This window comes from Nelumbo lutea, chromosome 3 (genome assembly GCF_056320005.1).
Source record: "Nelumbo lutea isolate HS-2025 chromosome 3, American lotus-T2T, whole genome shotgun sequence".
NCBI lineage: Eukaryota > Viridiplantae > Streptophyta > Magnoliopsida > Proteales > Nelumbonaceae > Nelumbo > Nelumbo lutea.
In genome coordinates this window covers 79,770,680-79,914,858 of record NC_142686.1, presented here as the reverse complement: position 1 = coordinate 79,914,858, position 144,179 = coordinate 79,770,680, and the positions used below count along the sequence as shown (strand labels likewise).

The following is a 144,179-nucleotide window of genomic DNA, read 5'->3' as shown; positions in this document are numbered from 1 at the left end:
AAAGACTGCTTCCCACTGCCCAAGATCAACCGCTTAGTGGGTGCGACCTCAGGGCATAAACGTCTTTTCCAGTTACAACCAGATTAGGATGGACCATGCCGACGAAGAGAAAACTGCTTTTATAACTGAGCTCGGGTTGTATTGCTACAAGGTCATGCCCTTCGGACTAAAAAATGTCAGGGCAACCTTTCAACACCTTGTAAATAAAATGTTTGAGTCATTAATCGGCAATAAAACCGAATGTTGTGTTGATGACATGGTCGTGAAGACGCAACTTTCAAATTTCTTGTTGAATGATTTACAAAGTGTTTTTCAAATTTTACGAAAATACAATATGAAATTAAATCGAAACAAATGTGTCTTCGGAGTCACCTTGAGTAAACTTCTAGGGTATATAGTCAACTGACGTAACATCGAAGCCAACCTGGAAAAAATAAAGGCCATCCTAGATATGAGACCACCCCGCAAAATAAAAGAGGTTCAGAGGTTGACTGGCTGGATAGCCACCTTGACCCACTTTATGTCCAAGTCGGCAGATCGCTGCCTACCCTTTTTTAAAGCCATAAAAAAGAATAAGGACTTCGAATGGACTGTAGAATGTCAGCTCGCCTTCGACGAGCTGAAAAGATACCTAGGTACCACCCCAGTTCTAACTCAACCTGAGGAAGGGGATGTATTAAAGTTGTACCTCTCTACCAGTGATGAGGTGGTCAGCTCGGTACTAATCAAAGAAGTAGATTGGGTGTCCAACAACCCATCTACTATGTTAGTAAAGTTTTGCAGGATGCAGAAATTAGGTACCCAGAGATTGAGAAATTAGTGTATGTGATAATCATAGCAACTCACAAGCTTCGCCCGTACTTCCAAGCCCACACTATTGTCATCCTCACCAACAAGCCTCTGAGTTAGATACTGCTCAAACCCGAGGTGTCTGGTAGATTGACGAAGTGGTCTATAGAACTGAGTGAGTACGATATCCGATATGAACCTCGGACAGCAATCAAAGCCCAAGCCTTGGCCGATTTTGTGGTGGAATGCACGTTCAGTACCGCAACTCCCAAGCTGGCCGAGCTCGAACACACGACAGAACCTTCAACTAGTGCGGCATCGGTCCCAGTCAGAGCAGGTCCGACCTGGGACTAGGAACCCTGGATTCTCCACATTGACATCTCGTCCAACCAGTAGGGAAGTGGTGCAGGACTAATTTTGTACGGTCCAAGCGATGTGAAGCTGGAATACACACTCCGGTTCGGGTTCGCGGCATCAAACAATGAAGTAGAGTACGAAGCATTGGTTGTCGTGTTAACCCAAGCAAGGGAAATGAAGGCAAAGCATTCCATCATATGCAGCAACTCACAGCTCGTGGTCAATCAAGTCACCGGGGAATATGAAGCTTGTGACCCCACTATGGCTGCTTACTTGGCCAAAGTTAGAGAGATCCCGTACGGCTTCGTTTCCTACTTCATCAAACAAATTTTGAGGTCCAAGAACACTGAGGCCAACGCCTTGTCCTGATTAGCCAGCACAAGTAGTAACACCATGCAGACCGTGTATATAGAGGACTTACCTCGGCCTAGCATTCTCAGGGGGCCAGGAGTCGCTCCCATAGCACAAGCGGAACCAAGCTGGATCGACCCACTTGTAAGTTACCTGCTTCACGGGACCTTACCTGCAGGACGCAATGCGACCGGAAGGGTAGAGCGCCAGTCAGCTAAATACGTCCTTATAGACGGACAATTGTACAGAAGGTCCTTTATGCTCCCCTTCCTGTGTTACTTGCGACCCTCAGAGGCCGAGTATGTACTCCACGACACCCATGAAGGCTTGTGTAGTGGACACTTGCGGGGCAGGGCTCTCGCATAGAAGGCATTGCAGCAAGGCTATTACTAGCCCACGATGAAGGCAGATGCACTCGAGCTCGTCAATAAATGCGACAGGTGTCAGAGGCATGCCAACATCCACCATCGACATGCTGCCGATCTGAAATACCTCACTAGACCATGGCCCTTTGCGTAGTGGGGAATCGACATCCTTGGCCCATTCCCACATGTGACATGACAGAGGAGGTTTCTCGTCGTAGCAGTAGACTACTTTATAAAGTGGATGGAAGCCGAACCTTTGGCAACAATCACAGCCCACAACATACAAAATTTCTTTTGGAAGAACATAGTATGTCGCTTCGGGCTACCTCAGGTACTCATCTCCGATAATGGAAAGCAGTTCGAGGATATCAAGTTTCAAAATTGGTGTGCCGAAATGGGAATTCAACAAAATTTCACCTCGGTAGCACACCCCCAGGGGAATGGGCAAGCAGAAGTCACCAACAGAGCAATACTTCGTGGACTAAAAGCTCGTCTAGCTCGAGCCAAGGGGTTGTGGGTAAACGAACTGCCCGGTGTCCTCTGGGCCTACCGAACTACCATTAAGACCGCCACAGGTGAAACCCCTTTCAACCTCACTTACGGTACAAAAGTGGGGATCCCAACAGAAATCGAGGTGCTCACACTATGCTCGGAAACTTATGACGAGGAGACGAATGATGACGAGCTCCGTACCAACCTAGACCTAGTAGAAGAGGTACGAGACCTGGCTTACAACAGGACTACAGCTTACCAACAGAGAGTAGCTCAGTACTATAATGCCTAGGTAAAAAAATGATACTTCTGCATCGGCGACCTAATTCTTTGGAAGGTTATGGTACCTGAGCCCAGCGTTGGTAAGCTCAGACCGAATTGGGAAGGTCCATACCGAGTAAGACCGGTGTTTGGAGAAGGCACGCACAAGCTTGAGACTTTGGAAGGGAAGCAAGTACCTCGATCGTGGAACATCGACAACTTAAGAAGGTACTACTCGTGACCACTGAACTGGTAAAAAAGGATCATCGTACTGGAGAGAGGACTGCGAGTCACTCCCAGAAGCCCAAGGGCCATAGTGCCGAGCTAACATAAGACCTCGACACTACGATAAGTCCTAGTTGCCTCTTCGACATGGGCATATAAGTCCTAGTCGCCTTTTTAGCATAGGCAAACAAGTCCTAGCCGCCTCTTCGGCATAGATAGACCAGTTCTCACGCCTAAGGCATAGACAATTCGAGTACAAACCCTATGATGTCTAGCCTACCTTAGGGTATAACAACAGGTTAATCCCATTTGAAGTCAAGCCCGATGGTTCAGCACTAAAGGATAACCAACACCTAAACAAGTAACCCGTGTGAAAATAGGTCGGGTATATACCCTACAGTGTCCGCCCATACAACGGTACGGAGTTATCCCTACTTGCAGTCCAGCTCGTTTGCTCGACAATTCAGGGTAACCTACACTTAGAAAAAATCTACTCCCATTTGGTTTAGTTCGCCAATTCGGGAGTTGTCTACACTTAGAAGAAAAAGGAAATTCTTGCACAAAGATTGCAAAAAATATTTGTATTTCATTGATATGGCATGTCAAGTACAAAAAAAAATGAAAAAAAAATTACAATGCACCAAGCTCGATGTATTACAGAAGGGGATCCAAGAAAAGAGGCATCTAGTCACTTTGGGGCTTCTCACCCTTGTTGGAGGCTTTGGCAAGAGGATCCGTCTCCATGTGGCTCTCGCCAGCACCGGTCTCCTCATCTTCATCGAACAGGTCGTCGTCACTTTCTACTTTGGAGTCCGAATCTTGAGCAGCTTTGACGGCCATCTCCTATGTGATCCTCGAAGTGGTTATGACACTGAGGTCGAGTTGGGGGAACTCACGTCGGGTCAGCCACCTGCTAAGTTTGAAAACTTTACGGTAGCTCGTCGTCCCCATCTCGACCATCTCTTTTCGGTACTCCACTGATGACTTGTACTCCTCGACAGTATTAACCTTGGCCTCCTCCATTGCCTGAAGAAGTATCTCGATTCACTCCTTCACATGAGCCTCGAGGTTCTCCACCTCCCTCTTCAATTCTGCCTCTCGCTCCTCAAGCTCCCTCTTCAAGGCCGCCTCACGCTCCTCAAGCTCCTTCTTCTCCGACATCAGCAACGTGAGCAACTCCTTCTTAGCCTGCACGTTGTTCTTCAGCTGTTTATTTTCATTAAGGGCTAAGTTCAACTTGGAGTGAGCTTTTTGGGAAGACTCCTTGACTGCAAGGGCCCGCTTCAAGTTCACCTCAGACTGATAAGCCAAGGCGTGGATGGTGGAATTCACCTACCAAGAGAAGAAAACAAGCATCAGCATATAAAAAGCCAAGTACAAGACAGATTGAAGAAGACAAGTCCAAAAACTTACCACCATCCAGTGAGTAGCCACTCGGGCTCCGAGCTGAGCAACCGACAGTTCAGCCCAGCTAGAAACCTCCTCAGCAAATACCGCACCCTTGGTGTTGAGGTGGCCGAATTTTGGAGTCAAAATGCTCTGAGTTGCATTGTCGCTGCCTGAAGAAGCAGCAGTTGCCGGGGCAGGCTCCGAAGACGTAGCCTCCTCGGGCACGTGGGGTGGGGAGAGCTTGCCCGAGTCCTCCTCGACCAGATCTATTACTGGAGGTTGTTCGGTAGTTGATGGCTGCTCGGGCTCTGGAACGGCAGCTGGTGGGGACTCAACACGAGCCCTTTTTTAGGCTCTCTTCTTTTTCCCCTTCTTCATACTCTTGAAGAGTTCACTGGCAGGGATGTCCATGATAGTTGTGACAAGAACGAACTGTCAGAAACAATACCGAAGTAAAACAAAGAAAATATAGCAAACAATGACCTACCAGGACTCAGACTGGCCTGCACGCGCTTCTCCTCGGTCACGAAGTCTTCGAACTTCAGGCCGAGATCTACCCAAGATCGGAGTGCCTCCCTTGTCTTCAGGTCCAACCGGACACCGGGGTCCTGGATGGCTGCCCTCCAATGAGTCAGGAAAGGCCACCCCCCAGTGTTACGAACCACGAAATGACGCCTCTTCCAGGCTAGGACCTTGTTCGGGAGCTCGTGCATAAGCTTGAAGCCAGGACGAGGGGATAGATAGTAAGTTCACTTGTGCTCGGGCAGAACACAAGATGGATTCTTCTTTATAGAAAGGATGGAAGAAAAAATGTCGAGGTCAAGAGGAAGATTGTAGTCGTGGAAAAGAGAAATGGTCCCTACGACGTTGCGGATGGAGTTCAGATGCAACTGGTCTATGGTGATGTTGAACAACTTTATGATCTCGACTATGAGAGGGTGAAGTGGAAGACAAAGACCAGTTGTGAGCTATTCCTCAAAGATCACAATCTCTTCGTGACCATGTTCCTAAGGGAATTTACCTAAAGGAATATTGTAGACAAGGTTGTTGGGAACTCTGTACCAGGCTACTAAGGTTAGGAGCCTGTCCGCCGTCATTGTCGACGGGCCAAAGTTATATAGCAGCCAACCTCGATGTGAGGTGGAAGCCAGGTTACCAGAGGCCTCTCACTCTCGTCGAGGTGAATCCACCTCAAGAGGACCGCGGACCGCATCCTGGCTCGAAGTAACCTCCTCGGTAGGACGAGGATCTACGGCCTAAGCCGAGGTACCCACCTCAGCTCCAGGGATTGACCGCTCCAGTCTAAGAGGCTATCGAAACTGAAATTAGACATGATCGAAAGATGTGAAATCGAAAAAGAGAGAGCAAAGGGGACTCACCAAAAGAAAGACCGAAGAAAGGAAGGCGACCTCAAAAAGACACCGAACTGAAGGACTTGAGCGTACCTCAGATTGTGGATTAGCGGACTTGTGGCGAAGAAAATGAGCCCCTTGGCCCCTATTTATAGCTAGTGTACCCGGGGATCAACAGTTGAAATCAACATGATCCATCGGCTCCTAAGAAAACCGGTTGCATGACCCCCGAGGTTGAAATTGATTTAGCGCATGTTTTGACATCCACAGAGTTTATAAAATGATGTGACGTCTGCGCATAAATTAGACATGACTTGGGTTATTCCTGGTTGAGCCAGGCGACCGAATAGGTCCGACTAATGATTCGCTCGTCAAGCCGCCTAGACCTTGTGCCAAATCCACCTGGGCTTATCATGAACTCCTCGCACCGGGTTGAGACCCCTGGCTCGGGGAGTGGGGGGCAATTGATGAAGGGTGATTTGGCCTAACCTAGCAAGAAGGGGACACGTGGACGCAACCTGACTAAGGGATGACAGCTCAGCCTGGCAAGCCTAGTTTGCAACATTTGAGCTTGGGTATTCAGCCACCTCAGCCCAAAACTCACCTCGGCGTCGGGGTACCTCGGCATTCAATCCAACTCGGATCTAAAGAACCAAAGTATAAGCTCGGGGCTAACAACCTGAATCGCCACATAATGACTCCAGAAGTTTCTCCAGAAAACTCTGAACCTCACGGGATCACGCCCCTTTACGGTAGGCCTTATCCTCTCCCCGCCCAGATCGGGCGGAAACGATAGACTTTATTGACTGATACATTACTCCCCGACTAAAGCGGAAATGGATCACATCCACTCAGGTCAAAGATCCTGGAACCGTTTCGTGAGACCCACGGCAGCTCAACTATATAAGAGCAACAACCCCTCTAGGGCCCAGGTACGCGTGATTACTCTACTCTCTATCTCTCAAGCTCTCGAATTCTCAAAACATTCAACTCGCATATACTAACTTAAGCATCAGAGCGACCTCGGGTTCTTTGATCTACTGTCTTATAGATTAATCCAGTCCGCTGCTCGATTGGAAGCCAGATCACCCTTCAGTTGGGAGTAGTCAGATCGCGCAACAACAATTTCCATAATCCACCATCAAACCCATTTCTTAGTGTATGTCACGACGCTATTCCATAGGACTTATTTTATTGGATATTTCCTCAAGTGGTATCAATATTGGAATTTGAATTTTCAAGTGATAAAATTCCTAGAAGATATAGAATGATTATTCACAAAAAATGAATATTTCCAATCATATGCATGGAGATTCATGTTTTGTTTAGACTTCTTCAAATCAACAATGTTAGAGAACCAGACAGGGCATCGATTATATATATATATATATATATATATATATATATATATATATATATATATATATTCAAAATATAATTATATTTTTAATAACATATAATTTTTTATTTTAGTTTCAGTTTTTTTATATTAAAAATGTGAAAAGATGCCTTCACTCCTTGGGAATATGTAGAATTCGAAAAGTTATCCCAAATTAAAAAAAAAAAACAAAAAAAAAAAGATGACCTCAATCAGATATCCATGCTCAAAGTTATGGCCTTCAAAAATTTGAATTTATGTTTTAAAAATAAAAAAAAACGGCTGATTTTCTAAAATCGGATTGGCTCACCAGTTTTCCAATTGGATTGGATGAGTCAACACTTTTGGGCAGTTCATTGTGACTTCTGGTTTTAAGGGTATGACCGAATTGACCAGGTGTCAGAGTCACAATTAAACCAGTTCTTTAAACGGTGGAAACCAATGTTCTAAAAAAACATTCCAGAAACCAACAATATGTCTATAAGATTATATATTCATCATTATACATAAAATTAAACCAATACACGGCAGAGATGTGCTGTTGGACGTTGTGGGGTGCACCCTGATTTAAACTCTTATCCATGCTTGTAAGTAGCTTTGGTCCGATTTGGTTATTATCTTGACTGGGTATGACTACATTTCTGTGTCAAGATTTAGGGAGCCCCATGATAGCTAGGCTTTTCTTGATTCAAAATGTTGAATTGAAATTAGGGTTGGAGGTGGACTCCGTTTGGAGTCTGGAAGAAAATGGCCCTTTACTACTTCCCAGGCTTGTAAGTGGGCCCATTTAGAGGCATGGGCCAATTGAACGATGATTTACATACAATATAGAAAATAAAAGATTCCATCCATGCATATAACTAGCTTGTCACGCAACTCCCGTGGATGTGGGAGTGTTTGTGGACCAAAACTCACGTGGATATATAGATCATAGATGCAATCTCATTGGAGCTAGCCATGCAATGCATGAGAATGCTAGACGTGCCTCTCGTGGGTCTTGCACTCCCACTTACTTGAGAGTTGAGTCACCCTCAGTCCTCAGATCTTCTTCTACTTCACCTTCTTTGAGCAAAACAAATCGGTCCATTTGCTTCAGACAAAGTTGTGTCTTATGTGCCAGAGTCCAGAGATCTGGTTGTTGACTGTTCTGTTCTGGTCATCAGTTCTTCAACCCAGGTGACTTGATGTAGCCATTTCTTGGCAAAGACTTTGGTCTATGACTGTGACACCCCCCCACCCCCACCACTCCACCCAAATTCCAGGAACTTATTAATTCAAAGCATCGATTGTACTAAACTATATAATCATCAAATTATTAAAAATTTACTTAGTTAGTTATCATGTCTTGTTTACTTATTCTTTCATCTTACCCATTCAAAGTGAGGAATACTACTCAGCATGGACTTCTTCCACAGTAGATGAAGTCATCATCTGCTAACTGTTGTACTTAAAACATTGGTCAACACTCAGCACCCAGAAATAGGGGTGTAAATGGATCAAATTCGAATTGGATGAGACAATATCAAAATTCGAATTCGATATTCAAATTCGATTTGATATCCAACAGATATAGAAAATTAATATCTAAATTTGAATTCGATTAAATATTTGAATATTCGATTCGTTTTGAATTTGATTAATTAATTATTTTAGATAATTAATAAATACATAAAATAAATATTTTATTGATATAAAATATATAAATTATTTATACAACTTAATTATTATATATATATATATATATATAAATTATATAAAATATTTTATATATTATATATAAGAATTAAATAATCGGTCGAATTCGGATATTTATCGAATCGAATTAGGTCATATCCAAATTCGAATCCAATTAACTATTTGATATGAATAGTATATTCGAATTCAACCGATTAGATATTCAAATTATCCGAATTTGATTTGATTATATCGAATATCGAATTCAAAATCAGATATTCAAATATCATTTACACCCCTACCCAGAAGGAGCTTACATTCTGTCTTGACATGAATCAGAGTTTACAGTTTACACGCATATGTTAAACCTTAGAATTTTAGTAATTAAATTAGGAGTTTAACTATGCGGCATTCATTAATATTAATTTCACATTACATCCAGATCTCAACCAATTATATTAAAATCTGATACTTTAATGTATACTTTATTACCATCATGTCTTTTTGAACTATTACAAACCCATATTGAAATGTTACAAACCTGCACTCAATTATTATCTATACTTTTTTTTGGTAAACGATTATTATCTATACTTTGAATCATAGCCCACCCATAATCAATTTTTTACGAACTAACCCATACTGTCAGGGGAATTCTGCTTGCTGAAATTTATCTATATTGGCGGCAGATGACCCTCCTTTTGGCATTTCATGGCTTTAGTGGCCATTTGCAGAGGTTTCTAATTAAGCTGTTCCCTCCTAATGCTAATGGTTACCTTCTTTATGCTCAGCAAGTTTAGTTAGCTACCTTCTTGGTGAGTATTTATGAAAGAATTTCGACAACTGTTACAAATCACTTCTTGAACGTTACAAATCAATACTCAATTGATACTAAATGGGAAGAGTTTTGATCAATCAAAACCTATCCATGAATTTTGATAAATAATTTGATTGTCTAACTTTGATGATGAATAATGGTTTTTGGACTAATAGAAATAATGCATCTAGAAACGAACAGGGTGACAAAGTGCCATGTTCTCGTTTAGGCCTATGGTGGAATTCAACTAAAAATCAAGCAATTAATAGAGCACATTGAATGGGGTCTACTAATTTTCTTAAGTTGCATGGTCCTATTAAAGTAAAGTTTATTTACATTATTCTTTAATATTGAAGTGAATCTTATAAGTATAAAAAAAATAAGGCTCTGTTTGGTTAGCGGGAATAAGGGTCTGGAATTAGAATCGGAATGGGCTATTCTGATTCCAACTGTTTTTTTGGTGGAATTGGAATCTTATTCCCATTTTTGTTGGAATGACATTCCCCCATTTGATAGAATGGTCATTCCTTATCCTTCCCTTGGGAATGAAATTCCATTCTTGCTGATTTTAATTTCCATTATCCCTGTCTGAACCAAACAGACTATAAAAATAAACCATTCTGATTCCAATTCCGGAAGATTTCAATTCTAATTCCAATTCCGATTCCGACTACAAATAAAACAGACCCTAAATGTTATATTTATACAAAAAATACATTAACATTGGCATACATTAATTTGAATTGGATGGGATTGGATTGATGCAGAATCTATTTTATTGCAAATGGATTGAATTCGATTTCTATAATTTGGATTTGGATTGAAATTATTGGACCTCATTGGATAAGATTATATAGATCGAATCCAAATCCAATAGATTGACAGCCCTACTAGTTAGGCTAATAACACACACTTTTATTTACTAAGGTATGTATCACTGGTACATTGCCCTTTTATAGATGCACTAACAAAAAGATCCATGCAAGTGACATGATTAAAGTTTCCTTGGCAGCATTCTGCTTTTTAATTAAATACATGGTTTTTAAAATAAAATTTCAAACCAACAAGTACGAGAACATGGGTTCAAATCTGAGAGCAATCATTTTGTGCAAAATTTGTAAAGATTTGGTCCATATATGGTCCACCCTTGCCAAGACCCCAGATATTATGATAAAGATTATTGAGTCAAATATTTTTGGGTCTGTTTGATTCAAAGTTGAAATCAGAATTAGAATCGAAAACGGAATTCTTTAAAACCGGAAACGAAATGATTCATTCTTATAGTCAGTTTGGTTCAGACAGGAATGGGAATAGAAATAAGAGTCAGAAGGAATGAGATTTCATTTCCAAGGGAGGGAAAGGCATGACCATTATTCTTTCAAATGGGAGAATGTCATTCCAGCAGGAATGGAAATGGGATTCCAATTCCACCCAACCAAACAGTTGGAATCGGAATATCCCATAAACCAAATGGGGCCTTCATGTTTCAGCATAACAGTTAAGGTTCTGTTTGAGTAAGCTCTTACTTTTGAGTTTGGAATGTGAAAAGCAAAAGAGAGTCAATAAGTGTACTTACTGATTGTTTGGTAGAATTATTTTAAAAACATTATCTGAAGCCAAAAAGCTATTAAATCCCTAAAAGCAAACACCAGAAATGAGTATTCGTATTTTTGGGCTTTGAATACACAACCAAAGCGGATCTATAATCTTTTTTGTTTCATGGGGCTACAAGACCCTCCCCATCCCCTTAACTCCCCAACCCTGTTGGCAGAGAGATTTGATCTCAAGTCTCTAAGTGGGTATACATGTATTCTATATTAAGCCTTCTAATGTCACAATATAATAGCACTTTTACTTTTGAGAGTAAATTTACCAAACAAAATTATGGGAAAAATCAGTTATTATACCAATAAATAATGCAGTATTTAACAACTATTATATTTATATATAAATTAAATATTAGGCATATGTCTCGTAGAGACTAGAGAGGTATTGGATTGCGTCTGAGAGAGATGTATAATATGAACACGTGAATATATGTAAGAACAAAACCGGTCCAACGTTGAACTTGGTCTCCTTACGTGCCTTAATTCAAATATTCAATGCTTGAGAACTAATGACGCGTTTGGGACTCGTGTCACTTCTTTTGAAAGATGATGGAATTCCTTTAGTTCTTTAGTCCATCAATGCCAAAAATCAAACCAAATAAACCTTTTTCATCTTGGAGGGAGACCATCTTCCATATGGTCCTTAGAATTCTGAACCCCCTCAATGGTTCAATTCCACCCTTTCTCCTTCCTTCTTGGAAGCTATAATATGAACGTATTGAAGCGTAATTAATTGAGCCAAACAAACAACTTAATTTAAGTATAACAAGCTAAGCTATTGTCAAAAGTCAATCCATGTTACGTATTCCTCGACCAATAAAATTAAGCTTGCACCGAGAAGACATGGTCGTGTCTACTGTATCTCAAGCAGTCTCACATGGCGAATTCAAGATTTCTGTTACTTCTAACATCATCAACTTGCCTCACGCATGCGAAGGCTTCCTGACATCAATTAAAGTTTATGCCCAGCAAAGAGAAGCTAACAACGTGACTATGTCCAAAGTCTTCTCTCAGTAGTCTGTACGCATTGGCTGATGTGATCATTTTAGAAGGGTAAAAAATATATTATATTGTAACAAAATTATCTGTGGAGCCCCCAAGAAGATTTGTCTGCGTGGCGCTTAGGTGGCAATGTGGATTGGTTTGGTGTCTCGTTTTCTGTCCACGAAATATGTTACCAGAAGATGCTGACATTTCGAAGAAAGAAGTCATACCACCAACATGGGATGATGGGAAGTAAGCTTTTGGGGCTCCAAATGGGCCTTGCTGTTGGGCTTGGATCCTACGGTATTCCATTGATTAAGCATGGAGCCATAAGGAAAGAACAGGCTGATTAAGAGCCCACCAATGAAACAGTGCCCATTCAAATCTTCAGCAAAAGCAAGCTAAAGTAAAAAACATGGTTCCTTTGCTTTTTTTTCCTTTTGTCTCTTTGGGTGGGGTGATTCAACCTAGGCACACCAGGTCCAACCCTGACACTCGGATTATGCCCCCTAAGCCCATCCAAGCAAGGCAAAGCCCAAGCTTACATGATTGGTTGGTTGGGCTTAAGGGTTTCCTACTTCTCTAATATATTCAAATAACTAACCAAATTGGGATGTATGTATGACTTCTTATTGTATTGCTTGCCTGTTACTCAACCCATGTAATTGCAATTACATGAGAATTGGAACCGTTGAAATAAAGTTTCTTGTTCTCTAGCCCATTAATAGCAGAAATTTCCTAGTTGGACATGTCCAAATCCAACTCAAACAGCTGTCCTAGACTAGATTAGCCGCCCTGCCTAAAGCGCTGTCAACAATTCGTCCACCTCTTCTTCCCTGTCTCAATCCTCTCTTCTGGAAAGCTATAATTTGAAATTTTGACTGCATCCAAGCTTCATTACTACACAAAAACAAACAACTTTATACCAGTATATATAATTAGTCAATAGCTTCTACGTACGCCATCACCACTGGGAAGTCATGGCCGAGTCCGCGTCTCAGCCTACAGCCTACAGCCCACATGGTGTATTGTATTGCCTTGACCTTTCAAAGTCAGGCTTTCCATTGTTCATCCTTAAGTTAATTGATAAACAAGATACTTGAACCATGGACCTGTTCAACCAACCAAGCTTTTTGATGGCTGCCAGCTGACTATATATATGGCTGTGGAGACTGGAGTGTCCAGCGGTTGGTTATATTTAAAGAGATCATTTTGGGGGCCCACCTAATGATTTCCTTAGATGGTGACATGGACTTTGTGCCTCACGTTTTATTGTTCAAATCTGTAGCCCGGGATGGGCCTCAAATCTTTAATGGAGTTTGTTAATCCTCGGCCATACACCACATCTGACCTGCAACAGTTTTGGTGCCCGTTTGGGGGCTTTTCCAAGGTGGGCCTAGTCTATATAAATGGATTCGATGCCAAAAGGCAATTCTTCATTGAACATGATCAAATACAAGAAACATACACAAAACCGACTAAAAACAATTAAATACCACTAACAACAAAGAAAAACTGCCAAACACCCTTAACAACCCAGAATAAACATAAAAGAGAAACACACAAAAAGAAATTAGACCTTAACACACCAAAGACCCTTAACAAGACAAGAAACTTCAGTTGAGTGGGTTTGGTTGCAGAGAACTCCATAACCAAAAGAAATCCTCATTTAATCCAATGCATGTATTCCAACTAAAATGTTCCATTTCTTACTACTATAGAAGATGCTAGGAGATGTAGATACACTTTTATGTAAAGGCCTTTGGGCCCTTTCTCTTTTTCTATAATAAAGGATAATGCAGGAAAGGAAGTGAATTTACATGGGCTAGGTTGGGCCTTTCCAGGGCAAGTGTTTTTCAGTTCAGCCCATTTATGGTACTTATTTGAACTCAATTCTAATCCCAGCCAACAGCCTAAGACCCATGCCTCATAGGTTTTCCTTTGAATCCAAGATATGGTTCATGGTGATCAAACCATCCCATAAAATGAGTTAAAGTTCCTTTTTTTCATATGGGAACTGGTTTTTCTAGTTGATTGGTTGAGCCATTTACTGAGCTTAACTATAGAAAATAAAAATGATCCATGAATCATCTATGTTGCAAAGTTTAGAACTCAAAAGGACTCCCCTTGATCCTCACCCCACCTTATATTTGTGGAAGAAGAAATTCTGACCCAACAGAACTCGCACACATTATAGGTCTATTTAGTTTGAAATCAGAATTGGAATCGAAATCCCTTAGAATCAGAACTGAAATGGTCTATTCCTCTCATCTGTTTGCTTCATACTGGATCAGAATTGAAATCAGACTCGGCTAAAATGGGTTTCCATTTTCAAGAGAGGGGAGAAAATGACCATTCTCTCAAATGGAGAAATGTCATTTCATTAGGAATGACAATTAGATTCTGATTCTGTATTCCAATTTCAATTCCAGACCTCTATTCTTCAAAACCAAATGGACCCTAAAAATTTATAACTTCCAATAATAAAAGTTATATGCTACCCGGATACAGTGCATTGTTTTAATGTGAAATTTAAACTGAAAATTGAAACATTAAGCCTTTTTTGCACTATGTATTTCTATATGTACTCCTGAGCCTAAAATACTGTTGATACAGAACCCTCATGGCAAAATTTTTCACATTAAATAGTAATTGGGAAAATCTCCATACGTTTAGATTGGGCAAATTATTCATCTGGCTGTCAATGGATTCGATTTTGATCCAATCCGATCCAATCACAATTTAATCCAAATGTAATGCATGTGGAGCCTACATAATGAATAATTCTTGAATTTATGTAGTCCCATAAGTTCAGTTTTATATTCAAAACCCATGTTTCATATGAGGTCTGCAATACAAAGCAACCATATGGGGGCCTTAGTACAAAATAAAATCTTACTGATAAAAGTGAGGATTGAGATTGAGAATTTAATCAAATAGGCTTACTTTGGAATTTAATTCCAAGCAAAAATGAGCAATAACGAGAATTGAACCAAACGAGGCCTAAATGTCTCCAAGCACGAGTAATCGCTAAAACAAATATCACCATTGGAAGTGGCCAATCTTTAGAATCTGAGTAAGGATGCCTCCGGCTACCCGTGTCGTGTAGCCCCATGAAAAAAAAAGATACAAATGTTGTCAAACTTGAACTGTTCCCAAACTGAAATTGGGCTATGGGTCAAGCGGTCTGACCACTGGGTTGAACAAAATATATATATATATATATATATATAAACTAGCGGAGACCCATGCGATATACATATCGAAAAAATGTAATATCCAATTTATGTCAAAATGTACCAAAAGGATGTCAGTCATATGATTAATTATGTTATATAATTATAATATTAAATATTTGAAAATATCAAAAATTTTAAAATTGGGTATTATTAGTTCTATTAATTTTGAATATTATTCAAAATTGGATATTACCTTATGAGAGTCAATCTGCGTTGAGTCCCTATTGGAAATGACAGCTCGGAACTCTTTATATGAGGCTGGCAGGTCAAATCTACAAGACAAAACATGTTAGAAAGCCCAAGGAGAGACCTAGGCAAGGGATTTCGACAATCAATTTAGAATCGAGTAGACGAGATAGAAGAAAGCTAATGTGAAGGAAAACAGAGTAGAGAGCAAGTATGCAAACGTGCTTCGCAAGCAATGGACGGATACGTTGGGTGGCATAAGCCAATCTGCCAAGGGGCATTCAAGCTCAGTCATGCCACATATGGTGTCTAGATGTCAAATAATGGTTGTGGCCACCACGTGGCAATATGCCATTGGAGGGTTAGTTCACCCCTCATTGATTGCCCCCACTTTCGATCTCGATGTGAATAGCTTAAGCAAAGGAAATAGCTCGATTTGATGTGGTTTTAACCTAACGCTCTGAAGTCAAATTCCTGTTAGGTCACGGGTTCGTGTTGGTTCGGTTTTCCATGTTGAAACCATCTGACAAATCGTAAGGCGAGTATACATGGATGTTACACGGAATATAACTATTGTGGATGCCAAAAAAATGTGCTAAACTGATTTCGAACCTCGAAAGATGAACCCGACATGCCCCTTGTGACTGTCAGAACAAATTGATCTCAATCGTTGATAGTTCGAGCCCTTTGCCTATAAATAGTGGAGTCGGAAGGATTCATTCCTCACTTAGCCTCTATGAAGTTGCATTGAAGTGAAGCTTGGGAGCTCAGAATTTGGTAGAAACAAGTAGCCAGGTCGATCTAGCTTTCTTCGGATGAGTCTTCTTTACTTCCCATTTTCCTTACTAAGTATATAGGGCTCCAAGCCTGAGGGAGAGGAGTAGGTAGCCATCCCGACAGGGGAAGGGTCCTTGACTCAAGAACACTGAGGTTCCCATAAGTGGGCCTCAACCTCTAGGAGGAAGAAGTCCGAGCTTGATCCAACTCAACTTACTATCACCGACATCCAATGACTAATGGAACAATACCAGATTCCTAAAGAGTTTAGGATCATTCTACCCAATTCTTTGTGTCCTTAGGACCATGATGAGGACAAAGTCTGCGTCTTCAAGTAAGCCTTGATGGTCAGGCTCAGATTTCCACTTCACCCCTTCATCCCCGAGGTACTTAAATACTACGATACAAATATAGGTCAACTCCACCCAAACTTTGCAAGGACCCTGGTCGGGTCAGCACCATCTCAACTTGCCACTAGTTCAACCTCCTCTTGACCATCAAGACCTTTGTCAACCTCTGTCAGAAAAAAAAAAATATTTGTCTAGTGAGGAGGGCTGCTTTTACCTATCCTATCACTCCAAGCTCAAATTGCTAGGTGGCTTCCCTTCCAAGGCTTTGGACTAGAAGAGGAAGTTCTTTTCTGTCTCAGTAGGGGGATGGCCCTTCACCTTGAAGTGAAGGACGGCCATCAATGACATAGGGAAAGAGTCCTTAGATGAGCGGTTGGAGGCCCACGTGAAGGAACTGATCGATCAAAAGCTGCAAGTTAGGGATTTTCTAATTGAGGAGGCATTAGTCCAAGTTGTCCCCAATCCATCGGGAAGGTCATCATTCCATGCATAGGCATTCTCCATCTAGTTTTGACCTCGCTTAATCATATAAACAACACTTTTGTCTTTTGTAGGAGAAATGTCAGATGTGGATACCGTCAAAGTCCTTGGCACAGAAGTCCAAATGACATCAAGGAAAGGCGGGAGGACGTGCCCATGGAATCCATCGGTTTACAAGTCCACCTTGCTGAGCAGGCTCCCTTAGTCCCAAGCACAGAGATGGTTGACACAATGGAACCTATCATCGGTGTGGAAGAGCAACAAGCGCCAACATTGAACAAGGGGTGGTTGGTGAAGATGATCAATAGAATCAGGGATTTAAGGGTGGTACTCGAGCTGAGCAAGGGGATCATCCTCCCCGATGATGTAAAGGAGTATAGAAATCAGTTTAACCAGTGTATTCTAGTGCTTGACAACAAGTTAGTTCAATGCCTTCTAACTATATGTATTTGTCCTTTGTCATTTTCTTCTTCTCCTGTGAGTTAGGTCGATCTGAACTCTATTTTTAGGCCAACAACATTAAACAAGTACTAATGGGAAGGGCAGAGACCTCCTCTTGTAAGTATAAGGCCACAAGGACAGAAGCAGAGAGGGATCCCGAGTGTAGCTGGAGGTGTCCGAAATGGGATTCAAAGCTTTGAAGGCTCAGTTGAAGTCTAGTTTGGCTACTTTAGAGTAGGAGAGGCAAGAGAAGGCCAAGCTATCAAGGAATTTGGTCGAGTCCAAGAAGAATGTTGTCGTGCTTGTAAACAATCTAGAGAATAAGGTGGCCAAGCTCGTTGAGCAGAGGACTAAGTTCATTGATGAGATCCAGGCCACTAAGGTGAAGGGCATTAAGTAGGACATCACCTCAAACCAGTGCCTAGTTGCCAAGAATGAGTACACTTCCATTTCTTTGAACAAGGGCTTCAAGTTGTGCTGCTAGCTCATGGTCTTGTTCTTCCTGGAGTGTGATCCCAGGAAGCTAAAGACCTTGACTATCAATGACGAGATAGTAAGGAATGGTGATGAGGAGGGAGACTCCAAGGAGGATGAGGAGGATGACAAAGAGGACGGCACAATCGACGATGTGCCCCTCAACAACACTTAGGTCCTATGGTGGATGATGAGGAGGACAACAGATCCAACGGCATGCCCCCAGTAACACTAGGCCTCTCTCCTTTTCTTTTCTAGTTGAACTCATGTAATCTAGGCCTTTGGGTCTCTCCATTTTTTGTTTCTAAGTTGATGTACTCTGGGCACCCAAGCTCGGTTTTTCATTTTCTATCCGAACTGGTGTAATGTATATATTTCTTTTGAGTAATGAAATGAAATGAACTATTTTTCTTCACACCCTATCATGATCTCATTTTCATTCTTTAAGCAACCAAGTAATAAAACAAACTAGTCCAAGTGTGTATAGTGAGGGCATTTGACCGAGGTCGTCTAAACGAATGTCGCATATAGCCTTCCAATTCACTTTTTTGTAATAAAATGGAGAATTATTACAATAGTAGCCTTTCTAAAGAGCCTTCTACGTGAGCGACCTGCCCCCTTAAGTATTCACCACATATTCCTTCATGGATCTCCTTGAGCACATACTCTACCTCAGTAGGTTAGAGGCATCTGAGGTAAGGAGAGTGAAGGAGCTTCAGTACATTTGATCACTGATGACGATGTGGCAAGAAGATTTTTGTTCAATCTTTTGGGCTTCACTTCGGTTGGTGGGTCAAGTACTCCATAGGTCAAGTACTCCATAATAAGGTCAATCCAACTTGGTTTCACCACCTATATAATTGCAACTCTACTTTTGCTACCTTATTTATACTAGGGTGTGGTAGGTCTTCAATGTCGATTGTTCTTTGGACGATGTCCATAGAATCGACCAGCTTTGAAAGAACATCGACTTAGGCATTCTCAAACATCGAGATCTAGTGGATGGAGAACGAGTTGAACTACTATGCAAGCTCTTGTACCTTTACTATGTATTTAACCATCGCAAATTCCTAAGCTTCGTACTACTCATTGATTTGGTTGACAACAAGTTGGGAGTTGCTACCGGCCTCGATGTTTTCTTGCTGATCTCCTTAGCAATGGTTTGATTGGAGATCAATGCCTTGTACTCAACTTTGTTGTTAAATGCCTTGAATTTAAATTTAAGCGCATACTTAAGCTTTACTTCATCAAGCCCTAATAGGATCAGTCCAGCTCTACTCCCCTTCTGATTGGATGAGCCATTTACATAGAGGATCCATGGTTCTTCTGGTCTGGACGAAGGTTCTACACTAGTGGATGCCTCCGGGCTAGCTAGTGGTTCACCTAGCTTCGGGGTCAACAAGCTGAACCTACATTATGAGATGAAGTCAACTAGAACCTAATCCTTGATAGATAGTTGTGAATCAAATCAGATGTCAAATTCACCAAGTTCGATGGCCACTTAGTGAGCCTCCTAGATACCTTGGGCTTCTGCAAGTAAGAATGCAACTTCTGAATTGAGATCATTAGTGCAAAGGCGAGCTTTTCGATGTTCGGGTACCCGATCTTGATTGCATGTATGACCCTACTTATGTAGTAAATAGGTTACTGCACTTTGTCTATGGTCTAGACCAATACTGAATTGACGATTTCATCTCTAGAAGATAAATACAAGCGGAGTTCATCTTTGAGCTCGGGCATCATCAATAACAGTGGTAAGCTAAGATATTCTTTGAGTTCATCGAACACATGTTAACACTCTTTGGTCCACTAAAATCTCTTAGCCTTCTTGATCCCTTGAGAAAAGGGCAGCCATCTTCCCACCAACTTGGAAATGAAGAGACTGAGGGCTGCAATGCAGCCTGTGAGTCTCTAGTCTTCCTTAATTGACCTCAGAGGTTGCATATTCAAAATTGCCTAGATTTTCTTGGGATTGGCTTTGATGCCATGTCGTGTCACCATATATCTAAGGAATTTCTCTGACATGACGTCGAACACGCACTTATTCGAGTTGAGTTTCAATCTATATTTTTATAAAACGTCATGCACCTCGATGAGCTTGGCAATATGTGAATTAGAGGATTTACTTTTAGCTACCATGCTATTAACATAAACTTCAACATTATTTCCTATTAAGTCTTGAAAAATTTTATTTACAAGACGTTGGTAGGTCACCCCAACATTCTTAAGGCCAAAGGGCATGACTCTGTAACAATACAGACTAGTTTCAGTTACAATGTGGTTTTTTCCTGGTCTAGGGGATCCATTTGGATCTAATTGTAGCCTAAATAGGTGTCCATGAAGCTCAGTAGTTCGAACCCCAAGGTGGAACCTACTAGCAAGTTTATTCTTATGAGTGAGAAACTATCATTCAGGTAGGCTTTGTTTAGATCGATATGATCTACGCACATCCTCCACTTCCCATTTGCCTTCTTACCTAGTACCACATTGACTATCCAGTCCAAGTGCATTACCCTGTGTATGAATTTGGTAATTAGGAGCTTCTCAACCTCCTCGTTAGTGGTCCTCCACCAATCTGCAGAGAAGTTCCTCTTTTTTTGTTTCACAAGTGTAAAGTTTGGGTTGACATTAAGTTTATGAATGATAATAGAGGAGTTGATGTTGGGAATGTCAGTGGCTGACCAAGAAAAAGTATCAGAATTAAGTTGGAGAAATCTTACCAATTCAGTGCAGAGGGGTTCTTGAAGGAGAGACCTGATTTCTACTTTCTCATTAGGCTCGGTCTCAAAGAGAGGAACCAAGATGACTTCTTCCACATGCTATCCTCAGCGATCGCCAACCTCTTCAAGCGGGTCAAGGTCAATGTTGATAGCCATCAATTGCTTCCCCTTTCCTTTAAGTGCTGCCAGGTAGCACTTTCTTAACTCGAGTTGATCCCCTTGAACTACCTTGATTCCTCGCTCAATTGGGAACTCATGGTGAGGTTGTAGGTCAATATGAAGGCTCAAGGGGCATGTAAAATCAGCCTGAGATCACGTTGTAGGTCGATTGAGTGTTAACTACTAAGAAATCAATCATTACAGTTTCCTTATTCGACACAATCCCGCTATTACTGACAGGCTTATCTTTTTGATCGGGTGGACTACATCCCCATTTGAAACCGAGTAGAGGTCGTCGATCAAGATGAGGTGCTCATGATTGAGATTTATCTTTTCAAAGGATTTCAAGAAGAGAATGTCCGCCAAACTACCACTATCAATCAAAATTCTCTTTACCTCGTAGTTTGTAATAATCGTTTCACCACCAGGGCATCATCGTGTGCCAAGTGGACACCTCTCAGGTCATCGTCACTGAACAAGAACATATTATTGGTCATCAACCGCTTCGGAAGCGGGTCACCTTCTTCGGAGCACTATAGCTCCCGAACTAACTTTTTTCGGGCTGCTTGGTTACACTTAACCACTATGGATCTACTAATGATCATCGTGATCACGCTGGCAAGCACTTCTTCCTCAACCTCCTACTAGTCTTTCACGTGCTCGGTAGGTCATGCGTCCTTGATGAAATACTTCAGGTAGCCACACTGAATCAACTCCTTGATCTCATTCTTTTAAGTTATGAAAATACTCAGTATCATGCCCATTGGCCCGATGAAACTAATAGTACGAGTCCTAGTTCCAATTTGTCAGGTTGCCTCTCATGCATGGAAGCCACTTTAGGTATTCCATCTTCTTGATCTGCATCAAGATCTCTCCCCTCTTAATGTTTTAGGGTGTGTAAATCTAGTACCTTCCTGGGGGAGTCCGAGAGTGCTTGGCCAACGACCAAGATCATCTGGACGATCTCCCTTCACCTTGGATCTACTCGTTGTTGTTTTTGCCTCAGTCTTTGTCTCTATCCTTTCTCTTCTACAGAATGCCATCATGGGTGTGGACTAGTCCGATCCACACAATCTATCCACAGTTCAGAACAACTGTGGACTATGGTGCGATGTGGATTGGTCCCTACCACAAGGTGTGGTGTGGACTAGTTCACACCCACCAAATTCTCATCCACACTATAGAACACTCCCTTAATAATTGGGTCAATGAATTGGAGTTAGGTCATTCTCGAATTTAGGTAGCTAGATATGAATGTGGGTTGGGTCAAATTTTTATCATGTCTAATGAAAACAACATGATCCTAAAGCTAAAGATAAGGTAACCAATGTAGGGGATAACATGGCCCTCTAAAGATGGAAACACCCATGAAGATACATATAGATTTTTCATTTAGCATTCTCATGCCTCTTTGAATTGTGGACAAACTAAATGCCAAATTTCTCTCCTTAATCGACAATGACATGTCTCTAGATATATACCTACTATGATGTGGATATCTCACCAGTCACCAGCAGCTCCTCCACAGGGGCCAGTTCACCATCTGAAGGATAGAGTACTCTTTATTTTTAATGAACTAGATCATGCTCCAATTACCTATTATTTGGGTCCGGATATAAAAAATGGGCCCACCCTTTACTCTTTTCCCTCCAAGCGAATGTTGTTGAATCAGGGTTTGAGGTAGCAAGCCCAAGTGTGTTATCAACTTAGCCATGAGATCTAGTCTTGGCCTAGAACTGTCGTGAAGGGAGTAGTCCATCGACAATTTTCCATTTCAATTCACTACTCTATTAAGTTTGCCTAGTTCTTTTCTTTATTTCTAAAGCACATTGTAGGCAAGACATTGCTATTTCAATTTTAAATGAATTGCATGATTTTCATTAATTTATTGTTGATAGCATCGGGAGGGCTAGCGGTCTATGCCTTGGGTGGTACTTGACAGGCAATCTCCGTATAACTTCTTTATATCATTCATCTTATATTATTATGGCTACTCTCTCAAACAAGTTGATGCACCTTTAATGGAACATCATCTATGTGCATGGCCATCTAGTACTTAACTTACATCAATTAAGAAGTATTTAATGCAAGGTCATTGATAATACCCAACTATAATCTACTCTTCCATTTTTGTTAGTTGGTGATCTAAATGTAGTAGTGAATGAAAATTTTGGTGGTTGTTCTATCTATTCACCATTGCTTAGTCATGGTTTACAACACCTTACCTTTACACATGGCCTAGTTGACCTAAGGTTTAAGGGACCATGTTTTACATGGTCCAACCATCGTGACTTGCATGAATTAGTGTGTACAAAGTTAGATATAGCTCTTGCCTCTTTGGAATGGTGTGATAAATTTCATAACACTTGGGTACAACATTTACCAGCCTCGAGTAGCGATCACTCTCCTATTCTCATTCATTATTCATGATCAAAAAGAGAGGACATTGTCCTCCTCATTTTGAAGCCTTTTGGGTACAACACCCATGATTCTCCGAAGCTACTTCTCAAGCTCTCGTGTCATCTAATGGGTGTTGGAAAATGAGGGCATGGAAATTTGGGGGAGAAGTTCTAACGCGTATCTAAAGGCACTGTCTTTAGAACATTATTTGGCCCTACTTAGTTTACTTAGTTTCTTGTCGGGTTACTAACAAATTTATTTCTAGGATACAATAGTCTTGGGTGAGAAGCTACAACCAGCAAAGTTAAAGAATCTCCAAAGAAACCTTCTATGAGACAGTAGCATATCAGACTAAGCGAGACAACTGTGTTTGTAGTGAGAAGTGAGTGAAAAACATGTGTGTCATTCGACATGGTTTACATCCTTTTTGATATCGCGCAATCTAGAAGCTCCCTCATGTCTGATGACTCGGACTCTGATTTGGACATTTCCTAGTCAGGGCCAAGCTGTGCTAGGCTGAGCTAATATGTACTACAAGAAGAAGAAAATTAGAGTGACTGGGTGTCTTTTACCCAAGTAGGGTACTCCGATGGTTAAGTCAGAGTGTTTGAGAGTTCTTTATGGAATTGAGAGAGCTTAAGAGTGTGTAACTGTGCATACTTTTCAGTTAGAAATGAGTGCCTTTTATAGGTATTAGTGGTCAGAGCCCTCTTGTAACAAGCTTGAGCTTCTCGTGGAACCATTTCTACTTTGTTGGGCATGTTAATGCGTTAGTTGCGAGATCTACGTGGGGGTTACGATACGCCCAAGTAACTCCAAGGCGTGCAAAGCGGTAGGCCGATATAACAGTTGAGGTATTAGTGCTCCAGGGATCTCAGCTTGGTAATGTACTGCTGGGTCAACAGGCTCTTCCTTTCAGGTCATCATGAACAACAATAGCTCGGTCGGCTTCTAGGACAAGTCGTCGTAATCTTACAAGGTCTGCCAGTTCGGTCCTACCGAGGTGGAGGTCGGCCTGGACGAGGTGCTCTACATTGACTTGCCAAGCAAGTTTGCTTACTCAGCGCCGAGATGCCACCCGAAGGCCACATGTTGCAATATGATTGGGAGGACCAAATTACCCCTCATCAATTGCCCCCCACTCTTAAGTCAACGTTGGCAAAGGAAGTAGCTCTTAATAAAGGTAATTGGCCCAACTGGTTTGTTTTTCCTTGACCCGGGTCAAAGTAGAGTTGATCTGTAATAGGCTTTAAATTTCAAACTTTGGGAAAGTCGTACGTTGCAAATTTTTTGAAGAGAAGCATGCTTTGTAGGCATGCCGATTTCAAATCCAAAAGGAGGCGCGAGCTAAGGGCGCGTTGATTTCAAATTCAAAGAGAGGAACAAGCTAAGGGCGCGCTAATTTCAAATTCAAAAAAGGAGTGTGCTCTTTAAGGCGCATAAATCTTGAATTCAAAATTTTCCTCGTGCGTTGCTGATTGTAGATTCATTGTAGGTGCATCTCTGCCATTTGTTCTTCCTTTTGACGATTTATAAATAGGAGGTCCCCACTTGCATTATTTTTTTGAGTTTTTTGGGTGGTGTCTGACTGGTGGAGATTGTAGCTCGAGTTCGGTTCTTGTCTGCCTTTAGTCAAGTTCCTACTAGACAGCGTCGTGCCTCTTCACCTTCTCTGGTGAGTATTCTTGGTCCCTCCGATGTCTCATAGTCAATCCAGCAACAGGTCACCTGACCAAAGGTTAGATGATGAGGCAAGCTCCTTGGGGGAGGACTTGTTTAAAGCGTGTTATGGAGGGTGTCTGATAGGGAGAAAACACGAGGTCGAGCAGGCTATAGGTGTCTTTCGCTCGACCAAATTATCCAGGGAACATATAGTCGAGTTGTACCACACATACCAAAACCCCAATGAGTACAATTGGATTGAGCCACATGTCGATCATTACCCATGAGACCATGGCCGAGATGCAATGTGCATCTATGAGGAGGCGCTGGTCACTGGTCTTTGATTCCCTCTTCATCCATTCATCATCTCTGTGTTGAGGTAGTACGGGGCGTCCCTGGGTCAACTCAGCCCCACACAATCCATACTTTGGTGGGGCTGATTAGCTTGTGCCACCACCATAACTTCCGCTTGAACATAGATACCTTTTCCAGCTTGTATGTCATGAAAAGAACTAAAGATCCTTTCTGTTTCTACCTTCCCTTCTGAGGTGGTCATAAAGTTCTAACCGGTTTTTCCAATAAGATGAAAGTGTGGAAGGGAAAATTTTTCTTTCTTGCTAAGGGCGGTGGCTGGGGAATGAACACCATCTGACATAGCGAATGTTGGAGCTTCGGTGAGTATTCAGACGAGGAGCTGCACATTGCGCTTCAAGAGTTTATCCGGGGAAAGGTCGAAGTAGGGAGCATTCTGGCTGAACCTAAGCTTATTCAGATTGGCCTGAGTCACGTAGGTAGGTCGACCATTGAGTCATCTGCATCTGCATTTAATATGTCACTGGATTTTCAGTTTGGATAATTACTTTTTCTTCTTTTTTAGATATGGCGAGCATGTCTTCAATGTTAGCGGACTCAAAGGAAAGGAAAGCGGTTGCTAGGAAGAAGAGAAGGGTGGACCGCCACTCCACAATGGAGGGGACCTCAGCAAGTGTCGAAGTGAGGTTGTCACACCTTGCACCTTCTATCATCAACCTCGAGGAAGGCGGCGGGCCCATGAACATTGACTAGTACTCATCTGGCCCTTCTTCCTTCCAACCTCAGGTCGGCAGGAAGAACATGAGACCGACCCTTATGTTTCAAACATCCCTCGCTTCGTCCCCATCGTTGACGTTTATGTACTTGACCACATATCTGACCCTTGAGTGGCTATTCAGATGGCCACGGGTATGTTTCTTCCCGAAGCTGTTCGCTACTACGGCGGGCTGGACCCATTCGAAGCCGGAGCTCGGATGACTTACCACATCATTCAGGTTTGTCTTCTTGTAAAACTTCTATCTTTTTTGCTTCTGGAACACCTATCTGGATCGTGTTTTCCTTCTTTTGGTAGGCGAGCTCCATCGGGCAGGTCCTACTAGACCATGTTCGTGAGAGTCAGCAAGAGAGGGGTGCGATGCAGGCAAACATTAATTCGCTACAGGCCGATATGCAGAGGGTCCAACTTAGCTCAAAAGAGGATCACCGATATTTTTACGAGCAAAACCAGAAGATCCAGTGAAATTTAACTAAGACTCGACATGAGTTGGCCGAAGCCTAGCATCAACTAGAGGAGAGGCGGTCAAAGTACGCTCAAGACATCCACCGAGCTAAGGAGGCATCTATTGCTCACTTCTTAGAATCCCTCGAGAATGAGAAAAAGAAGATGGAAGACAGTCTTCCCATGATGAAGAAGGGGTTCAAGCTCTATCATTGCTATTTGAAGATGTTGCATCCTTCTTTCGACTTTGGCTCCTCTATAAATGATGTGCCGAACGAGCTCGCCACTTAAGTTGATGCGGAGCCTCTAACTCTAGAAGAGGAGGAGGATGACGGCAAGGAAGGGGGCGAAGAGGGTGACGGTGCGGACGACGAGCTGGAGGGTGGTCAGTACGCTGATTTGTCTGGTGGTTTGATGATTCTGGGAGCCCGTGTGCTCTTGTAAGTTTCTCTTGGTCCCATGTGCCCTTTTTTTATCCGAACTACTGAGAGAGATCTTTCTTTACATGTATGGCCATTGGCCTTTCTTCAATTAAGGGAGTTAGCTTTTTCCACTTGTTGCTTTCTTCTTGGATGGGTTTCTTTCTTGTCTCTGTCATGCCAACTTGGTTAGATTGTCACCATGTTGTTCAAATGCCTTAGCAAAATTTTTAGTAGTAGTTTGTCTCTTGCACCTTTTGGTTGAGCTATAGGTCAGTCTGGATGCCTTAGCGGAATTTAACAAACTTGCGAATGTAGCTTGAAACGCTCCTCTTCAAAGATAATACCTACGCATGTTGTCTATATTCTATGCTCGGGGTACTACCTTCCCTTCGAGCTTGTATGCGTTTCTGCCTATAACTTTGTAGACCTCGTAAAGTCCTTCCTAGTTTGTGCCTAGCTTTCCCACACCAGGCCCAAGCACCATAACTTTCCTAAGTACCAGGTCACCATATCTAAATTGGCGTCTCTTTACTTGGGTGTTTATAGTACCAAGCCACCCGTTGGTGGTATACTGCAATTCAAATGTAGGCCAGGTCTCTCACTTCTTCTACCAAGTCGAGATTTGCTTGCAGATCTTCTTTGTTGGCTTCTTCGTCGAAAGCATCAGATTGTAGTGTTGAGACTTCCATTTCTATCAGTATTACTGCCTCGGTTCCATATGTCAAGTTAAAAGGCATTTCACGTATCGTTGTTTTAATAGTTGTTCAATATGCCCATAGCACACTGGGTAGCTCATCCACTCACAAACCTTTAGCTCGAGGAAGCCAAGATTTGAGGCCATAGAGGATGGCCCTATTAGTTATCTTGGCCTGACCATTAGCTTGGGGATGAGTGACCAAAGTGAAATTCTGCCTTATTCCCATCTATGCATACCAGGCTTGGAATTTGATATCTTCAAACTATTTTCCATTGTCCAAGATCAGTACCCTTGGTAGCTCGAACCTATACACGATGTTCCTCCAGAAGAAATTCTGAACATTGCAAACTATTATGATGACTAGTGGCTCGGCTTCTACCCACTTTGTGAAGTAGTCAACTGCCACCACTAGAAACTTCTTCTGTCACTTCGCTAGTAGGAAGGGGCCCAACAAGTCTATCCCCCATTGTGCGAATGGCCATGGACTAGTCAAGTACTTCAGGTTGGTTGTTGGTTGGTGTCGGATATTGGTGTGTTGCTGACACTCATCACATTTTTAGACCAGCTCGATCGCGTCTGTGTTCATGGTGGGCTAGTAGTACCCTTGTCATAAAACTTTTTGAGTGAGGGCACTGCCCCCCAAGTGTCCTCGACAAAGTCCTTTGTGGATCTCGTGTAATACCTAATTTGCTTCAGTTCAGCATAGGCACCATAGATATGGCAACATGAAAAACCTTTTGTAGAGTTGCTCATCTATGATCACATAGCGAGTTGCTTGTCGTTCTATTCGTTGAGCTGCATTTCGTTCTTTTGGCAATATGCCATGGCATAGGTAGTCGATGAGTGGGTCTGTCTAGGTCGGCTCTGTTGTTGTTATTTGGGCGACCTCCTCTACTGTCTTTTCTATGGAAGGGCGAGGTAGGTCTTCTATATAGCCCATTCTTTTGTCGAATCGGATATGTTATCCAATCTAGAGAGAGCGTCGGCCTTTGTATTTTCCAATCTCTAAATTTGTTGGAGATGCCAAGAGTGGAAGTTGGGCAAGAGTTCCCTTACCTTGGCCTCGACTTCCTTCACTAGTGCCAACCCGACTATGAGCACCTCATATTCGGCCTCATTGTTTAAAGCTTGGAACAAAAATCAAAGCGCGTATTACAGTTTCACCTTGTTGGGCCCGTAGAGTATCAACCAAGCTCTACTTCCATTCTGGTTGGATGAACCATCCACATTAAGTATCTAGGGCTCCTCTTCCTAGGTTGCGATCTCAGGAGTTTGGTCTGGTGCCACACTGGTTGAAACCTCTGATGTTGTTATTAGCTCAACAACTTCAAGGGCTAGTGAGCTGAAGGTGCACTTGGCCAGGACATGTGCTTTTATCACTGGATGTAGCTCATAATGAATATCGTATTCGCTAAGCTCTATTGCCCACTTCATTAGTCTCCCTGAGACCTCGGGCTTCTGAAGGATTTGCCTCAGAGGTCGATCGATTAGGACTACGATGGTTTGGGCTTGGAAGTAAGGCCTTAGTTTCTGGGCTGCCAACACTAATTCAAAGGCACGCTTCTATATGTCTGGGTACCTTGTCTTAGCAGTGTGTAAGACTTTGCTCACATAGTAGACTAGTCGTTGTATTTTATCTACCTCTATTATTAGGATTGAGCTGACTACCTCATCACTTGCAAAGAGGTAGAGCTTAAGTTCGTCCCTTGTCTCAGGTCTAGTCAATAAGGGAGGCGAACTAAGGTATATTTTCAACTCATCAAAGGCAAGCTGGCACTCTTTGGTCCACTCAAAACCTTGGTTTTTCTTTATTTCTTTAAAGAAGGGTAAGCACTTCAGCCAACGTAGACATAAATAATCTTAGGGCAGCTATTCTACTAGTTAGTTTTTGGGTTTACATAATCAAGCAAGGAGGTTGCATGTCTAAGATTGCTTGGATTTTTCTAGGTTAGCCTTAATACCACGTTGGCTATATCCGGCGAACTTACCTGAGGTCACACCAAAAGCGCACTTGTTTGGGTTGAACTTTAGGTTATACTTTCTTAAAACACTGAAAATGAGGTCTAGGTTGGTGATTAAATCATGCACCACTTGTCGTTGGCCTTTTTCACCTGGTGGCGAACTGCCCAGTGGCAAACTATCTGGTGGCGAGCTCCCTAGTGGCAAACTACTTGGTGGCGAACTGCCTGGTGTCAAACTACATGGTGGTGAGCTCCTTGGTGGCCAACTGCTTGGTGGCGAACTGCCCGGTAGCGAACTGCCTGGTGGCGAACTGCCTGGCAGAGAGCTACTAGGTGGCGAACTCCCTATCAGGCGGCCGGTGACTTGGAGAATGGTGGAGCTCCCTAGTGCGGTGCAATCCGACTGCCCTCAGCATGAGGTGGTCTTCTTTCCTTTGTAGGCAGTGGGAGCTAAGGGACCTACGAGAACTCCATCTTTTCCTCCTCTTTGTAGGTGGCGGGAGCTGAGGGACCTGCGAGAACTCCATCTTTTCCTCCTTTTTGTAGGTGGCGAGAGCTGAGGGACCTGCGAGAACTCCATCTTTTCCTCCTCTTTATAGGCGACGGGAGCTGAGGAACCGGTAAGAACTGAATCAGAGGTCCCGGGGGTATTTTCCCGGTGGGGGCTGTCCGATGCTTAAGTTAGCGCTCTGATTGTAGAGAGCTTTGAAGATAATATTGGAGAAACGAGAGAGCTAGAGAGCAGGGGTTACTTCCTTTTTTTTCATCCTCCTCCCCTTTGGGGGGTGAGGTCTTTATATACCAGAGTCCTCGCGGGTTAGGTGGGCGAAAAGCCTCTAAACGGTAAGACTCGTCACATCCTGTCAGAACTGGGGTACGGTGGTGAACTCCCCAAGGTCATTAGGCATGTGCTTGTGTCAGGCGGCCAGGTCGGCGCTTGGGTCGGGTTGTCAGGGCGGCGCCTGCGTCAATCGACGGGTCGGTGTCTGGGCCAGGTCGTCAGGTTGGCGCCTGTGTCAGTCGGCGGGTCAGTGTCTAGGTCAGGTCGTTAGGCAGGAGATCTTCCTGCGATATGCCAAACTACTCCTGTACCTAACTTCTCGACAAGTGGCGAGCTGCCTATAGCGAGCTGTCTGGGGGCGAACTGCCTATTGCGAGCTGCCTGTGGCGAGCTCTGCCGATCTGTTTGTGGCGAGCTCTGCCGAGCTGCCTGGCTCTTTGGCGAGCTCCCTGGTGAGCTACTGAGCTCATGGGGTATGTATGCCACCAAATTTATCGGTGGGCGTCTTATGGGCGGCTTGGCCGGATCATGTGCTAGGCTGGTCCATGTCGGCCAGGTCGCGTAGGCCGCGCCAGGTCGCGCAGGCCGCATGCCAGTTCGCACGCCAGGTCGTGCAGGCTGCGTGCCAGGTTGTGCCAGGCCGCGCGCTAGGTTGCGCAAGCCACGTGCCAGGCCGCGCGCAGGCCGCGCGTCAGGCCGTGTGCAGGTCACACAGGCCACGCATTAGGCCGCGCGCAGGTCATGCCAAGCCGGCCAGACTGGTGCCCGGGTGGGTCTGGGTGTTCGCCTAGTTGTCACAAGGTGCCACGTGTCACAATTCCACTGGAGGGCCAAATCTGCCCTCATCACTAAGTAAGAAACTTACCAGGTTGGAGCGAATTGGCTCTGTTAGGCGAGTTCCTATTTGCAATGTCTTTTCTGGCTCAGTTTTTGAAACTGGAACTAGGATGGTCTCTTCGGTGGGTTGAGCTCACTCGTTTGTATTCTTAGTTGGTTGCTCCAAGCTAATGTCGATGGCAATCTTTCCCTTCACCTTTCGGGTAGATACATAGCATTTGCGGGATTCTAGTTGGTCACCTCGCATGACCCCAATGCCTATATCTATAGGGAACTTCACGGTCAAATGGTATGTCGAGATGACCGCCCTAAGGGAATGCAGGATAGGTTGGTCCACTATGCTATTGTAGGGGGAAGGGGTGGTGACCACTAAGAAATCATGGTCAAACCGAATTGTGTTAGGAGGCCGCCTCAACTGGTACTCGTTCCTTGCCAACTGGTCGAACTACTTCCTCACTAAAACCTACCAGGGGGATGTCAGCAGGCTGCAAATCTTTTTTCCCGAGCTCCATGCACTCGAACGTCTCCAAGAATATAATGCCGACCAAGTTGCCAGAGTCGATGAGAATCCTTTTTACCTTGAAGTCATTGATGAGTAACCTCACCACCAAGGGGCATCGTCATGCGGATATTGAATCCCCCGCATGTCATCCTTAGTGAGGTAGATTACCTCTTCCCTTTTTGGGCTTTTTGATGGATTGTCGTCTTCTTGCTCTATTTATTTGTTTGAATTTTTGCTTGCTGAGGTGGTGCATCCAACGACAATTGACCCTCTAGTGATCATATTAATGATTCCTCAGACAGGTTGCTCTTGTTGCTGGTTCCTGGGAACAGCTTCTTGCTTCTACTCGTCTGGGGTGCTTCTATGTTCTGCTCTTCAAGTCGGCATTTGTCTTTAATGAACTGCTTCAGGTTTCCCTACTTGATTAGGTCTTCAATCTCATTCTTGAGATTTCAGTAGTTTTTCGTGTCATGGCCAACATCGTGATGGAAGTGGAAATATTTGTTGGGGTTCCCGGTGGTTGGGTTGCCCCTTATCCTAGGCGGCCACTTTACATAGTTATTAGATTTTATTTGCATTAAAATTTCTCTCCCTTTTTGCATTCATGGGAGTGAAAGTTCTAGTATACAAAGGTGGGGTACTAGATCGTTGGTTTGCTCCCCACTGAGGTGATTTTCTCTTTCTTTTAGGCGAGTTGCTTCACCTACCTTTTAGTCATCTGCTTCTTTTTAGAGACTTGCTCCTCTTCTTAGACTTGCTGCTACTTGCTTCCTCTTCAGCCCGCTTCCTTTTCCCAAATAGTTTGGATCTCGACCCCAAGGCTTTTTTGACTTTAATGAACTTGTTCGCTATGGCGAGGAACTTCTCCATGGTGGTTAGTGGATTCAACTCAATCTCCCAGTGTAGGTCGAGGTGACATACGTTGTTTTTGGCTACAGTGAGCTACACGGCCGGGTCCAGGTCAGGAATTTGCAGGTGTTCCATGTTGAACCTCTTTATGCATTCTTGTAGTGTCTCATTATATTTCTGAATCACATTGAGTAAACAAGTAGCGAACTTGGAATGCCTTTTACTTGTGGCAAACTGGTTAATGAACATACGGACGAACTGGTTCCAATTTTTAATGGAGCCAGGGATAAGCTTTGAGTACCACAACCAGACATCTTCTTTTAGGGCAGTTGGGAAGGCAATGCATATGCTTGCATCATTAGCCCCATGAAGCAACATGAGGGATTGGAAGTTGTTGGCATGTTCATTTGGGTCTGTCACACCTTCGTAGGTCTCTAGGGCAGGCGCTCTGAAGTTTTTCAGCCTCGGGGCCTAGAGGATTTCTGGTGCCAATGGGGATTCCCGAGTCATGTACAACTGCTCGGACCGGGCTTCTATTTTGCTTGTCGCTTTGTTCTCTGCTCCTTTCTGAGCTATGCTCCCTACTGGAGTGATTCAGCTCTTCTTTGCTATGCGGTGTGCACATCTCCTGCACCTTTTCTTGGACCCCTCAGACAAGCTGGCAGCCTCAGTCCCAATGAGAGCCATAGCTTGGCTTTCTACTAGGGGCCGCATTGTCAACTTGCGGTTGATTGCGAGCTGGTTCTCAGACAAGTTCTGGGACTTGGCCAAGAACCAAGACTTGGATGTTGGCCCTGGTTTGGACCAAAATCTGGTTGTCGAGTTGATTCAGTTCAACATTCTATTGTGGTACACACCTAGGAGGTGATACCTGTTGCTGGTGATGTTGTTATTGCTACTGTTGTTGTTCTCCTGCCATGAAGGCGAACCTACTTTCCCAAAATTTGAGTTGATCTCTCATTCCTCGAACGCACTATACTAGATCATAGAACTAGAGTGCATCAACTACTACTAGAACCGCTGCAATCTCGACCGCAAGAGGAGGCGCGTTCACATTCTTTGGCACATTGATTGGGTTCAGAGGAACGTCAATCTACACAATGGTGATGGTGGGCACTTGTTCATTATTGGTAGGCTGGTTGCTTGAAGAGGCTATTCATTCTTAAGTTTTCAAAAGGAATGTAAAGGGATAGTACTTAGCTTTTCATTACAGATTCCCACAAACAACGCTAATTGATGTCACTTGATCTAGAAGCTCCCTCGTGTATGATGACTCGAACTCTGATTTGGATATTTCCTAGTTAGGGACGAGTTGTGCTAGGTCGAGCTGATATATACTGCAAGAGGAAGAGAATTAGAGTTCCCGGGTGTCTTTTACCCGGGGAGGGCACTCCGATGGTTAAGTCAGAGAGTATTTGAGAGCTCTTTAAGGAATTGAGAGAGCTTGAGAGTAGGGCTGTTCACAAATAAATTCAAACCAACCAACTCAATTTGGCCAGTTTTTCTTCACCATTGATCGGTTTCGGGTTGGAAAGATGGGTAAATCGATAATTCGGTTCAATTTCAGTTTTCACACATGAAAACCGAAACCAAACTGAACTGTGTTATCTATAAATATATTCTCACTGAAATAATATATGTAATATGTATATTCCAAAATATATATTCCAATTTTAAATGTATTTCCACTAAATATATTCTCACTGAAATGTTATATATAATATGTATATTTTAGTTTTAAATATATATATATATATATATATTGGTTTTAAATAATATATTTTTGAAATGTATATTTTAGTTTTAAATATATTTCTAGAAAATATTATATATAATATGTATATTTCCAAAATATATATATTTAAAGTTGAAATATATATTTCAGAAATGTATATATTTAAACCAAAACCGACCCAAACCGACCAGGTCAGTTTTTCTTAATAAAGGGTCGGTTTCGGTTTAATCTTTAGGTAACCCGACCAGGTTGGGTCGGTTGAAAAAAAAATCTAGTAAACTGACCCAACCCGACCCGTGAACAACCCTACTTGAGAGTGTGTAATCACGCGTACATTTTCATGTAGAAATGAGTGCCTTTATAGGTATTAGTGGTCAAAGCCCTCTTGTAACGGGCTTGAGCTTCTTGCGGAATCATTTCCGCTTTGTTGGGCGCGTTAATGTGTCGGTTGCAATCTGACGGGGGTTACGATATGCCCAAGTAACTCTGAGGCATGCGATGCAGTAGGCCAGTCTAACGGTTGAGGTATTAGCGCTCTAGGGATCTCAGCTTGGTAACGTACTACTAAGTCAGCGGGCTCTTCCTTGTAGGTCGCCATGAACTCCTATAGCTCAGCCGGCTTCCAAGACAGGTCGCCATAATCTTACGATGTTTGCTAGTTTGGCCTTGCCAAGGTGGAGGTCGGCCTGGACGACATGCTCCAGGCTGACTTGCCAAGCTAGTTTGCTTACTCAGCGCCGAAATGTCACCCGAAGGCTACATGTCGCAATATGATTGGGAGGATCAAATTACCCTTCATCACTTTCTATAGATTCTAGAGAGTCATCTTGACAAGAAATATGTTAGTTTGAAGAGGCTCTTTTTACAATTATGATTCTAAACTTTGTGACTATTCACAATTAATTCGCTAACGTTTGAATAATGTCCCTTAATCACACCCGGTCAAGTCATGACCGTTGGATTAATTTAATACGTCAGCGGTCATGGTTCAGCCTCTAAGACTCAAACACACCCTTATATGTGGTTTTCGAGTGGTTATTTGTGAACCACAAATCACAGCTTGCAATTTTGCAACCATAGTCTGCAGTTACGAATTTACAAATAACATAACTTGATTTTTCAAAATCTATAGTCAGTGATTTACAATTTTGCAAATAACATAACTTGTGATTTACAATTTTGCAAAAATCGTGGTCTGCTATTTCATATTGTGTCATCGCAAATCAGCTCATCACACTAAAATATGGTCACTTCATGCAAATCACGTGGGTAAATGCAAAGTGTGCTTCTAAAGTGCCTTATTGCGTCGTACAGCACATGTACATGTATGTTGTGTGGTAGCAAGCCATTATACACTCCTCTATATAATTCTAATGAATACAAATAAGCTTTTACTTAAAAGCTCAAGTCGAGTTTTAATTTTCCAAAGTAGGACAAGGCTTTAAGAAGAGAAAGCAAGTTAAAACAATTAGGTTTGGTGAAAAATTTAAAACAACTTTCAAGTGCATGTATAGGTGTGTTTTTTTATGTAATTTATCAATCAAATAACCATTGGATTTAATCTCTAATGAGATTAAAATCCAACAATGGAGACTTCACAACCAAAAGTAGAAATTGCCTGCATGTGCTTCTATCATGGAGTAAGGACAATATTGTTGTAATTGGCGAGTGGATAAAGAATATTAATAATCAACTAAGGATAATTAAAGGTGGCGTCACAAAGGCAAATATCCACAAGGAATGAGACTTACTAGGCCAATTAGAATAGGTTTGGCTTCTAGGTGAACGAGTCAATTTTGAATAGGTTTGGCTTGGTATGGTGGGTCCTAATGAGTTGTTTAATTTTAAATTGATTTAGCTATCTAGGAATTGTGAGTTCTAGGTAAGCGAGTCAAGATTGACTTTGTTAGGCTAATGAAAGGGGTTATAGGTGAATGGGTCAAGTTTAAGTTTATTAGGATATGTGTTTTGGGTTGGTTTAAGTTTGGTTGGAGTGTTTCCTAGTGGGTCTAGTATTGGTTTAGTTTATAATTGGTGCAAGTGAGTTGGGTTGAAACAGGTTAGATTGGTTTAAGTTTGGTTGAATTGGTTTCTAGTGAATCTAGGAGAATTTGGACTGGTTTGCATTGATTTGGATTGATTCGTAGTGGGTACAGGCAAATTAAGTTATTTTTTGAGTTGGTTTATATATTTGATGTGGGTTATAGGGTGAATAGGTCAATTTTGAACCGATTTGGTAAAGGATGATGGCTTTTTGGTAAGTGGATAAATTTTAAGCAGGCTTTAGGTAAGTTGGTAAATTTTAAATTGATTTATCTATGTAGGGGTGGTGGATTCTAGCTTAATTGGTCAAGTTTGAGTTGGTTAGGCTAAGGATGGTGGGTTCTAGGTGAATGGATAACTTTTGAGTGCATTTAGCTTTGTATGGTAGGGTCCTAAATGACTTCGTTAATTTTAAATTGGTTTGGCTATCTAGGGGTGTACAACCGGTCTGTTTGGTTAGAACCGATGACCTAACCAACTATTCAGTTTGACCATCTCTCCCAATTGAACCGATCCAAACCAAATTCAGTTCACTTTGGTTTTTTGTTCGGTTTTAATAATTAATGAATAAATAATTATTAGACTTTAGTATAGGTTTTAATACTTAGTCTAGGTCTTAATGAACAATTAATACAATTACAACTACACTCATTTAATGAACAATTTAATGATTAATTATTAAAACAACTACACCCATTCTTCACAAATAATTAATGAAAATTAATAAATAGTCTAGGTTTTAATACCTTAGTTGTTTAGAGTCTTTAGACAATTAATTAACTATTATTAATTAAAAGATAGAATAGGCCTAAAGCTATAAAGTATAATGGGGAATTGTGAATTGGGCATTGGAAAATATAATAATTATAAAGTTTTAAATAGAATATTATATATTTAATAGATTAATTAGATACAACCACTATTTCAGTTTCCGGTTTGGTTCAATTGAAAATCTCAACCAAACCGAATCAAAACCGAAAATTGAGTTTTTAAAGGAACAAAAAACCGAATCGACATCCAAATTAACCAAACCGAACTAGCTTATTCGATTTGGTTCAGTTTGGTTTTCGGTTTATCATCAGCATTTGCACACCCCTAAGGACTTGTGGGTTCTAGGTGAATGAGTCAAGTTTGAGCTCCTAAAAATAAAATGCCCTGCACGAAATCTGGGCTCCGGACATTCGGCAAGTTTGGGTGTAGATGGGGTCTGGCTTGGGTGCCCAAATTGTGTACAGTTGGCCCATGATCATTCCAAATTTCAATGATGTAAAAAATTAAAAAGAAAAGGAGATCCATTGTTTGTTTGTTATTGGAGAAAATTAAAATAAATAGAGAGATAGGAGAGAGAGAGAGAGAACACCAAGGTCATAAGCATCCATAGATAAGAGAAGGGGAGAAGGGGGGGGGAGTAATATTATCCCACCCACTCATGATCCGATGTGTTTGGACTTGAATTCAGCTCAAAGTCATGCATTTTCCTTCGATTCCACCCATTTTATGACATGTCAAATTCAGCTCAAAGTCACACAAGTTACTCTAAGATTAGATAGTTTTTTTCTATTAAACAAAAAGTGTACAACACTTAAACTACCCCTCTATATTTTAGTAAATGGACCAAAGCTTACCCTGCTAGTGAAAAGACTATTTTACCTTTCATTATTTTTAAAATTTTTAAAATAATAACATTTACTTTGAATATGCAATTAATTCCATCCCTATAACCCTATGAACAAGTTACTCTAAGATTAGATAGTTTCATAGCAAATAGGTCCCTATTATGTGCCTCTTTTTCGTCCTCATCTTTAGTCTTAATGCGTAAGCTTTGCTTCGAAATCGAATTCTATAGCTTTTGGTCTTTATTTATAAAGGCCTCTCTTTTCCTACAAGAGATCCCAATCTTTCTTTCTTTAGTCCCCGTAACCCTCTTCATATTTCCATCTAAGGCCCTTGTCTTCTTCTTTCACAATTGATCATTAGAGTCTCCATCTCTAACTAACTGTTGTTGTTGGCAACTTCTTGCCAATAGAAGCTAATGGGGCCTTCAGTCTCACTCCCCCATAATCCATCTCTAAAGAAATCCTTCAAACCCTCAACCACTACATACAATTATGGCTTCAAACTCAAAGAAAAGCGTCCTTATGCAATGTTGTAGATGAATCACAAATTCCATTGCCTAAAATTAGCATATGCAATGCTAGAGGTTAAATACAAACTCCAACATCTAAATTTGGCTTCTCCCTATCAAACTTAATCTCCACTTGACATGAATTGGAGGTGAAACCTGCAAGAGGAGATAATAAGGAGCCATTGATGAAATAGGAGAGAAATCAGAAAACTTAGGAGAGAAAACAAAGAAGCGAGAGGAGTGTTGGAAACATTTGAAAAACTATGAACCGTTTACATACCTTTTTGGTGGGTTTTCGAGGAGAGAGCTTTGTGCGTGATATGGAGTGTGAAAGGACATGGGCTAGGGAACAAAGCAAGAAATTAGATTAACTTTCCTGTGCTTTAGATGCCAAGATTTGACCAAGCATCATTTTCTTGGTTTCATTTGTTTATCTTTTGGTCTCTTCTTGTATTTTTTGATGCTTCGAGCATCTCTTGTGGCATCACTCATTAGGTAATGGAGCTAGTCATCCTTTTGGTAGCGAAAACAACAATAGCAATACAACAGCTCATTCCATGGCACATCGACTCATCTCTTCAAGTTCATGGTTCTTTTGCTGATCAAAATAACAGTGGAATAGTTTTAGTTCAAGCTGTGTGCATGTGGGATTTCTATATTATCCAAAAATGAAGATTAAAGATGGGGGAGATTAAAAAAAGAGAAATTGCCATTAGATTTTATTTTGAAAATTTGAAGAACAATGAAGAGCAAAATCAACCACAAAGGGCAGTTTTGGAATTAAGAAAAATTATATAAGTCGTGTGACATCATATGCAAATAGATTGTAAATGGCATGCTAATGATAGAGTAGGGTTTTGTCAATTGTCAAAAAAACCTTAAGGGTACTACTTTAAGTGATTTTTCAAACGATAGGGTAAGCTTTAGTTCACTTGCTAAAGCATAGGGGTAGTTTAAGTCTTTTACCCAATAAAAAATTAAAGACCGTAGGTGAAGACGAAGATGTAGATCCTTGTGATAATCCTTGAGGTCTAAGTTCAGTCATTCAATCCACAATGCTGCTCAAACCAATAACTATTAATCGTCATTGGAAAACAACTTGAAAATAATCAGATTCTTTGCAAGTTTTTTTTGAGTGAGGTGGTGTTTAATAAATCTAAAAATTCATATCTGAAAAGTTAAAAAAGATATTAAAAGTGCCTGAAATATGAAAAGAGGCATAAATGATTTTTTACTTTTTAGAGGATCTGAATCCATAAGTTTGTTTGTTTTGGATCAACCCTTTACCGTCTGAAGTTTACTGATTTTACTATTTTACCCCTAAAACATACTATTTGAAAATGTTGAGTTCAATTTGCATTATTTCATAAAAATAATTTTCAACCTCAAAATGATATTGAAACAATACAAATAAAAAGTAATAAATTACTAATTAATAATTAATAATTTACACAAATAAAAATTAAAATAATTTTTAAAAACTAATGGAATAATTAAAATTACTAGTTAATAAAAATAATTAATAAATAACACAAATAAATTTAATAAAAAATAATTAATGTTTAATAAAATATTAAAATAATAAATAATTAATAAAAATAATTTATTCATCGAACCTCCGCTGTTGCATGTTGCAGCAATGGTGGTGGTGGTGGGAAGACAAGGGAGGGAGAGAGAGAGAGCCGCCACTGCAAGTTGCAGCGGTGGTGGCAGGAAGACAAGGCAAAGAGAGAGAAAACTTGCTAAACGAGTCTAAGTGCGCAAGAAGACAGGGGTAGCGTACGCCATTTCTAAAATATTGTAAGGGTATTTTGGACTATGCACCAGCAATGAAAAGCGTTTGAGCGCATTAAGAGCTAGCCCAATCTCTATTATTTTTAGATTTGAAAATAAGATTCAGATCAAGTTTAAGAGGTAAAACCAAACAAGTGTAAAGATCTGAAAAGCATCATTTTCAGATTCAGACCTTTGAAAAGTGCAATCAAACGACCCCTGAAACTCTTGGAGAGTATGTCTTTACAAAATCTCTTTTGTTTTTTAAGCTTTATCATTTTCTATTATTTTATTTTCCCTTTATTTTTAGGATAACAGAGTTAAACATACCCTTAGTTTTTTAAAAAGACTTAAGTATACCTTGTGGACTGACTCGCTAGACTTAAACATCTTCCACCAATGAAAAATCACATATGAATTGATGCAAAAGAGTCTTATTATGCCCTTCTAGACAAGAAACATGAGGAGAACTGAGGTGGAAGAAGAAGAAGAAGAAGAAGAAGAAGAAAGAGTGTGGAATGAGAGAAGAGAAAAAGAATAATGAAAGCTAGTAGTGGCAAACCATTTCCGTGGTTTTAGGAATCCTTGATACATGAATATTTAAAATAACAAGAAAAAAGGCTAGAAGTTAGAGATAAGATGGAGTCAAATATAGAAATGAACATGATTTTAAGCATTGTCTCCTTTTGTGAGCACTACTACATTTCTTTGTTTATTTAAATACTTTTTTTATCATATTGTTGGGGGTGGGGACATGTTGTGTTGTAGCATTTTTATGTATATGCCCATTTCTCACATGAGTTTGAAAATTCAGGGCATATTTTAAAAATTGAAAGAATATAAGGGGTAAGAGTTACAAGGTTAAGTTTTTTAAAAGATACATTTAAGTCAATTTATGAAAGCTTAGGGGGATTGGGATCTTCTACCAACAAAAGGCGTTCCAACCCTCTACCAACTTGATCTGATACCACACATCTCACCATGAGACTGGGACCCACTATGTCTGAGATGTGCGGTATAAGATCATGTTGGTAGGTCGTTGGAATGACTTTTGTTGGCAAGTGATCCAGACTCAACATAGGGTATGATTAGTCCTTTGGGTAAATTGTTGAAACCTCCCCTGAAATTTGGTTATTTTAACCACCTACCTTGAGCTTTCTGAAACTGTTGCAAGTAGATTTTCTTGTTAGAATACTCTTACAAGAGGCATGAAAATGTCCAAAATACCCTTGTAGTTACTATTGAGTTTGGTTTTTACAAAAAAAAAAGAACAATACCAACTTTATGAACAACAAAAAAAGAGTTTAAAGTTGTAATTGTACCTTTTAGCAATTGATATGAATGGTAAATTTAGAAAATAAATCAATAAAAGAAAATTTGGAAAATAAGCATTTTGGTCAAAAGTAACTACATGGGTATTTTGGACATTAATGATGTGTGATGTGGTGCTCCCTATTGGTGGACAACTCTGATGTCGGATTGAGTAGGTCGCCTAGTTGAGCTGCAAGTGAGAGAGAGATCAGAGTGTCCGGGTTGCTTGACCTAGGGTGGACACTCCGATGCTTAAGTCAGCAAGGAGTGTTGAAAGAGCTAAAAAAGAGAGTTGTGAGTGCTAAGTCGCACATACCTTTTTTGAGGAAGAGGATACCTTTATATAGAGGGTCACGAAGCATGTTCAAGATTTTTGGCCTATCTGGTTCGGAGGTAGACTCTGTGCAAGCGGGTAGTGTTTATCCAGTCACACCCAAAGCGGGTGGGCTGATAACTGGCTCTTCCAACGTGGCATCATGATCCCAGGGAAGTCGGAGACGATAACCCGCTTAAGGAGGAGGTCACCTGACACATTAGGCAGATTGCTGGTTGAACTCAGGTCAAGTCAGCAGAAGCGGGTCACCTCTCGTGCCAACATGTTGTCTTGCCAGGCTGGTTCTTAGTTCGGTCTGTTGAGATGACATCGAGGTCGTCAAGCGGGTTCAAGGTGCCTGAGGCACTTCCATGGCTTACTTGCGTGGTGCTAAGAAGTCGTCTAACTGTGTTGCAGTGCCACGTGTCCTCATGTCATTGGAGGGCCAAATCACCCCTCATTAGACATTTTCATGCCTCTTGTTAAAGGATTCGAAAAGAGGGGGTCTACCTGCAACTCTATTAAAAAGTTTTAGAGAGATGATTGCAATTACCAAACTTCAAGGGAGATTTCAGGAATGGTAAAAAATTTAAAGTAGGTTTTAGAAATTTACCCTAATTGTTTTAAATGACTAAGGACCCATTTTGCATAAATTTTGGGGATTCTCATTCTTATAATCCTTTAAGAAAAAATGGATTTTAAGAATTTTCATCTAGAGAATCGTCATATGTATTGGCACTAGGGGTGCAATCAAGTAGGGCAGAGTCGAACTTTGGCATGTATTGGCTTGACTTGACTAAAATACTACTAGGTTCGAGTTTGACTCAAACTATATTTTCTAACTTGAGCTCAGTTTGTTTAAATATCCAATGAGCTCAATTTGGCTCGAAAGCTTGAAAATAAGTATATTTGTATATTTTATATACATAATATTTTTTATAATATATAGTATATTCTTATATTATATAGAATATAAAAATATATTATAAAATATATTTTATATATTCTATAATATATAATGCATAAGTACGTATGTAGTATGTATGTATGTATGTATGTATGTATGTATGTATGTATGTACATATGTACGTATGTACGTACGTATGTATGTATGTATGTATGTATGTATGTATCTACGTACGTATTTTGTATGTATGTATGTATGCATGTATGTATGTATGTATGTATGTATGTATGTGTTAATTGAGATAAGCTCATGAACTTTTGAGCTAAATTTTTTATAGGCTGAGCTCAAGCACGAATAACTAATCAAGCTTACCCCAAAGTTTGAACTCAATTCAAACTTTATTAAAACCAAACTCGAATCGAGCTAATCGAATTCAAGTTAGAACTATTCTATAAGAACTCGATTTGATTGTCGCCTTATTTAATATAACCATCTAATTCATCTTTCTAAGAAACAAAATCACGTTGGCATCACCCTGTTCCCCCCTTTGTAACTTTTTGAATTACCAAATAGAGAATGTATTTAGGCTCTGCTCACTTTCGGTAGGTTACTTATTCAAGTAAATGCACTTACCTAGTTAAGTGTTTCCTAGGAAAGACCTACTTGGGTAAGTGCATTTACCCATATTCTTTTATTTACCATGTAAATAAGGCAATGACCATTTTAACAATAAAAATCTAATATTAAAAGAGGCATTTTTGTCACATTCAAATGTTGGCAACTTTCCCCAAATAGGAAAATTATTTACCTACCTAGGAGATGAATTTATACCAATATCAATATAAATACATTAAGCTGAAATGTGTACAGAAGTCCTGAGGATGAGTGAAATGGAATCTAATAGTATTTTTTTGTCTTTTGTCATAGAAATTACAAGAATGCCACTCTCTACCAATTCTCTCTTTTGCTTTTTTTCTTCCAAATTATAAGAATGCCACTTTCTCCTACCAACTCTCTCTCTCTCATGCCTTTTTTTTTTCAAATTACAAGAGTGCCACTCTCTCTCCTTATCTCTTTTTCTTGCAAATTACAAGAATGCCATCTCTCTCAACTCTCTCTCTTGCTTTTTTTTCTTTCAAATTACCAGAATGCCACTCACTCTCCTACCAACTCTCTTTTTTTTTTTTCTCTCTCTCTCTCTCCTTATAAATTACAAGAATGCCACACTCTCTCCAACTGAGGGAGACCTCATCTCGGCTGCTAGGAGACCTGCAATCAAAGGTAGTCGAGTTCGAGTTGAGCCGGGCTCAAACTTCTGAACTCAACCTCAAGTCTCTAATTCAAATCAAGCTCGAGCTAAACAACACCTCGACCACTAAGGGAAACCTCAACTCAGCACCTTGGTCACTAAGGGAGATCTTGGCTCAACACCTCGACAACTGAGGGAAACCTTAGCTCAGCACCTTGTCAACTAAGGGAGACCTTAGCTTAACTCCTCGCCTACTAGGGAAACCTTAGCTCGACACTCCAACAACTGAGGGAGACCTCGATTTGACACCTCAACAATTGAGGGAGATCTCGGTTCGGCACCTTGGCTACTTGAGAGACCTGCAATCATAGGTAGCCCAACTCGAACTTTCGAGCTTTTGACTCAAGTTGGATCTCAAGTCTCTAATTCAAATCGAGTTTGAGCCTAATAGTTTATGAGCAAGCCCCTACAACGCAAGGGCCCTTCCGCTAGTAAATATATTAAGCTGAGACGTATTCGCGAGGATGAGTGAAATGGAATCTAAGTATTTTTTTTTTGCCTTTTTCATAAAAATTACAAGAATGCCACTCTCTCTCCAACTCTCTCATTATAAATTACAAGAATGCCACTCTCTCTCCAACTGAGGGAGGCCTCAGCTTAGCATCTCAGCTGCTAGGGGACCTGCAATCAAAGGTAGTCAAATTTGAATCGAGCCGAGCTCGAACTTTTGAGTTCAAGCTCAAGTCTCTAATTCGAATCGAGCTCGAGCTAGATGACACCTCGACCATTGAGGGAGACCTCGGCTCGACACCTTGGTCATTAAGGGGGATCTTGGCTTAGCACCTCAACAGTTGAGGGAGACCTCATCTCGACACTTTGTCAACTAAGGAAGACCTTAGCTCAACACTTCGCCAGATAGGGAAACCTTGGCTCGACATTTCAATAGTTAAGGGAGACCTCGGTTTGGTACCTTGGCAATTGAGGGAGACCTCTGTTGCCTGAGAGAACTGCAATCAAAGGTAGCCGACCTCGAACTTTCGAACTTTTGACTTGAGCCAATCTTGAGCTTAAGCCTCTAATTCAAATCGAATTCGAACCCGATAGTTTACGAGCGAGCCCCAACGTACTAACCCCTCCACTTGTATACCATTAAAATAAATTTTAATTCATCTGGTCATCGAGAAAAAAAACGCCACCCCAAAGGGAAAAATAGTCCAAACGCACCGAATCGGGAGAGGATCCCGCTTGCACGATGCGGGTGAATTTGCCAATTTGGCCAACTCGGAAAAATGCGAATCCTGCTTTCTTCTGTCCTTTTTCTACGAGGCTTCATGCATACATAACAGACTCGCAAGTCACCCCCGCGCATCTTAGAGCTTACCATTATCCACTATTCGTGGCGCACTGGCGTCTGGCGACACCTGTTTTCTCAACTTACTGTGCTTTCTGAGATCTCCCTTTCTTCTCCCCCACTCTGCCGAAAACGCTCAAGGTACCTCCCTCTCTCTTTCTCTCCAAGAATTTCTTTGATTTTTTGAACTGAAAATGGAAAATTTTAATTCGATAAAGATGCCCTGTTTGATATCCATTTCAATCTTCTTCTTCAAGTCCTTGTCGGTGCTTTAAAAACACTTACCCAAAACCCTTATCGATACTGAAACTTGTGGAGAACAACCAGTCCGGTGATACTCAAACGCTATTCTCGTTCTCTGAATGAGAAATATACATCTAAATATATTTTTGGGAATTAGAATTATGTGGAATTGATTCTGAAAAGAATCATTCTCAGAATTATTTCTCCAGATGCATTCTAAACGCAGCCTATCATTATATCAGAGAGGTCATATATTGGTCACTGTACCATATTTTTGCTGAATATAGGAATGGGTTGTATGCAGATAAGAACTAGAGATGAGGTTGCTGAAGGTGGCAACTTGCAACCTCAATCAATGGGCGATGGATTTTGACTGCAATTTGAAGAACATCAAGGAGTCAATATCAAGGGCTAAAGAAGCAGGTGCAGTCATTAGGCTTGGGCCCGAACTTGAGATTACTGGCTATGGTTGTGAAGACCATTTCTTGGAGCTCGATACCGTAACTCATGCGTAAGTTCCATTTTCCTGCAGTTTCACTTTATTTCAGTATTTCTGAATTGGTAAAACATATTGGCACAATAGTGGCAATGACGGGAAACTTTGGTTTGTTGAATTAGACATTTAGTGGTAGGCTTAAATAATTATAGTTCCCTTAGAAATCCGTATCTATCACTCTTTCTTTAATTTAGCGTTTGCTTCTTAATACCTGCAATTCTCTTAGGTCAGATATTACTAACATATTTGGGTTCAAATCAATTTGGTTTTCTAACCACTAATGGCATAACCATCATCATTATCATCTAAACCTTGTCCCGACTATATGGGGTCGGCTATGTAACCCTGCTTCACCATTTTGTTATGTTTAATGTTATATCCATTGTCAAGTTACAAGTGCTTAAATCATTTCTTACTACTTTTTCTTTTGATAATTGAAAATGGTTTCATTAAACAGTAGGAATTAAGATTTTACAAGAATCCCTTGGAGAGGCATAAGATGCAACCTCCCCTAGCCGTTACAAAAGATCGGAAACAAAATTACAATGCTGCCCAGAATAAATGGTCCCTAGTAGCTCCCTGTTTAGCAAGATGATCAGCCAAAGCATTTGCCTCCCAACCCATCCACTGATATCTACATGTTACGTGCCTTGTTAAACATTTAAATTTTTTGATGAGATACCTATAACTCCAAACTATTGAGTCTGGATTTGATAGCCAGCCCACAATCACCTTAGAATCCCCTTCAATCAATAGGTGCTCCACTCCTAGTTGATTAGCAATCTGAATTCCCTATACTGCAGCCAATATCTCAGCTCTTGTAAAGTCCCCTATCCCTATCGAGCCTGAGAATAAGGATATGATGTTGCCAATTTCATTCCCCAATACTCCTCTAATGCCAAACGGTCCTGGGTTACCCTGGCTGCTTCCGTCAAAATTCAGTTTAAAAAAACCTTCTGGTGGAGTTATCCAAACTATAGTGGCTCTGGTTTTCCTAACTGAAGTGTGTGCAACTGTGGCCCAATTTCTCCAGATGTCGTCAAAAGAAAAAAAGCTGAAAGAAGCCAAGGATTTCAACTGATGGATAGTCTTGGTTAAGATACATTCCTTCACTTTTGTAAAGGACCTCTCTTTCTCTTGGAAAATTCTAGCGTTTCTTTCCTTCCAAATTGTCCATAAAATGGATGCTCTGAAACATCTCCACATACTTCTTCCTCTTCCGCTTGTTTGATTTATTCTTCTTCAAAGTTTCTTTCCAACCAACCTGAAATGGTCTCGTCTAGCCTTGGCCACTCTAATCCTTCCAGCCTCTCTCTAATGTTTAGAGGTCTTCTCATCCTTGATTTGAAGTGATCCACAAAATTCCTTTCCATCTCTTCTTGAGAGGAGAAGATTTCTCCATCAATTTCTAATTTAGTCACAGAATTTTTTCTCTGTCTCCCATTGGCCAAGGCATGAAAATATTTGGTATTCCCATCACCTTCCTTGATCCATCTATGCCTTGACTTTTGCCTCCAAGAGATTTCCTCTCTATAGAGCACTTCTTCCAATTCTTTTTTTTTAGCTTCCATCTTGACTCTCTCTCTTGTTCATTCATTGTTCTTTGGGCTTCCTTCTCATCCAAAGCCTCAATGCTTGAAAGTAAATTGGATCTGTGCTCCTCTATTCTCCCAATCTGATCTCTGTTCCACTCTTTTATTTTAGCCCTCAACATTTTCAGTTTTTTGTGGAACCACACTGCTTTCCATTTTACACCCCTCAATTCCTCACTCCACCATTCCCCAACCTTCTTTACAAAATCTGGGTGTGTCAACCACATGTTCTCAAATCTAAAAGGCCTAGGCCCACCACCTAACCGTTCCTGTCCTAACATAATAAAGCAGTGATCAGAAGTGACTCTAGGTAAGGCTTTTGTCACCAAACCCCTCCAAAGATTTTCCCACGCTGCATTAAAAAGAAAATGGTCCAGCTTTGAGCAGGTTGGGTTTTCCTGGAAGTTAGTCCAAGTAAAGATGGATTAAAGTAATGGGAATTCCTTTAGCTCACAAAGATTGACTAAGTCATTGAACTTCTTCATACTGGTTGTAATTGTCTGTTGGGGGTTATTTGATTCCTTTGTAAATCTAATAACATTAAAATCCCCACCCAAACACCAAGGGCCCTCCCATAATCCTTTTATTGCATATACCTCATCCCAGAACTCATTTATCTCTCTATAGTTGTTAGGCCCATACACATTTGTTAGTACCCACACAGAGCCATCCTCTAGGTTCCTAAATTTCAGAGAAATTGAGAAATTGCCTATTAATTCCTCCAGAGCTTCCGCCACATCCTCTTTCTAGAAAGTGACTAGCCCCCTCGAGGCACCCCAAGAGGGTGCATAAGTCCATTTCACTCTTCTAATCTTCCAAACACTTCTTGCCCACCTTCTATCTAACTCCAGTAACTTAGTTTCCTGAAGCATTACAATGTTAGGCTTTTCTCTTCTCAGCAAGTCTTTTATTAGCCTTCTTTTACTAGCACTTCGAAGCCCCCTCACATTCCAACTAACTATTTTCATTGGCAACACATATAGAAGACCTACTTCAGTCACTCTCCTCCACTACTTGGAACCCTTCCTTTCTCCCCTCTCCCACTAAACTCAATGTCCCTCTTAGTATCCGAAATTAATCGCTCCACTTCTGATCTTCTTGTTTTTTTTATTTCCCTTCTTTCCCTTCATTGTCCTCAAGGGCTCTTCACCTGTTCCTACCTTCTCACCCCCTTTCTCAAGCCCAGAAGGAATCGATTTCTCTGTATTTGTATCCATAGATTCCTCTTTTTGTTTATATTCCTCCAACAACATACAAATTTGGTCCCAAATCCTTTCTAGCTCCTCTTCCTTTTTCCTTTTCAGATCTAGAACTCTCTCATCTTCTCCCAATTGGATATCTTCACCCCTTCCACTACTGGTTGTTTTTTCTAGTTGGGAATCCAGAGCACCTGTTTCAGGAAAAGAACCCAAGTCAGTATCTAAAACCGAATGGACAGGCATACCTGTTTCCATGGGAGCTGAAGGGAGGAGGTCGGAAATTGAAGTTCCAATATTGTGAGTGTGGGCAGAATCAATTCCTTACGTTTTACCAATCTGTGACGATGTACCATGTTCAGCCAACTCTTTGTCAAACTTACAAGTAGAACCAACCTCTGATAGATTGCTCCTAGCTGGAGTCTCTGTGCTAAACTGCAAAGGAAGGTCCTGCCCCTCAAAACTGATAGCCATTTCTAACTGAACTCTATTGGGGGACTTGTTTGTAGGAAGAGAGGGAACCTGTGCTGCCCCAAGTTTATTGGCCACATTTCCTCTTCCCTGGCGGCCAAGAGAGGGAAAGAGAAGCTTTCCATCTAAACAGGGTGCGAAATAATTGCTCCCAACTGGCTTTCACCCATAATCAACTATGATTTGCTAATCCCGTCACCAATGGACTCACACATCTCCTCTTCCAAGAAGAGTTGTTCAGTATTTAAACTTCCCTCCTCGAGAAGATCCTTGGGATCCTTCAACTCCACATTGCCGATGCTTGTTGTGTCATCGGATTCTGTCTCATAGTTAGAATCCTCCTCGTCTGAAACTATCTGATCTTGCATCTCTGATTCCTTACGTCACAAACATCTAGGGTTTCGTATCTCAGGTGACAAACGAGCAGACTACTCCACTGGTACCCATTTCATCAAACTGTTAACAGAGCAGCCACTAGAAGCTACAGCAGCGGCCTGCATTGAGGAAGACGAAAGTAAACCAAACCTTTGCCTTCGTCTAGAGGAGGTCTTGCCCCAGTCACGTGCCTGTTTAAAGAGGCACATGCTTCTTTATTAAAATGTAATGGGCTAGACTTAAGAGGCCCACTACTGCCTTTTAACGACAGGAGAACATTAGGGCATTAGGCCCAGAAGATTCAGGCCCAACAGAACTCACATGACAGGTCACGTGAGGTTTTAAGTGGGGCTTCCCCTCCAATTGGTTCACAGGTTCAGCTCAGTTCAACTCCTAATCTTGACAGAGAGCCCTCAGTCACACCTTGTTCTTTTCCTTTTAAGGAAGTAAAATTCAAATTAAAAGGGCCTGATCTTTTAGCATCTGAAGCAACTACTTGAGCAAAAGAGCAACCCTTCTTTAGACCTGTAACTTGTGTCTCACGGCTTTGACTCTCCAGCCTGCCCACACCTTTTTGCCTGTTCCCCCACTGCTTGTCTATTTTCGTGAAAGGTTCAGAAGCTTTTTGGGTAACCAATCCTGCGTTGCCATCTAAAGTCCTGATTTCCGCCAGCTCATCTTCTCCTGGCGAGCTTCCTTCCACAGATTAGCTTCAATGGTGGAAGCCAGCCATACTGGAATGAAAAAACCTTCGACCCTAACCAATACTTTTCTTGGAATGCCTTAGGTCTTACTTCACTGAGAAGTATGGCAGCTGATTGAAGATCATCCCAGAACTCCCCTGCCAACCGAGCTCCACATAAGACTGCAATAGAATCTGCTACTTCATGGTTCCATAGATGGAATGGCAACCCAACCAGGCGTACTATTACTCTATCCTCAGTGGAGAAAGATTTTGAATTAGATATTGGTGTCCATTTGAATATTGTGAAAGACCCCAGACTGTCTTGAATATTTATAGCTGTGATTTCCATCTTGTTATCACAGAAATCAATCACAGCCTTGCAATTGTCAAAAGGGGTTAACTCAAACTGCTTCTTCAGCTTGAACTTATGTATCAGTAGATCTGCTACCTTCTAGCAGTTTTCTTTGAAACCAACATCCATTTACTGGCCCAGAGTTCTTTTTTAGCATTTACCAGCACTGTTGGGTTGCTGATATTCTTTGCCATAGTCACCATTTCTTACTACTTTAACCCATGTCCTTTTTGGTCTCCCTAGCCCTTCTAGCCCTTTCAACTTGTAATGGATAACTTCTTCTTACAGGTGCTGTAGGTGGTCTTCTATGCATGTGATCAAACCATCTTTGTACTTTCTCTCATTTTACCACCTATTGGAACCACTCCTAGGTTCCTCCGGATGACTTCATTTCTGAACCTATCCTTTCTAGTTTTTCCACTTATCCACCTTAGCATATGCATTTTTTCCACACTCAATTTTTTGGACATGTTTCTTGGCTGCCTAACACTACTCCATACAACATAGCTGGCCTTGCAGTTGTTTTATATAAATTTCCTTTTAATCTAAGTGCTATGTGCTTATCACATAAGATTTTGGATGCACTCCCTCTTGCCTATCCTGCTCTAATTCTATAGGTAACATCCTCCTCAATCTCTCACTTGTTATGAATTATCGAACCAGGGTACTGGAAAGGTCACACACATTAGTTATCTATTTGTCTCCAATCCTAACTTCCTAACTATACCCTGATTTGCAACAACAACAAGAAACAATAGTGAGAAGTGCTGTTACAAGTTAACTCTGATGCAGGTTTTCTGAATGTTGGTGTAGCTAGCTAGCTATGTTGTTGTTCTTTTTGGCCCTCTGACTGCTGCTTCTCCAATTCAGGCAGAAGCGGTGGTGTTGAAACAAAGTATCCTGCTTGCTATCAAAATTTGCTAGAAATAGGTGGTGTTTGAGTTGGATTGTCTACACCTTACAAAGGTTATGCTTAAATAAGTTCCTTGGGGGCTGCTAATACTGTGTTTTTAAGAAAACCCAGAAGGGATGTCAATGACCGATTGACTGGGAGACAGATTGAGTCGATAAGCAAGATGTTTAGAATGCTAATACTGTCTTTAGTCCTTTTGCTTTAGTCTATTCAGATGTTTGGGGTCCTAGTCGTGTGTCATCTTATAATGGATTCAAATGCTTTATAACATTTATTGATGACTATTCAAGAATGACATGGATTCACTTAATGAAGGATCGTTTAGAATTATTCTCTATTTTTCTATCTTTTCATGCTGAGATAAGGAATTGGTTTGGTACATGCACTAAAGTGTTTTGTTCTGATAAAGTGTTTTGTTATACATTAGTCCTCCTATTCACACATTCCTCAACAGAATAGTGTGGCCGAGAGAAATAATCATCATGTGATTGACACTGCTTGGGCCTTGTTGATTCAAATGTCAGTCCCTAGGATGTATTGGATTAATGCAGTTATAACGTCTTGTTTTCTCATAAACCGTATGCCCTCTTCAATCCTAGATGGTGAGTCACCTTTCTCTATCTTGTTTCCCTTCTACTTTTCCTTTCTCTCCTCATGTGTTTGGTTGTGTGTGTTTTGTTCACAAATTGGGTCCATGCCATCATAAACTTGATTCCAGAGCTATCAGATGTATTTTCCTTGGTTACTTTCGTACTTAAAAAGGTTATAAGTGCTATGATCCTATTTTATGAAAAGTTTTTGTTGCTTCGATGTTACCTTCTTTGTTTACCCTATTTTCTAGACGTGAAACCTTCTCCTTCTATTCCTCTTTTCTCTGACTTAGGTGATGTCTTTATTCCTTTGCCTATTGTAGAGGAGCCTATTTGACCATCTATTCATAGAGTGTACTTTAGATGTGATTGATAGTTAGAATTGTTACCAACAGTTGATCCAACTCTGGCTTTTAACCTGCCACCAGAGTCTTTGCCATTGATAGATTCATTACCCTCAGATCTTGATCTTCCTATTGCTCTTCATAAGGTAAGTGTGCTTGCACAGATCACCCCCTTTCTTGGTTTGTCTTTTTTGCTTATTTATCTGCTTCACATCAACAATTCATTTCTCTTCTATCATCCGTTTCCCTATCGTGTTCTATATAGGAAGCCTTCTCATCTCCTGGTTGGAAGAAGGCAATGAATGAAGAATGTAATGCTCTTTAATCCAATAATACTTGGGATCTCACTTTCTTACTACCTCAGAAGCAGGCTGTTGGTTGTCGATGGGTCTATATAGTTAAACATTGTCAAAATGGTAGTATTGAGTAGTTCAAAGCTTGACTTGTTGTTAAGGGGTATACTTAGACCTATGGTGTGGACTATTCAGAAATCTTCTCTCCCATGGCTAAAATAGGTTTTGTATGAGTGCTTGTCTCTTTAGCTGTCCACTTTGATTGGCCTCTATCTTAGCTTGCTGTAAAAAATGCTTTCCTCCATGGTGATTTTCAAGAGGTGTATATGGAGCAACTTCTTGGGTATGTTGCTTAGGGGGAGTCAGGGAAGGTGTGTCGATTGAAGAAGGCTATCTATGGTGAGCAGCTACCATGGGCATGGTTTGGTCATTTTAGTTGTGTAGTGCAAGAGTTTGCATGAAACAATGCAATGTTGTTATGTTGATAACTTTGCGTTTAGCGGAAACTCTTCATTTGGAAAAATCATTATGGCACTAGCTGTGTATGTTGATGATGTTGTTCTGATTGACAATGATGCACATGGATTAATGAGTTGTAACAGTTCCTACAACACTTTCAAACTAAAGATTTAGGAACCTTGAAGTACTTTCTTGGAATTGAGGTAGCTCGATTGAAGTGGGGAATCTCTTTGTTTCGGCAAAAGTATGTTTTGTATATATTGGATGAAATTGGGTTGTTGGGGTCCAAGCCAGTCGAAACTCCTATGGATCCCAATGTGAAGATGACTTGTAGTCAGGGGGAGCCATTAGAAGACCCTATAAGGTAGCGGAGACTAGTTGGCAAGCTGATCTGTCTTACCATCACTAGGTCTGACATCTCCTTTATTGTTGGAGTCCTTGGTCAATTCATGCAAAATCCAACAACTGCTCATTGGGATGGTGTTATGAGGGTATTGAAGTATCAGAAGGGTTCTCCTGGTTGGGGGCTATTGTATATGAAAGGGGGAAATGTGTCTTTAGTAGGGTATTTTGATGCAGATTGGGCAGGGCCTCCAATGGATAAGAAGTCTACTACAGGTTATTGTACCTTCTTGTGTGGAAATGCTTGTCACCTGGAAGAGCAAGAAGTAGAGCGTGGTTGCTAGGAGTAGTGTTGAAGCTGAACACAGGGCAATGGCCCATGCTACTTATGAGTTAGTTTGGTTGAAGCATCGTCTTCAGGAGATGAATATCACAATTTTTCAACCCATTAAATTGTCTATGACAACTAAACTGCAACACATATTGCCTCCAATCCAGTGTTTCATGAAAGGACTAAACACATTGAAGTTGATTGCCATTTTGTGAGTAAGTAACAAGTGGAGATATTGTTACCCCCTATGTTAAATCTGAAGATCAAGTGACTGATATTTTTACTAAAAGTTTGGGTCGCTCAAGGATGGATTATATTTGTAACAAGCTAGAACTTTATGGTATATATGCTCTAGCTTGAGGGGGAGTGTTCAAATTGTTAAAATCAGTTGACAGTGTCATTCTTGTCTTTTCATTGTTATTTTTCTCTCTTATATCTGCTGTAACTTATCTAGGGGCATTGTTGTCATTTCAGCAATCAGTAAGATGTTAATACAAGTGGGTCGACAGTAAGGAGAGTAGAGTTCGATTTCTCCTTGCTTGTCTTTCCCTCTTTTCTTCTCTTTCTCTTCTCTTCCCTGTTTTCTTCTCTTTCTCTCCTACCTTCTTCCTTTACTTCTTTTTTTCTTTTTCTTCCACTTTACTTCTCTTTATTGAAGTTGCAACGTCCTTTGCCAAACTTTCATAGTGTGGCTTATGGGTTTAAAACCACGATGGCTATTGAAATTGCCTTTGTTCTTAAATATAGGCATCAAAGTGCTCTTACTCCATTCATTTGGCATTTTCTTTTCTATCATCATCTTATTAAATATTTTATTTAGCTATAGTAACCCTACTTCTTCCATATCTTCCCATAATTCTATTGGAATTAGGTTCTAATGCCTTTCCACTCATTTTATTTAGTGCCTCCTTCACTTCAGTAATTTTAATTTTATAAAGATACATGTAATTTTTAACATTAAGAGTTACTAATCCTTCCTCCATTAACACCCTTTTCATGTTGTTATTTAATAAATTTTTAAAATAGTTTTTCATCTTTCCTTAATTTCCTAATCTTTTACCATGACTCATTGATCTTCCTCTTAATGCACCTAACATCGGGTTTGAATCTTTTTGTTTTTTTTTGATCAGCAATAAAGATTGATTTATTAAGTAAAACTATATGGGATTAAGTACAAAAAGATGACCAAACTGTAACATTGATCTTGAATAGGTTAGATTCACATCCAATCTGATTATTAAGTGATCTAATTTTTAAAATATGAATCCAATCTGTATATGTAAATGGAACATCTGAATCCAAAATAAACAGATTGGATCTTAGGCTTTCGAACTACTTTGGTAGTCCTAGATACAAGTGTCCTGGTATCATAGGTCAATGCTGGTGCTTTGTCTTTTGAGTTGATGTTGATCTCATTACCTTGAGGTACTGTTATTGTTCACTCTAATCTTAAATGAATTTTTTTACCGTCTTGTTTGCAAATGATGTTAGGTTTGTCTTCTATCATCTCAAGTGCCTTTTAGCATTGCTTTTAATTCCTCTTTAGCAATGACTAGAGCATGTTGCATTGCAGATGGGAGTGTTTGAAGGATATTTTACTTGGTGACTGGACAGATGGCATATTATGCAGCATTGGTATGCCTATTATCAGAGGTTCAGAACGCTATAACTGTCAAGTGCTTTGTCTAAACAGAAACATACTCATGATCCGCCCAAAGATGTGGCTTGCAAATGATGGAAATTATAGGGAACTTCGATGGTTTACAACATGGAAGCAAAATGACCAGCTTGTGGATTTCCAACTTCCAAATGATATTTCGGAAGCTTTGTTACAAAAATCAGTACCTTTTGGTTATGGATACATTCAGTTTCTAGACACGTAAGTGCCTATAATTTTAGGTGTATTTAACTGATTTTATGATTGAATTATATAACCTGTTGAAGTTTATAGTTCTATATCATGAAGGGCTAGAAATATGTTCCTATCCTAATACTGAATTAAAAGTTAGAATTTCATGCAACATTTGCTTTGAAATATCTGCTTGCACAAAGTGACCACTGTCAGACTCGAATCCACATCTCACGCTTGCCAGCCCAAGGTTTTATTGATAACCATAAAAGCAGAATAAAACCCTAAAGCTTATTCATAATATTATGTGCTTGTCGGTACAATTCCTATGAATAAATCATGAACCATTGTGCTTATTCACATTAATCAGTATAAGGAATCGTTAATTCTGAAGTTTATTTTCTTGTCAGAGCTGTTGCTGCTGAGATCTGTGAAGAGCTTTTTACACCTTCTCCTCCACATGCTGAGCTTGCATTAAATGGTGTAGAAGTGTTCATGAATGCAAGTGGAAGTCATCACCAACTAAGGAAGCTTGATCTTCGTCTTCGAGCTTTCATAGGTGCTACTCATACCCGTGGAGGGGTTTATATGTACAGTAATCACCAAGGATGTGATGGCGGTCGCCTTTATTATGGTAAACATATTCCTGGTTGGGAATGCATTACCTAAACTCTGTTATTCTTTTCCTTTGCATATAATATCTTAAGTTTTTCATTTTAGAATTTCTGAAGGTCACTGATTAGTGCACCCCTGTTTTTGAAAAACAATGTGGTAATAGCAGCGAAAATACAATGATGCCCCTAGACCATTACAGAAAATTCATAATTTACAGGAGCATTCTTGGATTTCCTGGATTCTTGTTCTCATTATCCTTCCCTCTTATCAACAAATTTTGTTCCTTTATGTTATTGGCTGTTATTAATGCCCTTAATGTATTTTTACTGTCTCGATCAATATTTTCTAGAAGGCTTTCTGGTTCATCTACTGAGCTTATAGGGAGCGGCTTACGCCAATATTTTCTATAAGTACTAGGTGCATGCACCACACCTTGAGACACTCTATGTCAAGAATGTTATTTTGATTTATTAATTGAATTACGGTTCTCATCAAAAGATTGCATAAAGAACTAGTGCAAGCTTTTTTATATATTCTTTTAGGGTTTTTAACAGTACCTACTTAGGGTAGGGGTGCAACTTTTGCAGGTTAGGGTTGGAATTTTGTCAAAATTCTAATGGACCCAACCCGAAGCCCAAGCCTGAAACAGTGTAAACTGTTAACTCGGGCCAACCTGATTTGTACCCCTAATTTAGGGTTTTGCTTTACATTAAAAGCTTATGAATAATCTTAGGATATGTAAGAACATAGTTTTTCTTTTTAAAGCTGATAGTACTGTATAATCATTTTTTTTTTAGCACAACGATTAAAATTCATCTAAACTTTTTCATATATACAAAAAAAAAAAAATGATACCTGGATGCCTGTACATGCTTAGTGTACTGGTGTAGGTGACAGATACTTAATGCATACAAAAGTGGATACTGCATCAATACTTCTAGTTGTACTCAATGCCATTAACACTTTAAAATAATATGTTTAAGCAAATTAAACTATAGAAAAAACTGTACATGTTTGAGAGGTTGAATATCTCATGTTTGAGATATTTAAATGCTGATTGAATTGCACCATATAGAATGAGAAACTCTAAGGGGAGGCTGGGTTGGTAAGCCCCATGCCAAAATTCTCTAGTTTCTCTCAGGATTGGCTCCAAATTGCAGATCTCTGTTTTCTTGTTCCTATTCCAGGTCTGCAATAGTAGTCTTTTTGTGTGTTTTTTATTTTTATTTTTTATTTTAGCTCTTTCTTTTCTGAAAAGAATGAAACTTCACGAGACTTCATGTTTCAAGGCTTATGCTTCACCTCATGCGCCAGCCTTCAAAATTTTGGTTTAAATTTACCGATACATTTGGTGTATGCAGAATTTTTAATATTCAAGTACTAGAAAGAGAGAGAAATAAAAACAGTGAATAGCCTCTTTAAGTTTTAATTGTATTTGGTGCATTTAACGTAAAGATGAAATCAATAACTACATTCTGCATAAAGTATCTTTTAAACACATAATATTTTTGATAAAATCTTATGTGTTTAAATCTTTTAATGATATATATTAACTAGTAAAAATGATATATTGATAAACTTTTACCAGTTACCAATAAGAAATTAGTGTATTAACTAAGAACTAGTATTTCTAACCTTAGTAATTCAGTGCCCTTGAGACAATTAGAAACTGAACATGAACAATACCTTAATAAAAGGACAGATCCTAAATGTGGAAAGTTGCTTTAAGTGGTAGGTCCCCCATGTATTGGCATTGTTTTCAGTGATGAATATGATGATTATTGAAGGTTCAAATCACATTACATGCATGTTATTTGATAAAAAAATGAATATGATGATTATAATTACAACCAAGGATTGAAATATTGTTACGATACGCCCGATACGGGGCGTATTGTATCGGTATCATTACTTACTGGTATGGGATATGCTACGACTGGAGGTGTATCCTGCCAGTCGTGTATCAGGTCGAGATGGGTGCATATCGGTCTGTATTGCATTGTATCGACCAATACACACCGATACAGACCGATAATGATACACCATATGCACCCATGCAGCTTTCTACTAAAAAATGCAAATGGGGTGATTTGAACCCAAACCAATTAGCACACTTAACGCTTAAGCCCTTAAAACGCTAAGCCACTTAGTTTCTTATGATACCAAGTGAAATAAAATTACTTTTGTTAATTTTACTGTCTAAGTGCAATCCCGATAAACAATACATATTTATGTTTAACAACTCCAACTAAAAATTAAAAAAAAATAATATTCAAATTTAGTAGTTTATAAAATAATGGAATAAATTATCTATCAAATCCACATTTATATCAAAAGATTATTTGAATCTCGAGAAATTTATACAAATAAAATATTAATAATCAAATAGCTATTTTAGTACTTAAAATTTACAAATTTGTACATGGTCTGTATCTTAAAAATTATATATATATTTAAATTATTAATTAATATTTTAATTTACATTAAATAAAAACATATTATTATATACAAAAATATTTTTTTTTACAAAATATTCAAGAATATAATATTAAATTGAATCTATCAAACCTACTAATATAATTTATATAAAAATGAATTTTAATTTTAGAAAAATTATAGAAATAAAAACATTAATAGTGGAATAATCATTTTAGTAATTAAAAATTACGAATTTGCATATGATATGTCTCTTAGAAAATTTAATATATTTGATATATTTTAAGTAGAGATTATATATTTTTATAAATTATTAATTGATATTTTAATTTGCATCTAAGAATTTAATATTTGATTGACTTTGTTGTTAATGTAAAAAGAGTAAAATAGAAAATACTTGATATAATAATTAAAATATAATAGGTGCATATGTTCTATGTTTTGGACTCTTGATTGGTGCGTCATCAATAAAGTTGTATGATATCTATGCATCCTATTATATTAATTTTAATATACTTTTTCAAATACACCACTGAAATATACGTTTTCTACGTCTTTATACATTATTTGTGTCTATTTAACTTTAAATTTAGATTTATTAATGTATTTGTGGAATTTGTATGTGTTTCCCTAGCGTATTCAAGTTTTTCCATATTTTTCGTCCGTATCCATGCGTATTTGGGTAAAGAGAAATGCAAATTCCCTTGTTGATGGATTAACTAGGCAAGGGTTGTAATTGTTCTTTTCTTTTTGGGTGCCTGCCCACTTTCTTGGGGAGTTGAGATACTTTAGCTCCTCTACTTTGTAAGCTTATTCCTCTTTAATGAAATCTGTTGTTATTGAACAAAAAAAAAAATCCATGCGTTTCTGAAGTGTATCTGTATCCGTATCCATATCCAAATTGTCCAATACGATACCTGATACCAATACTTTAATCCTTGACTACAACTAGTAAAAGCAATGGCCGTAGTCCAGTGGAAAAGAGATAAGATTAAGGTATTCCATTATATAAAAACAAGGGTGTTAGAAAGACAGGTGGACTTTTAACTTTCGTAATCTTAAAACCAGGGAACTAGAGGATGTTGTCAGGTTCCTTGTTGTATACTGCATGTCTTATTTTCCCCTTAAAAGGGAGAAAAATAAGAGCAGGGAAATGGGAGTCTCTTTAACTGAACTGCCAGTTAATTTAAGTTTTAACCATCTATACTTGTTGGACATGCTTTAGCAGTTACACGTTTTTTCCTCTTTTCTTTTTTATTTCCTTCTTCTTTTTTCTGGCACTAGCACCCATGTGTAGTGGCAATAATTCTTTTTATTAGGAATTAGTGACCCTGTTATCAAAAGGTGTGGTCAGTGTTTTATTTTTGACTGAAGGATGGTGGTTCTTGTGTTTATTTGTGATTGAGTTGAATATTTTTATGGCAGATGGATGTTGTTGCATAGTGATAAATGGAGATGTGGTTGCTCAAGGATCGCAATTTTCATTGAAAGATGTTGAGGTTTTGGTCGCTCAAATAGACCTAGATGCTGTAAGATGTAACTTTACATTATTGTTATTGCATTTGTTGTAGTAAAGATTGGAGGAAGCCTATTTCCTGTTAGAAGCTATTTTCTCTATTCCAAAGTTCCAAAGTTCATTAGCATCACAGACAATGGTGTTCAGCTGATTCATAGAGTTCACTGCTTGTCTCCTTAGTAGGGTTGCATTAATAAGAGTATAACTGCAAGTTGGCTTTTCCAAAGCTAAACTTGGTCTGAGCCAACTCAAGCATCAAGCCCTTTTTATATGATGTAGGACTATGTGATCCAAGGCTGGATTAGTAGCAACTTTGATGGAATTTGAAAAATATATGATGATGGTAATGCGTTAGGTCCAAAGTGTGGGGTTGATGGGCTAGAGGTAAAGTCTAGAGAAGTGGGGGTGGGGGGATGGGGGTTTGTCTAGGGTATATTGCTGTACGAAGTGATTGGGTAACTAGTATAGTGTTGAAATTCCTGCAATATGCAAAAATTTCTAAAGAGGGAAAACAAGCAACTTTCAATATTTCAAGATTGGAACGAAATTTCTTTAAACTGTTTTAAAGTAAAGGTTAGGTAAGTGAGCTGGAGCAGAGTGAATTTGGAGAGGTGTTAAGATGGTTGGACACATAAAGACGGGAATTAGCAACATTTGAAAACTAGGGTTTTTAGTTGGAATTTTTGAAAACTGTTTTAGTAAAGATCTTTAGATATGGAGGATGGCTCAACTAGATCTTGGTTTTCACCAAGGTTTGGTAGGGTGTTTGAATTTTGAGAATTGAAGGGAATGAAGCCGAGACTTACCCAAGATCAAACTTAGTCCTTTAGTTGTTGAAGAATGATGGCTTTGATTGTATTTTCCCAAGTCTTTGATGTCTGTGTATGGCTGAGCTCAAAATCTTGAGGGAGAAGAGAAGAGAAGAGAAGAGAAGAGAAGAGAAACAAAGGAATCATTCCTAGGGTTCCTAGAATCAATACAGGGCTTTAGGAATCACTCACCACAAGTTATACAGGCAGAAAATAAACTCCAATATTCATCGCTCATGTTTTGCAACTTAACAAACAAGCATATAGACTGTTTAGGGTCAGCCAAAGCCAAGCCAAAGGTTCAAAGTATTGATACACCCAATATGCACGAATATACATATGCATATCGGGTGTTTCGGTACTATAAAACATTTTTTCTTTTAATTATTTTACTTGGATATTTTGATGAGGGGATTGTTTAAATATTATTTAACATTTCAAAACAATTGATTTGGGAAAAGCCTTAAAAGGCATATTGGCCACCTGCTGACACAATATGATACACTTCATACGAGACCTATCGTGTTGAAATTTTGAACCCTGAGCCAAATTGCTTTCTAAACTAGGAAAACTCAAAAGTACAATTCTTCCACTCATAAACCAATTTAAAGAAAACTAAATAACTCCTAAACTACTTAACCAATGACTCTGGAAATTTAAACATGACTAAACTATAATAGAAAATTCAAACTAATCTTGACCCTACATACAATAGTTAAAATGATGAAAATACTCCTACTGTCTAAAAATACAGAGATACATAAAAATTCAAAAAAAACCCCACTTTTGACTCTTCAGCTCCTGCATCATTACAACCTCAGGTTGGGCATATAGCATAGAACCTGCCTTAGTCTTCAACTGGGAATGAAAAACTTCACAAAACCTCTCCAAAAACCCTCCCAACTGGGCTACATAAGCTGCTCTCTAATCAGCTGATCAATTCTCTATGCACACTGTGTATGGGCAAAGAGAGAAGAAAGAAAAGAAGGTGATAACCTGCTATAATACCAATTTGTAAATCACACCTGCAATGAATTAAAAGAAAAGAAATAGGAGGAAAGGAGATTGAAGAGAGAGAAGTGATGGAGGAAGAAGAAGAGAGAGTTGTTCTAAAACCTCTCTTCAGGCCCCAGTGATCTCTTTTATTCTTTTGTTGTAAAAAATAAGGACAATTACATGAGTGCCCTTAGTAGGGCGTCCACCACTAAAGACAACAATAAAAAACAAGAAAACATGCCCATAACTAAGGTCCACTACCTACTAACACAAGTCATAAACATAACTTAAAGAAAAAAAAAAAGAAACTAAGGTCCATTTGGCCTATTATCTCTACACCACCCATCTAACCTCCTTTCAATTCTTTCCAAGAGTGGTTTCCATAAATTCAATGACTTCACTGCACCACCAATCGGCATTCCCAAATATGTGAAAGGGAGCTCACCAATTCTGCATTCCATGGCATCAGCACACTCCAACAACACTTCCCTCCCAACCTCTCCAACTGCTATTATTGTGCTTTTAGATAGGTTTATCTTCAGCCCTGATAACAACTCAAAATTTGCCAAGACTGCCCTCAGATTCAGCATCTGTTCCACCTTTGCATCCAAAAATATTAGAGTATCATCTGCATACTGCAGAAGAGAAATGCAAGGTCCATCTCTTCCTACCTTAAAGCCCTCAATTAAGCCCACATGTTTGCTTCTTTCTAGTAGTAGGTTCAAAACCTCCAAACCAAATACTGGTTTATGAACCAGAAAATAAGGACATCAGCAGATCTCAATCTTCATAAACAAAGGTCTACTGATTTATACAAACCAGAAATCAGGGGCATCAGAAGACCAGTTTTCTTTTGTCCTATCAATTCTGTAAAAGGTAAGCATCTGTTACTGACCTTAGGAGAACATTCAGAACTACTTCCAACATGAAAGTTACCTCCACCGATGTGATGACAGATCAGTTTCAGTTTAGGATGCTTCTTTTTTTTTTTTGAGAAATGATAGAATTTTATTAATAAAAGAGGAATTACATCAAGATTTACAAGACAAATCATCCCAATAGGGATGCAACGTGCGATCCCATCCTACAACAACTCAAATTACAACTGAGCCAAAAAAAGTTCAGACTTAAACACCCCCATCTTCGCAAAGTAATCTGCCATCCCATTTGCAGACTGCCTTTCTCATTGAACAAGAACTGTCATGTATCTAACCAGCCATTTGAACTTTTTCATAGATTCCTTGTACTTCCAACTCACTGTTTCTAGTTCCTTCAGCCACCCTATTATCAATTTAGAGTCACCTTCAATGAGCAGTCTGTCAAAATTTAGCTGTCTAGCAATCTGTACTCCTTGCAAGACTGCTTGGAACTCTGCAAAAACTGAGTCCCCTTTTCCAGTTGGGCCTGAGAAGACAGCAACAATAAGTCCTTCGTTATTCCTGAAAACCCTCCTAAACCAGCTGGACCTGGGTTCTCTAGGCTGCTGCCATCAAAGTTCAACGTGATAAAGCCTTTGTCAGGATGTTCCCAAACTACACTGGTCTGTTCCTTGCGGTAGAACTTCTAGCTACAGCTCCCAAGTTTCTCCACAAGTCATCAACAGAGAAATCTGAGAACAGGTTTGAGGCTTTAACACAAAGTATAGCTCTATTAAGAATACACTCCCATATTGCCTGCACACTCCTTTCTCTGTCACTGAAGACTACCATTTTTCTCCTCACACCGTCCATATCAAAGCAGCCCTAAGGCATCTCCACATGACTTTACTTCTCTTCTTTGACCAGCTGAAGGTTGCAGATTCGAAGAGATTTCCAATCTGCAGAGGCACAATCCACCTATGACCAAAAAGATAAAAGATCTTTTCACAGAGGCCTACAACAAAAGGGCAAGAAATTAGGAGGTGGTAACAGCTTTCACCACATGCTTCTTCCCACTTCTAGCAGGTTAGATCGATTGCCAGCACTAAAAAATCCACACTCAATATTTCTGCATATTTGTGGGTGCTTACAATCCAATGGCCAATGCAACAGTCCTTAGTAATAGTTTTTTTCATCAGCAGTCCACGAAACTCTAGGTACTTAAATTACCAGTCCTAAAACAGACAAAAATTTAAAAGAATCTGGTGGCCCTATGACCAAGGAAAGAAGAAAGGAGGAAATAGAAGGGCTGGTCAGATCAGGCAGTCCAATCACTTTAACATCAGTTCAATCGTTCTGAATAGAGCTCTATATGTAAAGAAAGGATTTAATCTTCTCCATGGCAGATGGTGCTCTGATACCATGTCACCTGTCATAGAGGGATGAGAAAAGAAGACATCAGTGGAAGAGAAGAAGAATGAGAGAAAGCCCCACAAACCTTAGAGTATTTTAAATATAAATATGAAATTACAAGTATGCCCTTGTGCATAAAAGTACAAGAATAATGACAGTTATCAATCTGCTAATATCACAGGAGCTATAAAATTGAAATACTTAGCATTAAAACATGACACTAGTAATTTTCAATGTTCAGTTGCCTGAAGACACTTGAGGTATATGCTGTTAGCCTTCTTAGTCTAACAAGAGGGACTTCGTTTCTCATAAATTGTTAGCCTTTTGATGTAGTATGGGAATGAGAAACATCCCATCGGGGTTGATGCAGTACAGGAGAAGGCTGATAAGTTCTATTCAAGTTGGGACCATTCCAAGACACATAAGAAGCAGAAATGACACCACCGGTCCATCTTAGTAAATATTTACCGATATAGCATCACCACGGGAATTCTATCTTAGTACGTTTTTACCAAGTTGGCGCCATCTCAGAGTTTTCATCTTAGTTTGTTTTTACCAAGATAGCATTATTTCGAATTTATATTCAATTAGGATTTTCCTTTTGAAGGATTTTAGTAGGATTCTATTTTGTGTTTTCAGATTAGGATTAGGAGACATAAGGGTGTATGCCTATATATAGAGTAGCTAGGGGAAAGCTAAGGGAGCTCTCTTGTTATCAATTTTCTCTTAATTGTTTTGTGAAGAATTCTTCTTCTTAAAATTCGACTTCTGCTCTTTTTTTCTGAAGCTTTTCTCACGTGTTTCGTTTTCATACTGCATCAGTCGGTATCAGAGCTCAAGTTGATCCTTCTTCGGATTATGGCTCCTAAGAAGAAACCAGTAGCTCACATCATGGAGCAGGAACTCAACAACAAAACATAAGAAGAGATGGCGGAGTTGAGAAGACAAGTCAATGCACTTGCTAAGGAGGTGAAATCGTTGCATTCCCGGTCGGAAACAAGGGACAGCGACTCCGACGCAAGTATCTCCACACGCTCCCTTTCATCATCAAGGAAATCAACCAGATTGACTGTAGTTGCGGGTGGTGACCATAGACGGTGACAAGCAGATCTCAAGGTTGAGATCCCGGAATTCCAAGGAGGCATGACTAGCAGAATTCATGGATTGGTTTTTCGTAGTAAAAGAAATCCTTGAATTCAAGGAAGTTTCGAAAAATAAGATTGTGTCCTTAATAACCACTCGGTTTAGAGGACGAGCAGCAGCATGGTGGCATCAATTGAAGGTTATGCAATAGGAAGAGGCAAGAAAAAGATTAAGACATGGGAGAAACTCAAGACAAAGATGAGGTCAAAATTCCTACCTCATAATTATATTCGTTTACTTTGTCAAGAACAAAATCTAAAGCGAGGAACTGATACAGTAGATGAATATACAAAGAAGTTTCATCTATTAGTGGCTCGGAATGAGTTAGCTAAAACCGAAGACCAATTGGTGGCTAGGTATATAGGTGGGTTGAGACCAAATATTCGAGATATATTAGACCTATTTGATTGCTATGATGTTTCTATGGCACATCAACATGTTCTAACCATAGAAAAACAAAGTAGGCGACCTAACCAATTGGGCCGAACCAAACTAATGTGGCTAGACCACCCCATGTGATAATCCTAACCCGCCTTCAAATCAGCCATAGTACTGTGGGCTGAATCAAAACCAAGGAAGTGGACCTAATCCAAGCCAAGTGGGTCCACCTGGACCAAAGTGTTTTAAATGTGGTGAACCATGCCATAAATTTGTTGAATGTGTGAGGGGTGATAAAAGAAAAGGGGCGGTGTTCGTAGAAGATGAGAGTGAAACCCAATTAGAAGCATTTGACTGTTCAGCCCCTCCTATGTTTGACTCTTATAATGACGAAACCTTAGAGGGAGAAATGATGTATAGGGATGTGGGAGAGGCCTGCGATCATTCCTAACTCCTAGGGATGAATCGTCGGATTGGCTAAGAAATAATATTTTCCACACCACGTGTACTATGGGTGGGAAAGTTGCAAGCCTTGTAATTGATAGCGGGAGTTGTGAGAATGCTAAAGCGGAAGTAGCCATCCGTAAGCTGAACCTAAAAACTCAACAACATCCTTGGCCTTACAGGTTTGCATTGCTAAAAAGAAAGAATGAGGTTTCAGTCACATAACGGTGTCTAGTGAGATTTTCTATTGGCAACAATTACAGTGATCGTGTGTGGTGTGATGTTGTATGCATGGATGCCTGTCATTTGCAACTTGGGCGCCCTTGGCAATTTGACTACTACGGACGAAAGAACACCTATTCTCTTGAGTTTAAAGGGAAAAGGCTGACCTTATGTCCATCACAAGAGTCTAAACCAAGCCCTAAAAGAGATTGGTGTTGTGTATGCTTCAATTAACAAGGGGTTTGACTTAAAAGGTATGGAGGCTCCAAAGGAGGTGAGGCCTTTGCTTGATGAATTTAGTGATGTGTTTCCCGAAGATTTACTGGCAGGATTACCACCATTAAGGGATATCCAAGAATATTCGTTTGTGCTGAAACACAAGTTTGGTGTGCACAATCAAGTTGCGGATGCACTCAGCCAAAGGAGAGCCATGTTATCCACGTTCCGAGCATAAGTACCGGGGTTATATACTTTTCGTGAATTATTTTTCACTAACCCTTATTTTGCTGGTATCATAGAGGAAGTGCAAGCAGGTAGTAGGATAGACTTTGTGATATATGATGGTTTTCTATTTAAGGAGACCCGCCTATGTATACCTACTTGCTCATGGCGGCTGAAAATCGTCAAAGAACTTCACAATGAAGGACATTTTGGGCAAGACGAAACAATTCATCTCATCTCAACAAGTTACTTTTGGCCCAAGATGACAAGAGATATCACAAGGTTTATGGAGCGTTGTCACATATGCCAAGTTTCTAAGGGAACGGTAACCAATGTTGGATTATACATGCCCCTCCAAGTTCCTAAAAGACCTTGGGTAGATATCTATGGACTTCGTTTGTCAGTTGCCACGTACCTAGCGACAGGTAGATTCTATAATGGTGGTCGTAGACCGATTTTCAAAAATGGCCTACTTTGTGGCATGTAGGAAAACAATGGATGCCTCACTTATTGCTGGTTTATTCCTCAAGGAGGTTGTCAAACTCCATGGATTACCATCTTAGATTACTTCGGATAGAGACTCCAAGTTCATATCACACTTTTGGAGAAGTCTCTGGAGGTTAATGGGTACCTCATTACAGTTTAGTAGTTTATATCATTTTCAAATGGATGGCCAAACAGAAGTAGTCAATAGGAGTTTGGGGAATCTTTTGAGAACCTTTGCAACTAGCCATGAACGACAATGGGATCTCTTATTAGCACAAGCTGAGTTCGCCTTCAATAGGTCCAAAACCAGGAGGCCAACCCTCGTAGCGTCCTTGACCTTGCTACTAGTACTTGGCCAGGCTTAATTCATGACAAGGCTGATGATATGGTACAGAAGCTTAAGAACCTCCAAGAAGAGGTCCACAACAAGCTAGAGGTAGCTAATGCTAAGTACAAACAATATGTTGATGGAAAAAGGAGGAAAGTAGTATTTGATACGGGAGACCATGTTTGGGCCATTTTAACAGAGGACCGCCTATCAATTGGGCAATGTGGAAAGCTAGCACCAAGGAAGATTGGACCATACGAGATAGTCGAAGTCATCAATGAGAATGCGTATAGACTAAAGCTACCCAGCCATATACGTACCCATGATGTTTTCAATGTCCAACACTTGGTACTTTACGTTGGCGATTAGTCAGATGGTGGTTTGAATCTGAGGACGGATTCTCCTTAATCTGGGGAGGATGATGCAGTACAGGAAAAGGCCGATAAGTTCTACGCAAGTTGGGACCATTCCAAGACACATAAGAAGTAGAAATGATGCTACCGGCCCATCTTAGTAAATATTTACTGATATAACATCATCACAGGAATTCTATCTTAGTACGCTTTTACCAAGTTGGTGCCATCTCAGAGTTTCCATCTTAGTTCGTTTTTTCCATGATAGCATTATTTCAAATTTATATTCAATTAACCTTTTGAAGGATTTTAGTAGGATTCTATTTTGGAGTGTTTTCTTAGATTATGATTTTATTTTTAAGGAGTTTTAGTAGGATTCTATTATGGAGTGTTTTCAGATTAGGATTAGGAGACATAAGGGTGTATGCCTATATAAAGAGTAGCTACGAGAAGCTAAGGGAGTTCTCTTGTTATCAATTTTCTCTTAATTGTTTAGTAAAGAATTCTTCTTCCTAAAATTCGACTTCTGCTCTTTTCTTTGAAGCTTTTTTCACGTGTTTCGTTTCTATATTGCGTCAAGGGTCAACATGGCGGGTAAAGAAGGTGAATTAAGGATCTGAGTTATGTAAAAAAGATATTCAGATCTATACCTGCAGGTAGCTTCCAACAAATTTTCCACTCCACTAAATCAACTCTGATATTCCAATAGTTCTTCTGCAGACCCAACTAAGAAACTGACCAGAATTGACTCCTAATTACATTAAAAATAAAGAAAATTCATATATAAACATAGGGACTCTTAGTATGGACTGCAACTCCTAAACCAACTTGAAATATCCATTACTAATCATGTTAAAACTAAACAAACAAATGACAGCTCCAAGATAAACAAAAAGAGAAAAAAAAGGGGAACATCTTAATCCCATAACAGGATGTCACCCTATTGCTAGAATAGTTATAACCTTCCCAAATACGCATTGGATTCACAAGATCTGGGTTTTCTTGGATAAGTAGTTGAAAAAAAAAAACTATACTGACACCAAAATTATGTAAAATGGATAAGTTTTGGCCCTTAAAATAGACCGAGAAAAATTAAATGGTTGCATCTTTAACTTTTCAGAATTCTAAGTACTTTCTAATATAACCTTTTGAACTAATTTAACCCTTTAAGATGACTAATCCTCTTTTAAGACACAAACAAGAATATGAAGAAACTTGATTTCTTCTTCCAAAGTTTCTTTCCTTGTTTCAATGCCTGCATCATCTTCTTAGGCTATAATCAAGTAATCTTAATAGGAAACACTTAAGCCAGATGCTGATGCAGTGCTAATAACCTCATTCGCTGCTAATGTTCCTATGTAAAAACCAAAGTTCTTAAGAGTATGGTTTGAACATTTAAGCCTTAACTACTATTGAAAACCAAGGTTCCTTAATGTTAGGTTGGAATTCATTGGTATCCATTTGCATATCTTCTTTTAGTAAAACCCTAACATGGTACAGGAACATCTCTAGAGATCATACTTAGGAGGATTTAACTTACACACAAAAAGGTTGACCATAGGGGCAGGCCTCTTGATTTATCGTAGGAAGATTTAACTTCATTTGTATCCATTCCATTTAGCCATTTATTGTATATTACCTCATTTTATCCGCTCAGAATATTATAGAATGATATATGCTTTTTGTTTTTCTCATCAATCTGTATTAACTCCTATTTTTGGTAACTTCACATGTTTTTTAAATATCAGGTTGCTAGTCTCAGAGGATCCATAAGCAGTTTTCAAGAGCAAGCAAGTTGCAAATCAAAAGTTTTTTCAGTTGAAGCACCATACAAGCTTTGCCAATCTTTTACTCCTCAAATGTCTCTTTCCAGCCCACTTAAGGTCAGTCATGTGCCTTCAAGGTAGTAAGCTTATCTTCCTCAAATATCCTAAAGTTGTAAGGAATTAATGGAAAATGTTTCTATATGATTTTTTGATAGGTAATGAGTAATTGCATCAAACATATATAAAGCTTAAATGTAACAACTGTTTCACAAAAAAGGTCCACCTACATACACTATGGACCAGAGAAGGATTTACAATAGAAGCAGAAAATACAATATGTTCCAATCCCTCAGAACAATATGTAGAGGTTGCTTGGTCCAATTTGTAGAGACTATCTGCTATAAGTCCTCGGCCAATCATCTTCCTCAAGATCAAATCTTAAAAGACATGAATCAAGAAAGCTTACACATCAATTTAAAGACTTAGTAAGACTATCAATGAACCATTTGCAATTCTTTCATTATCTCTAACTGATAATAGTTGATAAGAAGAAAAGAGACCAGACTTACTAGTCATATGAGTGGAAGCTCCTAAATCAATGATCCTAGGAAACTCAAAAGGGATAGTAAAGACATCTTGGCTATTTGATTTCACGACATATGACATGGAGGTCCTCCTTGTGTCTGTAACTCATAGTGTCCTTGGACAGTATCATGGGTGGATTGCTATTGATTTTCATTATTAAAAGTTTAGGTAGCAATTCTGGTAGTACTGGTTTTCTTCCTAGGGTTAATTTTAAACTTTTTGGATTTTCCACTAAATCCCACAACTCTCAGTCTCAGTGTGCTTGTGTCTCTTACAATGAGTTCATCATTGTTTTCCTTTTTATCTTTCTTGGGGTTCTTGTTTTTACTTTCTTGTGTCTACCTCTTCCCGCAAGAACAACTTGCTTCTCCTTAGGTGGATTGATAGCAACCCAACTACTCTCTTTTGACTATATTAATGCATGCACCTCATGGAGTGTGGAAAGTTTCTTTGCTATCCAAGATTGGGCTGCAATTTGGGTTGGGTTGGGAATTTGTCAAATTGTCAATGGGCCAAAACCTAACCTGAGCTCAATGCAATTGAAAGTCTTCAAGTTGGGCAACCTGATCTGCATCCCTACCCAAGATCTAGACTCTAATAGGTTTATGCATCTAACTTAGATCCATGTTTCAAAGTATCAGTACTCTTGATATACAAAATTTGTGTATCGAGAGCTTTGGTGAGCTGAAACTACCATTTTTTTAAATGTTTTGCCCTGATATTTTGACAGGCTACCTGTCACATCAAATATTAATACTTTAAAAACTTAGAAATCATGTAAGCCTTTAAAATAGGCATATTGATGAGCCCAAGATACAACACGATATGCCCAATATGGGTATTGTATTGATACTTTGAATCTTGTTTAGATCAGCCAAGAAAGCAAACAACTTCTTTTATAATGCCAGCTTCATATAGGATGAGGCATCCCTCTATTATCCTAATCAATAGACAAGTAGTGATCTAATTTCTTCCACATTGAAGGGTAGAATGGTAGACTGAGAGGCTCTTATCACCTTGATGTCAAGTTGAGGATTCAATTTGTAGTAGATAAACATGTGCGAAGTGTCTATGCTTAGCATATTTAGATTTGGATTGAATTCAAATCTCTTTGGTGTTTCAGTCCACATAAAATTTTTCCATAATGTGGGCTGCACTGAAGACAACACCATGACATGATCATGTAATTCTCCCACTCCCACTTTTAATGAACTGTGCCTTCATCTTGGGATTCCTTTATCTTGCCAGTCAAATACCCCAATTTTCCTCTCCCTCCTAAAAATAATCTTACAACCTTAGACCACTATAAATAATTCAGACCATTTAGAGGTGTGATAGAAATCTGAAAATTCATGGTCGCAACACTGTGTCCCATTCTTCTCTTGGCCTGTCTTGGGATCTTGGCCTTAGAAGAGGCCTCAGGGATGTTGGAACTCTACTTGCTGAACACTCTTGATAGTCTTTCTTGTTTCTGACCTTTCTGATAAGTGCTTGTGGATTGCTGATCCATTAGGTGTAATTTCTTGTGCCTCTTTCACAATGCTCTTTCCCATCTCTTCCCTACCACAAAATTTCTGGGCGAAAGAAATTCAGAGTACTTTTACTCCTATTTCGATCTCACGCACAGGCTGTAGTACTTACTGTCTCTCAATTGCACATCCCCCCATGATATGTAGGGTTTTGTTCTAGGATGGAATGGGGATGGATAATTGGTGTCTAGGAATGATATATAGGGCTGGTCGAATCGCAGTGATATACTGAGAAGCACTTATATAGGAAAAGTAGTACAGCTAGCAATAAAATTAATATGCAATTTATTAAATAGGAAGAGATAGAAGGGACCAACATTGCTTTGTGTAATGGGAAATCTTGGTTTGACAAAAATGAGAATGTAGGTTTGACTCCAGAGCTGCTGCTTTGTGCAAAAAGATGCCAAAGATTAGGACCATATCCAGCCCATCCCTCCCAAGACCCCATATAGCTGGGGCCATCATTGGGTAATGGCCCTAATTGAATGGGAAAAGATAAAATTAATTCAAGAATGTAAACAGAGAAGAGAATTTGCAATGAGAGAATCGGAGAAAGCATAGACAGGGGACTGCTTGGAGCAAGCTCCCAGAAGAAGATATTGTTAATAGAAGTCCTTGTTCATGAAATCTACCTAAAAGGTCCAAGTATAAGACTAGTTAAATGAGGTGATCTGGCACGGTGAAAGAATTGATCCTTTCTTGCACCAAAGAACAGATGAAAAAAGATTGTTTAGTTTTCAGTTTGGTGATTATGGATATAGTTGCTGTATAAGTGACTGATTCTATCAAACTTTACCCCTTGTATTTGACAAATGAAGCATCATTGATGATGTGCAGATTAGATATCACTCTCCTGAGGAGGAGATAGCTTTTGGACCTGCTTGCTGGCTTTGGGACTACTTACGAAGAAGTGGAGCTTCAGGCTTTTTACTTCCACTTTCTGGTGGAGCAGATAGCTCTTCAGTGGCAGCCATTTTTGGTTGCATGTGCCAGCTTGTTGTAAAAGGTCAGTTAAGTAATCTCAAAAGCATTTTTCTAGAATATCATCTTTGGATATTTTCTTATTTCAAGTTATAGCTCATGATTTTATTGATCTAGACACTGTATTTAGATGTTGATATGGGGAGTTTTTCTTAAGGAGTGGAGTATAATGAGAATATTTCTCGATATTCCTTTATATATGGTTTAAAATGCCTTTAAATTTCCTAATATTTCCTCGACACATTTCCATTTCCATGGGTAGTGATATGGAATTTTACTGGAATTGACATCATAGTTGTCAAGGCGATGCCTAGGCAACTAGGTGATTTTTAGAAGTCACCTCGCCCAACGCCAAGGTGTTTTTGTATTAGGCGCTCACCTATATATATTATATTATTTTTTTGGATGTGCATATGTATTATATCATTTTATTGGTTTGTTTTATTTTATTAGAATACACCCTGTTGTTTGTTACAATTTTTTTATTAAAATAATTCTCTTTACATTAAAACTACGAAAGTTTCTTTGGGTTGGAGACTTTGAATTTTGAACCGAGAGCTAAGTTTCCATTGTTCAGTCCAAGACCTCCAGGTACGTTTCTTCTTCTTCTTTAAGAAATATTTTTATGATGAAATAGGGGCTTTGCCTCCTCCTCCTTCCTAAAAATCATATTGGTACTCATTCTTTCTTACTTTTAACAATCCTCCTCCATTTTCTTAGCCTGAAACAGGGTCTCCACCCCCTTAAACACAGCCCACATCATCCTCTTGGACATTATGTTGGGAACGAAAAGGGGCTTCGTCCCCCATTTTTGTTGGCCTAGATGCTAGCTATGGCATTTTATGTTTTATTCGAATGATTTTATTGCTAATAGGTAGCATACATGTATGTTGGTTAGTATAAAAAACCTATAGAGCTTAAGAGGGGTAGGAATATTTATTTTATACTTTCAAATTCCATTGCCTAGGCAACTGAGTGACCTGTGGTCGCCTAGGCACCTTGACAACTATGATTGACATATCCCCTAGTGAACACTACTAGGAATACAAGAGATGATTTCCATGACATATATCCATTTCCGTGGGTAGTGACATGAAATTTTACTATGATTGTTATATTCCCCAGTGAACACTACCCGCACTATACAGGGTAGGGGTGAGCAAATGGGTAGGTTCTACCCAACATAGTTGTCAAGGTGTCGCCTAGGCGACTAGGCACCTCGCCCAAACGCCTTACTTTTAGCATCTAGGTGCCTGCCTAGGTGACAAAAATGACAAGGCGGGCACATTTGTTTTAATGTTTTACTATTGAAATTTAAAAGATAAAAGGGTTTTGAGGAGAGAAAAAGAAAGAAAGAAAGAAAAAAAAGAAAGAGGAAAGAAAGAATAGAATTATAAAGAGGTTCTTTTTTTTTTCTATTCTCTCTCTCTAATTAAATAAAACAGAAACTCCATCCTTGTTTTTTCTATTTTACTTTCCATCTTGAATATTTATCATGTAAACATTCTTTAGCTGCTAGTTGATATGCTGCAATGTTAAATACTTATAATAGTATATTATTTTTGAAAATAATGAAATTAATATATGTAAAAGATTTTTATATTTTAGTTGTGATGGTTTGCCACATTTTTAGAGGAAATATAATGTTCTTATTAAAGAGAATTGCTATTTTTTCTATTAATATACATGCTGAATGGTGCATAAAAGTAGGGGACTATCCAAAAGTTAGTTTTTTATATTATAAAATTTTTATTGCCTAGGTGAGTAGGGGACTAGGCACCCCAGTGTTGCCCAGAATTGCCTAGACGCCTTGAAAACTATGCTACCCAGACCGAATGGAACTGACCTTCAACCACCCTACCCAACCTGTTACAGGGGTAGGGTCTGGTCCCACATTCTTGGAACTGATCCCCACCCAGGCCGGTTCCAGGGTCTAGGGTTTATCCTACATAAGCCAACCTGATGAACCGACCTTGGTGGAACCTGCCTTGGAACCAAACTTGCCTTGAAATAAACCCCCAAATACTTTTGGAGATGTGAAGATTTAAACCCTAGTACTCATGGTTACAAAGACCATGGTCTTCCTTGATCATTGAGTTACTTAAATGATTTGATCATTTGTTTTCATTTTAACATTTGAATGTGTACAGTAAGTAATGTAAAAGGTAATATTTACAAAATTTAAATTTAAATTATAAGTTTTGAACCATATGATGATAATTTACATATTAAATTACTCAAATTAATGAATAAAGATAGTATAAGTTTTAAACTATATATTATATTTATTGAAAATCAAGTTTTTAAAGAACATGCTTCTGTTTTTTTGAAGTGGGAGAATAAAGAAAGAACAGGTTCCACAGGTAGACCCTGGAACCACCAATGCCAGAACTGACCCTGGAACCAACCTTCATAGGGTAGGTTTTCCAAAAACCTGGAACCGACCCTTATAGGGTAGGTTCCAGGTTCTGCCATTGAACCGAACCAGACCAACCCATGCTTACCCCTAATACAGGGTACAAGAGATAGTATTATAATACAAGTTGGTGACAATATTGTAGATATGTAGGCTAGCAATATTATTGCTCACCCAACTTAGATTATTACCACTTGGAGCCAGCTCGATATCCATTTCAAACATGAAATTAAATATTAGTTTTTGTTTGTGTAATAGATTATTTGGTTGATTTAGAACCATTTGCATTTTCTGACTTCAAAATTTTCTTTAACTTTTTCTATCGTGTAGTTTTGAATCTTAGGATTTACAGGACAACTTCAGAAAATATTCTTTTGTCTATAACCTTAGTTTCTTATCTTCGTTTCATGATTCAGAACAAGATAATAATTAAAAAAGGTGTGCGTATGCTTCTTTTATCATTTTGTAAAATATCAATTTACATTTTTGCATAGTTTACAATGTTTCTGTCATGTTTATAATTTTTACAATATTTTCATGATCAGCATTTCCACCAACACTGACATTTTAAACCCTGCTTTATATTTGCATGACACATAAAGGAGACTTGCATGATATGCAGATAATGAACTTAATCTATTTTATGGCTTTATCTTCTGGACAATCTACCTTTTCTTTTCTGACATTCCAGAAGAATACAGGCAAAACAGAAGTGTAGAACAGGACTGCAAATCAATGTTTAGAAATATGAGAGGGGGTGCAAGTTTATAAGTACCTACAGCCTGAAACTTTGCAACAATTTTTTTTTTCTTTCTTTTTGAATCAACGTGACTTTCATTAAAAAACAGAAGCCCTGCTAAAGTGCTAATAGAATAGCAGGCAAGGATATAGTGCAAGGGCTTCCACAAAAGATGTGGAATCCTATTCTTTGTTTAATGATTCAGAAAAAGATAATAGTTCAAAAGGTATTCCTATGCTTCTTTTTATCATTTTGTAAAATATCAATTTATAATTTTGCATATTTTACATTGTTTCTGTCATGTCTATAATTTTTACAATATTTTCATGATCAACATTTCCACCAACAATGACATTTTAACCCCCTGCTTTATATTTCCATGACCCATAAAGGAGACTTGCACAATATGCAGATAATGATCTTAATCTATTTTATGGATTTCTCTTCTGGACAATCTACCTTTTCTTTTCTGACATTCCAGAATAATACAGGCAAAAAGAAGTATAGAACAGGATTGCAAATCAGTGCTTGGAAATCTGAGAGGGGGTGCAAGTTTACAAGTACCTACAGACTGAAACTTCGAAACGATTTTTTTTTTTCTTGATAATCAACATGACTTTCATTAAAAAACAGAAACCCTGCTAATAGAATAGCAGGCAAGGATACAGTACAAGGGCTTCCACTAAACAAACCCAGAACCAAACAGCAAGAGTACAAGAAGAAAACAAAACTACACCATTACAAGAAAACAGAACTACAACTTTAGGGTGTCTGTTACAGTGTTGTGGTTAAGCATAAAATGGCCTTTGTATACATGAAGTCATAAAGTACATATGCCACAAGGCAAAATGATTCTGTTGATCATCAATTACTTTTCAAGTTGTTAGCATATAGAAGGTTATACCTTTAAAGGAAATTTGGCTATCCTAGTCACCTATTTAGCAATGAATATTTCCCACTTGGAACTACTACTGAGCTATTCCTGAGCATCCAAAAGGGATGCTCTTGAATGGTATCTAGATTTAAAGGTGGTACAAGTTTCTAGCTTTAATCCCCATCGACTGCACCTAAAAATGAAATTGCCAACTTTGTAGGCATAATCAAAAGCATGATTCAGAATTTGGATATCAGTGGATGTTTTATCATGTAGGAATGAGAAATTTTGGGGATGTTTCGCAAATTCACTAAAATATTTGGATATTCTAAAGAAATCAGGGAAAATTACAAAAAAAAAAAGAAACAGAAAGTGTCATTAGAATTTCGTGGACAGTTAAGAAGAAGTATAATCACACATTTAAACTAAAAAAATCATAGCAAACTGTATATATCAAATAGGAGAAGATTAAGAGACTTAAGTAGTTATCTCTTGTAGAGACACTATGGGCTGACTTGGTTGGGGGCACATTTTTATATCATCTATCTTATGTATAGTATCATTATTTTCTATTGTATACATAGTCTTTTATTCTTTGCATTAGAGAGAGGCACAACTGTCCTTTCACTCTTTTGTACTCCCTTGATATATAATACATCTCTTTTGGGCGTGTTGTCACTAAGACACATCCATTCAAACTCTTGTATCTTTGAAATTGCTGTCTTTGTCATGGTATCAGAGCAGATTCGATGAACTGCACTTGCTGATAATATTTGATGTAGTGCTTGAAGGTTCTTATAAGAGGACTGGGGAGGCTCTTGTTGGTTTCTACTTCTCAAGATATAAGTGCATATTTGGGGCTGTTTCGATCAACCTTTTCTTTGCTGATTTTCTGTAGAAAACAAGAGGCTTTTCTCACTCATTCCATCGGAGCTCTTGATTGCCTAATCAGATCACAGTGAGACTACAGATCTGGTATTACCCTAGCCTAGTCTTCATTTCTGTTCAGTTGTTTTGCTGAGTGTGAATTTTATTGGAGGGTTTTGATCTCTCCTTGAAGTTCTAGAGTCATGTTTCCTATTGATAGTAGACTAAGTAAGCAGCCTCGTTTCTTCCATAGTTTTCAAGGCGCCAAGGCGAGGCTGGGCGTTAGGGGGTGCCTTGTCGCCTAGTCGCCTAGGTGATGAATTTTTTTATATAGAAAATATAGATCCTAGGGTAGTTTCCTAGGTACCATAGCCATATTTCCTTAATAATTATTCATAATTTTCATAAGAAAAGTATAGAGTTCATGTTAAAGTATAGAAAGTGTGTTGATTAGACAAAATTTTAAGTTCTTCCTTACTTATTGGTTCAGGTCTTAAAGTCTTCGAGGGTTCAATACAGCATTTAACAATGTTTGTATTGATTAAATCCTAACAAATAAGAAAATAATAAAAACAAATTAGTATATAAACACACAAAATGAATATTTTAGTTTAATAGTCCCTATTTTATAATTATAATGTCAAACAATAAAGAATAAAAAGGTATTTACAATACATAGTACAAAACTTCTTGGCGATTAGGAGAGGTGAGCCTCAAAGGGCACCTTGTCGCCTAGGCATTGCCTAGGCGTCACCTTGACAACTATGGTTTCTTCTCTAAGAATTTCCCCTAATATAGTGTCTAGACTTGGGGTAGTATCCCCACTCAAAAGGTTCTATCTAATCACTTTATACTTAGGCCTCAAATGCATTAGGAAATGCATGATCTTCTTTTGTCAAAATGATCCTTCATAGCCTTGACACAACAGGCTATCAAAGAGTCCCTTATGTGCACTAGCTACTAATTCTTACTCAATCCGTAAATTAACAAAACCAGCATAATACTCCTGGATCTTCTTCTCCCCTTGGTTGTAAGAGAAGATTTCTGTTTCAATTTGGTTTTGTTGAGACAGATTGGACTGTTGATAAACCTTTTCTATATACTCAAACATCTCCTTCGCAGTCTTAAGACTCCTCATCAGAATAGCAATGTCAATTTCAATTGATCCCAAAATCTAGGATGTAGTCCTTGCATTATCTATTTTCCTTTGTTTCAGTCCTTTACCATTGGAATCATCAGTCTTAGCTACTGAACCATCAACATATCCCCAGAGACCTTGTCCTTAAACAAAAAAACTGGAAATGGAACTTCCATGGGGCATAGTTGCTTCCATCAAACATGACAGACAAGATTTCCCTTTTGTTGGATGCCATTTCACCAATACAACCATAAAAAAGAAACTGCAGCAATATAGGAGGGAAAAACATGCAAAAAACTAATACAAAACCAACCTTATATTGAGACAGCAATAATAAAACACTCCAAGAGGTAGTTTTCTTCAAAAGAGAACAAGAACAATCCAATCTAGAAGTGCTAGAACAATAACAGTCCAAATATGGAGGGTACAGGGTTGAAAGTGTTTTCTTTGCAAACAAACCAAAGCCAAAGAAGGATCTCTCTAAAGTGTAATGCTATGAATGCAAGGAATAAGATGTGAATCGGTCTTCTAATATGAGGTTTAAAATCAGTAATTAACAATGCAAATCAGATCTGAATAATAGTGCAAGAGCTGTGTATGTCGAAGAGAAGAGGTAAGAGAAGAAGAAGTCGAATGAATCACCCTTCTCCTCTAACCCTATTTTATTAATCTCCAAAAATTAATGATGACAAGTATGCCCTTAAGTGGGCGGCCAGCTTGGTAATTACATAAAGAAAATAAAACAAGAACAAATAACAGGCCCATTAAGTGAGGCCCATCAACATAAAATAAAAGATAAAAATAAAGGATATCACACAACCAACTGTTAGGGCCCATTCGGCCCAGTCTCTTTACACTCCCCCTCAAGCTGAGCATAGATGTCATGCCCAACTTGCTTATATACTGTGTCAATTTCCCTTTGGGAACTTCCTTGGTCAAGATATCATCCAGTTGCTCTTTTGATGTGATAAATGGCAAATAAACTTCTCCTGAAGAGACTCTTTCCCTTATGAAATGCCTATCAACCTCAATGCGCTTAGTTCTGTCATGTTGAACAGGATTATGTGCAATGTTGATAGCAGCTTGGTTGTCACAATAGAGCATCATTGGTTTCTCGTAGTCCACCCCCAATTCCTCTAGAAGGGATCGTAGCCATAGTAGTTCTGACACACCATGAGCCATTGCCCTATATTCTGCTTTTGCTGAGGATCTAGCAATTACTGATTGTTTCTTACTTCTCCAAGACACAATATTCCCAACAACCAGAGGTGGACCTTCTGTCATCCATACATCCTGCCCAATCTGCATCAGTAAAGGCCTCCAGCTTCATGTGACCATGCTTAGCAAATAGAATACCTTTCCCTAGAGTACCTTTCAAGTAGCACAAAACCCTTTCCGCAGCAACTAGATGAGTATTTTTAGGCAGATGCATAATATGACTAATAACAGTTACTGCATAGGAAATATCTGGCAGAGTCATGCAAAGATACAATAACTTCCCAAGCAGTCTTTGAAACACTCCCTTATCAGACAAAGGTTCACCATCTGTCGCAGAAAGTTTATGATTAGGATCAATGGGAGTGGAGATGGGTTTAGCTCAAAGTTTACCAGTTTCAGCAAGAAGATCAAGGACATATTTGCGCTGAGATATGAAAATACTGACCTTAGACCGAGCAACTTCAATGCCCAAGAAATACCGAAGGTTTCCCAAGTCTTTGATTTCAAATTCAGAATTGAGAAATCCTTTTAGTTTCCTGGCCTCTTCAATGTCATTACCCGTGACCACAATATCATCAACATAAACAATCAAGAAGTTCACCAGAGTGTTATTTCTCTTCAAGAACAATGTATGATCAGATTGTGTTTGAATGTAGCCAAAGGAGACAAGAGCAGCCCGAAATCTCTCAAACCAAGCCCGAGGAGATTGTTTGAGACCATAAATGGATTTGTGTAGTTTACACACCTTGCCTTTCATTTCTTTCCCATACACCCCTGGAGGTAGAGACATATAGGCTTCTTCATGCAGATCTCTATTCAAGAAAGCATTTTTAACATCAAACTGGTGTAGGGGCTAGTCAAAGGTAGCTGCTAGAGAAAGCAAGACCCTGACTGAAGTCATCTTGGCTATAGTAGCAAAGGTCTCAAGATAGTCAATGCCATGCATTTGGGTGTAACCCTTGGCAACCAACCTAGCCTTATACCTCTCAACTGATCCATCAGAGTGATATTTAATGGTAAACACCCATTTACACCCCACTGGTTCCTTCCCTTTCGGCAAGTCCACAACATCTCAGGTATGGTTTTTATATAATGCTTCCAGTTCAGTCATCATAGCATCCCTCCATTCAGGTTGAGATAATGCTTCCGGTACAGACCTGGGTATCACATGTGAAGAAACAAAAGTAAGAAAGGAGTAGTAGGAAGGAGAGAGAAGGCTGTAAGGTAAATGTTTGGAGATGCAATGGACTGTACACTTCTGCTTGCCCTTGCGAAGAGCAATAGGAAGGTCAAGATCAGGGACGGTCGAAGGTGGGTCGGTAGTGGGCTGACCTGTTTCCTCAGGAACTGTGGGAGTGGCAAGATGCTCTTCCGAAGGAGTGGAAACAACCTGCATATGTCTGAATCTCTGCCTTTGGTAACACCTTTGGAGAGTAGGAGCAGAAGCAAGAGGAGGATCAGGGGTGGGTTCAGTGGAAGAGGTGGACACCCCATGATTAGACTCACAAGGGATGGGAAGAGGAACAATTGGAGGCATAGCAAAGGGTTCATCAGATGTCTCCCCCTTAGGAGGAATACTAAAGAAAGGAGTCAACTCTACAAAGGTGACATCCCGAGATACAAAGTGGGTGCCACGAACTGGATCAAAATAACAATAACCCTTTTGTGTAGAGGCATATCCCAGAAACACACACTTATGAGCCTTAGGTTCAAATTTATGCATTTGGTGACTATGAATATGCACATAACAAGTGCTCCCAAATACACAGAGAGGGAGAGAAAAGAGATCTTCATCCGAGAAGAGAAGACTAAAGGGGGTTTTAAAGCCAAGGACCTTGGAGGGCATATGGTTGATTAGGTAGGTAGCAGTATGAACAACATCTCCCCAAAACCTTACAGGAACATGGGATGCAAATAAAAGGGATTTGGCAACCTCAACCACATGTCTGTTCTTTCTTTCCGCCACCCTGTTTTGTTGTGGAGTGTAGGAACAAGAACTTTGATGAATAACCCCAAAGATTTCAAGATAGGTGGAGAGGGTTTTCTCAAAATACTCCTTAGTATTGTCAGAGCGGAATATTTTGATACGGGTATTAAATTGGGTGAGGATGAGTTCATGAAAAATTTTCACAATAATTGGTACTTTATCCCGGGATTTCATGAGATAAATCCATGTATAACGAGAATAATCATCAATAAAAAGGATAAAATACCTGTAGCCCCACATGGTTGGCATGTGATATGGCCCCCACACATCAAAGTGAACAATATGGAAAGGAGAAAGAGATCTTTTATTACTGATTGAATAAGAATGTCTACAATGCTTTGCTAGCTCACATGACTCACAATGAAGACTAGATAAAGGCACTCCTTTAAACATATCTGGGAACAGATGGCTTAAAGCAGAAAAAGACAAATGACCAAACTGAAAATGACATAATGAAATTTTGTTAACAGACTCTGACATAACTGACTCTAAAGCAACTCCATGAGGTGGTCCCAAGGCTTGATTTGGTGTGTCCATCAAGTATATTCCGTTCGCCTCATGGCCACTCCCAATCGTCCTCTAAGACTGCAGGTCTTGAAAAACACAATGAGTTGGAAAGAAGGTTATGCTGCAGTTCATGGACTTTGTTAAGCTACTAACAGATAAAAGGTTTGTATTAAGCTTAGGAACATGGAGAATAGAAAGATAAGAACAGGCTGTCAGAGGTCTTTATATCTCCTTTACCAGAGATGGGGGCAAGTGACCCATCGACAAGGGATATTTTCTCTTTCCCAGAGAGGAGATGATATGAACAAAAAAGGTTAGATAGGCTGGTCATATGGTCTGATTTAGCGGAATCTATAATCCAAGGGAGTTTATGATTACCTGAGACTGAAGCATGATTTGCTGAGGCATATGTACCTGAGTGAGCAAAAGCCGATGAAGAGGATGTACCGTTGGAAGGGTGGGCTGAAGAAACTGTAGCTTCCAGGTGATTTAGGAGCCTCCCATACTTCTCAAAGTCTAACTTCATTGCAGCCAACTGCTCAATGGTTGATGTTTTCTCACTCTCCTTACTTCCCCCTTTAGGTACTGTAGTAGCATTAGCAGTCTTGAGTTTTCCCGCTTGACTGCCCTTCTTAGGATTGTTCTTAAACCTCTCAGGGAGTAGTCCAGGGTGAATTTTCTAGCAGGTGTCCTTGGTATGCCGTGGTTTCTTGCAATATTCACACACCTGCTCCCCCTTTTCAGTAGGCTCCTTAGATTTCATTCCTGTATGTGCAAAGTGTTCTGTAGGTGGACTCTGCAACTGAACTTGTCGTCTACTTTCCTCACTTCTTATCATGGCATGTGCCTGTGATAGAGTAACCTCATCTCTGGCCAAAATATTCTATCTGATAATATCAAACTCAGGGTTGAGTCTAGTGAGAAACTCGAACACCCTATTTCTCTCCACCAGCTTTTTGTACATTTCAGCATCCTTTTTACTCTCTTGTACCACAGTTTCCATAACATCAATTTCCTGCCATAGGGATTTTAGTGTAGAGTAGTAGATTGCTACGCTCTTCTTCCCCTGTCTCAGGTTCTTCACATCACTTTTCAATTTGTACGCTCGGGTTACATTCAGTTTCTGTGAATAAGTCTCAGTTACATTGTCCCATATCTCCTTAGCAGAAGACATCCAGAGATAGTGCTGGCTTATATGAGGTTGCATAGAGTTAACTAACCATCCTATAATGGTATAGTTCTCTTGCATCCATCTCTCAAATTCAGGATCTGTGTCTTCGGGTTTCACCTTACTGCTTGTGAGATACCCGAGTTTTCCTCTACTACAAACATAAATTTTTATAGATTGTGTCCAGGCAAGATAGTTCATCCCATATAGCTTAATCGTGGTAACACCAATCAAAACGGAATCTACTGGAGCTGGTCTAGAAACCGGCACCTGCTTGAACTCACTTCCATATGTCTCCATTAGTCAAACGGAAATCAAAGAACTGAAATTTTAACTATGCAAACTTACTTGAAGTCAAACCAGAAATAGGGTGCTTGAAAAACTAGGGTTTTGCTCCGTCCAGCAGATGAGAGGAAGAGAGAAGATGGTGCCGCACCAACTAGACTGACCCAAACTCTTCCTAACCTGAACCGCCCTCCTTTAGCAGTCACAAGACACCTTCCAAGCACAAAGCGCCACACCCAAGCTTCACCTTTCCTGGTAACCTCGAAAATCTCTAGTTGGCTAGGGTTTCGGGCAGCAGCAAAACAACATCACTTCTTGGCAAAATTCGGCCAGAACTTAAATCTCCAAACCCTTCTACCAACTGGGCAAGTGATTCTCTATACCATAGAGAACCTATCTCTCCATACACTCTCTTGATTTTAGAGTGTACAGAAACGAAGAAAAAGGAAGAAAGAAGAACTGTACCCGCTCTGATACCAAGATGTGAATCAGTCTTCTAATATCTGGTTTAAAATCAGTAATTAACAGTGCAAATCAGATCTGAATAATAGTGCAAGAGCTGTGTATGTCGAAGAGAAGAAGAAGTCGAATGAATCACCTTTCTCCTCTAACCCTATTTTATTAATCTCCAAAAAATAATGATGACAAGTATGACCTTAAGTGGGCGGCCAGCTTGGCAATTACATAAAGAAAATAAAACAAGAACAAATAACAGGCTCATTAAGTGAGGCCCATCAACATAAAATAAAAGATAAAAATAAAGGATATCACACAACCAGCTGTTAGGGCCCATTCGGCCTAGTCTCTTTACAGAATATAGCCATGTTGTTTCACACTACCAAATGAACAGATGTACCTATTGTAAGCAAGAGGGCACATGATATCTGAATGCCCTACTTGGTCATCTAAGGGAAACATACACTTCAGGCTATAAGAAAATCAGCATAGAGTGATAGGGTTGCTGGTCGTGTTACAGAAGAAGATCTGGTTCGAGGGAGCTCACCCTCCTGAAATGGACGAGAGAGAGAGGAAGAGAAGAGAAGAGGAGAGAGGAGAGGAACTCAGGATTATTTCATTCATGCCACTTAACATGCTGTGGTTGAAACACTATTTCTCCATCCTCTGTGAACAGCAGAAGCGTGGGACTGGTAACATCAGAGGAAGATAGGCAAGGCTTCAGGAAGCTAACATGGAATATGGGGTGCAACTGGCACTCTGCAGGGAGGTTCAGTCGGTAGGCAACAGCCCCAATGCGTTCAACCACCTGAAATGGCCTAAAGTACCGGGGAGATAATTTCTGAGTCGACCTTCTCGCTAGGGACGCCTGCCTGTATGGTTGGAGTTTCAAGTATACCCAATCCCCAACTGAAAACTCCAATTCCCGGTGCTTCCTATCATAAGCTATCTTCATACGCTGCAGGGCCTGCTGAAGATGGAACCTGAGGGTCTTGAGTATCTGGTCCCTTGCTGAAAGCTGGCTCTCAACTTCAGCAACTGATGTTGTCCCCTTTTCATACGGTAGGATAGATGGAGGGTCACACCCATAGAGCACTTTGAAAGGGGTGGTTCCTACTGATACCTGGAATGTAGTGTTATACCAGAACTCGGCCCATAGTAACCATTGAGCCCACTGTTTGGGCTTATCTCCCACAAAACACCGCAAATTGGTCTCCAAACATTGGTTGACTACCTCCGACTGCCCGTCCGTCTGTGGATGATAACTGGTCAAGTGAAGTAGGTGCACCCCTTGAGCGGTGAAGTAAGCTTGCCAAAAGGAACTCATAAAGATGGGATCCCGGTTTATCAAGATGGAGAGGGGAGTTCCGTGGAGTCTGGCCACCTCCCGAATGTAAGCTTAAGCTACAGTGGATGCTGAATAAGGTCTGGAGAGGGCAATGAAGTGTGCATATTTACTCAGCCTGTCCACAACCACCAGCACTACTGATTTCCTTTGAGAGGTGGGGTGTCCGGTTATGAAGTCCATAGTGACTTCTTCCCAAACTCTTTCTGGTATGGGTAGGGGCTGCAACAGTCCTGCCGGTGCCTGTGTGTTATACTTTTTCTGTTGGCAAGTAGCACATCTCGCTACATACTCCTGCACCATGCACTTCATGCCTTTCCAATAATAGTGCGAGGCCAAACGTTTATAGGTATGAAGAGCCCCTGAATGTCCTCCTTGTGCTGAGTCGTGAAAGAGTCGTAGTAACTCCTGGTGATGGTTGGATCTGTCGGAAATCACCATTCTCCCTCTGTAAAGGAGAACATCTCCCTTCATAGTGTACCCATCGGTGCGAGCTGGTTCCTTGAGAACTTGGGCCCTAGTCTGGGCTAGGTGAGTGTCATTGTGGGCTTCCTGCTTTAATTGGTCCATCAGGGTATAAGTTGGTCGTGACACTAGGGGTGATCATTTCAGCCCAGCCCGGCCCGGCCCGGAAATTCTGGGCTTGGGCCTGGGTTTTGTGTTCAGGCCTGACCCGGCCCGGCCTGCATATATTTAAACTTACACATTTTGTGTATAATGTATACATATGTATACATGTTATTTTACATTATATTATATATTTTGTATATAAATATTATAACATGACTTGTATAATTTATATTATATATAACATGACATGTATAATTTATATTATATGTAATATTTTATATTATATAATATATAAAATAAAAGTTTATATGCATGTTATGTCATTTAATATAAAATATTATAGATATATAATGTTATATATATGAAAGACATTGGCCCGGAATCAGGCTCGGCTCGGCATGGGACTGTGTAGACCAGGGCTAGGGCTTATGTTACGGGCCCGGAACCCCGAGCCGGGCCGGGCTCGGGCCTAAGCTTTAGCCCTTATCATAAGTGCAAAGCCTGGCCTGGCCCGACCCATGATCACCCCTACGTGACACCCCAGTGATGTGAAGGTCTTCCACTCGTGAGAGTGTGTTGGCGACAGCATTTGAAGGTCCCGGCTTGTACTCAATAATAAAGTCATACCCCAGTAACTTGTAGGCCCACTTTTGCTGGTCAGGGCGCAGAATTCTTTGCTCCAGCAGATGCTTGATGCTGCGGTGGTCCGTGCACACAATGAATCTTTGGCCCAAGAGGTATGCCCTCTACTTCTGCACTGATAGCGTGATGGCCATGAGTTCTTTCTCATATGTGGACTTGGCTTGGGCCTGGGGAGAGAGGGCCTTGCTGTAGAAGGCCAATGGTCGGCCCTGCTGCATCAAGACTGCGCCTATCCCTTTGCCTGAGGCATTCGCTTCAACCACTAATTCTAGTGTAAAATCGGGAAGAGCCATTGTTGGAGGTGTGGTCACAGCCTTCTTAAGTAACTGGAAGGCTTCATCAGCTTTCTGATCCTACTCAAATGCATGCTTCTTCAGTAGGCTGGTAAGTGGTGTCGCCAGGAGTCCATAATCTTTAATGAAGCGGCGATAGTACCCAGTAAGCCCAAGGAACCCCTTGAGGGCCCGTGGGGAGTTGGGCCTAGCCCATGCGACCATGCAAGCAATCTTCTCTGGATCTGTATGCACCCGGCCATCGGAGATGATGTGCCCCAAGTAGTTAATTTCGGTCTGCCCAAAGGAGCACTGAGAAGGTTTTGCAAATAGCTGATGGTGGCGTAGTAAGCTTAATGCACACTGCAAATGGTCCAAGTGAGCAACCCAGTTTGGGCTGTAAACAAGTATATCATCGAAGAATACAAGCACAAATACCTGTAGATAAGGCTTAAAAATCTCATTCACGAGTCTTTGAAATGTCGTTGGTGCATTAGTTAAACCAAAGGGCATCACTAGGAATTCAAAATGCCCATCCGGTGTCCGGAATGTCGTCTTATGTATGTCATCCGGGTGCACTCAGATCTGGTGGTAACCCGATCGCAGATCCAGCTTAGAGAAATATTTGGCCTTGCCCAGCTCATCAAATAGCTCTTCAATATGAGGGATTGGATACCGATCTTTGAAAGTGATATTGTTCAAAGCTCTGTAATCAACACAAAATCTCTAGCTTCCATCCTTCTTTTTTACCAAAATGACGGGATGAAAATGGTCTGCTACTGGGCCAGTCAAAGCCCTTGTCCAATAACTCTAACCATCCTTTCCACCTCTACCCACTGGTAATGGGGGTAACGGTAGGGTCTGACGTTGGTGGGTGGGCCCCCTGGTTGTATGGGAATCTTATGATCATGGGCTCTTGGGGCAGGAAGGGTAGTGGGCTCCTAGAAGATGTCAGCATAGGTTTGGAGTAACAGTTGAAGCTGTTATGTTTGTTCAGGGCTGAGTTCTCAGTTTCAGACGAAACAGCCATGGGCCAAGTGGCATGGAGCCCATACTCATTAGTAGTGGGGTGGCACCGTATCGGCATTGTTTGAATATAGCATCCAAGTCTTCTGCTGTTATGTGCTGACTCTTAACCCCTTTCAAGGTATAGGTGCGGCCCTCTTGTGAAAATTGCATGGTCAGCTCGGCCCAGTTACAAACCACAAGGCCCAAAAGCTGCAACCATTGTATTTCTAGGACCACGTCCACTCCGGAAAATTCTAAGGGGTGCAAGTCTACCCTGAAGGTATACCCTTGAACCTTGAGTTCGACTGACTTGCATTTCCCGTCACAGGTAATTCGCTGGCCATTGGCCACATTGACTGCAAACATCGGGACGGCTTCAATCATCAGTCCCAGTTGCCGGGCTAACCCGGAGGTTATAAAATTTAAGGAACTCCCACTGTCAATCAAGATGGATACCTTCCTTCCTGAGATCTGGCCGTGAACCAGCATTGTTCGGGGGGCCTGATATCCGGACAGAGCCTGTATTGAAATAACACAGTATTCAACTTCGGGAACCACCTTCATCTGTTGAACCTCGGTGTCTTCGGGGGGTGGGTCAGGGTCATCTTCTTCATCAACTTGCAGAAGGTAGACATGTTTTTTTTTTTTTTTGATCAATCAGAAGGTAGACATGTTGGGCCTTACATTTGTGTCCTACGACTATTTTTTCGTCGCAATTATAGCACAACCCTTTTTCTCTTTGGGCCTACATCTCTGTCCACGATACCTTCCGGTAAGGTAAGGTCAGTGAGCCAGTTTTCTGGGTAGGCAGAATGGGCTTGGCAGCAGTGGTCACCGCATTGGTAGGGGTTGGAAGTAATGGGCCCGAATTGCGCTCAGTTTTCGGGTAGGGATTCCTCTATAATGGGCCCGCTGGAGGTCCTATAAACCTTCCCAGTTTCTTGAGCCAATCCAGCCTTTCTTCTTGTAATTTGGCTAAACCAAAAGCCACAACCAAGTAGCTTGTTTTAGGTATTTACTTCAACTCTGATATCATCCCTCAATCCCCCTATGAAACAACCCACGAGAGCAGCCTCCGGCCAACCATGAACTCTCGTGGCCAATTGCTCAAACTCATTTTGGTATTCTCTTACCGTTCCCGTTTGCCTTACTCTAGGGAGGGACTCATTGAAGTTCTCATAGCCAGAGGGTCCGAACCTCACACGTAGAGTCTCAGTGAGATCCAACCAAGTGGTTTGGAGATGGGTCTTCTGGTACCACTTGTACCACATAATTGCTTCGCCATCCATGTGAATGGCGGCAGTGGGAACTCTTTGCTCAGCAGGGGTCTCATGAAATTCAAAATACCTCTCAACCCAGTATATTTAGGGAATGGGGTCATCACCTGAATACAGTGGGAAGTCGATCTTGGCGGCCTTGACAGGGAAGACTCCAGCTTGCCAGCTACCGTTGCTACTACTGGATCCCTCAACCTCTGAAGCTCTAGGTGCCGCTGACAGCCGTTCGAATTGACCAACCAATGCTAAGAGCGTTTCCTTGATGTCTCTCAACTCGTTGGTGGTCTGCCACACTTCCCCTTCGATCCAGTCAATCCTCTCCTCAGTCGCCGCCGTTCTGGTCATCGGCATGGAAGCTAGGCTCTGATACCAACTGATAGGGTTGCTGGTCGTGTTACAGAAGAAGAGCTAGTTCAAGGGAGCTCACCCTCCTGAAATGGACGAGAGAGAGAGGAAGAGAAGAGAAGAGGAGAGAAGAGGAGAGAAGAGGAGAGAGGAGAGGAACTTAGGATTATTCATGCCACTCAATTGATTGCTACAGATATTTATAACTGCCGATAGTGGCTTGTAACAACCCAATCGTGACCTGTTACAACCCAACAAACTCTGCTTAGATCTCTGGACGTGGATGGCGCATGTAAACAAACCTCAGAGGAGGTGCTGTGCACCTGAGTGCTGAGTCGTGGGGTGTGCTGATCCGGGCCCGAAGTGTCCTAGGCCTGCTTCTGGGCCGGTCCTTCTCCTGCACCTACTTGGCCATCTAAGGGAAACAAGCACTTCAGGCTATAAGAATAGGGGTGCAAGTCGGGCGGATTGGGCCGGGTTTATGGTCATCTTGGGGTTGATCCTAAAATTTGGGATTAAAGCTTGAGCCCGAGGTCAAGTCCGATCTTTCCAACTTGAGCCCAACCCGTATTGTAATTTGATGCACTTGGGTTGAGCTTGGGCTTGGGTTGGTCAATGAACCCACTCTAAAATGATACTTGGGATCTTGTTTTTGCACCCCTAGATGCTTCAATGCAACAGATGAGATTGATAATGAGGAGGCATTTTCACCAGTTGCAAATATGACTACAATCCACTTGGTTTTGGCCTTCTCAAAAATTAAGAAATGGGACATCCATCAAATGGATGTGAAGAATGCTTTCCCACATGGTAACTTGAAGGAGACAATGTTTAGAAACCACCTCTTGGATATTGTGATGATTCTACTATGATTTATCATCTCAAGAGATCTCTCTATGGATTCAAATAGGCACCTTGGTCTTGGTTTGAGAAGTTTCGCTCAGTCATTACAGAGGCTGAATTTATACAGAGCCCTTTTGACTATTTTCTATTTATTTTGAAGCAGGCTCTGGGGATCACTCTTCTTCTATGTGTTGTTGATATACTCATTACTGATGATGATCATGACGATATTACTCAACTCAAAAATCTCTTGAGTGAATCATTCAAGATGAAGGATCTTGGTTCTCTAACCTACTTCCTAGGTCTGGAAGTAACTTGTGCCCCTTAAGGATATTTTGTGAATTAGTAAAAATATGCTATGGATTTGGTCAAGTTGGCTTGCCTTGTCGATGAGAAATAGGTGGATACTACTCTTTAGATGAACTTCATGATGCCACTTTATATTGATGTGTTGGTAGCCTCATCTATCTCGCCATGGAAAGGCTCAGTATTTCTTATGCAGTTCAAGTTGTCAGCCAATTTGTTTGTTCTCCCAGATAGCCACATATGTTAATAGTCCTTTGGACCATTAGGTATATTAGGGGTATCATATTTCATGAACTATTTTTCTCATCATCATCATCATCCTCTTTAAACTTGCTAGCCTATGCCGATGCTGACTGGTCTGATTGCCCTTATACTAGACGATCTACCACAGGTTGGTGTGTTTTCTTGAGTAATTCCCTCATTTCCTAGAAGCGCAAGAAGCAATAGACTGTCTCCAAGTCTTCCACTGAGGTAGAGTATCGAGCTATGTCATTCGTTTCTAGTGAGATTGTGTGGCTTCGGGCTCTTCTCAATGATATTGTAGATAATGTCAATGCCATCAAGGTCGCCTCTGGTCCTGCATTTTGTGAGCGCACTAAACACATAGAGGTCAATTTCCATTACATTAGAGATCAGTACCTTGTTGGAATCATTACTCTTCCCCATGTTTTGTTTGGTCTTCAACTTGTCGACATCTTCACGAAGGCCATGACATGCCCTTGCCACAAGTTCTTAGTTGACAAACTGATGCTTCTACCTTGGCATCTGTTTTGGGGGGGGGGTAGAGACACTATGGGCTGACTTGGTTGGGAGCACATTTCTTATCATGTATCTTATATATAGTATCATTATTTTCCTTCTTGTATACATAGTCTTATATTCTTTGTATGAGAGAAGGAATAGCTGTTCTTTATCTCTTTTGTACTCTCTTCATACATAATTCATCTCTTTTGGGCATGTGGTCACTAAGACACATTCAAACTCTTGTCTCTTTCGAATTGCTGTCTTTGATGTCTCTCTTTGTCTCTCTTTTAGTTTTTTGGCCATGTACTAGTGGGGGCCTCATGTAGTGGCATGCATGAGCATTTTTAAAAGAAATTGGAGTAGATGTAGCCCATTGGTACTTTTAATTGAGCATAGTCAATTCAAGTCCAACTAAAGCAATTTTTTTGTTGTCTAATTGGTCGGAATTCATTTATAGATTTTCTATTTTGATTTAAAATGGTTTCAATAATTATTCATTTTTAAATAAGTATGTACCTATTAGTTCAAGTACTTTACTTAAAATATAAGTTAAATTAGATTAGACTAATACTTAAGTTCAATTAATATAATATATTAGGTAATTAACTAATTGGACATTCTACATATGAAATGACAGTTTCATTTATTGACAAATAACAAAAACGGTTAGCTGGGGAATACTTTTGTGGACCAAATTACCCTCGGTTATTAAACTCACCCATGACCATTTATATTCATCTCTCTCAATCTCGTTCCCTCGCTCTTCCTCATTCACTCATATGTGATGAAGAAACAACAAATACTGCTCCATTACAAGATCGGAGCACTGTGCAAATGACGCTGAATCCATGAATTAAGGGGATTTTTTTTTGAAAAATATTCCATTTTCTTCTCAGTTTTCACTGCCTTCCAAGTTCCTAAACTCAGAAAAAAGAAGGGTCTACAACAACTCTGTTCAAATTTCCCAATCTCAGGGGTAAGCCAGTAATCCATTTCAATACATGTCATGCAATCATTACCGATTATCTGATTTTGAATCATTGATAAAAGTCCAAATTAAAAATTGAAAAAAAAAGAAAGAAATACATAGAAACGCAACACAGGCTAGTCCATTCTTTGCAATTCACATTTCTTGCTCAATCCACATCCAAATCTCATGATGTTGGGTTGCCAAATGTGTTGCCAATGCCAGAAGGAGTAGATTAAGTGGGGAGTGTAGTTAATGGTTTGACCAATAAGAGACCTGTATGATGTTATTGGTTGCATAAGTGATGTGGGAAACATTGCTGTTGGTGAAATGTTAAATTCTAATCTGGGTTAGAAACCAATATTCGCATGCAGAATTAGACATGGTAAAATCGAATCCATTAAAAACTGGAAGAACCCACAATGGATCACTTGATTTGGACGTTACCTCTCATTAGAGTAAGCAAAAAGAATACATTAAACTAGAAGATTAACTCGATGAACTTAAACTAAAGAGATGAATAAAACATTAAACCAATAAAATGATAATTTCCGAACGAAGATAAAGGGCAAGGACCAAGATGGGATCAGAAAGAAACCCTAAAATTTTGAATGACGCAATATTGGAAGAAAGGAAGAAAACTTCGGTGGTTTTTAGTTAAGGGAAATTTGGTCCAATAAAAAGAAAAATTCCTCCTGCTCGATAATACTTTTTGCAGTTATTCTAAAATTGTCACTCAATTTGTCAATAAATGAAACTTTATCATTTAATACTTAAAAGTCCTAACTGATTTAGTTAAAGTTAATCTAAGTAAAATAGAACTAATTATATATAAATTAAATAAATGGATATGTAATGTAATAAGCTTACAATCTAAATTGACATGCAATTAAACGTGCTTAATTACATTATCTTTATTAATTAAAATAATCTACTGCCTAATTAAATTAATTTAATATATAACTAAATTATGTTAACAAAATTATTTTAATTATTTTGCTAAAACAAAAATATTAATAACTTATTTCAGTTACTTAAATTAAGTTAGTTTAGGGGGGGTTTTTGCATAGGTCAATGTAGAGTTGAGGTTGGTCAACCTATAGAGGAGGTTTATGTAATTTACCCATTAATATATGTTAGTTAATAATTTAATATAAGCCAATTGAGTAAATAAGTGATTTAATGATTAGTCTAATGCAATTGATAATGTATTTAGTGGCAATGGAATAAGTTTTTTTTTTTTTTTTGATAAGTGACAATGGAATAAGTATTTATTCATTCACCTTTCTTTATCAATTGCACTATTTTTATTAATAAATAAGTTAAATAATTAATTTAAGTTAATTATAATATCTAAATTAAGTTAAATAGGGTAAGGTTATAAAATTGAATGGTCTTTAAATAGGTTAGGTTATTATTACATTATCCAATGGTCTTTAAATATATATGTAATTTTATTGTATTTGAAGATAATAACATAAATAATAAGATGAGTCATTATCCAGTGGTCTTTAACTTTATTTTATAGGTGATAAACTGGATTAACTGAAACCCATATCTAGGTGACTGAATGTAGACCGGTCGAAAATGGGTCATGGTTGACTCGTTTTGATCGTCTTCTACTTGTGAAAAGTGGGTTGAACTTGCAACATATTGGCATGATTTTTTTGGCTATTTTCAGCATGTAACTAGCCTTCAAGACTACTAAGGGAAAGAAATAGTGGGTTGAACTTTTTATCTTATTTTTCATTAAAATTGAGAAGAAAAATATAAGAAGAAACAGTTTTGAAAACCTAACAACTGAGAACAAAACCTTCAAGACTACTAAAAGAAAGAAAAGTTTGCATACCTGAGAAAGGAAAATGATGGATTGAAAGGTGATTTGTTGATGGTGTTTGAGGAATTTCACAGGAGAGGAGTGGTTAACCAGGGTGTGAACTCCACCTTTCTAGCTTTGGTTCCGAAAAGGAAAGATGCATCCCATCCAAAGGACTTTGGGCCAATCAATTTGGTAAATAGATTGTACAGAATCCTTGTAAAGGCTTTGTCTCTGAGATTGAAGGAAGTATTGCCTGATATCATTACACCAAATCGAGGAGCCTTTGTGAGTGGAAGACAAATTACAGATCAAATACTAATTGCGAATGAGAGTGTTGAAAGTGTCAGGAAGGATGGAAAGAAGGGTGTGGTGTGTAAGTTGGATCTGGAAAAAGGCATATGATTTGGTAGATTGGGATTTTGTAAGGAGAGTTATGATCAATTTTGGGTTTGGGGCTAGATGGTGCAAATGGATTATCGGGTGTGTTTGGAATTGTCATTATTCTATACTTGTGAATGGGACAGTGGTAGATTTCTTTCCAGCGAGTAGGGATATAAGTCAAGGGGATCCCCTATCTCCATTCTTGTTCACTCTGATTGCTGATGTTCTGGGGAGATTGATTTATAAAGCAGAATCTAGGGGTCTCATTAGAGGATGGAGAGTTGGAAGGGAGGAAACCACTGCCACCCATTTATAGTTTGCAAATGACACAATTCTGTTCTGTGAAGGGTGCAACTTGGATTATATTAGGAACATGAAATTGGTGATACTACTTCTTGAACAAATGTCAAGCTTGAAGGTGAAGTTTGAAAAGAGTTGTGTTGTGGGTGTGAACTTGGAGGAGGGAGGGGTTAGGGAGAGTGCAGAAGAGTTAGAGTGTGAGGTTTCAAGGTGGCCATTGAATTATTTGGGGTTGCCTTTGGGTGATAATCCAAGGATGGTGAGTTTTTGGAATCCGATGGTGGAAAGATTTGAGAAGAGACTTGTCTCTTGGTAAAAGAATTACCTCTCTTGGAGGTAGGATGTCACTGATTAGGGCTACTCTAGCAAATTGACCCATTTATTTCCTTTCAGTGTTTAAAATCCCAGTAAAGGTTGCTAACAAATTAGAAAATATGATGAGAGACTTCCTTTGGGAGCCCGATGAGGAGAAGAGGGACCATAGGGTAAGCTGGAAGGTGGTAAGCAAGAGTAAAAACAATGGTGTGTTAGGGCTTGGAAATATTAGAGAAAGGGATTTGGCTCTTCTAGGGAAATGGTTGTGAAGATTCCCACTAGAGAAGGAGAAATTATGGGCCAAAATAGTGGTAAGCATACATGGGCTGGAACTTAACGGATAGGATGCTGGAATCCATGCTAGGACCACAAGCGCTTCGACTTGGAAATCCATTCATGATCTATTACCAACCTTTTCCCCTTTTATCCAGTATGATATGAATTCAGGTACTTCCATAAAATTCTAGGAACAAACTTGGGTGGGGAATGGCCCTCTGAAGGACCAGTTCCCTTCTTTGTATGCCCTATTTGTTTTGAAGAATGTGCCAGTTTCTTCTTTCATTACCCCTTCCTCCTCTAGTTCCGGGTTTGGTTGGAATTTGGGTCTGAGAAGGGCTGTGAGAGATTCAGACCTTGATAGCATTTCGAGTCTCCTCCAACTTCTTGATGATGTTTTCTTAGATCTTGTTGAGACTCTAGAATCTGGATTCCCACCCCTACTGGCTCCTTTTCTCGTGCCTCATTCTTTAAAGTGTTAACCCAATCCACCGGTCCTGTAACCTCTCCCCCCTTCCCTATTAATGAGGTTTGGTGCAGGCCAATTCCTCCTAGGGTTGGTAGTTTTTGCTGGGAAGCCTTTCTGGGAAGAATCAACATTGGTGTGTTCTTTGTAAAGCTGATAGGGAAACTGGTTTTCATTTACTGGTGTCTTTCCAATTTGCCAAATCTATTTGGGAGTGGGCTCTCTCTTTGTTTGGGTGTACTTGGAATCCTCCATCAAACTTGCAAAGTCTTTTCGCTCCTTTTTTTAGGTGGTGTATGAAAAGGGGAAGGACTATGTGGAGAGAATTGATGGCAGCAGTTTGTTGGTCTCTATGGGAAGAAAGAAACTCCAGGATTTTCTCGGAAGCAGCAAGAAGTTCTGAAGATCCGAGGGCTCTGATCCATATAAGGGCTGTACATTGGATGAAATCCCTAGAGCTATTCAAAGATTATACAGTGGGCGATATGCTGAGGAAGTGGGGTGAGGTTGCTAGCTGAACCCAAACTAAAACAGGGATGAGAATGGGGTTGTTTCTGTCATGTTCTCAGGCCCAATTGGAGTGGGTGACTCTCAGAGCTGAGATCCAAGCAGTTATGGTTGGAGTTCAGAAAGCTAGGGAGATGGATATTAGGAAACTCATAATTGAAGGGGATTCAGAGGTGGTGGTAGGTTGGCTGAATAAAGATGACAGTGGTTTATGGAGTTATAGCAATGTGAGGAGGAAATTCAGATGGCTGACTCGAGAAATGGAAGTTAAAGTTAGATGGGTTAAAAGTTCAGCTAACTCTTTTGCTGATGGGTTAGCTAAACAAGGGGTGGACAGGGTTTCAATGTTCTGGGCACAGATGTAATTTAATTTTTCTTTTTTCTTTTTTCTCTTTCTCTCTTGTTTCCTTTCTTGGGGCTCAAGCTATTTTTGGAAGATAAGAAAGTTTGTCTTCCTCTTTGTAATTTTATTGTGATAATTAATGAATTGTGTTATTGATAAAAAAAAAAGAAAGGAAAATGATGGATTATAAGTGACATTCTTACATTTATCAAGAAAAAAGTGAAAACATTTAAAGGACGACCACAATATAGGTGTAATAGAATGTAAAAATGTGAAAACATTTCTTTAGAATGTAAATATGCAACAGAACTAGAGCCGAGGATTTCTTCTTGGCAAAGAGAGGTTTAAGACAAGGGGACCCTCTTTCTCCTTTCCTTTTGGCCCTGATAGTTGATGTGTTGAGTGTCCAGATTACTAGAGCCGATGCTAGAAATTTGCTTAGAGGGTGGAGAGTAGGGAGGGAGGAAATAGTTGTAACCCACCTTCAATTTGCTGATGACTTGATCCTTTTTTGTGAAGGAGAACCGGAGGAGTTGGAAAATTTAAAGGTCTTGGTAGAGAATTTTGAAAAGGTCTCCAACTTGAGAGTAAATTGGAATAAAAGTTGTGTAGTTGGAATTAATAGGCAAGAAGTAGAGGTGGCATCTTTGGCTAGATCTCTAGGTTGTGAGGTAAGTGATTGGCCTCTTAAGTACTTAGGCTTACCTTTGGGAGGAAACCCGAGGTCAGATAGTTTTTGGTACCCAGTTTTGGAAAGATTCTCAAAAAGACTAGCGGGTTGGAAAAGGAACTACATCTCTTTAGGGGGTAGAATCACTCTAATTAAGTCATCACTAGCAAATTTGCCAGTGTATTTTTTGTCTACCTTCAAATTGCCTGTTAAGATTGCAAACCAGATTGAAAAAATAATGAGAGATTTTCTGTAGGAACCTGGAGATACTAAAAAGGTCATAGGCTAAAATGGGAAGTGGTGTCTAGAAAGAAAGACAAAGGGGGCTTAGGAATTGGAAATATTAGAATAAGAAACACAACTTTGTTAGGAAAATGGTTATGGAGGTTTCCTAAGGAGCAAGAAAGTTTATCGCTTAAGGTGATAAGAAGTATTCTTGGAATGGCAGCAAATGGATGGGACACTGGACTCGACCCAAGGGCTTCGCACTTTTCCCCGTGGAAAGATATTGTTGGTATCTTGCATGTCTTCTCTCCTTTCATCAGGTATGATGCTTGCATGGGTAATAAGATTCTTTTTTGGGAGGACTTGTGGATTGGGGAATCTCCCCTTAAGGGTAGAGTCCCGAACCTATATTCCCTTTAGCAATGGCATCAATGCAGATGTGGGCCAATCCATATAGAAGCTGGAGTGTCTCTTTTGCATGTGAATGGCGAGTGTATATGTGAATCCAAAAAGTCTTGCCGTGAAATGTGCTTGAATACATGCTACGTGGAGGGCACTATGTGCTATTTCTTGGAGAATTAAAAAGAAAAAATCATAAAAAAAGGATAAAATTAGGAGGGGGTAATAGAGCAAGGAGAGGCCATGCTGATATGACACACATTTCTTTATGTATATAGTATAGATGTTGATTTATATCTTCTTTGTAACTTTGATTAGATTGAGAATCCTCTCCTCTAGTTGTTTGTCTTTTTTCTTTTTTAGTTATAGTGACTTAGTAAGTGCATCACATTCACAACAGTAAGCCAGTCATCCAATCACAAAATCCCCAATTGTTCATTCAGGAAAAATTTTCAATGATTTAATGAAATGTTGAAAGGTTTCAAAGATATTCTAAAATTTTAAATCTTAATTTTTTAGTTCATCAACATCGTTCAAAATATCTCCTATTTATAGCTGATATATTGACAATGAGGGAAAAATAAAGGTTCTTGGAATATTCCTATTACCCCTCGCAAAATGGGGAGATTTCGCCTAATCTCTTTAATATTATGAATTGTGGTCGGAAGAACATTTTCTTCTATACTCCTACCCAAAGAGTTAATCCTCCTTGACATCTTGTTTTGATGTTTCTATTTCATTCTGTGCTTAAGTCAAGATACATCTGTGTGCAGAAATTGCAAACGGTGATGAACAAGTCAAAGCTGATGCAATACGAATTGGCAAATATGTTGATGGACAGTTTCCTACTGACAGCAAGGAATTTGCTAATCGTATATTTTATACAGTATTTATGGGAACTGAAAATAGGTAAGGACATGGATTCATAATTAGGGACTTCCATTGCTGATATATTTGGACATAACCTTGTTCTAATGAATTAAAAAGGTTATTGATCAATACTGAAAAGCTTCATTGAGAAGTAGAGAAGACTAATGAATTTGATTAGACTTTATGTTTCTCTGAACCTTTTCTATGCTTATATATATGTGTATATATATATATAAGTTCTAACATGCTGATACTTGTGTCTTATATTTTGTTATCAACAAAAGTGAACTGCTAACGAATTTTTACAAGTGCATTTGTAGCATTGTGAGCTCAACGACTTATCCCATTTCTTTTGGTCAAACCTGCAAATCAACTATTAAGAGTTTGCCACTTTTGAAATGATCAATAACAAAAATTACTTTGGGTCCTTTGCAGTTCAGAGACGACAAAGTCCAGGGCAAAGGTCCTAGCAGATGAGATTGGCTCATGGCACCTTGATGTTTGTATAGATAGTATTGTTTCTGCCTTTTTGACCTTGTTCCAGAAACTGACAGGAAAGTGGCCACGCTACAAGGTAAATAAAATTCAACTGCTAAACATATATAGTCCATCTTGGGTAGGCCGTAACTATAAAACATATAAATTAGTTCTTAATTGTCTAATGTACATGGGAGTGATTTAATCTTCACAAATTTCGAGCTATAAGATAAAATAAATTTAATCTTGCATTTAATACAAGACAACCAAATGGGTGATGAATACAAAATAATTTTACTATGTGTTTTCTACCTAGAGGGTTCAAGTTCCATGTGACTGCACAGTATTTTTTTTCCAGAAAAAAAGGTTCTCTGCACATAATATGCATGCATGTTGAAATTCAAACAAAAATATCCAGGTTATATGCTCACAACCATGTAAATCCATGGAAATAGGTCTAGTGGGCTCACAACGAGCTTTAGGCCTATTGTTTATAATGGGTCACCTTAAGTGGAAATTGCATTCAAGTTTCTTGTATAAAGGGGAGACTTGTCTTGTAGAGCAATCAAATAACAAGAAAAAGTACAAAAACGAATAAGAAAAGAGGAGAGAATCAGTAGTAGAAGAGAAGAGTGAGGAAAAAAAATGGAGAAAAACCTCAATATTGAATCCTGCTATCACAAGGTTAAAGTAGTCATGAAATTCCCTATTGTATGAATGATTTAACAGACATTCTGTCTCTTGACCGACAGTAACAATTGCATTATGGGATCTTATCAGGATATGACGAAGAGGATATCAATTGATCAATCTTGTATGATGTTAGGTGCTTGACCAATATGCCAAAAGCATTACTGTTGGAATGCATCGACCCAAGCAATTTAACATTTAGGAACGTAGCATATGATGTCCATGTTATGCATTGCATAAACTGTAGCATTTGTCATGTAACAAGTACACTTCTATTAGACTAGTGCAAGAGATAAGGATGAAAGTGAGATGGATACCATGAAAAGTTAATGGATTCATAGATGATTTGGCAAAGCAAGGGGCACTAAGGGAGCAATTATACTGGAGACGAGGCTGACTTTCATCAAGGGGATTTGCTCTTGATATAATCTACTTAATCTGAATATTAAATAAAATTTCTTTTATTACTCATCAAAAAGTACACGTCTATTGAAAATAAAATTTCTAATATGAGAGAATGGGCTTAATTATGAGCCCATGAAATGCAATAACTCTAAGATTGTTAATTAGAGTCCATTAGATTTAAGAGGTGTTTTATACTGGTTTTCCCTCTCTGAGTGGCAGGTGACATGTCTTTCACCCCTTTCACCCATGGGAGGGAGTTAGTTACATAACCACCTCAATCCCTATTTAAACTCCTTGTAGGGAGGTTACGACCCTCTCCTCCTTTGAAGAAAAGATTTGTTAGAAAATCACACTCTTGGAGTCTTGAAGAATTCCATAGTGAAAAGAGAAGAAAAGGAGAAGTCTTGTGGAGAAAAGGAAAGCAGGATTAGGGAAGAAAAAAGGAAAGCACTACTCTCATAGATAGGTGAAGAGAAGTCCTTTACAAATATCTCCAAAAGATGTTTTCTATTTATGTATTTTTCTCCTGTGTTTCATTGAATTTCCAAATTTTACTTGTAAGAAAGGAAGTAGAGGAAAAGAAACCATCTACAATCAAGTACTTCTACTTGGTTGGTTATGGTCCCTCTACCAAAGCAGGCCAGGCATCTACAACCTTGTTCCCAATGGCTGATTAAGGCTCCCTTCAAATGCATATATGAAGATTGGAGAAAAGAGGGATAAAAATCGTCCACAGTCTAATGTCTAATCTAACTGATTATGGTTCCCTTTCGACATGTAACATCCGGAAGAGTGGTGCCATCTATTATAGGATTTTTATCTGGTTGATTATGGCTTATTGTGAAGAAAAATGAGTGAAAAGGAAATGTTTGTACAAAAAAGGGGATGCAAATGTGATGTAAAATTTCTCAATTCTTTTTTTTTTTGTATTTTTCTTTTTCATTCCTGTAAAGTTGAGATATATAAATAAATGTAAATGGATCTCTTTTTTAAAAAATTCTCCATTTTTTTCATATTTATTTGTTCTGTAATTCATTTCTCCAAGGCAGAATCAAAGGGTGATTTCTGCTCCCTTGCAGAGATATAATTAAGGAGAAACATCCATATGATTGCCTGAATGGACCTTACCCAAAAAATAAGAAACCAACCATTCAATTTCTTAAAATTTTCTTCATTCCATAAGTGTCTTATATATTGCAGTCAGACATGCAATCCATTCTAACACATTCATATAAATCTTATCAAATATTTAGCTCTCAAATACAGACACAGAATCTCAGCATGTGTAAAGTTGCACTTGATAGTGGAATGATGAAACAAAACTTGTGCAGCAAGGCCCATGATGGGCTATCATTTGAAAAGTTGTTGTCTTTGATATACTGGATAAATTGTGTGGACATGGTGGCATATCTTGGATTGATTTGTCTAAACCTTCATGTCTCTAATATGTGACACTTGTGGATTTAGTTAAATATTCTTAAGCTACTGGATTTGATAACTCTGGAGAAACAGTTGATATAATGACATTACACTTATTTATTTATTTTTTATTATAATAGTAAACTACGTATTGTCAAATCCATCTAACTTACTCTTGACAGTGTAGCCGGCCAGAGATAGGTGAAAGAGGAGAGAAGAGAAGAGAAGAGAAGAGAGGAGAAAAGAGAGGGTTTGCAATGCAACAGTACTGGCGGCGCCAGTGTTTTTTTAATATATATAGGGCGATAGAAAATAACAAGGGAAAATACCCTTGTGCCCCTGAGTATAATAACAGACATAATAGAAATAAAAAACGAAATAAAAAATACTTTAATTTGGACAAACAGGCCCTAACAACTGCAACTAAGTTATTCTAACATTATTCCAACACTCCCCCTCAAGTTGGAGCATAGATGTCAATCATGCCCAACTTGTCACACAAATCTTTGTGCCGCACATGATGAAGACCTTTGGTGAAGATATCTGCAAGTTGCTCTTCCGAGTTGACATATGGTGTGCACACTTCTCCATTTTCAAGTTTCTCTCTGATAAAATGCTTGTCCACTTCAATGTGTTTTGTCCTATCATGCAGAACTGGATTAGCAGCAATATTGATGGCTGCTTTATTGTCACAGTAGAGTGAAGTAGGATTGTTTACTGCAAAACCCAGTTCACCTAACAGATTTCTTATCCACATGATTTCCGCAACCCCATGAGCCACCGCTCTATACTCTGCTTCAGCACTGGATCTAGCCACCACACTTTGTTTTTTGCTTCTCCATGTGACAAGGTTTCCTCCTATAAAAGGAACAATAACCACTGGTGGACTTCCGGTCATTGATTGCTCCTGCCCAATCTGCATCAGTATATACTTCCACTTTTAAGTGACCGTGTTTCTGGAACAACAAACCAACTCCAGGAAACTTCTTGAGATATCTCAAGATCCTCTCTGCAGCCTCAAAGTGAGTTGTCATCGGGCTGTGCATGAATTGACTAAGGACACCCACTGCATAGGCAATATCAGGCTTGGTCATAGACAAATACAGAAGTCTCCCCACGAGTCTCTAGAACATCTTTACATCTTTCAAAAACTCTCCCTGACTGTCTCTCAGATGGTGATTAGGTTCAATAGGTGAATCAGATGGTTTTACCCCCAACTTGCCTGTATCTTCTAGTAGATCTAGTACATACTTCCGTTGGGAAATAAAGATGCCCTTGTGAGAGGGGGCAACTTCAATTCCAAGGAAGTATTGTAAGGGGCCTAGATCCTTCACCTCAAATTTAGTGGCTAAGAATTTTTTTAGTCTCTGGATTTCAGCCTCCCAATCTCCTGTGATCATTATGTCATCCACTTACACAATAAGAGCTGCAATTTTACCTTCACCTCTTTTTACAAACAAGGTATGATCTGACTGGCATTGTTTGAACCCCATTTGTTGGACTGCTACATGGAACTTACTAAACCAAGCCCGAGGTGATTGTTTCAATCCATATAGGGACTTTTTCAACCTGCACACCTTTTGCTCACTGCCTTTGGCACTGAACCCTGGGGGTTGGGTCATGTACACCTCCTCTTCCAAGTCACCATTCAGGAAGGCATTATTGATGTCCAATTGATGAAGATCCCAGTCAAGATTTGCTGCCAAGGAAAGGAGAATTCGGATGGAGTTCATCTTCGCTACAGGGGCAAAAGTCTCTGCATAGTCTACTCCATATACCTGTGTGAAGCCTCTTGCTACCAGTCTAGCCTTGTACCTTTCAACAGTTCCATCAGCTTTGTGTTTCACTGTGAACACCCACTTGCACCCCACTGGTTCCTTCCCTTCAGGAAGATCTACCAACTCCCACGTACCATTTTTATGTAAGGCATCAATTTCTTCCTTCATTGCATCTATCCATTCAGGTTTTGACAAAGCTTCTGCCACGGTCTTAGGGATGGGAACACTATCCAAAGAGGAGAGGAAGGCACGGTACGAGGGTGAAATATGCTCATAGGACACAAAGTTAGAGATAGGATGATTAGTGGTACAAGATCTAACACCCTTTCTCTTAGCAATAGGAATATTAAGATCATTGGGGGCATGTGAATCAACATTTAAAGGAGCAATGGGAGCAAGTGTACTTGGCTGATGAGACGGATCTGCCTCGGGTGAATCTGATGATGTTGGTTGCATAGTGTCTGGCTCCACGACTCTTGAACTCTGCTGGCTCTTATGACGACGATGGAAAACCCGGAATGGAGGAGGATCGGGTAAAGGAGGTAGTTGAATCTGAGTCGTTGCCTGTTTCTCCTCAACCCTACTCTCCCCCTGAGGTGAAACTGAGAAGAACGGTTGACTCTCAAAGAATGAGACATCAATGGAAACATAGTACTTGCGGGCAATGGGATCATAGTAACAATACCCCTTTTGAGATGAGGGGTAACCAAGAAAAACACAAGGAATAGCCCGAGGGTCAAGTTTACCACGAGTAGGTGAGAGGTTGTGGACAAAACAACGACACCCAAAAACGCGCATCGGAATGTTGGACAGCGGGGCTGTAGGGAACAGGAGCGGATGTGGGGCCTTATACTCTAGTAGCCGAGAGGGCATGCGATTGATGATATATGTCGCACACAATACTGCATCCATCCAGAACTGTTTTGGCACATTCATATGAATCAGCAAACCACGAGCAACTTCGAGTAGATGACGACTTTTTCGTTCAGCCACACCATTTTGTTGGGGTGTCCTGGCACAAGAGCTTCGCTGAAGTGACCCACTCGAATTAAAGAACTTCGTGAGATCACTATGGAAATATTCCTTTGCATTGTCCGACTGGAAAATATGAATTTCCGTTTGGAACTGAGTGAACACCATGCGTCGGAAATCTTTCACAATTTGTGGCACTTCATCTCGAGATCGCATAGGATAAACCCAAGTGTATCGAGAATAATCATCAATCAGCGTAACAAAATACTTATAGCCAGCCGCAGTAGGTAGAGTAACAGGGCCCCAAACATCAGAATAAACAATATGAAAGGGAAATTCAGATATTTTATTTCTTAAAGGTAAAGAGCTTCTACAATGCTTACTCAACTGACAAGTTTGACACTGTAACTGACTCACTGACAAGGACTCAAACAACTTTGGGAACATAACTTTTAACGATTCAAAAGAAAGATGACCTAAACGACTATGCCATAAATAGGCCTGACTCTCACTCGACGAACTTGTGGACTCAGTTGCCACTAGACCAACATTATTCTCCAACACGTAGAGACCATCCACCATGCTTCCTCTACCAATCGTCTTCCCCGAGGTCAAATCCTAAAACACACATGAAGACGGAAAAAAGGTGACTGAACAGTTCAAAGAGTGAGTAAGACTACTGATGGACAACAAATTAATAGGTAATTTCGGAACATGCAGGACATTTGGAAGAGTAAGGCCAAGTGGGAGAGATATGGTGCCTCGGCCAGCTATGGTAGAAAAAGAACCCTCAACCAGTCTTACCTTATCTCTCCCAGAGAGAAGGTTATATGTCTGGAACAAATTTGACTTACCGGTCATGTGATTTGATGCTCCAGAGTCAATAATCCAAGGTGAATCAGTAGTATGAGATGACACATGGAAGGCTGTGGCATTACCTGATGTAGACGCAAATGAGGTAGAAGGAGTAGGCCCAGAATCCACCTGGCGGAGAGTCCTACCATACAATTCCAAATGTTCATGGAAGGAATTGATAATATCTTCCTTAGGGTCAGAACCGGGATGTCTCTCCTGAGTTACGGAAGGACTAGTCTCTGTCGATGCCAGATTAGCTGAGTTATACCTTCTTTGATTCTGCTGGCTTGGTTTCTTGCCCTGATCCGGTGTTGACTTCTTACCCAAATCCTGTGCCCATTTAGGTTTTCCATGGAGATCCCAGCATGTATCTTTAGTGTGTCGTGTCTTCTGGTAGTGAGTGCACCAAAGCTTGCTTTTATCTTCTGTTTTTTTCTGTGTGTCACCCCTTTTAAAACCACCTCCGACATTTGTATCTGAATTTCCCCGGACTGCTAGGGCAACTGACTCCCCTTCTACACCATTCATCACACTTCTTCTGCTTTCTTCTGACTGCACCAAGGCATACACCTCCTGAACTGATGGCAAGTCTTTACTACCCAAGATCTGTACCCTGATGGACTCATATGACTGATTCAGCCCTAGGAGAAAGGCAAACACGTGTTTCTGTGATACAAGTGACTTATAGGCTTTTGCATCTTCATCACACTTCCAATTCACGTTCTGATAGTGATCAAGTTCTTTCCATATTGATGTCAAATCAGAATAGTACATCGAGAGACTTCTCTCCCCCTGCTTGCAAGTAGAAGATTCAGCTTGTAGTTGATATATCTTGGCATAGTGTCTCTGTTCTGAATAAGTGGACTTCGCTTGTTCCCATATCTCACAAGCAGTTTCAGCCCACATAAAGGTCTTCCTTACTTGTGTTAGCATTGAAACCAAGAGCCAAGACATCACCATACTGTTCTCTTGGTCCCACCTATCATGCTCAGCACTTCCATACTTCGGTTCCTTTACTCTCCCATTGATGTATCCTATTCGCCCCCTAGCAGTGATGTAGAGTTTTATCCCCCTAGACCACTCAAGGTAATTCAGACCATCAAAGGGAATGACAGCCATGGGAAAGCTCATATCCATTCCCCCACTCACTCCATTGTGGCTTCCTGAGATTTCTGAAGTAGCAGAATTCTCAGTCGACATGGTCAAGCAGTTACTCAGTCCCACACACCGGATTTAGGACCCCTCTTTACTCCACAAAGCAATGCTCCACTCAGTTCACACCCACACACTAGGGTTTACCAACCAGATTGTGCACAAACCGTACCAAATTCTGGACAAAACTGAGGTAATATTCGGCAGTTTCAGACCTGCCTATCAGAATTCTAGAATGGCTAACAGCCACTAATCAGCAGGAGAGATCCTTCTTGCTTATGGTCAACTCAAACCATTGAGAAGACAGGTCAGCATTGACCTACAGGTGTCTTAACACACCAACAGGATCACACGATCCAAGACAACTAGGGTTACACAGGTTCAATAGCATTCAGCCGCCCCAGATTCATAGGGTTTTCACTCGGCCCATGATCAAGGAGAGTAAAGAGGAGAAAATTAGAGGGAGAACTATACCAGTCGTAGCTATTCTGTAGTCCAGAATCAGATTTCCTTTCTGCTAGTCTGTTCGACCTATTTTTTGGGTTGATCGATCTTCTCTTGACAGTAGGGTTGATCGGTCTGCTCTCTTTTAATCAGTATTCCTGCTCTGATACCATCTTGACAGTGTAGCCGGCCAGAGATAGGTGAAAGAGGAGAGAAGAGAAGAGAAGAGAAGAGAAGAGAGGAGAAAAGAGAGGGTTTGCAATGCAACAGTACTGGCAGCGCCAATGTTTTTTTAATATATATAAGGCGACAGAAAATAACAAGGGAAAAGACCCTTGTGCCCCTGAGTACAATAACAGACATAACAGAAATAAAAAACGAAATAAAAAACACTTTAATTTGGACAAACAGGCTCTAACAACTGCAACTAAGTTATTCTAACATTATTCCAACACTTACTAAGCATTGTTTTATTTTTTTATTGGAGATTAGTTATTCAAGAAATTTTGTTTTCGTTCACAGACCTGCTTAGTTTAAATGATAATAGCTGTATGCTGAACTTTTGTTCAGTTGCAACATATTTTAAGCGTTGTTAGTTGTACCTTTAGTTGTATTGTTCAGCATGAGGAGATTCGTCTTAAATTGGTATTCAACCAAGCTTTTATGCACGCAGGTAGATGGTGGATCAGATGCTGAGAACTTAGGGCTGCAGAACATTCAAGCTCGAATTCGGATGGTGTTGGCATTTATGTTAGCATCACTTATGCCATGGGTTCACAAGAAAGGAGGATTTTATCTTGTTTTGGGTAGCTCCAATGTGGATGAAGGATTGCGTGGTTACTTAACGAAGGTAATACCACAATGCTTCAACGTCTTCAGTCAGACTCAGACAGTACACATATGCCAAAGTACATTAAATCTGTTTTGGATTTTGTGAATCCATTTATGCAATAACTTGATCCAACTCTCAAGTTGATAAAATTACATCCTTAGGTACTAGGTTGTGTATTTCAGCTTTGGCCTATCCTTTTGGCTCAACTCAACACTTGATTGAGTCAACTTATCAAATCCCTGCAGATGCTGAAATAGAATATCATAATCCTAATTATTAGAAGCAACCCATACTAATATTCTATGGATTTGTTGATGTGGTCCATGATACGGATGGTAATTATCTTGTCCACTAAGCAGAGACTAAAATCTTCTTGGTGCAGTACGATTGCAGCTCAGCAGACATTAATCCCATTGGAAGCATTAGTAAGCAGGATCTTCGAACATTTTTGCGATGGGGTGCCACTCATCTTGGCTACTCATCTTTGGCCGAAATTGAAGCAGCTCCACCCACTGCTGAATTGGAGCCTATACGGTCCAATTACAATCAGGTAAACATCTAGCACAATGCAAGTGTTTCTATCTGTAACTATTTTCCTTTATTCAAATATCTGGATCAGAGCCATTGCCAGAGAATATCAATAACTATGGAGAATTATCTGTTTACATTCGTCATATCCACATTAAATCTGTTGGTCTTTTCCCTTTTTTCCTTTTCACTATTTACATATCCGCTTCTAATATATTATGCATGAGCTAGCTATGTGGAAGTCTGTAATGGTCCTTCATATATTGGATGAATTTGTCATTACATGCTGGAGGTCTGTTGACTACTGGGTGAAACTAAGAGAGATTTGTGGCCAAAATTTATCAGATTGGATGGTCCTAACCTTTTTATCAATTCACATTTCTTTTCTAGGTGACTTTCCATGTTTTGTGCTGACCTGAATAAAGCTTAGTAGTAGTTATTACCCAATGCTGGCCCCAGCTAGCCAGGGTCTTGGAAGGGGTGGACAAGATGTGGACCTAACCTCTGGCATTTATTAGCATGAAGTGGCCAGTCTCAAGACTCAAATCTTCATTCTCATGCTTGTCAGCCTGAGCTCTTACCATTGCACCAAGCAATGGTCACTATATTTTATGCTGAACTCAAGAATTTAATTTATCGGATTAGTAGAATTGTTGAATTAGGTTGTATGCTCAGGAGATCTCATGGAAGGGATCAAATTGTGAACTGCATCCTCCTAACCCTTGTGATTTTTTTCAGTATATAGTCGCCTGGATCCACCCGATTGGCACCCCTTAATTTTCTAATTTGAATCTTTTTTTTTTTTTTTTTGCATGGTCTGATCCATTTAAGCGTCTTCACATAAAGAACATGCAGGAAATTCCTGGTCTGTGGCATTCTTAATTTAATTGGAGAGACAGAAGCTGAGAATGATAAAGTAACTTATCTATCTTCTGTGTAACAGTTGGATGAAGTGGATATGGGAATGACATATGAGGAACTTTCTGTTTATGGAAGATTGCGTAAGATTTTCCGTTGTGGTCCAGTGTCGATGTTTCAGGTTGGTCTTACAAACCCCACTCTCTCTGTGAACTGTTTCATGCTTGTTGAAGTGTGCTTGCCTCCTACTCAATTAGTGGACAATCCCATTGATCTGGAGCATTCAATCTCTGGAGTACATGCTGGATTGTTTCAAAACTTACAATTCATTTAGCCTGGCAATCTTAAGCCCATGACCAGCCAAAATGCATTGAACATTTATTTCTTTTGCTCTTGTCTCAGAGGCACTTTGCAATATTCCAATCAGATGGTTATTGTTTGCTCAGTGCATTTTAACTTATGGTCCATAGAAGGAATTGGTCACGGCTTTAAGTCATTTCAGAATCATAACCAGTGAGTACCAATGTTCTGAAACATACTGAATTGGTGGTTGAGCCATTTGAATGATTACAAGCTCTAAACTAGGTCAGGTAGAAGTTTGGTCTGATATGCAGTCAACTTGGTCAAAGACATTTTACTTTATATTGAAAACTTTTTGAAAATCAATATTTGGGAAATTGTTTTGTTCAGTATATATAATTTTTCTTATGTTTTTCTTTCTTCCTTTTTTTTTGAACTTTTTCCCATAGCTTTATATTCTCATGAACCTGACAAGCAAGTTAGCCAGGCAAGCTACTTGTGCTTGGACCTTGAACTGCCAGCCCTGGTGTTTTGATATCTGTCCAAGTTTCAGAACATTGGTGGTTATGAATTGTGGCATTAAGGTTTGACCTGGCTGTATTTGTCAGTGTTATTAATATTACCTAATTCGTATCAGTTTTTTACATTTGTCTTGGGTCTCAGTTTTAGTTTTCTTGTTATATTTGTCACAATTATTCCAGCTTTTTCCTTATGTTTGACCAAGGTGCCATTAACAATTGATGTGGATGAAGTAATAGCTTATTGCTTTGTCTTTTAGTTTATTAAGGTACTATTTATCATTTTTGAATGCCACAAGTAATCAACTTAGCTACCGAAGGCATGTCATGTATTGATTTTCTATTTGTGATAAATTCTTATGCTTGATCCATATATGTAGGTTAAATCATTTTTTTTTTTCAAAACTTTAATAGTAGTGATCTTTCTATTTTATTATTGTACATTGCAAAAACGATAACATGGTTTCAATTTGGTAGTTCCAATGTACTAAATGTATAAATAAGTAACCTACTTACAGTTTGGAGTTGTTATAACAGATGCATGAGGATGAGGCACATTGAGTTTTCCATAATGCATAGAATTTTTGTAATATTAGGAATCACCATCATTAATCTGTATTAGGGAATTTTCTAATTGATACATTGTTGGTGTGAAAATTTTAATAAATTCTCATGCAACATAATTCACTCAATCAATTGATTGAGTTTTATTATTTTGGGTAAGGCCCATTCAGGGAATCATACGGATTGTTCCCCTTAATTACATCCCCACAAGAAAGTAGAGAACACCTTTTGATTCTGACTTGGAGAAATGAACACATAGAACAAAAGAAAAGAACAATAGGATACTTAAAAAGAACTTTTCATTTGCTTTTCTTTTACATCAGGTGTACAAGAATGAGAAGAAAGAAAATGAAAATACATTGAGAAACTATACAGCAATACATTTCTCTTTTTTTTAATACAAAGAAAATTTCCTTCTCACTCCTTTCATAATAAGTTGTAGTCAATCAGATGAAATTCTGATTGTATCGCCTTACTCCTTGGAATTATGCATACAAAAAGAGAACCGTAGTCAATCAAATTGAATATCTGGTTGTAGACGATTTTCATCCCTCTGCTCTTCATTTTCATTTGAAGGGAACCATAATCAGCCTTTGAGATTTAGACTGTAGATGGTTTACTCCCTAATTATCTTGAAAGAGGGACCATAATCAACCAAGTAGAGGCACCTGGTTGTAGATGGTTTATTTCCCTCTTTTTCCTTTCTCAAAAGTAATAACAAAAGAGAGAGAAAGAATGATACATAGAAGAAGACATAAATAGGAAGTATTCACAGAGAGGGCTTTTCTTTTCTCTACCTGTATTAGTGGGGCTTTTCCTTTCTTGCCTTCCCTTGAGCACTTCTCTTTTCTTCTCTCCTTTGCTTTTCTTAAGAATATCTTGTGAAAATTTTCTCCGAAGAGTCTCTCCGTGTGTCTGTGTTTCCAGCTTCCCCTTAAGGAGCTTAAATAGGGTGTGGGGTGGTTATGTAACTACCCCCTCCTCCTAGGTGAAGGACACCTGTCCCTTCCACTTAAAGAGAGGGAACTCCCCACTTAAAGAGAGAGAACTCCCCACTTAAGAGGGGGAACTCCCATATGGAATATTTTTTTATAATTTTAATGATTTTTCTAGTAGACTAGCTAGCCCACTTATTACAGATTATTTGAATAAAAAAATGACTTCAACATACATGCATTCTTCTTTTATAGATAATGATAGCCATTTTATTAATGATCGATCAAGAGTTACAAAATAAAAACTTCCCACAATGCCCCCTTCAACATACATGAGTGTCTTTTCTTATCACATTAATAATAAGGGCACTGGAGCCAGACCTTTTCTCTCTTTCTTCCTCTTTCTTCCTTCTTCTTGCTTGCTTGCTTTACTTGACTGCTAATAGACAAACAGACTTCTAGGGCAGGCCGAAATTTAACATGGTATCAGAGCCAAATTAAACAAATCAGACTTGCCGAGAATTCTGTCTTCTATGCATTCAACCTAGGTTTTTCTTTGACTCACCCATCGATTGGAGATTGGAAAAACGGCTGAAAAGGAGTGATCGCCCTCTTCCCTTGGAGGTGTCTATGCCTCCGGTTGTGTCGTGTGTGGTCGGTTGCTGTGTTTTCTCAGCCCTCCCCTAATTAATGTAGGGCTGGTACGTGTGGTGCAGTGGGTGTTTTCTTTCTTCGTGTGGTTGTCCTTCAGGCGATGAGGTAAACAGTTCCTTTTATGCATAATTTCTGTTATGAAGCATATAAGAGGTATGGTACAGATCATATGGAGGGGTTTCAGGTTGTAGTGTGCTAGGGTTTATACTAGGGTTTATGCTGGTTTGTGTGTGATTTGAAGGGCAGTGGTGTTCACATAGTGGTGAAACTTCAGGTAGCTGTAGAGTAGGAACTGTGGTGTTGCAAGTGCAACTTTCAGCACTTATTATTGCTGAAGTCAGTGTGCAGAATTCGGTGAAGTGTCTGTGCAGTGTGCAGTGTGTAGTGTGCAGAATTCGGTGATAAAAGAATTCAGCAATGGGAGATAACAGTGATAGTAAACCTAATGTGATGATATCTACGGACTACCTGAATGTCCAAATGACCTCCATTAAACTGAATGGGGAGAATTATGTCCCTTGGGCTAAGTTTGTAGTGGTTTTTTTGAAGGCAAAGAAGAAGGTGAAGCACGTAAGAGAGGAGAAACCCTCCACTACTTCTCATGAATACGAAGACTGGGAACAAGAAGATGCACAAATCATCACGTGGTTCTGGAACAGTATGGAACCCTGAATTAGTGCGAACTTCATGTTTCTTGACATGGCTAAAGAGGTGTGGGATCATGCTAAGAAATTGTATTCTGGTCAAGACAATACAACCATGGTATATCAACTGTATTAGGAATACTTCAATCTGCAACAAGGCATTTAGAGTCTTGAGGAGTACTATGCCAGTATGAGAAACATCCGTAATGAGTTGAATGTCTATCACCCTCTCACTCTTGATGTCAAGATTCAACAACAGAGGGAGCAACTTGATGTGACTCAGTTTCTGGTGGGGCTGAAATCCGAGTATGAACCAGTACGAGCCCAGATACTAGGAGGATCAGGCCTTCCATCCTTAGAGGAGGTGTTTGCTCGACTTCGGAGGATTTCCATTGGATCTATGGAAAACCCTAATGTCTCAGATAGATCAGCATTTGCAGTGTCGAGAGGTCGAGGTGTTAGAAGTGGGGCTCGAGGAGCCCAGTCTAGCCGTGGTGGTAGTAGTGGCTCAGTATATGGTCGGAGTGGTAGTGGTGGATCTACACATACCCATGGTGGTGGTCGTACTGGAGGCAGAGATTCAGGGGGAGCTCGTGGTAGAGGACGTGGCTCGGGTCCACGGAGGTGTACTCATTGTGGTTTGGATGGACATACTATTAATTACTGCTATGACTTGCATGGTCCACCCTCGACCTGGGTCAATCATGCCATGACTAGTGACACCAGTTTTAGTTTTAGACAGGAGAACCGTTTAGCTGATCAGATGCCTCCTACCTCTTCATATGGTCTTGGCAAGGAGATGGTGAGTGTTCCTTGTGATGAGTATGAAAGGTTTGTTCAATCCATGTCGCAGCAGAACACAACTACTTTTGCACACTCAGGTATGGCTTGTTTGGCATCCACACCCAACCCCTGGATTATTGACTCTAGAGCCTCCGATCACATGACTGGAACTCCAGGTATGTTTTCTTCTCTCACTCATTGCTCAACATCACAATCTGTTACACTTGCTAATGGCTCCACATCATCTATTTGTGGTGTTGGTATTGTTGACCTGGACCCTGTATCCCTATCCTCAGTTTTGTATGTACCTAAGCTTCCATTTAATCTTATGTCTGTTAGTAAGCTGACCAAGTCACTTAATTGCTCCATTACATTTTACTCCTCTATGTGTGCTTTTCAGGATCTCAAGACGGGGATGAAGATTGGTGGAGGGCATGAAGCTGGTGGATTGTATTATCTTGATAGTGGTGGAAAAATGTCAACAGCCCTTCAATCATCTATCTCTCCTCTCCAGTGGCATTGTAGATTTGGTCATCCTTCGCTGCAAGTGTTAAAGTCTTTGGTCCCTTCGTTGAGTCAACTTTCTATTCTAGATTGTGAGTCATGTCAATTTGGGAAACACCATTGTGTTCCCTTTAGCTCTAGGGTTGATAATCGTGCATTGAGTCCTTTTTCTTTAATTCACTTAGATGTTTGGGGTCCTTATAAAGTGATGTCATATAATGGGTACAAATATTTTGTTATTTTTGTTGATATTTTTTCAAGGATGACGTGACTCTATTTAATGAAGGAAAGAAGTGAATTATTTACCATCTTCCAGTAATTTTATGTTGAGATTCGTAATCAGTTTGGCGTTCACATTAAAATTTTCCGTTTTGATAATGGTCGTGAATATTTGTCTTCATCTTTTCAAGAATACTTGGACCAACATGGCATTATACACCAAACTTCATGTACTTACACCCCACAACAAAATGGGGTGGTTGAGAGAAAGCACTGGCATCTTTTAGAAACGGCACGCTCCCTCATGCACCACATGAATGTTCCCAAACCCTTTTGGAATGATGCAATGCTCACCTCTTGTTTCTTAATTAATCGGATGCCCACATTTATCCTTGATGGTCGTTCTCCATTTAATGTCTTGTTTCCCACCATGTCTGTTTCTGCTTTCTCCTCGAGTATTTGGGTGTGTCTGCTTCGTCCATAATCTAGGTCCTGGGAACAACAAATTAGATGCACAATCTCTTAAATGCATATTTCTTGGCTATTCACGAACTCAGAAAGGGTACAAGTGTTACCATCCCAGTTCTTGTCGTTCCTTGGTATGTGCTGATGTTACCTTCTTTGAGTCTATTCCGTTCTTCGTGGGGTCCGGTGATGCTTCTTCCTCCACATCACCTCCTCCTCTTTCCCTTCCTGTGGCTGATCCTCTTCCTCTTGTTCCAGCCATGCCTACGTCCCTGCCTCCGGTGCCACCGTCCGTTGACCATCCACCTATCCGTCACGTGTATACACATCGTCCACGTGTACTGGCTGTGACTCCTCCGGCTTTATCACCATCGACAGGTCCAGCTCCAGACCCACCACTACCGCCACCAGCCTCCGACTTTGATCTTTCTATTGCCTTATGGAAAGGTAAACGCACTTGTACCCTGCATCCTATTTCCAATCATGTTTCCCTTACTCACCTTTCTGCCTCCTATCGCCAGTTCATCTCTTTGTTATCCTCGGTGGTTGTCCCTAAGAATGTCCAGGAAGCCCTTACTTCTCCAGAGTGGTGTCGTGCTATGGAAGACGAGCTCTCTTCCCTCCATCATAATCACACTTGGGACCTCACCACTCTTTCTCCTAGGAAACAGGCTGTCGATTGTAAGTGGGTTTATATCGTTAAGTACTTGCCTGATGGTCGTGTTGAGCGTCTGAAGGCACAATTGATAGCAAAAGGGTACTCCCAAACCTATGGTATTGACTACATAGAGACTTTCTCCCCGATTGCTAAGATAGGGTCAGTTCACGTTATCATCTCTCTTGCAGCTATGTATGATTGACCCCTATATCAGTTGGATATCAAAAATGCATTTTTGCATGGTGATTTGCTCGAGGAGGTCTACATGGAGCAACCACCAGGGTTTGTTGCTTAGGGGGAGGATGGTAAGGTATGCAGACTTAAGAAGGCTATATATGGACTTAAACATTCCCCTCGAGCATGGTTTGGTAGGTTCAGTGAGGTGGTGTATGTAGATGATATCGTTGTTACTGGGAATGATAAAATGGGCATTGGCAGGTTGAAGGCCTTTCTACAGGAGCACTTTCAGACAAAGGACCTTGGCAAATTAAAGTACTTCTTGGGCATAGAGGTAGCAAGATTTAAGCATGGTATTAATCTGTGTCAGAGGAAACAAATACGAGGCTGAGCAGTGATATGGGTGAAGTATTTGAAGACCCTGGCAGATACCGACGACTTGTTGGCAAATTAAACTATCTAACCATTACTCGGCCAAATATTTCTTTTGCGGTTAGTGTGGTGAGTCAGTTCATGCAGAAACCTTTGGTCCCTCATTGGAATGCAGTGCTAAGGATTGTGAGGTATTTGAAAGGAGCTCCTGGCCGTGGTTTTCTATACAAAAGTGGCAGAAAACTAGAAATAGAAGGATACACCGATGTTGACTGGGCCGGTTAAATGTCTGATAGGCGGTCTACCACAGGCTATTGCACTTTTCTAGGGGGTAACCTGGTGACGTGGAAAAGTAAGAAGCAAACAGTTGTGGCAAGAAGCAGTGCAGAAGCAGAATATAGGGTTATGGCACATACTGCTTGTGAATTAGTGTGGCTAAGTAACCTTCTACAGGAGATAGGGTATGACATTAGTACTCCAATGAAGCTCTATTGTGACAATCAGGTTGTAGTTCATATCTCTTCTAATCTGGTGTTTCATGAAAGAACAAAGCACATTGAGGTTGACTGTCATTTTATGAGAGAGAAGGTGCTGAATGGAGTAATAGAGACTGCATATGTTAATACGGGAAACTAGTGAGCAGACCTGTTTACAAAAGGTTTGTGTCGGGGGGGGGGAGTGAACTACATATGTAACAAGCTGGGATTATATGATATATACTCACCAACTTGAGGGGGAGTGTTAGTGAAGGGGTATTTCAGTCTTTGTACCTGTTGAGATTGCTGAGTTGTTTTATTATGTTAGTTCGAGTGCCTCTTACTTAAATAAAGGCACTGATGTCTTTTCCTATCACATTAATAATATAATAACAGGTCTGGCCGAAAGTAGGGTTTGATTTTTTCCTAATTTCGAACTAGACCTTTTCTCTTTTTCTTCCTCTTTCTTCATTCTTCTTGCTTGCTTGCTTTACTTGACTGCTAACAGACAAACAAACTTGTAGGGCAGGCCGAACTTTAACATCGTCCATGAAGGACCATGCTCAAATCTTGTAGTAGCATCCACTAGCAATTCTGTAATAGGTAGTGGAAATTCATCTTTTGGACATGCATCATTAAGATCTCTAAAATCTATGCAGATGTGGACTTGTCCATTTTTCTTTTTAACAGGAATAGTATTAGCAAGCCATGTAGGATATTTAACTTCCCTGATTAAACCAACACTTATCAATTTATCAACCTCATATTCAATTTGTACAGTGAGCTCTGGTCTGAAGTGACGTTGAGCTTGTTTTACAGGACATTTATCCTTAGAAATAGCTAATCTATGTACAACTATTTTAGGATCCAATCCTAGCATGTCTTTATATCCCCAAGCAAAAACGTTTTTGTATTCTTTAAGTAAGGATTCATACATTATTAGCTCTTCCCTAGTAAGTAGAGCACTGACAAAGATGGGCTTGGGGTCTTCAACACATCCGAGGTTGATTTCTTGAAGGTCATCTATTGTTGCTTGACCTCCATCTTCAAGCTTTGACGGTGCAGGTTGAGCCTCTTTTACTTCTTCTGTTTTTTCATCTTCATAGAGAAGATTAATTGATTGAGGGATATCCTCTTGAGGCATTACATGTTGCAAATTATTACAATTAAGGCTTGTCCCTTGAAGCGCCATTGAAGTATTAGAATCCTGGATAGGGTTCATACCTTGATCCTCCAATGAGGATTCATGCTCTTTGGTGGAGATGTAATTGGCCTCTATTTTGAATTCTCCACCATATTCTAGCTTTTTAATGATAATGTTGGGCTGCTCTTTCTTTTCCACAACCTTGTTGACCTTTTGGTTTGGAATTACAAGTCTCTCGAAAATAGAGACTCGTTTCTTTTCATTTTTCTGTATATTCTTCAAACCTATAAGTAGTTTGAACACAGAGACTCGTGGCTTTATCTCCTCTTGGCTGAAAATAGCCTTTTCACATTCTGTGAACATAGGGATTGCTGAGGTCGATGATGCATCACTACATGTAGGATTATATGGTAGTGACTCAATGACTTGAACTTTTGGAGAACTAACCTTTTATTTTTTCTTCCATTTTTTGGGAGGGAAGTTGACACAATAAATTGAGTGTATGAGATGGATTGGTCAATCTTCTTAAGTGGAGAAGTGTAACTTGTCATCAATGTTGCCATTGTAGTCTCTTGCAATGAAGTAAGAGCCTTTTGACCCAATTTCCTTTGGCTTTTTGGAATGTACCTAAAGGTAGCTTTAGGTTTTGAATCAACTTGGGGATTTTGCTTCCCTTTGACTTCCTGCTGCAAGGATGCAATAATCTTGACTTGAAGTTGATGGTTCTTTGCAATCTTGAAGACTACTTTCAACATTCTCTTTAACTTTTTCCTTTGAAGAAGGGAAAGAATGAAAATTAGCAGATTTATAAAATTTAGCATCCGCATAATGTACTTCTCCTTTGAATGGATTCGTATCTGCAACCACTTTTTTTACCTCTCCATCTTTGCAAAACTTAAAGCATTGATGAAATGTTGATGGGACAACTCCCTATGTGTGTAACAATGGATGCCCTAAAAGGACATTATACGAAGTATTTGCATCAATAACATGAAACAAAGCATCGGAATATAGCTCCCTAATTTCAATCTTTAGAGCAATGGTACCCGTTGCTTTCTGCCCCTCTTGATTAAACCCTTGAATGGTCAAACATGAAGGGGATAATTGGCGAGGTGTCATACCCATAACCAATAAAGTTTTCAAGGGTAGAAGGTTAAAGACAGATCCACAATCTAGGAGAACACTATTGATGGGAGTATCACCAATTACTCCTAATACATACAAAGGGCGGTTGTGATATTCCATCCCAAGCTGTAAGTCTTCATCATCAAAAGATATGCATGCCATACATGAAGCACATACCTTTGGGGACTCTGGTTGTACTTCAATTTGATTGACTTCATCTTTGAATTGTTCAGGATTAAGCAATGCTTGAATTAATGCCTTTCTAAATTCTAGAGAAAGTTGGAGAGCATCATAAACACTTGATAATGCAGGAATGCACTTCAGATGGGCAAGAATGTCATATTTAATGCACAATTTTGTTTCTCGGAATGCCTTCTGAACTTGAGTTCGGACCCTGATTAGATTCTCTAATCTATGGTCTTCCTCCTTGTCTTGTTGAACTTGTTGAGTCAACTCTGACTCCTTTTTCTCTTCTGGCTCTTCATTTTCTACTCTGGAGATAGAACCATCTATATTTTTTTTCTTTCTTGTGTTTTCGGCTATACAGCAAAGTAATTTGATCCACCTCATTTTCAATAGTGGGTTCTTCATTTTCTTTGCATGAAGCCACATAACATGGTGCTACTTCCAATTCATCGTAACTTTCTCCCAAGATTTCTTTTGGGATGTACTCTTTCAGTGTGACTGGAAACCTTGGAGGTTGTTCATACTCTTCTTCAAAATCAACTTTAACTTTTTCTTCAATCTCCTCTTATTTTTCTTCTTATTGTTCTTTGTGGAGGCTCTTCATCCTTGAAATTTAATGCTCGGAGAATCGGAGAGTGTAATTTGTATGGGCTTGACTGTCCCCTTTGCCTCCTTGACTACAGTTTGCCAATTTGTTTCATCTTCAAAAGAATCACTGAAGCACATCATACTTGGTTCTTGCATCAATTCATATAATGAAGGGAGGGTAGGACCCTCTTCCTCTAATTGAGAAACATTATTTGTAGCTGCAATAGTTTCTTTAGGGGGAGGTTCTGCAATTTCAATTTCTCCCCTATTTATCATTGATTGGATGATATTTTTGAGAATAAAACAATCTTTGATGCTATGGCTGACCATCCTATGATACCGACAATATTTCAGATCATTTGTATTGTTCACCTCAGATGGTCTCTTTGGCTCTGGCAACTCAATTGCCTTTGTTGCTAAGAGGTCTTCAAAAATTCCTTCCACATCCTCATTATCAAATGAGTATTTCTTTTCCCTTCTTTCTTGTAGAGTCATAGGCTTAGGGACATCCCTTCCTTTAGCCTTATCCTTCTTTTTAATATTAACAAAGGTGGTCATGGCCTCTCTTTTGCCTATAGGCTTTTTGCCATCCTTTTTTATTTCTAAAAGAGGATTGGGCTTGCGTGCCACAGTCTTTTGCCTGGCAATTTGTCTTTCCACATTGCCGGTCAAGTGCTGAAGTAGAACACAGGTCCATGGCCAATGGAGTGGCTGAAATCCTATGGCTAAGATCTCTTCTTGAGGAGTTGGGTATTGACTATGAGAAGCCTCTGATGCTGTACTATGATAATCAAGCCGCCATTAATATAGCACATAATCCAGTACAGCATGACAGAACCAAACACATTGAAGTTGACTGCCATTTTGTGCGAGAGAGGGTCTCATCTCAAGAAGTATGCTTCCCTTACATCACATCCAATATGCAACTAGTAGACATCCTCACTAAAGCCGTATCAAGAAGGAAGCTAGAGGCGGATCTATCCAAGTTGCGAATGATGAACATATACTCCCAACTTGAGGGGGAGTGTAGAGAACATTGATGTGGGCTCCACAACTGTGGTCCCACTCTGTCTGTAGATTTCTAACTCCCTTAGAACTCTGAGAACAGCTTTAAAAAAACTGATATGCTAGGGAAAGTTAGGGTTTTAATCAGTCCTGAAAAGAAGCAATTCAGTCACACAGTCCAAACTATATAGTTGAGCTTGCAGTAGGGTTTTAATCAGTCCTGAAAGGAAGCAATTCAGTCGCACAGTCCAAACTGTGTAGATGAGCTTGCAGTAGGGTTAATAAGAAACCCTAGAATCTGATCGGACCTACCAATAAACTTAAGAGTAGCTCTAGGTAGATCACAGGGTTCAGTCAAACACTAGGGCTTGCCGCAGATCACTTTCAAACCCGAGTAGAGAGAAACACAGTTCGGCCAAGGTTTGCTGTAAAACCCTAGTGAATCGAAGAGAGAAAGAACTAGAATGGTTCGGCCTTCCCCTCCAGATGGGTCCAACCTATCTTCTCTGATAGAACTTCTCTTAAAAAATAAACAACTTACAAGGAAAAATAGTTCGCTGCCTTCTAGGGTTACTTGAACCCTAGTCTTCTCTGATCCTTCCTGACCACCAACACTCTGCAACCCTAGCAAGTTTCCAGCAGCTGCTAGCTGGCGATCTCCAAGAATCAGTCTGCGAACTCCTCCTTTTCAGCTTTCAGTCCTAGGGAATTCTCATGTGGTCGGCTGGTATTAGACTCACATGAAAAACCCTAACTTGGCTCTGATACCATGTAGGTTTTCAAGACTGCTATTCAGTCTTGACCACTAAGAGATTTCAGGTTTGATGAGAAGAGAAAGTGAAGAAGTAGAAGAAAGAGTGGTGAAAGAGCAGTAGAACACAGATTTTGAGGAGAAGAACAGAATGTCAATATTCTGCCGCCGCCACTTTAAGTTAATATATATATAGGTTATGCTTGTTACATGAAAGGACATATCTGCCCTTGGTGTTTACATCATAACTGCTAACAAATAACAAACAATATAAAACTGAAACTAGAAATAACAGAATAATAGCAAAATAACCACAGCTGTGACTAGATAAATTCTACCCTATGGACAGAGTGGGACCACAGCTGTGGGGCCCACATCAATGTTCTCTACACTATCTTTTCTTTCTCCGTAGCAGTCAATTTGTGGTAGTAGACAACCACTTTAGGTGCCATGTCTGAGATATTTCTTTTTGTAAGTAAATAATATTGATATAAGACTTTCACATTCTTTTTTTTTTCTCTTTTGTTCTATACTCTAAGTCAGAGATGAAAAGGAAAATGGGTCCCACCGGGCGTGCCAAAATTATGTTGGTGTGACTTGATTAAGTTTTTATTATTTTGGGTAAGGCCCATTCAGGGAATCATACGAATTGTTCCCTTTAATTAAATCTCCACAAGAAAGTAGAGAACACCTTTTGATTCTGACTTGGAGAAATGAACACATAGAACAAAAGAAAAGAACAATAGGATACTTAAAAAGAACTTTTCATTTGCTTTTCTTTTACATCAGGTGTACAAGAATGAGAAGAAAGAAAAAGAAAAAAGAATTGAGAAACTATACAACAATACATTTCTCTTTTCTTCAATACAAAGAAAATTTCCTTTTCACTCCTTTCTTCATAATAAGTTGTAGTCAATTAGATGAAATTCTGATTGTAGACAGCCTTACTCCTTGGAATTTTGCATACAAAAAGGGAGCCATAGTCAATCAAATTGAATATTTGCTTGTAGACGATTTTCATTCCTCTGCTCTTCATTTTCATTTGAAGGGAACCATAATCAGCCTTTGAGATTTAGACTGTAGATGGTTTACTCCCTAATTTTGTCTTGAAAGAGGGACCATAATCAACCAAGTAGAGGCACTTAGTTGTAGATGGTTTATTCCCCCCTACTCTTCATTTTCATTTGAAGGGAATCGTAATCAGCCTTTGGGATTTAGACTGTAGATGGTTTAATCCCCAACTTTGTCTTTAAAGAGGGACCATAATCAACCAAGTAGAGGCACTTGGTTGTAGATGGTTTATTTCTCTCTTTTTCCTTTCTCAAAAGTAATAACAAAAGAGAGAGAAAGAAGGATACATAGAAGAAGACATAAATAGGAAGTATTCACAGATTGGACTTTTCTTTTGTCTACCTGTATTAGTGAGACTTTTCCTTGCCTTCCCTTGAGCACTTCTTTTCTTCTCTTCTTATCTTTGCTTTTCTTAAGAATCTCTTGTGAAAACTTTCTCCGAAGAGTCTCTCCGTGTGTCTGTGTTTCTAGCTTCCCCTTAAGGAGCTTAAATAGGGAGTGGGGTGGTTTGGTAACTACCCCCTCCTCCTAGATGAAGTACACCTGTCCCTCCCACTTAAAGAGAGGGAACTCCCCACTTAAAGAGAGAGAACTCCCCACTTAAGAGGGGGAACTCCCATACGGTATACTTTTTTATAATTTTAATGATTTGGCTAGTAGACTAGCTAGCCCACTTATTAGATTATTTGAATAAAAAAATGACTTCAACATACATGCATTCTTCTTTTATAGATAATAATAGCCATTTTATTAATGATCGATCAAGAGTTACAAAATAAAAACTTCCCACAATGAGGTGCAAGATGCAGCCTCAAAAACAAGGCAGAATTACAACTGAGCCCAAAACAGTTGATCCTTATGCACCCCTTGCTTAGGTAGAAAGTCTGCAAGTCTGACAACCCATTTTCCGATCTCCTTTCCCAATGAACTTTAACTTTAAATTGGAAGATAGCCACTTGAATCTTCTCATCACCCCCCTAAAGCACCAAGATACAGTCTTCTGTCTTATGTACCCCTTGCTTAGGTAGAAAGTATGCAAGTCTGACAACCCATTTTTTGATCTCCTTTCCCAATGAACTTTAACATTAAATTGGAAGTTAGCCACTTGAATCTTCTCATCACCCCCCTAAAGCACCAAGATACAGTCTTCGGTTCCTTCAGCCACCCGATTACTAGTGTAGAGTCACCTTCAATTAACAATCTCCCATAGTTCAGCTCTCTAGCAATTTGTGATCCCTATTCAATATGAAAAGGGTTTTTGAAGAAAACGAAAGGAAAGGGAGCTTATTCAGGGTTTGAAGATGATGGATGGGTATGGGTGATAGCTAGATACAAGGGAGGAAAGAAGAAGGTGGAGCTTCGTCCAGGAAAAGGAATAGCTTCAGCTGCAGGCAAGACAAAACACTGCAGTAAGGGTGGCCTACAAGGTACGGAAAGATTTGGGAGGTTGACGCCTCAGAAGGAGGCTGTCTCAACCACTGCTAGGCATTGTACATTGAATCCTACACTGCCATTGTCCAGCCCTCCCCCTCCAGCGTTTGATGTGCTGATGTCCTCAACAAAACCACAATCATTGGGAGAAACTGCACAGTCGATGGCTGATAAAAGATGATGCAGAACGTGTGAAGGGGTCTGACACCGAGCATCTAAAGAAAGAGGTATGTACCCCTATTACTATTAGGCCCTTGGTTGAGAAGACAGTGGGGGAGAACCTTTCAGTGGAGCACCACAGGTGTCAGAATAGTGAAGTAGGGGTTGGAAGTAGGATGAGGAAGGCTGTGGAGAAGGTGGGAAGGGAGACAAGAAGGAAATAGTGCATAATGGGAAAAGGAAAAAGAAAAATAGGGGACCTTGACATCGGGATGGAAAGGGAGGAGAAGAGGAGCATAGGAAAGGTTGTTCAAAGGAACAGAGAGGGGGGGGAGGGGAGAGGTAGTAGTGAAGGAGAGAGAAGAGGAACAAGGGGTTTCGAAAGGGGTGTGTAAGAGTGGTTTGGAAATTAATACTTTGGTTGAGAAGGAGGTGACAATGGGTAAATCTTTGGGATTGTTTTTCTAGGGAAGGGAAGATTTTGCAAGGAGGGCTTTTGAATAGTTTAAGAAAGCCAGGAGAGAAGAGAATAATAAGAGAGAGAAAAGTCTTTTAAAGAATAGAGGTTGGGATGAAGAAGGGGGAGAGGAGGAGGTGCTGGAAGAAGATATGTAAGGAGTTGGAGTTCAACCCATATCAGGGATCAGGTAAGAGATTAAGGAGGAGGATATTGAGTTGGAGTATTAGAGGTCTAAGGGAAAAAAAAAAGATTTGTTGTCAGGAGCTTAGTCAGGTGTTCAGACTAGGCAGTTCTTTTACAGGAAATAAAATTGGAGGCATTCAACATGAACTTGAAGGAAAAGATTTGGAGTGGGGGTAGTGGGAAGTGGTTGGAATTGGTTGCTAAGGGTCTTTCATGGGGTGTTGTCCAAAACTATTGAGGTGTCGGTGCCTTTAGTCGGGCATTATGTCTCGGATTGGGTTCTGGTGCTCCCTGAGGTTGAACAGATTAGCAGATCAGATTGGGGGGAGATTTTTTGGAATGTGCTTAAATTTCAGATTTATAACAATGATTGATACTAAACCTCCCGAGCCCCCTACAATGGCACAAAGGACCAGCCTATACCTCTAGAGCCCTCACACACTTTCACCCATCTTCTGTCCATTTCTGCCACTTTTGTTTCCTGTAGCTGTAACATCACTGTATCTAGACTTTACTTCCTAAGCAAATCCTTTATTTACCCACCTCTTCCTAGCACTATCCAAACCCCCCTAACATTCCAACTTATTATCTTTATGTCAACTTATAACAAGACCAATCTCAATCCACCCTACCATCTACTTCGGTCCCTGCCTTCTCCCCCCCCCCTTTCACTAAACTCTAAATCCTCCACCACATTTGATTTCAGTTTCTCTACCTCCATTAACTTTTTCTTTGAAGTTGATTTTCCCCTTCTTAGAATAAACTTTAACACTCTTTACTTCTTTTACCTTCAGACCCAACTCCCTTGTAATTTCAACCAAAGGTTCCCCTTCCCCCATTCTCCCTAAACTCCCCAACTAAGACCCTCTCCACCTAACTACCTTCTTGTTTTTTTGGTACCTCTGCAATAGCTACATCTACTCCCTCCTTATCAATAATCTCCTCTTCCCTACAAGTTCTCCCCTTGGACACCTTCAGTCAATGGTTGGGGCTGAAGTGTATCTGTTGCATGCATAGGAAACTCATTAGTAACCTTACTCATTGACAACCGTACCTAGAGATAAAGTTTCAGTGAGACGGCCAACAATCTGAGCAACTGGATCAGTACTCAACCCAAGGAAACCAATTTCGAAAGGACTAACTAGGTTGAGCAAGCTGGGATGGAGGCAATTGATCCTAGTTATTACGTAAATCCCTCACTGGAGTTCTTTTGCTCTGTGTAGAAGGGCAGCTGAGAACTACCAATAGGATACTCTGTGCTTGTTGTATTTCTGAGAAAGCTTTTGATCCAAAAGGGCAATGAATGTAACCACTACAGACGAAGTATTCTTCTCCCCTGCCAACCCCCATAGAAGCTTCAGAGACCAGTGGTACAACCAGAGTTCTTTGGGCTAACACCGTCTTCCTCCAAGAATAGCTGCTCCGTGTTGAACATTCTCTTGAAAGTTTGGATTTCTTCCCAAACAAACACTGCCAAAACTCAAAGCTTCAGCATCATCTGAGTCGAACTCCTCTTCACTCACCAAAAGAAGAATCTTCTAGGTCCGTTTCAACTTGTATGGTGTGGTTATCTTGTTCCTGGGATTGCGGCAATCAGATTAACTTGTATGGTGTGGTATTCTTCTTCCACCCTTGGTCCTTGGAGTGTTGCAATCGTTGGGTGGGGGAGACGATGATGGACCGAAAGTAGCATCCATCATCAGCTCCTTAAAAGACCCCTCTTAAAGAGTCACATGATCCTGCCTCTTTATTAGCTAATGGGCCCAGCCCACTTAAAGCCCCTTGACACCCCTTTGTTTATCTCATAAGGGTCCACTCCCTTTACACCTAGGCCTAGCCTAGAATGTAACAATTGGGCTTTAAACTCATTGTCTAAAGGTACTAAAGAGCATCCACCCGTCGGCAACTCTCTATCTCGCCCAATTCCATTCTTTCAAGAGTTTAAGAGTGATAGAATTCAGATCTGTACCAGAATTAATTTAAGAATAACAGTAGAAAGAGAGAAGAAAGAAGAAGAGAAGAAAAGTCTGGTTCGAACTAGAGAAGTCAGCCAGTTTGATATTTCTAGTTTTCTAAAAGAAAACGTAAAGACTGTTATGTCTCTACTTAAATATGGGACACTTCACTTAAGTTAGACATTACATCACACTCCTAACATAAAGTAAAAAGACCAAACTGCCCCTCTACAGCCAACTCTAACATTATCCCTCAAGCTGGTGAGTATATATCATATAGTTCTAGTTTGTTACATATGTAGTCCACTCTTCCATGACTAAACCCTTTGGTGAACAAGTCTGCCCATTGACTATGACTTCCTGTATTTACATATGCAGTACTTATCACTCCACTAAGCACCTTCTCTCTCACAAAGTGACAATCAACTTCTATATGTTTTGTTCTCTCATAATAAATTAGATTGGAAGAGTTGTGGACTGCAGCTTGATTGTCACAATGAAGCTTCATAGGGGTATCAATCGAGTAACCCATGTCCTATAAGAGGTTCCTCAACCACACTAGTTCACAAGTTGTATGTGCCATGGCTCTATATTCAGCTTCTGCATTGCTTCTTGCTACCACTGTCTTCTTCTTGCTCTACAATGTCACCAAAATGCCCCCAAGACTTCTTCCACTCTTGTATAACAAGCCACGACTAAGAGCTCCCTTCAAATACCGTACAATCCTTAGAATTGCATCCCAATGTGAAACCCAAGGATTCTGCATAAATTGGCTTACCACACTAACTACAAATGAGATATCTGGCCGAGTAATGATTAGGTAATTTAACTTACCCACCAACCTCTTGTACCTTCCAGGATCTTCAAACTCCTCACTTGTATCATTACTCAACTTGGCATTTGGTTCCATGGGTGTTCTAGTCGGTTTGGCACCCAACAATCCTGTCTCTTCTAATAGATCAAGAACACACTTCCTTTGACATAGATTAATACCTTCCTTAGACCTTTCTACTTCTATCCCCAAGAAATATTTAATTTGCCAAGGTCCTTTGTCTGGAATCGATCATGCAAAAATGTATCAAGCCTATCAATTCCCAACTGTTACTATTGGTAATTGCAATGCCATCTACATATGCCACCGATAAAATCTTCCCTGCACCTGAATCATAGCTAAATACTAAGTGATCAACGTGACACTGTTTCATGCCAAACTTCTTTACTACTTCATTGAATCTACCAAACCACACACAAGGGGACTGTTTAAGTCCATAAAAAACCTTCTTTAGTCTACACACCTTACCACCCTCCACCTAAGCAACAAACCCCAGTGGTTGCTCCATATAGACCTCCTTGAGGAGATCACCATGTAGAAAGGCATTTTTGATGTCAAGTTGAAACAAAGGCTAATCATACATAGTAGCTAAAGAGATCAAAACATGAACCGGACCAATCTTAGCAACAAGAGAGGTCTCTGTGTAGTCAATACCATACATTTGGGAGTAACCTTTGGCAACCAATTGAACTTTCAACCGCTCTACACCACCATCGGGTAAATACTTGACAATGTATGCCCACTTACAACCCACAACATGCTTACCAGGAGGGAGCGTGGTGAAATCCCATGTATGATGATGAGCTAGAGCTGAGAGTTCTTCCATTTGCATGGTGCCACCCTGGAGAGGCAAGGGCTTCCTGGACATCCTTAGGAATAAAAATATCAGAAAAAATAGAAACAAACTGGAAATGGGAAGCAGAAAGGTGAGATACAGAAAAATAATTCAGAATGGGATGAAGTGTGCAATTGCGTTTAACTTTCCGCAAGGCAAGAGAAAGATCAAGGTTAGATACAAGAAGTGGAGCTGGTGTGGGAACAATTGTCAGATCTGTCGACAGTGAAGAAGTTGGAGGAGGAGCTGGTACATGTCGGTGCATATACACTTGTCAGATGGGTGGTCGTTCAACGGGAAGTTGCATTGGAGGTGAAGACTTGGTCATAACTGGAACAAGAGGAATGGGGTCCTTAATAGGAGCTGGAAATGGAGATGGAGAGGGAGAAGAGACATTCGACCTAGAGAAAAATGGAACAAACTCGAAGAATGTAACATCAGGGTACACAAAGGAATGTCGAGAACTAGGGTTATAACACTCATACCCTTTCAGAGTCCTATAATAGCCAAGAAAGATACGCTTAGTGGATCGTGCATCCAATTTGTCCATTCCAGACCCAAGATTATGGACAAAGCACACATACTCGAAAACCCTGGGAATAAGAGAAAAAGGAGACAAGGTAGGAAACAAAGAGGAGAAGGGAGATTGACCTTCAAGGATGGACATGGGCATCCGGTTAATAAGGAAGCAAGATGTAAACACAACATCACTCTAAAAGCATTTGGGTATATGCATATAGTGCAAAAGGGAGCGAACAGTTTCCAAAAGATGACAGTTCTTTCTCTCAGCCACCCTATTTTGTTGAGGAGTGTAGGTACATGAGGCTTGATGGATAATGACATGTTCCAAATATTCCTGAAATGGTGTATAAAAGTATTCTCGACCATTAACAGAACGAATAATCTTAATGTGTACACCAAATTGATTGCGGATTTCAACATAAAATTTTTGAAAAATGGAAAACAATTCACTCTTTTCTTTCATAAGGTAAAGTCATGTCATCCTTGAATAATCATCAACAAAAATTACAAAGTATTTGTAATCATTATACAACACTATTTTATTTGGACCCTAAATGTCTAAATGGACTAAAGAAAAAGGACTCGACATACGAGTATCAACCCTAGTACTAAAGGGAACACGATGATGTTTCCCAAACTAACATGACTCACAATCCAATGTAGAAAGACGACTCAAGGACAGAACAAGTAACTTAAGTGCTTTGAGGGATGAATGACCAAGTTTGCAGTGCCACTGAAGAGGAGAAAGAGATGTCTGAAGGGCTGTTGACAAACCACCACCATCAAGATAATACAATCCACCAACTTCATGCCCTCCACCAATCTTCATCCCCATCTTGAGATCCTAAAAAAACACAAGAAGGGTAAAAAGTGATACAGAAATTAAGAAACTTGGTCAATTTACTAACAAACATAAGGTTAATGGGAAATTTTGGAACATTCAAAACTGAGGACAGGGATAATGAATCTATGTCAACATTACCAACACCACAGATGAAAGATGTGGAACCATTAGCAAAGGGTAACAGTGTGTGATGTGGAGGATTGAGAAAGGGAGGAAAACACACCTGGAGTCCCAATCATATAATTGGAAGCTCCAGAATCAATAATCCAATGAGAGGATTTGGATGTCGGACAAGCCATACCTAAGTGTGCATGGGTAGTATTTTGTTGAGAAGTGTCCTGGATAAACCTCTCATACTCATCACATGAAGCACTCATCCATAGTTGTAGAAGGTATCTAATCAGCTTGCAGAATTTCTTGTCTCGAACTACCACCACTAGCCACTGCATGATTTGCCCAAGTTGAATTTAGGTCATGTAAGTCATAACAGAAATTGATAGTGTGTCCTTCCATGCCACAATGGGTACATCTCCTCGGACCATTACTACGTCCTCTGCCACGAGCTCCCTCTGAATCTCGGTCTCCAATACGTCCACCACCATTACCATGACTTGGCTGAACTCCTCGAGCTCCACGACCTCCCCCTCTTGTAACTGCAAAGGCAAACCTATCGGAGATAGTAGAGTTCTCTATAGGTCCAACAGAAATCCTCTGGAGACAGGCAAACACCTCTTGAAGCGAGGGAAGGGCAGACCCACCTAGAATTTGTTTTCTCACTGGTTCATATTCAGATTTCACCCTACTAAAAACTTGGTTACATTGAGTTGTTCTTTCTATTGTTGCTAAATCTTGACCTCAGAAGTGAGGGGATAATACACATTCAACTAATTACAAAGATTCCTCATGCTAGCATAATATTCCTCAAGGCTCTGATTACACTGCTGCAGATTAAAATGTTCATGATAAAGCTAATACACTCTAGTAGTATTGTCTTGTCCATATTAGAGCTTCTTGGCATGGTCCCACATCTCATTGGTTGTATCTAAGAACATAAATTCACATTAATATGGGGTTCCATACTATTCCATAACCAAGTCATAATCTATGTGTCTTCTTGCTTCCACTCACTATAGTCTTGAGAATATCAGTGGAAGGTTTTTCTTCTCTCACATGCTTCACTTTCTTCTTATCCCTAAGGAAAACTTTTCGAGATTTCACCCAAGGCACATAATTCTCACCATTTAGTTTGATAGATGCCATCTACACATTTAGGTAATCAGGGGGAATCATAACACTAGACTTGTGTTCACTACTGTCTCCCATGGCTGCATACAAAAACTTCCTTTTTTTTTATTTCCTTCTTCACTCACTACTGTCACACCACCTATCCTCACCACACTGCACACTAGTGACTGGTTATTGCTGAGAAAACACCTATTGTCACAGATTTCTGCAATAACAGTCACTGTTATCCCTCACTTTCAACATCAAAAAACCATCCGAATGAATACCACACACATAATACTAGATCTGTAACCAGTCAGCCATTGTAACACCCATATAGCACACCTATTTGATCAACAGAAATCAGACATGTAATCAACTGTCCACTGCACCACCCGAAACAGCTCTCTTCAAACCATTGATTAGAGAGCTTCCTACAAACCACCACAAACAACCACTACACCACAAACCGGAGGCATGAAAACCTCCGAAAGGAAAAAGCGATCACTCCTTTTCATTTCTTTTCCTAATCTCCAAGTGATCGTTGAGAAATCTGCAAACCCTAGAGTCAATGGTGATGGAAAAATTCTGGGCAGATCTGAACTTGTTACAGAAGCTCTGATACCATGATAGAAATTAGATCTGTACCAGAATTAATTTAAGAATAACAGTAGGAAGAGAGAAGAAAGAAGAAGAGAAGAGAGGAGAAGAAAAATCTGTTTCGAACTAGAGAAGTCAACCTCTCTAGTTGGCCAGTTTGATATTTATAGTTTTCGAAAATAAAACATAAAGACTGTTATGCCCCTACTTAAGTATGGGACAAATCACTTAAGTCAGGCATTACATCACACTCCCAACATAAAGTAAATAGGCCAAACTGTCCCTCTACAGCCGATTCTAACAAAGGGAGCTCCCTTTCTACTAGTACCCACGACCCGAAACCACATTAGCAGACACCTTACCAGGTTGACCAGATTGACCAAAAGAGCCTTGATGCAGTCCGATACCCTCTGTTTGACTGTTCACATTCCTTTTTGAAGTAACATGCCTACCACAGTACCGCCTGTACATTCCACTTCTTCCCTCTCTTCTGTTCATTCCAGCCCAGCATCTGGTTTCTTTCCTTTTAAATTCTCCTCCCCAAGGCTTTCCACATTCATGAAAATCTCAAGGAAATTTGAATTAGTCCATCCTTGAAGTCCACGTATCCACTCTTCCTCAACCTTCTCATCTTCTTCCCTTCTACCTTCACACCATAAGGGAGCTTCAATGGCAGTCACCAGCAAAACAGAGTAGAGCACTCCATCCACAGACACCTTAACCATCTGAGGGATATCTTCATGACTTACATTACTCAAGCTAAGAGATGCTGAATGCAAGTCTATCACAAAAGAGCCATCTGAGCGAGCCTTGCATAGTGAAGCAATAGAGCAGAACACCTGTGGCCTCCACAAGTGAAAAGGCAATCCAAGAAGCCAAACCACTACTCTGTCTTCCTCATTGAGGCTTTTGGAGTTGGACAGAGGATACCACTTGGGAACAGTAACAGTACCTGAGTCCAAATTAACACAAACAGCATCAAACCCAACCTCCGATCCAACCAACTCCAAAAGAGCTTTACAATCCTCAAAGGGAGTTAAAATAATAGTGCAGTTCAACTTAAGATCTCTTAATAAATCCTCAACAACTTTCCTCCAATCTCTTTTCCCAATCTTTCTTAGAAGCATTGGAGACTTTTTGCAATCACTTTCAGCCTGTCCCATAGTCAACAATCCTACAGCCTCCTTGGAATACCTCTGCTCCATCCCTACAAGTTCTTTACCACTCATGTTTTCTCTACAGGTCTCCATGTGTAAATGAGGATGAAATCTTTCAGAATATCTAAAACTCCTTACCAACTAGCTGCCTTACACTCCATCCCTCAGGGGAACAAACCATTTACTTTTTTCCTCCTCCAAAATATTCAAAAAGCACCAAAAATCGACTCTTAGCTTTCTTCTTCTTTCTTCCACATACCTCCTGTTACCCTCCTCTATTGACCCCTTACACTCCAGCTTCCGACTCATCTGAGTTGCTTCCTCAATGAAGGCCTTAAATCAACCAATAACCTTTTCCCTGTAAAACTGGGGCCCCACCCCGAATGGGGTGGGTTTTACCCAGTTTTAAACAGGGACGGGGAAAATATTTTTGTCCCAAATTGGGGATGGGGTTTGCATATAACATGCCCAGAACTGATGGTAAATTAGTAAAATATCCCCAGGTTTAATATTAATTTTTAAAACGTCTCTAAGTTTTCCCATATTCTTAAAATCCTATGATAACATAATTCCATTCCTAAAGTACCCCAAAATTCTCATTATTGTATTTCTAAATTATCCTCAAATTAGATGTATTTTTGGGTGGTTTCCTCGGGGCAGGGAAAATTTGGGGATCCCCCATCCTCGATGGGGAGTGGGTGCCTCGCCCTGCTACTTGGGATGGGGTGGGGATGGGGTAAAGTATCTTGGCTATGGGGCGAAGAAAGGAGGGGGTGCCCTGCCCCGAACCCACCCCATAGCCATTCCCAATTACTATGGCCATTTTCATCTCCCTAATTTTCAGTGTTGTTTTCCCCTTCACCCTAAAGCCCTCGAATAGAAACTGCTTTGCTTTGATCTTCAAAGGTCTTCTCCATGTAGCTGTCTACACAAATTTACTCTCCATTTCAACTTCAAAGGTCTTCTAGAATTCTCCTAGAGTTGACTATCAAATGTAAAAAAGTAACTATTAATTGATACATGTATTCTTTTGATTGTATTAATTTCTTGTAATGCTCTTTTCTTCATATTAGGTATTGTAGAGAAGATGGGCCGAATGGCCCATAGGTTGTTTATTCTTCTTGTTATTTTGGGCCCATCCTGTCAATACTAAGTTATTTTTTTTTAAGTTCTTTGTAAATTCTTGCCCAACTAAGGGCCTCCTTGTAATTACTCAAATATATCTAATAAAACAGTGTTAGAGGGCTGAGATAGAGTGTGTTCGAAATCCTTTTCTCAGAACCCTCATTGCAGAACACTCAACTCTCGTCTCCTCTCTTCAGTTTCAACATGGTATCAGAGCGTATCTTAACTTGAACATCCTTGGGCTGGAGGCTTAGTCACGTACTGCCTGATTCTTGGAGGTCATTGGACGAGCCCAAGACTAGAATCTCTTGGAGAAGGGGTTCGGTGACCAGGAAGAATCAGAGAAGAAGAAAAAAGGGGAAGGGGAACAGCTCGGTTCTGTTTTTGAACTGTGTTTGGACTGTTGAAGCTCGAACTGTAAGTTGTGCTCAGTTTTCTGGTTCTGTTTTGTATTACCTTCGACCATGTTTGGACTGTTGAAGTGTCCGAAAACCCTAGCTGTTTTGTACTATCTTCAACTGCATTAAATCTGGTTTAACCCAGAAATTTCTGGGCTGTTTTTCTCTTCTTCTTGGACTGTTAAAACCTGCCGAAACCTCCTTGTAACAAGGTTGTGTATTGTTACTCTTGTTCGACTGTTTTAGGGGGCTGTACGAACTGTTTTTGGGGTCTTTTCTCTTCCTTGACAGTGGGGTTGTCTCTATTGCCCACACTGTGTTTGTGAAAAGGCCTATTCAGCAATACTGATTGGTACTTACTCTTCTTGGCTGAGTGTACAACCTTGAAAAGGTACTTCGGCTGAGTGCACAGTGCCTAGGAGTTTCTGATTACTTTTTGAAGCCTGAACTCAGTGAATTGTCTTCTTGTGGTCGGTTGAACTCAGTGTGTTGCCTCCTTGTGGTCGGCTGGACTTAGTTATTGCTTGTCCTTATTCGGTATACTTGTAGAAGTCATCTAAAATCATATTTGGTGTGTTTACATGATGTACTCCTCAGAGTTTGAAAACAAAAGTGGTGCTGAATATTGGACTGGGTCAGGGGACTCCGAGTGATTCCTTATTGACTGTGACCACAGTTAAACTAGATGGAACTAATTATCTGGCATGGTCACAATCAGTAAAGATTCATGTTTGTAGTAGAGGAAAGTGGGGGTTCATTTCCGGGAGTGAGAAGGCTCCCCCAGAAGATGATCCATCCTACGAGAAGTGGATGCAAGGAAATTACACTGTCATTGGGTGGCTTGTGAACTCAGTGCAGCCACAAATCAGTCAACACTACCTATGGGTGAATTCAACAAAAGAAATTTGGGACAGTGTTGCAGAAACCTATTCCCAAAAACTCAACGTGGCCCGAGCATATAAATTGAGAAGTGATGTAAAGAATTTAAGGAAAGGAGAGAAACCTCTTGTTGTATATTTCTCAACCCTGAAATCCCTATGGCAAGAGATTGACCTAATAGAAGCTGTAACTTGGGACACCACTAATGATGCAGAGACCTACAGAAAATTGGTTGAAAGGAACAGGGTTTTTGAGTTCTTAACTGGACTAAACCCGGAATATGATATCACAAAACAAAATATTCTTTCCAAGGAGTGTGTATCTTTGTCACAAGCTTATGCATTGGTGAGTAGTGAAGAGAGCAGAAGGGTTGTTCAGGTTCAAGGGGCTGATATTAATGATCACTTTGCCAATATGGGGATTAAACCTAAAGGGAATGTTGGAACTTCTAGTGGCATAGGAAAGAAAGAAGTTGTATGTGAGTACTGCAAGAAGCCGAAGCACACCAAAGACAAGTGCTAGAAGTTACATCCTAATCTTGTTCCCATTCGGTTTCAGAAAAAATATGATAGTAAAAGATCAGGAAGTGCAAATGTAGCTGTCGGGCCAGATAGTGAAGAGATGTCTGCTTCTGCACAGTTGGCAGCCATGAGAGCAGAATATGAAAAGTTTGGGAAGATGATAAGTCAGCTGAGTGATGTGACCTCTGCTTCCGACCCTTCAGGAAACTCTACTACTTCAGCATTTGCTCATTCAGGTATAAGGGCTTCTGTTAATCATGCTACATTTTCAGGTAATCTCAAGATCCCTTGGATTATTGACTCAGGTGCTTCTGACCATATGACCAATTTGTCTACCTTGTTTGTTTCATATGACTTACTTCCTGGACGTGATAAAATCACTTTAGCTGATGGTTCACTTGCCCCTGTCTCTGGTAAGGGAACCATCAAGGCTACGGATTCCTTGTACCTACCTTCTGCCCTTCATGTACCTAAACTAAATACAAATTTGTTGTCTGTGAGCAGTTTAACCAAGTCACTAAACTGTTGTGTAACCTTTTTTCCTTCCTACTGTGTTTTTCAGGATCTGGAGTCTCAGAAGGTGATTGGGAGTGGCCATGAGGCGAACGGAATATACCTGCTTGATACTCCGGGACAATGCACTGATCATCTTGGGAATGTTGCTCTTGGATCTGTCTCTTCAGAGTCTGTTAGTCGGATTATGTTGTGTCATTATCGTTTTGGTCATCTGTCTTTTTCGGCCTTGAGTCATCTATTCCCTGAACTGTTTAAGGGAATTAGTCTGTCCAGTCTTCATTGTGAGTCTTGTGAATTGTCAAAGCATTGTAGAAGCAAGTATCCTTTGAGAAATAAAAGATCTTCTGTTCCTTTTAATATTGTGCATTCTGATGTGTGGGGGCCTTACCACTTACCCTCCATGGGTGGCTATAAATATTTTATCCTGTTTATTGATGACTTTTCACGATTCACTTGGATGTTCTTGATGAAATCCCGTGATGAAGTTCCAAGACTTGTAAAACAATTCCATGAATTTGTTCTAACCCAATTTGATACCAGGATTAAAATCTTTAGATCGGACAATGCAAAAGAATACCTTGAGAAAAACCTATCCTGCTATCTTTCTAACATGGGGGTTATTCATCAAAGCTCATGTGCTAGGACCCCAGAACAGAATGGGGTTGCTGAGAGAAAAAACAGGCATATTGTTGAGTTTGCAAGAAGTATCTTATTTGCCTCACATGTTCCTACCAGGTTTTGGGGTGATGCTGTACTTACTGCTACCTATCTTATAAACCGCATGCCATCCAGGGTTTTGGGGTTTAAGTCTCCCTTCACTCTTTTTCATCCGGACAAAGACCTTTTTCCTGTTACTATTCGTGTCTTTGGCTGCACCTATTGTGTACATGTTCCAAGTGTCCAAAGGCATAAGTTTGAACCCAAAGCCCAAAAGTGTATCTTCCTTGGTTATTCCCCCAAACAGAAGGGTTATTGCTGTTTTGATCCCAAGTCTGGCAATCGGTATGTCTCAATGGATGTCACCTTTGATGAGTTTTCCCCTTTTTATGGTTCCTCTCCAGAAGGACATTGTCCACAGGGGGAGGATTTGACACAGGTGTTTGCTCTTCCTCTTCCTGTCCCTGTTGAGTCCCTTGATGTGTCTGCCTCTCCCTCAAATGAATCAAGGTTGGATCAGTCGTTCCATTCTCCTTGTCTCGGTACCCTACCTCCTCGTCCTATCCTCAATCCCAAGGTGTATCAAAGGCAAAGATCCAGAAATGTGCAGGTTGTTTCTCCTACAACACATGAGCCTCCTACATTTCCAGTCACAAAAGAGACAACAGGTACTGGTTCAGCACCTTTGGATTCATCCTTCCCTAACCTTGATATTCCCATTGCTGTTAGAAAAGGAAAACGGAAGTGCACTGCACACTGCATTTCCAAGCACCTTTCTTACAGTTTGCTTTCACCTTCATATTTTGCCTATCTCTCTTCTGTTGCTTCTCATCCTATTCCCAGGTCTGTGTCAGAAGCTCTTAAGATTCCAGAATGGAGGGATGCTATGAAATCTGAAATAGATGCCCTACACAAGAATGACACATGGGAAGTGGTGGATTTGCCTGAAGGGAAGGATCCCGTTGGTTGCAAGTGGGTCTTTACTATCAAATACAGAGCTGATGGCACCATTGAAAGGTACAAGGCCAGGCTGGTTGCAAAAGGCTATACACAGACATATGGGATTGATTATTTAGAGTGCCAAGATGACATCTGTGAGGGTTCTTCTATCTTTAGCTGCTCACTTTGACTGGCCCCTTTATCAATTGGATGTGAAGAATGCATTTCTGAATGATGAATTACATGAGGAGGTTTACATGTCTCTTCCTCCAGGGATGTATGGAATTGATATAAAAGGGAAGGTATGCAGGCTGAAGAAATCTCTTTATATACTAAAACAGTCCCTTAGAGCATGGTTTGAGAGATTTAGAACAGCACTTGTTAACTTTGGTTATGTGTAGACACAGTCCGATCATACTCTTTTTGTGAAGAGGAGTGGACCTCTGGCAGTATACCTCATTGTGTATGTAGATGATATTGTAGTGACGGGTAATGATGCCTCAGGAATTCATGATCTAAAATCTTTTCTCCATACAGAGTTTGAGATTAAAGATTTGGGGGAATTGAGATACTTTCTTGGCATAGAAGTGGCTCGATCCAAGGATGGGATTCTTATCTCCCAAAGGAAGTATGTTCTTGACTTGCTCTCTGAAACTGGAAAGATGGGTGCTAGACCAGCTGCTACTCCTATTGATATCAGTCATAAACTCTCAGCCTCAAAAGGGACATCGTTAGAAGACAAAGGAATCTTTCAGAGACTTCTTGGGAAACTTTTGTATCTATGCATGACTCGGCCAGATATTGCATATGCAGTCAGTTGCATTAGCCAATTCATGCATGCTCCTCGAGACACTCATTTGGCAGCTGCAGAGAGAATCCTATGTTATTTGAAGGGCTCCCCAGGAAAGAGTATTCTGTTTGCCAAGCATGGTCATATGAAACTTGAAGCTTACACCGATGCTGACTGGGCCGAGAACATTGATGACAGAAGATCTACCTCTGGGTATTGCAGCTTGGTAGCTGGTAATGTTGTTTCTTGGAGAAGCAAGAAACAATCGGTTGTTGCTCGGTCTTCTGCTGAAGCAGAATACAAGGCCATGGCACATGGGGTTTCTGAATTATTATGGCTAAAATCTTTGATGGAAGGACTTGGAGTTGAATATGACAAGCCAATGATGTTGTACTGTGATAATCAGGCTGCCATCAACATTGCTCACAACCCAGTGCAACATGATAGAACCAAGCATATTGAAGTTGATCGACACTTCATTAGGGAAAGGGTCTCTTCGGGTGAAGTGTGTCTTCCTTTCATCACATCTGAAGGACAGTTGGCAGATTTTCTTACCAAAGGCATTCCCAAGGCAAAACTTCAGCATGATACCAGCAAGCTTGGCATGATTGACATCTATGCTCAGCTTGAGGGGGAGTGTAGAGAAGATGGGCCGAATGGCCCATAAGTTGTTTATTCTTCTTGTTATTTTGGGCCCATCCTGTCAATATTAAGTTATTTTTTTTAAGTTCTTTGTAAATTCTTCCCCAACTAAGGGCTTCCTTGTAATTACTCAAATATATCTAATAAAACAGTGTTAGAGGGCTGAGATAGAGTGTGTTCGAAATCCTCTTCTCAGAACCCTCATTGCAGAACACTCAACTCTTGTCTCCTCTCTTCAGTTTCAACAGGTATGGCAATTAAGTGGTTTTAATGATTAACTACTTTAATGATGATTTGATATATAAAGTGTATGTTTCCTATTATTGGTTAATATGTGAAACCATAAATTTGAAGTAAAATAAAAATCAGAGAAATCTAGTACCAAGTACTCAAATTTCCAATCTTATAAAACGGATGCACTTGATGAAGACCTATTGCAACTGTAAGATCTGATGTCTCTCTTACAGGTGTTCTAACACTGATTGTTGCATCCTTATATATATATCCTTAACCAAGTCCCTAAAGCTATTTGGCACTCCTTTTCCAAAACCCACCATATTATCTCTCTAAAAACTCTATCATATGCTTTCACTAGATCAGTGTATACCATATGAAGATCTCTCTTCTTCTCTTGATAAGTTTATTTCAATAGAAAGATGGCTTCCACGGTTGACCTCCATGGCATAAATCCAAATTGGGCTTCTTCACTTCCACAAGCCAATGGCAGATTTCTGTTCCAACCATATATGTCATAAAAAGTCTAGTTCATCATACAAGCTAGTGATGTGCAACATTCTTGAGTTTGTGGGAGAGATTTCAGATATGTGACATTGGTACTTAGGTTCTATGATGGGCTATTGTTACAGTCCAGCTTCTGTGATATATATAACCAGATCAAATTGCACTCCGAGCTTAAACATCACAAAGAGAAACACTGAATTAGGTTGGGCTATGTCTTCAACTTTCCATACTGAAGCCCAAAGGTTCCTGTGACTGGTGCAAGCTATGTTACAGCCAAGCTTCTGTGACATACATGACCAGATCAAAATGCATCCTGAGCTTACTTCACAATGAGAAACTACTGAACCGAGTGAACAATGAATTAGTTAGTGGGTGTCTGGTACTATGTTAAAAGCTCATTCAAGCCAGTCTCAAAATGCACCATGGAGGCCACACATTCTTGGAGGCCGTGGTGTGGTGTGTGTTTTGAAATGAGCTTTAGCTAGTTCCAAAATGCAAAATATCGCAAATCTTGGAACATGCTTATTTCTCGTGTTCCAGAATGCACCATAACTTTTTTCAATTGTAGAACATTGATTTAATATAAAAAAGTATTTTTCAAATTCCATTGTCTGGGAACACACCACACCACACCACCATGGTACAGAATGTCACAAGAGGTGTGGTGTGATCCAGAACTTACAATTTCAGACATGCCACAGTGGAGCCCAGTAGCCTTGAATGCACTGCACTTGTTTGACAACACAGTACTGGACATGCCCTTACTATGCATGGTTTTATATCTCATCAAAGTAAAGTTCCAATGATTCATTGGTCTCTCTATCAATGGGTTGGTGTGCAAAGCTTTGTAGAATTGGTTTATAGGCTGCTTTATATCCTATGCAATTGAAACCATTGTCTGTTTTGCCTAATTATTTTTCTTGCTTAGAACCTCTGCTACAAATGGGGTGGAAGATTAACTCCATCAGAGATAGCTGATAAGGTTAAGCACTTCTTCAAGTACTACTCAATCAATCGACACAAAATGACTGTCTTAACACCTTCCTATCATGCTGAGGTATTTTCTTCAATCTCAAGATAGAGAGGACTTCCCTAAAATGAAGTTTTCTTTCAATGTTGTATTTATAAAACCAGTTTTTTATAGGGTAAATTGCAGATAGGTACCCTGTACTTTGGGGGTAGCTTTCTTTAGGGCCTGAACTTTCAAATGTGCCAGTTTAGTACCTGAACTTCCAGAAATGTACATTTAAGTTCATCTCCGTTAAACTAACGTTAGGTGAGGGATAAAGCTATGAAAATTCCCATGTTCTGGTTCTCTTTTTTTCACTGTTCATCTTCTACCTTTAGACTTCAGACACATACTGGTGGCAGCAAAGTAAGCTCACCCGAGTCTGTTCATTGGGTGTATTCTCACCTTCGGATGCTTACTTTTCTGCTGCTGGTTTGCATTGGAAGTCAAAATGTAGAAGAAAGATGAACAGTGAAAAAGAGTTTAAACATGGTATTTTTGTAATTTTACCCCTCACTTGAACGTTAGTTTAATAGAATTGGACTTAAATGTATATTTCTGGAAGTTTAAGTACTAAAGTGGCACATTTGAAAATTCAGGCCCTGAAGTGAGACTGCCCCCAAAGTATAGGGTACCTATCTGCAATTTGCCTTTATTTAGTAATTGAAAATTATTTATTGTTACCATTTGATTCTGTACAGAGTTATTCACCGGAGGACAACAGATTTGACCTTCGTCAGTTTCTCTACAATTCAAGATGGTCATATCAGTTCCGCAAGATTGATGAACTTGTACGCAAGTTCGGTAAGGAAAAATTTTCTGGAGGTGGAATCGGAGTTGTTGCAGCTGGCTCAGATGATCCTAAGGCTGGTCTTTAGGCCAGAATATATAAGTAACTCGGTACATGCATTCACACAACCTAAAATAATTTAGGTACAAAAATTAATTGCTTTCATTTCCCTTACCATATTTAGTTATGGGCATATATTATACTCTTTTGAAGAGGACCACTTGAAAAGGAGTAATGCATCCACAGAAGAGGTCCTGAGAATTCATTTATATTAGTCATTTTTTTCCACTCATGTATACGTAAGGTAAAGTTTTTATGTCAACTTCTTTAAATCAGATCTTGTTTGAAAGAACTGCTTTCTTAGTGCCAAATTTTATGAACCATAAAATGCAGTTTGCCCTAGTTTCTATTTGCACTATTTACATTGTAGATGTCTAGTTATTCTATCCTTGTATAGAATAAACCGAGGGTTATCGTGCCACGAGCTTTTAGTATACATATTGGGTTGCTAGTACAAAAGTAGGAAATGGTCTCCTTGGAGTTCCAACTTATTTTATCACACCACAAAGTAGCAATTGCTCAATGTGCTTTGTCCAACACAAATGCAGCTCGATTATCACCAACAGACAATTTGGATTGCAAATTTGTATTTGCAGAGTCTGGAGCCATGTAAGTATGATGCACCAAGAGCCATTGCTCAGTGGTTTCCTTAAAAGCACGGGGATGGAATCTCTAAGCTTGGATCATCTGCATTTTGAACTTTGAACTTGAAGGAACTTTACCTAAAGCCGACATGAAATTATGCCATATTAGAAACTGCCTCACTATCAATCATACAATTTCCTTGATTTTTGGATGTGGTTGATTTTTGACATGCTTATCTTTTGTTATCATTGTCTTTATTTGCATCCTCTCGTCTATATCTGTGTTGAAAATTCGATTGCCCAAGAGCTGACCTGCAAGGCACACCATGAATGAAAAGTTGCTTTGCCTTATTGTTATCAGCTTTTGTATGATCTTCAAATCCTTTAGGTCTTTACTCCCCAGGAATTCGGTGCTCATGTCAAATCCAAATGTTGGTTTGATGTTCCTAATGCTGCGTTTGGAAACAATGTAAATAAGTGTGAATGCAAATATGTAGAGTGTAAAATGGTTCATATAAATTGCAAAATTGGGTTAGTTTTACATTGACAAATTTCTCTTACCAAACAGATTTTTAACTGTAATGGATGCAAACATGAATTTCAATAAAACATATGCTTTTTTTTTTATCAAAAGCCCACTAGAATGCAAATTTACTTCTTTTTTATTGATGTACTTTTACATCTTATTATCAATGTAAACATGCATTAGTCTGTCATTTGTCAATGCATAAATGTAATGTTACCAAACACAGGCAGAAGTGAACCAGAGTGCATATTTACCCTAAACTGGGATTTACACTCCATTTACATTGTTTCCAAACACAGCCTAACAAAACTTTTTCCACTGGCCTCCAACAAATATGTGAAGCACATTTAAAGAACTAATCTGGTGGATAGGTAGAATATGCATGCCAACAGAGATGGAGCAGAATTATGATAAAACCTTTCTAGTAAATTTCTCTAAAGTGAAACTATAGGGGAGGTTGGTTTGTTTCTTCTTAACTCTTACTTCTTAAGAGGAATCTTGCAACTTTAAGAGGAAGTTGGCAAAATGGTTGTTTGTTTCATCTAATCTCTTAACTCTTAA

At 39.9% G+C, this 144,179-nt stretch overlaps 1 protein-coding gene across 1 annotated transcript; it reads left to right on the top strand.

Moving 5' to 3' along the window:
- Positions 1 to 45,141: 45,141 nt before the first annotated feature.
- LOC148865936 (carbon-nitrogen hydrolase family protein) lies at positions 45,142 to 142,836 on the top strand. The gene is made up of 14 exons (XM_088977939.1): positions 45,142 to 45,457; positions 45,864 to 46,070; positions 55,572 to 55,877; positions 56,258 to 56,481; positions 60,324 to 60,427; positions 70,033 to 70,167; positions 73,002 to 73,170; positions 99,594 to 99,729; positions 100,126 to 100,264; positions 108,556 to 108,732; positions 109,097 to 109,264; positions 110,186 to 110,281; positions 141,578 to 141,706; positions 142,360 to 142,836. Exons 2-14 carry the CDS (start codon positions 45,877 to 45,879, stop codon positions 142,534 to 142,536), a joined length of 2,154 nt encoding a protein of 717 aa, XP_088834065.1. The 5' UTR covers positions 45,142 to 45,457; positions 45,864 to 45,876; the 3' UTR covers positions 142,537 to 142,836.
- Positions 142,837 to 144,179: the final 1,343 nt, after the last annotated feature.

Bases quoted from the DNA above. Each gene is read 5' to 3' on its own strand.
- LOC148865936 (XM_088977939.1), top strand. From the start codon at position 45,877: ATGAGGTTGCTGAAGGTGGCAACTTGCAACCTCAATCAATGGGCGATG. The intron at 70,168-73,001 runs GTCAGTCATGTG...GATGATGTGCAG, and splicing joins CTCTTTCCAGCCCACTTAAG to ATTAGATATCACTCTCCTGA. The intron at 110,282-141,577 runs GTTGGTCTTACA...TTTCTTGCTTAG, and splicing joins GTCCAGTGTCGATGTTTCAG to AACCTCTGCTACAAATGGGG.